Below are 110,543 nucleotides of genomic sequence, written 5' to 3'. Positions count from 1 at the left end.
AAAATTTTATAACCTGAGAACTGATGCTGTTAATCCATCACTCAAAATATTGGTATTTAATTTACGTTGCCTGAATAAACTGAAGAAACTAGTTATTTATAATTTGTGGGATATATTAACTGTTATCAAATAGTTTTCGGCTTCGATGCAAGTAAGGGTACATGTATTGATAGACTAACAAATGTAATATGGAAGTCTGCATCATAATATGTTAAAAAAAACTTTTAACTTTTTTTTTCTCACAATACACATATATCCATGACTGAAGATATGATATATATATAAAAAAATATATGATTAATAAATGTCACGCAATTGTATTTATGGTGTGAAAATCTCGAAGAAATAGTATTATAACATAAATAAAAAAATAAAACCTAAAATAAACGATCTAAATTGAAATTTCTAAAATAACCGGATTAAGTGATATCATTACTTTCTCGCAACGCCAATGTAAACCAAAGTACGCGATCATACGATAAGTAGTTACATTGTATGTTTCTGCTATTATGACAAACTTGGGGCGATCTAGCTTTGGGGCGTGATGATAACTTTGGGGCGTAATGATAGTTTTGAGGCGTTATGGTTTCAAATTTGGGGCGTAAAAGTATATAGATTTGGGCGAAACGAATGAATTTTGGGGCGAAACGGTTTTGGGGTGGAACGTCTGTAATTCAGCGTATGGAATCCATATCGGACAACAGATATCAATCTAATTGAAAAAGTACAAAGAAGGGCGACTTAACTTAAAAAGGAGATTTCAGAAAAGATGGCGATGACGTCACACAAAGGTACATCCGGGCGCTCAAAGGTACAACTCTTATATCTGTACACATAAACATTGTGGGAACACAGCCGCTTGCGATGTTTGTTTACATTTTATTGTAATAAATAGTACGACAATCCGAGAACTCTTGCGTTATTTTAAGTTCAAAAGATGTAAATAAAAATATTTTACAATAAAATACAAATTTAACCATATGGTATTCACATACTTTACTCTGTTTATGCTCCATTTTCGACCGCCACGAGAAAACACGGTCGCCATTACGTATAAACATTGACAGATATATTGCAAATATCATCTTGAAATTACCAATTAAATTCAAATACCCCCAGTAATATAAGCAATTACTGTTTTCGAAGTGTTATTTGATAAAACACCTTACGATGTGTAATTAGTGCAAAATTAAACATTTGCTTTCGTTGATTACCCCAGCCCACGGCAGCCATTACAGTACAGTAGAGAACCCGAATTTCGTCCATTTTCAGTGTCCTAAAATTACGTATTCTGGTTATTTTTTTTGTCATCAATATTGGGATTTAGTTTATAACGTACAAATGAGTCAGTTTTTACGTTCTTTTTATCATATTTTTAAACAAAACTTTGAGTATTTAAGATTCTCGAAGCCGTGCGCAATGTATCCTGGTCGGCATTTACATGTACAGTACTACGATCTGTAATTTATATCAATTTAAATGAAGTCTACCTAATATGTATTCAAATTATCTAAAAGTAATATCACTTCAATTTGAGACTCAACACAGCAGTCTATGGCATAAAAGCGGCTGAAAATGAAATAATAAAAGTGAAATCTGCACCATGAAAACTGAACGATTTCACCATTTTATCTTTCGAGATCGGCAGCCATACATGTACGTGTAACACAGTAGTTTATTAATTACTATTCATAATTTTGTAACGATACAAGAGCATTCCATTAAAACAACGTGTACATATTAAATAACGAAATATATATCTTAACCAAGTACTTTTTGAGATAAAAGTGTTGGTAATTATTAATAAGATTTATTTGCCCAACAATGTTGTGGCCTGCTGTGATCTACCAGCGACGAAGCCATACACGAGCGGCCGTGGCGAGTGGTCAGGTGGTTCACGTTTTGTTTATTTCATGTATAACAGAAACACGATGCATTGAAATAAATCATCCATTCATAACAACTTTTTTCACAACCTGAATGTCTACGTAGCGACAAAATCGGGTACGTGTGCAGGTGATGGCCCGGCAGCGCTTCGATAGGTGGCTTCGACACTAAATCTACACAATTATATTTAGCAATAAACAAATGAAAATATAAAAATGTAAACATCCGTAACCTACGAAACAATAAGAAACCATTTCAAAATCAGAATTTGCAAGTATGAAAGTGTAAACTTTTGTCAAAGTATCGATTATGAAGCAGGAATGTACGTATCTGTTATTGTTTTTATCAGTCGCCATACTGTGTTTGTACCTTTGAGGACCCGGATGTAAACTTTCTGTGACCTCACGCCATCTTTTCTGAAATCTCCTATAGAGAGGCTGAACCTTCCAACACTGCAGCACCGGAGAACAAGAGGGGACATCATTAATGTGTTCAAAATTGTTAAACATATTTATGATGCTCGAGTCACCAAGGACTTCTTCCTGATGGTCAATGATAGCAGAACCAGAGGCCACTCTGAGAAAAGTTATAAAACACGTTGCAAGTTGGAATTAAGAAGAAACTTTTTAGCAAGAGAATAATCTATTTATGGAATAATCTGCCACATGATATTGTTAATGTGGACACTGTGTATAACTTTGAAATATTGCTTGACAATTACTCGAAAAGTGTTGGTTTAAAAATCTAACCAAAATGTATGTAAAATGCAAATGTATGAATAATATTCTACTGTAGCCATTGTTGTATACAGGAATTGAAATAACTAATTATGTATGTACATACAATGTATTAATTGATGTGGATATATAGAGACTTACACCCAGCTTCAATAACATATCGTAATAAATCGTAATAAATAGTTTTAATAAAAATATGTCTAAAAATAGTAAATCAACAAAAAGGAGGGAACATGAAATTCAATAACAGTCTGTTGAGCGATCCTGAATATAGTAATATTGTTAAAAATTGTATAAAAGACCATAAATTTGTATGCTACTAATCCAGATGAGGAAGATGAGAATTTGATAAAATACACTATAAATAATCAATTGTTATGGGAAACTATTAAACTTATGATAAGAGGAAAAACAATTGCCTACTCGTCATTTTTATTTAAACAAGAGGAGAGAGAAAAAATGGGGAAAAAAAACTAGAGGAAAAACTGGAAAATTTAAACCAGGAATCAGAAAGAAATACAATGGTTATTGAGGAAGTTGTAAATTAATTTACACTAATTAGAGAGAGCAAAATAAAAGGAATGATCATGAGAGAAATATCACAATGGAAGGGTTAAGGTGACCGAAGCTCAATTTTTTCTGTAATTAAGAAAAAAGACATTATCAGGAGAAACTAATCCAAAACTTGTGAGAGATTCTGGTGAAGAAATTACAGATCTAAAAAATATTTTAAATGAACAAAAACTGTATTATGAAAATCTTTATTCTAGTAGCCTTTATAATGTAGAAATACCAAATACATATACCTTATTTTTTGACAATGACAGTCCATTCATTACCAAACTATCTTTTGAGCAGAGAAATTTACTTGAAGGTGAAATAAATTATCAGGAATGTCTCAAATCGTTAAAATTAATGAAGGATAAAATGTCTCCTGGACTTAATGGTACTTAACAGTAGAGTTTTATAAAAAAAAAATTGGTCTGATGTAAATAGGTTTTCAATTTATTCGTTTAATCAATCATGTGAATATGGAAAGTTGTCAATTTCTCAACGCCAAGGTATGATAACCTGTATACCAAAGGAAGGTAAGTCTAAATTATATGTAAAAAATTGGAGGCCTATTACTCTTCTTAATGTTGATTATAAGAATCTATCCACAGTTATTGCAAATAAATTTAAATTGGTTTTAAACACTATAATTAGTGAAACCCTAAAGGGTTTCTTAAAAGGTAGGTTTATTGTTGAATGCAGTAGGATTATAAATGATTTAATTTGTAAATCAGAAAAAGAGAATATCCCTGACTTACTCCTACTCATTGATTTTGGAAAAGCCTTTGATTCTCTGGAATTTAATTTTATCTTCAAAACTTTATCTTTTTATGGTTTTGATCCTTCCTTTATAAATTGGATTAAAAGTTTTTTATAACGAGAATTCATGTTGTGTGGCAAATAATGGACATTTTTCCGAATTTTTCAAAATATCGCATGGAGTTAGGCAGGGCGATCCTATCAGTCCATACATTTTCATTATATGTGTAGAAATTTTAAGTGCTACAATAAAGTTCCATCATGATATTAAGGGTATCAAAATAAATGATTCTGAATATTTGCAGATGACACTTCCTTTACATTATCAGAAGATCCAAACTCATTGAATGTTGTATTTGATATTTTACAAGATTTTGGTTATGTGTCAGGTCTTAAGATATATAAATGATAAATGTTTGCCTTGTTGACAATATTGTGCAGGTGGAATTTGAAATTAAGGTCTCCGTCTATAGTTACTCCTATATCTATTTCTTGTGTGATATTTTCAAGCTGAATTCTCTCTCCGTTTTGTTCTTCCATAAAATAATACTTTTCCTTGGAAGCTTTAATTGACAGGACTTTACATTTGTATGGATGGAATTTTAGTAACCATGTATATGACCATCGTTAAGTTTATCTAAGTCCTCCTGGAGGATTCTTTCATCTTCATTTGTTTTAATTTGCCTGTATAGCTTCGTGTCGTCTGCAAATAGTGGCGATGGTGATGTTGGAATGTCTGGGAGGTCATTTATATATATTACGAAACAAATCGGACCCAACACACTTCCCTGTGGGATGCCGCTAATCACAGGATAGGTTTTTGACGTCTCGCCATTAACAATTACACGTTGGCATCTGTTACTTAAAAATCTCCTATCCAGTTGACAACAGTTTTGCTCGCACCGTACCCCAAAAGCTGTTTTAAAAGGCGTTTATGTGGGATTTTATCAAAAGCCTTCATGGAATCCATGTATATAACGTCTAATTCCCCACCTTTATCTACAATTTCTGTCCAATCCCCCTGAACGGTTAATAGTTGCAGTTGCGTGGATCGTCCCGAGACGAATCCAAATTGTTTCGCACTTAAGATATTATTATTATCCATGTGCTTAACTATACTATTCCTAACTCATTTTTATAGAGTTTTTACAATAACACTTTGTCTGGTCCCTGTGATTTGTTTTCGTTCAAAGGAGGGGTATAACTTTGGGCCGTTTTACGGCCACTCAGTGATAAGCAAAATATTTTGCATGAAGATACATTAGGGCACTGGTTTGTTTCTGAAATATGTGCAAATCTTAATGTACTCTTAGATTGAATTGTCCTTCTAAAATATATATGTGATTCAAATAGAGATGTCTGAATTTGAAATAGAGATATCTGTAATTTAAAAGAAGATATCTATTTTCAGTAGATATAGATATATCTGTATTTAAATAAGACATATCTTTATTTAAATACAAATAAGTCAAAATAAAGTGCAGGCTTTAATTATGTACACACAGCTTTTTAACTTTAAATAACATCTATATAAAAGTATATATATTTTTAATCTACCCAACATTTGCAATTGTTATGCAGAGTTCATTTTTGGACAGGTATGCTTTTTGTGGTTTTGTGAGCCTGTAAAAACCATGGTAACCAAATTTGCTTTTTTGAAATAACTGACATTATCAGCCACGCTGATCGAGCCATAATGAGTGTGAATGTGTAAACACGTGTCGTGACGTGTCGTGTCTATGTACATGTAAGTCAAAATTGTAAAGTAACAAAATGGAAAAGTTAAAAAAAATAAATTCATATTACACTAGACATGAAAATAATAAATAAACATCCTTCAATGGCTTCAATTATTTGCTGGAAAATGTGCTCAGAATGCAAAATCATCAGTAACAGCATTTTGCACCATTTATTCGAGAGCTTCTGGGTGCCGCCTCCCTCGCCTGATTTGCTTGGCCTCACGCCCCCTCAAACTTCAAATCCCGAATCCGTTCCTGTATAGGCCGTTACATATTATGTTTGTGTCATGGCGATGTTGTGTTATACGTCACACGTCAATAAATGCCATGAGCTCGCGGCTTGGGACATTTGGGAGTATTGCAGGCGCGACAGTAGACTTTGACTATGGTTCTCAAAGTCAAATCACCAAAATGACAACCACATTAAGATTTTATGGTACTTTGAGAAATTCTGGAATCCTTGTACTTTCTTTATTGTGTAGTATATGCGGTAAGTTTTGTTTTATCTGTTTTAATTTGTGTTTCGAGATTTTTGATCATGTTACAGTATTAAAATTCATAATTCTAGATCACACTGCATCATCATCATTCTTTAGTTCTCAAAAACATATAAGTATATATAATGAAATAAATTTTAAATAGTCCAGTCAATTTAGCGAATATGTAAGCTTTTTTTTCGCCCATCCTAAGATCATGAAATTAAGGAAATTCACACAAATGACAACTTTTATAGAGTGATGTCTGCCTCATTTGTAATACTGGGGGTACAAAATTAATTGTATGTGGAGTCTATCTTTAGTATAACACATATAACCTGAAACAGAAAAAAAAAAATAATGAATTGAACGACAAATCACTGAGTAATCAAAATGGCGAAATATGTTTCGGAATATTGCAATTTTAACATTTAAGCCCTCTTCAGATAAATAAAAATACAGATTTACTTAAAATAGCCTGCAATTGCATTTCATCCATTGAAAATGTAAATTTTTCTATTGTGCTTAAATTGTAAAAATTTAGTTGAATATCACATGCCTTTTCAAAAAGAACATTAAGAATGTCTATATAAATTCACATTCACATAAAAAATTTATTTCAGATTCTAAACAGTTTGAGCTACAATATTTACAAGTTCTATTTTCTGATAGAGTAACTGGACGATTTATTCACATGATACAAATAAACAGGAACCTTAACCATTGGCCAATTATTTCAATTTTATGTTATATCATATCCATATTAACAATTTACATAATTCTAGAGCAAGTATTTTAAGAACTTGAAAAGCAAATAACTCCAAATAGCAGATATCATTTTGTATACATTGAGTACGTATTGAAAATATCTATTTTCAGTTTATCAAATTTTAAAGTAAGTAATCAAGTATTGAAAAATATTGTATTTCATGTGATTTAGTTAGTGATATGTTGTAAACTTAAGCCAAAAGGAAACGAAAGCTGAATGTATTACTTTGGATTTTAATCATTACAAGCTGATTCTAGAATTCTAGAACTCCCGGTCACTCGTAGCCCGTCTATTTACCGTCATTTCGTTTATAATGCACCGTGTGTGTTGTAAAAGCTTACGCACGAGAAGACTTGTTATGTCGAGATTATCTTCCCGTCCTAGAAGATCCTTTGTCGAAGCACTACTGATCACGCGATTACATATAAAATTACGTGCCGAATGAATAGTATAGGATTTAAGATAACAATACGGTTCTTTCATACAAACTATTCCTTTTACAAAATATCAAATGGACCATGTCTTTAAAGAATTCGTTAAATAGTCAAACTGGTAGTTTTTCTTCGAACAACGATAATGATACAACACAGGGATATGAGGATCAGGTACAGTTTATATACACGTGTATTTTATATTTTATTTGGTACTACTTTAGAGGCATTATGTAGGTCTTATTATGAAGTCTTAGTGACCTAGATACTTTTTTTTTAATAAAAATCTATAGTTCAGTGTTACTGAACGGAACGATAAACATTGGTAATTGATAAAAGCCGTCGGGGGCATTTTGTTATTCAAAATGGCTGACATAGAAATGTTTATATTCTAATATCTTAAAAACTTATCGATATAGAATTATAATTATACCAATTACTAATGATTCTATTTGCATTAAGTAACCCTGAAATATAGGTATAGAACAAAAAACAGATTTCTACATCATTTAGTTTTCAAGATATTTTGCCTTTTGATATTTGTATGGCTGTCATTTTCAAAAAGTAACGAGTTGTTTAATTTTTTCTGCTTTTCCCAGATACATATTTCTTTGTCAGAAACATGTCTTCATACTATTTCAAAACATTAATTCTATATCTATTCATTTCATATATAATGTACAAAATCTCAAAAAAATGATCAAATAAAAGTGAGTTAAATCAATTAGTTAACACAGACCTTTTGGCATTGATATATAGTATTTTGTGTAAATCTCATGGAGTGGTCGGCTACAAATCACTTTCAATTTAATTTTGTAACTTGCCAAGACCATTAAGGGAGAATTCTCGGGTGTAGTTGTTGACAGTTGCTCCTGTGATTTGCAGCCGAGCGTCTATTTTTTCCCGATAAGATTAGCTTTTGTAAATATTTGCACATACATCCATGAAAAGCATCCTTCAAATGAAAATATAAAATTGAAGACCCTCTCCCCCCTTTTTTTCACTCCCATTTAATCTGCCAATGTAAAGACCCTGCCCACCCCTAACAATCCATTGGTATATACCTAATCAATGAATAGCAGTATCCACTCTTGCTGTTGCTGGGTTAGTAGTACATTAACTACAATGGTTGACAAGTGGATTGCATTTCCTGTGTGATAAAATGCCAAGAGATAAAATGACAGTATCAATATGAAAGACGGAGTTGGCAGTCGAAACTCGTTATCTCGAAATTCAACGGACCAAAGAAAATAATTCGACTCATCCGGAATTCGACTAAAACGTAATGTCATTAGGTTTGATCAGAACGTGGTTTTCAATGGTCATTATCTTATGACTATTACACCCGGGTACATGCCTATTACCGTGATCAGCATATTATCGTAATTTTCCAACAACATTGTAATAGGGTTTCTATTAAATCATTTTAGTTATATGTTTTCAAATGTTTTTGGATTTTTTAAAATAGATAGAAGCTTGAATTACGATAATATGATCGTCACGATAATAGGCATGCATCCTGATATACTCACTTCAATGGTTCATGCATCAAACTTATACGGAATATAGTAGCTGAGCAAATAAAAACAAGTATCTTTCTTATTTCAGAATTTAATGGTATTTCAAATTAATAACATAGCAAAATAAACAATAGTTTTCACCTACCGTATGCAGACTACACTCTCCGTTTCCGGCTCTCGCACTTATTGGTTAATATAATTTACGGTAAATGAAACGAAAGTAGATTTCTACACCAACGAAGAAATACATTGTATGACTAAGATACTAGTACGTATGCAACGACTAGTTAAACATTTAACATTGTGGGTTTTGAAATTATTTCGTACTATCAACATTCCATACAAGCCTTAGAAAACTCTTTCGTTTCTAATGATTCGTAAACAAACACGCTTCCGGTCATATCAGCCATGCTGATCGAGCCATGCTGAGTGTGATTGTGTAAACACGTGTCGTGTCTATGTACAGCCCAGGCTGTATCTCCATTTGCCCACTTTTTATAATCTGATAATTAGCAGAATGTTGTGACAAGGATTACAGTCTATTTCAGAGAGGTTATCCCTGATTTACCTGTGTTTACCTGTGAATTTCACCTGTGATACCTACTGTACTCGGCTACCCTGTACTAATCCCATAAGGGTATCATTTATGTATAACATGTAATGTTTAATACATTGATATTTACTCATACTTATATGTATACCTTTATAAATGTATGGTATGTAAAGGTTATTGCATGACTTTCGAGTAATAAGGGATTTATTACACCCGAGCGAAGCGAGGGGGTAATAACTCCCGAGTGATGAGAAATCATGCAATAACTGACTTACTGCATGCTTCCTAAACTCGAACAAAAAGGCAGGTTGATTGAAAAATTCTCACCTTTCCATCCCTATACCCCACTCTCCCATTGTTCTCTGTTTTGATTTACCTGTACCTTTTATGTTTGTGAGTACTTTTCAGTATTAGAGGTTCTTTGCTCATTGTTAATATACATATATATATGTATCAGTTTGTCATTGTCTATCGTAAGGAGCACAAGGAGTTTTTCCCATGTGTAGAGATAAAAACTTTGGTTTGGCAAAATGCTACATCAAAATGTTTTAAGAAGATATGTACAGTATGAAACAATTGGATTATTATCAACCTCTGTTCAGCGATTGCAAGAAAAATCAGTAAATGAAAAAAGAAATTGTCGGAAACTTTAAATGTAAGTAAATTTTATTTGAAATTAATTCCATCTGTGCTTTCAATTGATAAAATGCATTACTAAGGCATCATTTAATGAAACTTTTTGATGTACATTTAAATAAATGTGATTTTCTTATTGCATTGTATTTTTAAAAAAAAAATTGTCAGTATTTGTTAGTTGGTATTTTGATTAATCTAATCATTAGAACAAGGTGAGAAATGATTATCTCCCCTCTCTTACAGCATTTGTTACCATGGTTGACTGCACACATGTCCAGCCCCTTCCATGGTCATGTACTAATCCTGATTGGCCATGAATGGGGGATTTAGCCCCTTTCATGGTCAAGTAATCCTGATTGGCCATGAAAGGGGGTTATTGTGGAGTCGACTGTGGTAACAAGACATTTATTGGCCACACTTTTCCTTTGTGAGAGGTTGGAGGTATGCAGTAAACAATGTATTTTAAAGAGAAAAGTACAATATATTTTATGTAAACAAGTTTGAATTTGACTTTTTTTTAGGATAAGTCTCTCATCTCATAACTCTTTTTAGAGTGGCTTTTTTAAAGATTTGTACCTTTCAATGTTTTAATATGATTGTAAATCTTTTAAGATGAGACGTTAATAAATTATCTTATCTTATCTGACGGAAATAATATTACATGTAATAATCTTTTAATTTGTTACTCTTTTTGTGATGTCAGTTATGTTCTTGATTTTTTTATATTAATAAAATATAATTAACACATCAAACGTAAAATTAATATTTGGTCCTAACTTCAAAAACTTCAAAATTCATTTCTCTCTTTTTGCAAACATATACGTCGTGTAGATATGTTCATAAAACTACATTGAAATACATGTACATATACATATAAACACATAAATGATAACTATAGTTGCTAGTTGTGCATGAAGTTCAATCAAAACAGACCTTATTGGATATAGAGCTACATGTATTGAGGTATACATACATGTATAAACTTTAGTGGCATTTATAAGACAATTCACATTCAACAAATTTATGAAAAATAGTTTATGGTAATAATTATGTAATCATACAGTTTATGTTTACGCCTCTTTTCATTAGAAATCACCTTTGTGACAATTCTACTGAAATATTTATACTGCAATATATCGTCATTTTTAGGAATGCCGTTGAGCCATTTTGTCGACAAAAATCTTACTTTTACGTTCATAATTTGACCTGTTCGAACTATCTGAAATATAGTTTATTATCAAAAAACAGTGTTCGAACTATCACTAGCTAAACAATCATCTCAATAACATTCACATTCTCTCAAACAACTTGCAATCTGCAGAAACTTGTAGAAATGCTTATAGTGTGATAAGAAGGATGTGCATTATACATGTATATACATGACAAAATTACTTTTCAAATCATACAAAGTCAAATGCAAATGTAAGTTTTACGGGTTACACTTTCGCTATTACAGTGCTCAATGAATCCAAATATTGCATATTGAATAAAACGTATACGGTATTTAATTTATTATATTCAATTATATCAGGTGTGATATATTAGGGAGCATCTGGATTTTTCCCAAAAAATATCACCCTTGATGAAAAATATCTTTATTTTCTCGATGGCTAACATACAAATATATATACAGTATGTTTGACTTTTTTGTCGCTGAAGAATTGGAATTTCGGTACATCAGTACAGTTTGATATATATGGTATACAACTGAATATGGTATAATTAATTAGATACAAGTTCAATATACATTTGTATCTACATGTATATTGTTACATGTATCATCCTATAGAGTTAAACAGTATCTTGTGATATATTCTCTATATCGATCTGTAGCTACATAATTTAAGTGCACATGCCAACATGTATATATATTACAAGCATTATTGTCTTGACAAAGTCTTTATAATAATGATAGTGGAATATGTGTATTACTAATAATGATAAAAATAAACATCACATATCTGTTTTTAACTAATTCTTGAAATTGCAACAGTTTGTAAAAAACCCACTTTTTTCTGACACTTAATTCTCCTAAAACTTGGATGCAATTTTGTTCTTTAATTCACCATCCTAATGGTGAAATTTAGAAAGATTTGTCTGTCAAAATGCACATAATTTTATATAATACTGTTACTGTACTGTATACATGCCTATTGGTATCTCTCTATTTCTCCACTTTTGACAAACTATAGGCAGCTCAGGTAAACGAACACAGGTAAGCACAGGTAAAAATTAATATGGAACTGACTATAATTGGTTTTCCATTGTTCTCTTATACCAACACTTTTCTTTGTTCTCTAAAAGGTGGGCAAATGGAGAACACACCGTACAGGCTGGTTACAATTGTAAAGTGACACTAATTAGGAAACCAGACTTTAGAGGATTATTAAACAACTCACAATTAGAAGTCATTGTTGTAGTATGTTCCCATAGGCATGCATATACCGATCGTGATATGTGCAGGTAAACCAATCGTGTTACGACAAACCACAGGTGAATTTCAATTGCTTGTGTCTATGTTTCATTTACGTAATTATTTTTTTTAAATTTAAAATATTGACTGAAATTGATTTCGAGATAGCGACTATTTTTTTCGCCGAATATCCGTTCTAGGGACCAGGAATTGACTTTGACTCAACCGGACTTTCGAGTCGAGTCATGAAGTTTTTAGAGTTTGTGATTGTTTTAATATCTCTTTAAGTTTCAAAGTTTTAGATTGTTTCAATGCATTAATAACAGGTTTAGATTTCAGTTAAGAATTCTCATTAAACAGAACCATGAGATTGTTACCAATAGATATAGGAAATTTACAGTAGATGTGTTGGATATTATGTTCATTATTTCATATTTGTAAGTTATTGTCAGTAAAGAAAACACTTGACTACATTATTTTATACCATGTTTATTCTAATAACTGCCTTATCTCTAGTAGGTCCTCGCGTGTTGTCGCAGTAATGTTTCCCATTTTCATGTCTTGGACATGTCATTGGAAATGTCAATTATCCATATTACAAAGTAATCCAAGTTCTAATCAAAAGAGAATCGGTTCTGAACTCATTTGTTGTTTCAAAAAATGAACCAACAACACATATGACTGTTTATATCCAATCTTGTATGTTAATTTACCTAGCAAACTTCTGAATCTGAAATTTTGTGTTCTCTCCGAAACAAGTTTCACATCCTGGGGGCATTTATTGGAATAAATACGAGTATTTCATTTTCATATTCCATTTTTTGAACATTTGTTATTGTTAATGTAAAGTAATGGATTTATGTTTTTAGCCCACCATCATCATATGATGGGCTATTCGAATCGCCTTTCGTCCGTGGTCCATGGTCCGTGTTCCGTCCTTCCGTCCGTCTGTTAACAATTCTTGTTATCGCTATTTCTCAAAAAGTACAGAAGGGATCTTTCTCAAATTTCATATGTAGGTTCCCCTAGGGCCCTTATTGTATATATTGCATTTTGGGACCAAGCGGTCAACAAAATGACCGTCAGGCAGCCATCTTGGATTTTGATATTCAAAGTTTGTTATCATTATTTCTCTGAAAGTACTGAAGTGATCATTCTCAAATTTAGGCATATTGCATCGATCGGTCGGTCGGTCGGTCGGGTCGGTCGGTCGGTCGGTCGGTCGGTCGGTCGGTCGGTCGGTCGGTCGGTCTATCTGTCTATCTAACGATCGGTCGGTCGGTCGGTCGGGTCGGTCGGTCGGTCGGTCGGTCGGTCGGTCGGTCGGTCGGTCGGTCGGTCTATCTGTCTATCTAATTATTTATTTGTTTATTTAAATATTTATTTATATAAATATTTATTTATTTAAATATTTATTTATTTAAATATTTATTTATTTATCTATTTACTTATTTTTTTATTTATTTAAATTTAAATATTTATTCATCTATTTATTTATTTATCTATTTGTCCATCTATCTATTTATATGGAGACAAATTCGGTAAAGATTCATCGTTCCTACTTCATGTCATTCCATTTGTGACATCCTTTAGGCGTCACCCTACTAGTATTAAGACTTTTGGTATTTCTGTAAGTAACAAAATGGAAAAGTTAAAAAAAATAAATTCATAATGTTACACTAGACATGAAAATAATAAATAAACATCCTTCAATGGCTTCAATTGTTTGCTGGAAAATGTGTTCAGAATGCAAAATCATCAGTAACAGCATTTTGCACCATTTATTCGAGAGCTTCTGGGTGCCGCCTCCCTCGCCTGATTTGCTTGGTCTCACGCCCCCTCAAACTTCAAATCCCGAATCCGTTCCTGTATAGGCCGTTACATATTATGTTTGTGTCATGGCGATGTTGTGTTATACGTCACACGTCAATAAATGCCATGAGCTCGCGGCTTGGGACATTTGGGAGTATTGCAGGCGCGACAGTAGACTCTGACTATGGTTCTCAAAGTCAAATCACCAAAATGACAACCACATTAAGATTTTATGGTACATTGAGAAATTCTGGAATCCTTGTACTTTCTTTATTGTGTAGTATATGCGGTAAGTTTTGTTTTATCTGTTTTAATTTGTGTTTCGAGATTTTTGATCATGTTACAGTATTCAAATTCATAATTCTAGATCACACTGCATCATCATCATTCTTTAGTTCTCAAAAACATATAAGTATATATAATGAAATAAATCTTAAATAGTCAAGTCAATTTAGCGAATATGTAAGTTTTTTTTTCGCTCATCCTAAGATCATGAAATTAAGGAAATTCACACAAATGACAACTTTTATAGAGTGATGTCTACCTCATTTGTAATACTGGGGGTACAAAATTAATTGTATGTGGAGTCTATCTTTAGTATAACACATATAACCTGAAACAGAAAAAAATAATGAATTGAACGACAAATCACTGAGTAATCAAAATGGCGAAATATGTTTCGGAATATGGCAATTTTAACATTTAAGCCCTCTTCAGATACAGAAAACACTAAAATTTTACCCTTAACAAAATTAGTTTTTGATTAGATTTTTCAAACATGACCTTATGTATAGTATCATTGCATTTAAGTAATAATAATGATAAATAATAATACATATTTTATTTTCGTGTCACATATTTTAAATACATATAGAATAAACATAAAAAAAATGTCCGGCCTAAATTGACCTATGAGACACGCATACTTTCAAAATATTCATATTTTATGCAGTAAATAAATAGGTTGTATCAAACGTCTCACATGAACGTCTCACATGTGATATAACCTGATACATTCAAATATTGTTTCACATTATTAACCATTATAAAATGATAGAGCGTCTCTTTTTTTATAAATAAAAATACAGATTAATTTAAAATAGCCTGCAATTGCATTTCATCCATTGAAAATGTAAATTTTTCTATTGTGCTTAAATTGTAAAAATTTAGTTGAATATCACATGCCTTTTCAAAAAGAACATTAAGAATGTCTATATAAATTCACATTCACATAAAAAATGTATTTCAGATTCTAAACAGTTTGAGCTACAATATTTACAAGTTCTATTTTCTGAAAGAGTAACTGGACGATTTCTTCGCATGATAACATGATACAAATAAACAGGAACCTTCAACATTGGCCAATTATTTCAATTTTATGTTATATCATATCCATATTAACAATTTACATAATTCTAGAGCAAGTATTTTAAAAACTTGAAAAGCAGATAACTCCACATAGCAGATATCATTTTGTATACATTGAGCACGTATTGAAAGTATCTATTTTCAGTTTATCAAATTTTAAAGTAAGTAATCAAGTATTGAAAAATATTGTATTTCATGCGTTTTGGCATAAACGCTGAAAAATGGCTTAGTCCATCAATCTGAAAAACAAAACACGAATTTTCTGAATATACACCATGACAAATGTACCACCAAATGACATTGACAACTATTTTTACTTGACCTTGACAAATGTACCACCAAATGACATTGGCAACTATCTCTACTTGACCTTGACAAATGTACAACCAAATGACATTGACAACTATCTCTACTTGACCTTGACAAATGTACAACCAAATGACATTGACAACTATCTTTACTTGACCTTGACAAATGTACAACCAAATGACAATGACAACTATCTCTACTTGACCTTGACAAATGTACCACCAAATGACATTGACAACTATCTCTACTTGACCTTGACAAATGTACCACCAAATGACATTGACAACTATCTCTACTTGACCTTGACAAATGTACCACCAAATGACATTGACAACTATCTCTACTTGACCATGACAAATATACTTTGTCCAATTGAAATGAAATTTTCCATATTTAACCTTATTACCTTAAATGATTTAAAGAAATAAATTTGAACTTTAACACACAGATAACTTGATAAATTTCTTGAAAATTATGCATCGCCCATTACTTTCTATTGAGGGAAATGAAAAAAAAATCCCCAATTTTAATACAAGACCACAATGGAACTGTAAAACCCATTCATTAAAAGCTCCTCACTATGCTGGTAATTTTTGCCAAAATATATAAAAATCCAATGTAGTACAAAAAAGATATCCCATTTTTTGTGGTTCAAAATTATGGATTCAGTAAATTTTTGAAGTTGATAAAACTATCACCAAATGAGCTTTTCATAGACCTTAATTAAACCATTACTAGTAGATATCTGTCATTTCAACAATAACCTACACAGAAAAAAATATCAATGCATACGTTAGCAATATTTAGATATCACAAGTCTAAATTCATAGGTCATGCAATTTCGACTTTATAACAGTAGAAATGAGATCAGCAAGCCAACTTTGACTGACCATATACTCTAAAGGATGAAAATAAATTTATTTTTGTTGTAAAGAAATTAGTTAACAAAATCATATTTAACAGATCTTTATACAATTAGTATTAATAGCTATGCTGATTATCTCGATATTCTGCCTGAAAGAGCCAACAAAGGCTAATATGGTTGGTAAATTAGCAGCATTTATAGCAATTTAAAGCTTTCATATTTTTCTACAGAATAGTTCCAACTAAAACTTGGTCCATTAAGCAATTTTTTCCTGATATTTTCCGGGCTGAAATAACCACTTTCCCCAACTTTGATTCCTTAATATTTTTCCTCTTTCAATACCTACTTTTATCTTCATAAAAAACCAAAGACGAAGTAAAATCCTTGATTGACTGGACTAAAAGTAAATTTAAAGAAATGTTATTATTAGATTGTTGACATCTTAGTTAGTGATATGTTGTAAACTTAAGCCAAAAAGAAACGAAAGCTGAATGTATTACTTTGGATTTTAATCATTACAAGCTGATTCTAGAATTCTAGAACTCTTGGTCACTCGTAGCCCGTCTATTTACCGTCATTTCGTTTATAATACACCGTGCGTGTTGTACGAGAAGATTTGTTATGTCGAGAATATCTTCCCGTCATAGAAGATCCTTTGTCGAAGCACTACTGATCACGCGATTACATATAAAATTACGTGCCGAATGAATAGTATAGGATTTAAGATAACAATACGGTTCTTTCATACAATCTATTCCTCTTACAAAATATCAAATGGACCATGTCTTTAAAGAATTCGTTAAATAGTCAAACTGGTAGTTTTTCTTCGAACAACGATAATGATACAACACAGGGATATGAGGATCAGGTACAGTTTATATACACGTGTATTTTATATTTTATTTGGTACTACTTTAGAGGCATTATGTAGGTCCTATTAAGAAGTCTTACTGAATGGAACGATAAACATTAGTAATTATGTCCCCCAAACGAAGTGGGGGGCATATTGTTTTTGCTCCGTTTCTTATAATTATTATTATTTTTATAATTACAAGCTAACCGATATTTACATAATATATAATTAATTTTTCGCAATTTTCAGTCATGTGGACATGACGTACACAGCAATTATTTTACATGATAAATAATTTGCGTGCCCCTGTGCTTGGGCTGAGGTGACCAATATTACATTTCACGGTCCCGGAATAGCAGTTGAGATGGGTTGTTTTTATCTTTACATACGTTCCTTCCACATATTCATAATTCTAAATACAACTGTCGAAGACAGATATATCTGGATCAAATTATCGATGAAAAGTTACATAAAACATATGTATAAGACCACGATCGAGTGTATTGTGGGTAGCGATAGGCCTAGGACGTCTCCTTGCAGGCGGTATTTCAAATTATTATTTGCCTAGATGAAATAAATGATTTGTTTTAATTTCCAAGAGACAGGAGTCATCTCGTCTTTCCGTGTCAACACCAAAATAAAACTAACAGGCCTATTCAAGGACACGTCCTTGGCCTAGCTACTGTAAGATACTGACAGCTAGTGTATATATCCGATGTAAATCCTCAGATATATAATTATTTATTCTGTAGTAATAGAGCTACATGTACATGTAGCCCTCGCCAGATATTGTGAATAGTTTGAATAGGCATGTTTGCATGATATATTAAAAAAAAAAAAAAAACGAAAAAAAATTGCCGCCGGTTGTGAGAATCGAAAGTGATTTTTTTTAAAAGAAGCAGATAACATTGTTATTTTTAAGATGATGTATGATTGAGTATTTCCTAATAGGAAAAATAAAAATTTGTAAATGTAATGTGCATGTAGCTGTTTTTTCAGCATGAAGAAAAGTGAAAAAAATGATAATAACACATTGATCACAAATCACAAAGTTTTCTCTGATATGCTCGAACGTCGGTGAAGACACGCCCTGAGAGGAATGAGTTAGATTTCGCCGAGACGAAGCACAGGCTCGTGTTACGGTGATACGGAGAAAACGACAGTTTTTATTTTATACCATGGAATATCAAAGTCATATGCAATGAGAAATTGTACAATAAATTTTAGATTATATCTTTCTTCTGCGTATGCATCGTAAAATTCTACTAAATTGCATAGAAAATCACGATAACTGCAGGTACAGGTAGGCCTAATGGGAACAGATCCGATTTGATGCATTCATCTCAAATATAAAAAAAATGAATGCTATTGCCGAAACCTTTTTGACTAGAGATAGTCTTAAGTCTTCAAAGATAGCTTTTTTAATGAATAAGAAAAAAAACCACGAAAAAATAACGATAGATGCTCGCAACCTGGCCAGTGGTACCGCGGTTTCATCGGTTTTCGACGGCAAAAGACCAAAATAGATTTTTTACACACAATGTCAAACATATTCAATTCAAATCATTAATTATATGTTTCAGAAGCATGTTAATGATGTTTTTGTGCAATATTTCATGAATTTCATCTACTAAACGAAGCATTGTATCCACAAACGCTGTAAGATTTACATTGTAGCCTACGTAGGCCTACTAAAGTGACGTTTAAATAATGGAATGTTTCAAGATAAAGTAACACTATTATTTTAAACTATGTTAAGCTGTATATGAGTGCAAATTGCCACCACAATACCACAAATGAATGCTTATTCAATTCTTCAAAACGTCAGCTTGCAAGGTCGAATCACCCGGTCTCATAGAGGATTAAAAAGTGACGTCATTGGAATGTTCGGGATCAAATCGTCAAATTTAGAAATGGTAATCAGAATAAAGAAATTAATCATTTATTTACTCACATCGCAATATTTTCATATCGCAACTGTTACAGGAAATTCTTATTACCTGGTATCGAGTTCTATGCCTGATTAATCTCGATATTAGTGCTGAAAATATCTGGTTTATTGATATTGTTCCGCTACTTTTGTTGAGTTTGAATTCGCAAATTCGAAGGGCGTCAGAACGCTTGTTTTCAACCGGAATCAACACCGTAGTGATAAAGACCTTCCAAGTGAATTTTTGCATCGGGGGAACAGGGACATAAAAAGTTGATTTTCTCAAAAAGTAAGAAAAATAAAATACATTAATTTTGCTGGAACACTAAAAAAATCATTCTGATTTCGGAACAGTTGGAATCATGAAGATACCTCTAACAGTATTTTTATTATTATTAGTATATATTATGTAAGTAATTATTATTACAAGCTAACCGATACTTACATTATATATATCATTGGCTTCTTAGGTAAAATATGTGTTTTCGTTTAAATATCACATACAGTGTATATAACAATAATGACAATAAAACAGCTAACCGAATTTTATATAATATATGTATAATTCATTTTTCACAAAAAAAGATACTGGCAGCCTCTTGAAACGTCATGATATACGCGTGCATAGCAAAAGGTCTCCAATACTTTTAAATGACATACGTATCAAATTACTAGTAAACTTTTCTGTCATAATTTGCGTGCCCTTGTGTTTTGGCTGAGGAGACAAAGATTGCATTTTACGGTCTCGGAATAGCAGTTGAGACTGCTTGTTTTACACATGTTAATATAAATTTAACTGTCGAAAACAGATATATCTAGTATATAAGACCACGACCGAGAGCATCGTTGGTAGCGATAGGCAAAGGACGACTCCTTGCAGGCGGTGTATGGGATTTGCAAATTATTTCGTCTAGATGAAATAAATGATTATTCTAATTATTGGTTTATGTAAATTATTAATGTACTTGCAATATTTCCGACGTTGGACATTTTTATTTTTCTATAATTAATATCGATGCTGCTTTCGATTGTGCGATGAGATGAGATGAGGAGGTTTTCCCCTGTCGACACCAAAATAAAACTTGTATTGTAAGATATTGACCGTGTATTCTACATACAGAAGATGGTATTCAAAACGAAAGCAAATTGTCTGTTATTTACACGATTTTGCGCAAGGCGAAACGCTTCTTTGATGATCAAGAAAAGATGCATTCACTAAACCGAATGTGAGTGTGTACTCCTTTTTACTACCTTGGGAAATATGTAAGCGATGTCATTCCGATGATTGTGACGTCACTGTTTGGCGGGACTGACTGCCGTTTCATTCACTCCTACTAAAAGTGACGTCACTGGAATGTTCGGGATCAAGTCATCAAATTTAGAAATTGAATCAAACGAAAGAAATTAAACATGTATTTACTGACATCGTAATATTTTCCTATTGCAACTATTACAGGAAATTCTTATTGGCCGGTATCGAGTTCTGTGCCCGACTAATGTCGATATTAGTGTTGAAAATGCATTATTTCTTGATATTGTTCCGCTTCCTTTGTTGATTTTAAATTCGTAAAATGAACTTAACCCGAGAAGGGCGTCAGAGCGCTTGTTTTCAATCGGAATAAACACCGTAGTGATAAAGACTTCCAAGTATGGCAACAGTAAATATTTGCATCAGGGAAATAGGGACACAAAAAGTCGATTTTCTCCAAAAGTAAGTAAGTTACACTACATTAATTTTGCTGGAACACTTGAAAAATCGTTCTGATTTCAGAACAATTGGAATTATGAAGAAACCTCTTATAGTATTTTTTATTATCATCATTATATATAATGTAAGTTAATTAATATTATTATTTTTATTCTTATTTCTTCCACTTTCTTCCGCCGCGCGGGTTTCCGCAGCTTTTCTCAGAAACTACTGGGCCGATTATCAAGAAAATTCACATACATACTCATTAGGGTGTGGGATTGTGCATAAAGGTTTTTTTCCGGTTTCGGTCTCCGATCTCAAATAGGGATTGGATTTCGTTTTTATGTTAACCATGCTTGTATGGAGCAATTCCTCTAAGAATATATTCTATGGTTAGCGCCCCATATTGAATATATGCTTAGAGGAATTGCTCCATACAAGCATGGTTAACATAAAAACGAAATCATATCCCTATATTTACACTCACACGACTTTTTATTTATATTTGATGCAATAAAATCGTCATTTGAAAGTGACGTAATTATTCAATAAAAGTCGGTCAAAAGTGGGAGGAGCTTACTCAATTGAACAGCGAATGAGGACGCTTCACGTAAGGTAGAATTATTCATCCGCGACGACAAAAAAGTTCAATATTTAATTAAATATATATTCAATTTTGCTAAAAGTTAATATATAGCGTAATAACATAAAGAATTTGTACACGGCCACATGTGTGAACTCGGTGATCGTTATTGTGCAGCGAGGCGACTCGGCTGACGCACGCTTACACACTTGAGTTTGCCGAAGTTGTCAAAACACCGATTTTCAAGTAGCTCAATGTGTTTGAGATGTCGTCTGACTTGACGATATTACATCCTTGAGAGCCATGTGATTATATAAGCTACGCTTAGATCCATATCGCCATCGATAGATGAAACAAATTCACTTGTGAATTCACTTGTGTTCGATGGATACAATGTATTTGTGGTGACGCGTAACTGTCAACACGTGGATTATTAGCGGTGCATGTTTTATAATACACATGATTAAATTCTCAAAGAACAAAGACAAGAGGATATGTTTATAACTGACCTCTATCAGAGGGTCTCACGCCCGTCCTGGGAAATGTGTACACGTGCACTTAGGAAGGACAAGTGTTAACGATTGCACGTACTACCTTGCTGATACAACCCTAAAAAATCACAACTGGAAAAAGACTTAGGAGTAATGATCGATAGCAGTCTCGAATTCGAAAACCATATATTTGAAAAAATCAAAAGAGCAAATATGATGATGGCAATAATAAGAAGAGCATTTATAAATTTGGACAAAGAAACCTTTCTATTATTATATAAATCATTAGTGAGAACTCATCTTGATTTCGCATGTGCTATCTGGTTTCCGTACAAAGCGAAATACATCGAAAAAATCGAAGGAGTACAAAGAAGGGCAACAAAGCTGGTCGCTGAAATTAAAAACCTTTCATACATAGACAGACTAAAATATCTACAGTTACCAACATTAGCGTTCAGGAGACAGCGAGGAGATATGATAGAAATTTACAAAATAACCAACGGAATATACGATCGTGAAGCTACGGGATTTTTGAAGATGTGGAAAGATGTTTCGTCGCGGTCTGGAAATAGAGGAAATTCTTTAAAAGTATACCCTCAACAATGTAACACTGTAAAGAGAAAAAACAGTTTTTCACTACGTACTGCAGCGGTGTGGAACAACTTACCAGAGAGTATTGTTTGTGCTAAGAACTTAAATTGTTTTAAAAATGAACTGGATAGACATTGGAAAAATATCGATCTATTTTATGATTTCAAGGCTAATTGACAACCTGAGGTGATATTACAATCAATAACTGTATTCATATAGTATGTACTGAATTTGAGTCTGGTGTAGAGGATATATTATCCTGTACCAGAAATCTGTCATTAAATGTCATTAAATGTCCACCCCAAAGGCTCGATCGTAGGACGAACTTAGACACAGAGGTTATGTTTACATTTGACACCCATCAACAAAAATGAAAGCACGTCGCCTCGGTCGGGATATTTTTCCGTTTCTTTATACAATTGTTAATTTAAAAATTGTTTGAATCATATATTAATATAAAACATGTATATATCATTTACATTTTTCCAAAATTCCATGAAAAACAACAATATACACGTAATGTTGCGTCAAAATGTAAACAAAGCCATGTGTTTCTTTTAAAAAAAAGTAGTCCTTTTACGTTGCACAGAACATTTTCATACGCAAGTTCAAAGTTCAATGTTACCATGCAGTTATGGTAAACAAAATCGGCTAGTATTAGCGTATAGTGACCAAGCCTAGCAAGTGTAAATATAGAAAATTGGTATGTAGGGGTTTTAAGGGATGGCGAACAACATGCAATGGTTTTCGTAAAGATTTTAGTATTCCAAGATGGCCGCTGGCCCACTTCCTGTTTTCAGGTTTCGGACTTCTATCTCAATGAAAATTGGTATATAGGGGTTTTAAGGGATGGCGAACAACATGCAAACTTTTTTGTAAAGATTTTGGTATTCCAAGATGGCCGCTGGCCCACTTCCTGTTTTCAGGTTTCGGTCCTCGATCTCAATGAAAATTGGTTTATAGGATTATTAAGGGATGGCGAGCAACATGCAAACGTTTTGATAAAGATTTTGCTATTCCAAGATGGCCGCTGGCTCACTTCCTGTTCATCAGGTTTCGATCTTCGATCTCATGAAAATTGGTCTACAGGGGTTTTAAGGGATGGCGATCAACATAAAAACATTTTCGTAAATATTTTTGATATTCCAAGATGGCCGCTGGGCTAACATCCTGTTTTTATATTTTGGTCTGATTTCAATAAAAATTAGAATATAGGGGTATTAAGGGATACTGATCAATATGATAAAAAATTTAAAAGATTGTCGCTGGGCCAACTTCCTGTTTTCAATTTTTCGTCAGCAATTCATTGAAAATTGGTAAATGGGGGTTTTAACTTAAAATTTTAAGGGATGCCATACAGTCATGATAACTGCCAAATTAATTCCTCGGAAAATAGCATTGTATTACCGTATTTTTGCGCGAATAGTGCGCACTTTTTTTTTCATAAATTCTCAAGTGAAAAGTTGGGGTGCGCACTATACTCAGGTACAAGGCATGGCCAGGTCCTGGGTCATGATCACCGAGTTATGTAGTTATGTACATTTTAGGAGAACCTGAATTCCTATATAAAAGTACATCAAAATTCTCCCAAGATATTCATATACACTGTGCAACTGCATTCTTGATTTGTTGCAATTGGGGGTGCGTTTTGGGGACTATGTAATGGTGTCCATTACAATGAGTACTTGTTGATAAAAGCCGTCGGGGGCATTTTGTTATTCAAAATGGCTGACATAGAAATGTTTATATTCTAATGACTTAAAAACTTATCGATATAGAATTATAATTATACCAATTACTAATGATTATATTTGCATTCAGTAACCCTGAAATATAGGTATAGAACAAAAATCAGGATTCTACATCATTTAGTTTTCAAGATATTTTGCCTTTTGATATTTGTATGGCTGTCATTTTCAAAAATTACGAGTTGTTAAATTTCGAAAGTCCTTTTCCACGTTTAAAATCAGAACAAGTTGGTTTTATTACTGGGTGTGAGTGGTCTGATCTATAACCTGGTTCTATTACTGAGTGTGAGTGGTCTGATCTATAACCTGGTTTTATTACTGAGTATGAGTGGTCTGATCTATAACCTGGTTTTATTACTGAGTGTGAGTGGTCTGATCTATAACCTGGTTTTATTACTGAGTGTGAGTGGTCTGATCTATAACCTGGTTTTATTACTGAGTGTGAGTGGTCTGATCTATAACCTGGTTTTATTACTGAGTGTGAGTGGTCTGATCTATAACCTGGTTCTATTACTGAGTATGAGTGGTCTGATCTATAACCTGGTTTTATTACTGAGTGTGAGTGGTTTGATCTATAACCTGGTTTTATTACTGAGTGTGAGTGGTCTGATCTATAACCTGGTTTTATTACTGAGTGTGAGTGGTCTGATCTATAACCTGGTTTTATTACTGAGTGTGAGTGGTCTGATCTATAACCTGGTTTTATTACTGAGTGTGAGTGGTGTGATCTATAACCTGGTTTTATTACTGAGTGTGAGTGGTCTGATCTATAACCTGGTTTTATTACTGGGTGTGAGTGGTCTGATCTATAACCTGGTTTTATTACTGAGTGTGAGTGGTGTGATCTATAACCTGGTTCTATTACTGAGTGTGAGTGGTCTGATCTATAACCTGGTTTTATTACTGAGTGTGAGTGGTCTGATCTATAACCTGGTTCTATTACTGAGTGTGAGTGGTCTGATCTATAACCTGGTTTTATTACTGAGTGTGAGTGGTGTGATCTATAACCTGGTTTTATTACTGAGTGTGAGTGGTCTGATCTATAACCTGGTTTTATTACTGAGTGTGAGTGGACTGATCTATCACCTGGTTTTATTACTGAGTGTGAGTGGTCTGATCTATAACCTGGTTTTATTACTGAATGTGAGTGATCTGATCTGTAACCTGGTTTTATTACTGAGTGTGAGTGGACTGATCTATAACCTGGTTTTATTACTGAGTGTGAGTGGTCTGATCTATAACCTGGTTCTATTACTGAGTGTGAGTGGTCTGATCTATAACCTGGTTTTATTACTGAGTGTGAGTGGTCTGATCTATAACCTGGTTCTATTACTGAGTGTGAGTGGTTTGATCTATAACCTGGTTTTATTACTGAGTGTGAGTGGTTTGATCTATAACCTGGTTTTATTACTGAGTGTGAGTGGTCTGATCTATAACCTGGTTCTATTACTGAGTGTGAGTGGTTTGATCTATAACCTGGTTTTATTACTGAGTGTGAGTGGTCTGATCTATAACCTGGTTTTATTACTGAGTGTGAGTGGTCTGATCTATAACCTGGTTCTATTACTGAGTGTGAGTGGTCTGATCTATAACCCGGTTCTATTACTGAGTGTGAGTGGTCTGATCTATGACCTGGTTTTATTACTGAATGTGAGTGGTCTGATCTATGACCTGGTTTTATTACCGAGTGTGAGTGGTCTGATCTATAACCTGGTTTTATTACTGAGTGTGAGTGGTCTGATCTATAACCTGGTTCTATTACTGAGTATGAGTGGTCTGATCTATAACCTGGTTTTATTACTGAGTGTGAGTGGTCTGATCTATAACCTGGTTTTATTACTGAGTGTGAGTGGTCTGATCTATAACCTGGTTCTATTACTGAGTATGAGTGGTCTGATCTATAACCTGGTTTTATTACTGAGTGTGAGTGGTCTGATCTATAACCTGGTTTTATTACTGGGTGTGAGTGGTCTGATCTATAACCTGGTTCTATTACTGAGTATGAGTGGTCTGATCTATAACCTGGTTTTATTACTGAGTGTGAGTGGTCTGATCTATAACCTGGTTCTATTACTGAGTATGAGTGGTCTGATCTATAACCTGGTTTTATTACTGAGTGTGAGTGGTCTGATCTATAACCTGGTTCTATTACTGAGTATGAGTGGTCTGATCTATAACCTGGTTTTATTACTGAGTGTGAGTGGTCTGATCTATAACCTGGTTTTATTACTGGGTGTGAGTGGTCTGATCTATAACCTGGTTTTATTACTGAGTGTGAGTGGTCTGATCTATAACCTGGTTTTATTACTGAGTGTGAGTGGTCTGATCTATAACCTGGTTTTATTACCGAGTGTGAGTGGTCTGATCTATAACCTGGTTTTATTACTGAGTGTGAGTGGTCTGATATATAACCTGGTTCTATTTTTGATGAAGTGAGGCTTGTTAATAAACTGTCTGAAGTTAGTATATAATCTAATCTCGCTTGTCTGATTGGTGTTCTTCTGTGCCAAGTGTATCGTTTAGTGCCAGGGTTAAGTTCTCTAAATGTGTCAAAAAGCCCGTACTTTTTGTTCAATTCTAATACTTTTTCCCTGGTTTTGGGATTATTTATTTTTGGAATTGCAGCAATCTAGAGTAAAATCAAAATTCATATTCAGGTACCCACAAATTATGTAGTTATTATTACCAATATCAGTATTGGGTCCATATACAGTAATCAAAGTTAGTTTCTGTCCTTCAATTTCAATATTTAATGCCAAATAGTTAATGTGATCATCTCTTTTAGCCTGAAATATTTTATTTTTATTTAGTTGTTATTAAAAAGAATAGCTATTCCTCTGGAATTAGAATTATAAGAGTTAAAAACGAAGTCAAAGTCCTATATGGAGTTAAGTACCGATTGCGCATGCACCAAAAGCAAATGAATTATTTTATATTATTTTTGTTAAATAGACATATATACCCGATGAAACACCAATTAGTGTTAAACTAATTATGATCGTTAACTCTATCGGCGGTGCAGCATCATGATTATTGTGTGTCTCATACGTTTTATATAGACTGGATCACAGGGACCTGGCACGAAAGTGTTGATTTTGTGATTTTGGCTTGGTTTTTGAGGTAAACATTAGAGGCGAGACGACATTTCGACAGGACAGGGATATGTCTACCTAGCAAATTTTTCGTAAATTTTCCGATTCATCAAGCCATAACTTTGTCAATACATTGCCAATTTTGTTCATCAAGCACTTAATGGAAAGATAAATGATTTTCCTTTAAGGTAAGATATACGTCAATGGTATAAAGAGCCCATTTATTAAAATAATCAGTTTTAAAAAAATATGTCCGTTTTTCTCGACCGCCGAGTTCATATCTTTGACACTATAATATATATGTATACTGTTGGTTAAAAAAATCGTGCCAGGTCCCTGTGGACTGCATGCAAGGATGAAAGATTTTTTTAATATTTTTTATCTTTATAATATTCTGTGCCTTTGCATGTGACACTTTAATAAAATACCGATGTGCAGCTGGAATTCATTCCTCCTTTTGTTCGTTTGTTGTTCTTTCTTGTGTTTGCTAGTTCTTTCGTTCGCTCTTTATTTCGTTCGTTCGTTCGATCGTTCGTTCGTACATCTGTTAGATTTGAAGAGGGGAAGCTTATTTAAAGTTGTATTTCTTGTATTTTCACCATCACAGACTGTCATACATTGTGTGAATTTAAGAACTTTGCCAATACAAACTTTACAAAACTCGGTAAATATGGGAAGTTTAAAGCAAACAAAAATATACAGAACGCTTTAAATGCTTTTTCTATGACAAAATGAGAAAAAGTTTTAGACTATGCAACTTTAAGCGATCGATTACCTGGATGAATATCCCGTGTTTTGATCGCGATCAAATCTAGTTTTTATTTGTTTTCATACTAATTCCGACTTTCTGATTTGCAGATTCTTTTTTTCATACTACTATGATCGATTTTTTTCATGCTAAATCTGGTATTCTGATTGGTGATTTTTGTTTTCATGCTAAATCTGGTATTCTGATTGGTGATTTTTGTTTTCATGCTAAATCTGGTATTCTGATTGGTGATTTTTTTTTTCATGCTAAATCTGGTATTCTGATTGGTGATTTTTTTTTCATGCTAAATCTGGTATTCTGATTGGTGATTTTTTTCATGCTAAATCTGGTATTCTGATTGGTGATTTTTTTCATGCTAAATCTGGTATTCTGATTGGTGATTTTTGTTTTCATGCTAAATCTGGTATTCTGATTGGTGATTTTTTTTTCATGCTAAATCTGGTATTCTGATTGGTGATTTTTTTTTTCATGCTAAATCTGGTATTCTGATTGGTGATTTTTTTTTCATGCTAAATCTGGTATTCTGATTGGTGATTTTTTTTCATGCTAAATCTGGTATTCTGATTGGTGATTTTTTTCATGCTAAATCTGGTATTCTGATTGGTGATTTTTTTATACCACGAAATGAAAAAAAAATCCGAGAGTGGCGCGAAATCCAGACGTTATCATAACGTCATAATAGAAACATTAACGTTGCGTAATGATTTGGAAAAATAATCCCTTGGAAAACCAATGGAATTGAACGTTTAAATGTGTTTTTTGATCAAATAGGCTGGAAAATTAATTCTAAGCATTGATGTCACTATTTTACTATTTTTTATATTCATCGAGTTATGAAATATCTTCTTTTTTTTGCAAACTTTTGTGAGGATCCGCTACGCGGAGATCGACGTTGCTTATTGATTTGGAAAATTATCCCTTGGAAAATCAATAGAATCGCATGTTTAAACGTATTTTATTTTATCAAGTACAAGTAGTCTAAAAATTAATTATAAGCATTGATGTGACTTTGTTTTAATTTCATCGTATTACGCGGATTCACAAAGTTTGCGAACAAAATTTCTTTCATACCACGATGAAAATAAAAATAGTGACACCAATACTTAATAAAACAAAATTTAAGTGCACTCTTAAACCTCGAAGCGGTTTATAATGAGATAAAACTAAGATATTGTGTTATATCTCCATATCATAAAAAATCACTCAAATTGATCCTTATAATTCAATTTTCTCTTCAACATTCCGATTTCATTTTGGGAATCTTTTCTATGAAATCATTACGTAGTCACCTTAGCCAATCAGAAACGGCATTAAAAACGGTGACGCGATTTTTTCCTGTAATGGCTGATAAAGTGATTTTAAGCATATTACGATGCTTGGTACAAGCAAGCGAATCAAAATATGTTTAAAACAAACTATTTGCTTGCTAAAAAGAACCGCAAAGTATAATGATATTGTTCACTTTTTGTCTTTGCAGCAGTGTTTTGCACTCGACGGAAGACCGTTGGATTTGCAGCAGTGTTTTGCACTCGACGGAAGACCGTTGGATTTGCAGCAGTGTTTTGCACTCGACGGAAGACCGTTCGAGTAGCCGTTGTAGTGTGCTTGTCTTTGATCGCTCTGTTTTATTCCAAATGGAATACCCCTACTACGAATGACCCTCCCGGTAGGGATAAGGACCGTGAAACAGGTCCACAATGCAACTTCATTAAACCAATCATGGAAATCAAGGAAAACCCCATCATTATCTATGTGAACAATCCCGCACATTGGCTTAACGACTGGATCGGGTCAGGTTGGGAAAGTTCGACCATCTTCAAACCATGTCCTGTTTCCAATTGTGTCTTGTCGAAAGACAAAGAAAATATTTGTAACAGTCACGCAGTATTGATAAGGCCTTTCGATTTTCGATCTTCGTGGAAAAAGAAGCTTGGCCAGGTGTGGATTCTCATGGAGCATGAGGCCCCGACCAGTTTTGACTACCCGCCAGGTAGGAACATAAAGCCTCACCACAACAACCTGTTTAATTGGACGTTTACCTACAGACGTGACTCTGATTTTACACTGGAACATGGCTACTTCAAGAAACGGTCGCAAGAGTTTGACAGTAGGTCTCTAGAACGTTCGATAAAATCCAAAACTAAAAGTGCTGTTGGCTTTATAAGTAATTGTGGTGTTAGCTCGAAACGAGACTTCTATGTGAAAAAACTTCGACAAAGTGGTCTGGATCTCGACATTTTTGGGACATGTGGAAACTTAAAATGTCGAGGTGACAATAGACACAAAACATCCTGGAATACTTCAGGTGCTATTAATACATGTTTTGATGTGATGAATACCAAGTACAAATTTTATCTTTCTTTCGAAAACTCGATTTGTGTTGATTACGTCACAGAAAAATCACTCAACCTAATCATGAGTCGTGACATCGTTCCAGTGATCCGTGACGGTGTAAATCATTCTTTGTTTCATCCACCTGGATCGTACATCCACACACGTGATTATTCCAGCCCTCAACAGCTTACAGAATTCTTGTTGGGTATTGCAAAAAATGAAACTAAGTACCGTGAGTATTTCAAATGGAGAAAGTACTACACGATTCAAGGAATCATTGATGTATTGCAGAGAAATTTCTGCGAGATATGTAAGCGTCTTCACAATCCTGAAAAATACCATCGTATTTATAATGACATAGGGAAATTCATGTGGTATGGAGAAAAGCAGGCTTGTTTTGATGCGAACGACTTGTGATGAATGTTGATGTACATAATCTATATAATAGCACTTATGACAATAAACCATATAGTGCGGTTATCGGAGGGCACCTGCTGATTTGGTAGCGTGTTACCTAAAACAAATTATGTCAGAATTGCTGAAGAGTTATTCCCCCTTTTTAATTGAAGACATTTTGGTACAAGGACAGCTTTGAAAGAGGCTAAATTTATGTGAAAAAATAATTGGGTTTGAACACTCAATTTCTTCACCCTCCCTGAAATCCCTCCCATTGTTTGTTTTCTGCTGTTGTTTTTTTTCTTTGTATTTCAGCCAGGATCGTCACAGCTCCTGGACCTTGCCAATGGTACAAGTCAAGTTTTAACGAAAGACTATTCCACAACTCATTGGACTTTGTATGAGTGGCAGAATGTTTCTGCATTTTCTGACGTTGCAGATTTCACGGTACAAACTATTGATTTATATTGACTGATTGATATCATATTGATTATATATGCTGTTTATATTGACGACTGACGTGAATCAGTTGATATCTGTTTCCCAGTATCACTGATCATTATTGTCATCTGATTGATTGATTGATTGATTGAGAAGGGTTTCCCAGAATCAATCAATTTATTTGATTGATGGCTTGCCATTATGGTCTATTGATGGACCGGCGGCCATGTTAATTGGTGGATTACTGTTTCCCAGAATCTATCAATTAATTTGTGTTGAAATTTTGATTGAATTTGTTTGATGGCGTGCCATTATGGTCTATTGACAGACCGTGCCGCCAAATGTAGATATTAATTAAAGCTTTGACCAGAAATCCAAAATTTGAATTCTTTGTTTTCTGTGCATCTACTGATAAACATCAAAGAGACAAAAAGAACATGTGTAGACGGATTTGTATTTTTCATATCTGACAAAAATCACAAAATTACAATATTGAATCCTGTATTGCAAGTTGTTAAAAAAGCAGAATTGCAGAAGTAAGACATTATGGGAACCACACGATACCACCATTTGTTGGAATACATATAGGATCTTACATGAGTGTTCATTTCATATGAGATTTTATGAAACGAGTCTAAGAAGTTGTTTTTTTCATTTTTGCGAGCCTTGGTGAGCAAAAATTAAAACTTCGAGACGAGTTTCATAAAATCTCATATGAAATGAACAGAAATTTAAGATACTTTTTATCACATAACTACAAATACCACATGATAAAGAATTTCATGTCAAAATGTATTCCGAAATTCCAGCAGAGACCGCCATTTTGTCTCACCTTCCTCGTTGTCCTGACGTCACGTCATTTTACCTGTCATTTTATTGTTTCTGTCTGACGTCACAATGAATGTCCAGCCAATGACAATAGCTCCAGGTCATATTACACTAGTGACATACGCAAAACTATTACACGAGCGAAATTACTGGATATCACGCGGATTATGTGTTAAATATTTTAAAGCTAGGATTTCATAATAAAACATCATGACGCCATTAATGACTTTACTAAAACAATGATATACTAATTTTTTTTACCAAGGTACATTTGATCACAAAGATTTACATTATTGTGGTAAAATTATTATTTCAACGATGACAACTGCATCAGTGGTGACTTTTGAACAGGTAAACGTTACCTACATATATATAAATATATATAATAAATATTTGCAGAATAAAGGAAACATTCCTGCAAATGATTGACTTATGTCCAGATGACGTTACTCATAAAACTGACGTCATTTCTCAAAAAGCTTTTGAAATTTCAGAAGTTTGTTATATGTAGCATATAAACTATGTGTTAAACTGCATCTAAAGACAAAGACAATTGAAAAGAAGCATTTTTTCTTGTTTCCAAAGTCTGAACTTTAACATGCATCGTATCTGGTGTCATGTCCAATTAGCAGCCTAGGTAACGATATAAAAAAACATGCATCGTATCTGGTGTCATGTCCAATTAGCAGCCTAGGTAACGATATAAAAAACATGCATCGTATCTGGTGTCATGTCCAATTAGCAGCCTAAGTAACGATATAAAAAACATGCATCGTATCTGGTGTCATGTCCAATTAGCAGTCTAGGTAACGATATAAAAAACATGCATCGTATCTGGTGTCATGTCCAATTAGCAGCCTAGATAACGATATAAAAAACATGCATCGTATCTGGTGCCATGTCCAATTAGCAGCCTAGATAACGATATAAAAAACATGCATCGTATCTGGTGCCATGTCCAATTAGCAGCCTAGGTAACGATATAAAAAAACATGCATCGTATCTGTGTCATGTCCAATTAGCAGCCTAGGTAACGATATAAAAAAACATGCATCGTATCTGTGTCATGTCCAATTAGCAGCCTAGGTAACGATATAAAAACATGCATCGTATCTGTGTCATGTCCAATTAGCAGCCTAGGTAACGATATAAAAACATGCAGTTCTTAACTCGCAATATCTTTCGATGATCATTGATGTATGATATTATTGTAGTCCAACGTATTTAACAACATAATTATGCATTGTCAATTCAAAAATAAAAGGTCCCAACTAATCAAGTAAACTATCTAGCAGATATTATCACAAGAAATCAATACAATAGTTCGCATGTTAACAAACATCACTCAAATTATCATATGAATGATCTGGCATCCTTTACCAATTCAATCAAATCCGCTTCTTTTTACCATAGCTCAAAAAATACATGTAATGACAATTCTGATGTTGCCTTCAATAATAAAATGGGTTTGAGCTGACATTCATTTCTCTTTACACATCAGTCATACATATTAAGCACTTTTCCAATCCTAAATTAAAAAGATACACTTCCACCATTATTTTCATTCACTCAAATGCATAATCATTACAATAATTTCATTTAAATCTCATCATGGGTCAACCATAATTGCACTCTTGCCATATAATCAATATATATAAATAAGAAGATATATAGAACTTTTACTAAATATACAACGTACAATTACAAGTTACAAGTTCTTACCAATGATATACATGTAGTATCTAATGATTGAAATACAAAAAATTCCAAATGAATAAAAAAATTTTCAACATAAAATTAAAAGTTATTGAAGTATCAAATACACAAAAAATAAAATACAAAATTAACAAAAAAACATAAATAAGAAAATAAAAGAAAAAGGAAAGAAGAAAAAAATACAAAGAGTTTTTCTGAAATATACAAAACATGATTTGTAAAAAATGAATTCTACAAAATTACAATTACTGAATGATACAAAAAGTTGGTTTATACACCTATATAAAGAATAATATTTTATAAAAATATTTAAAACTTACAAAGATGAAATTGAAATGTTTATAAAGTTTACAAAATGAATAAAAAATTATAATAACAAAAATTAAATTGAAAGTTTATGAAATACACAAAATATGAATAAAAAAATATAATTATACAGATGAGCGTTTATGAAATATACAAAATATGCATTCTACAAAATTACAAAAAATGAAAAATGTTTATTGAAAATATTTAAAGGTTACAAAGATGAAAATGTATACAGTTGTACAAAATGAATTACAAAAAATTATTATTTAAGTTGCAAAGATAAAATGTTTGTAAAATTACAACTACTGAATGATACAAAATTAAATAATATGTTTAAATACTTTCATTAGCAGTTCTCATGAATTATTAAAAAAAAATAAACATACAATCTAATTCTAAATTTTAATTCGAACTGCAAAGAGTACTTTGGTATATTTTCATTCTGTAGTTTTAAGCTTTCAATAAATAGTTGAAGTTTTAAAAATGTGTTGTTGTTTGTTTAAGTCACTGTAGATTTATATTTCTGTTCCATGATGTATAACATAATGGTGCTTCATTAAATCAAGGATTTATAAGTGAGAAGGATTCGTGACTGTCTCTTTACACTACTAAACACCACGCGAGACGCTTATGAACCGGGAATAAAAACCGTTTTTCTCAACAAATACTTGTCTTATCGAGTCAAACGAAACACCAATGTGAAGTAAATTAAATTTCACAACGTTTATAACTTGCTTTAGACAGAAACATATATACATAGAGATTGGAAACTCCTTCTTTGTCTTTGTTGACAGGCAGAGGGACCTCCGGTTTACAGGCATTTTCCCTTGGCTAACTTCTTTTAAGTGTAATCTTTTAAACATGATATTTTTGCATCAACACAAAGTTTAAACATTATATCATGGTTTGATGTGACTGGTTTTCCCGATTGATGTTATTTAATATAATTTCTGAATGCATGAAAATAGGCAATTTTACCTGGTTTTTCGAAAACCACACATTTAAAACCGGAAGTGCATTTTGTTTTATTAATACATAAGTTAAAATATTATTTTTTTTTCTATCCAAAATCGTACTCAAACCATCTGAAAATTACTGAACTTTCATAACATATCAAAGTTATTCTGCTGTATTTAACTATTTAAAAATTTACCTAAAAAAACCCTAAGCACATACAGAGATACATCTGCCGCTCGTGAAAATGGCGGAGTTGCCAATCTCTATGTATATATGTTTCTGCTTTAAAGACGGAAGATTTAGAAGAAATGTCTTAAACTATCGTTAAAAAAATACGACCGCTCATGAAATGGCAGCATGCTTCAGAAAGTAAGACGGTAACCCTCGCACCCCCATGCTACATCAAAGGCTGCGGCGGCGGATATCAAAGGAAATCAGTCGTCGCCCAATGTCACGGTCAGTGCACAAACACAAAGGCGCCTGCGCTGTCTTTGCCTAAAACTCAGTGTGACTTATCCTTCTCATTTACGTCCTTGATTAAATATATATAAGGATTTAAATAGGAAAAGATTACAAGCTAATTAAAACATTTATTTTGGAATCTCGAAATAATATTATATTATCCAGAGTGTGTCGGTGAAGTTATCTGAATGCATTATCTACACTCGATCTAAAACACACATTGACCAATGTACCGCGTTCAGTTCACTGTTATCTAGACCTCGAAGGGGTCACGTGGGAGATAGACCTACATGGTAGTACCACAATGGTGGTATGGGTGGGGAGGGGGTGTCCAACAGCAGTAGAGTCACATTTATACACTATTTTATATAAATTAAAAATGACACTATCAAATATACTTAAAATACTAAATTGATTTTTTTTCTGCTCATAAGCATGTTTATTTTCGATTATAAACAGAAATGGTGTCGATATATTTACATAAACAAATGTACATCAATATGGATTTTATCATAGTATTTTGAAATCATTAAAATAATCATTTGAGACTATTTTCTGCATTGAATTAAGCTATGTACTGTATTTTTAATTAAAATGATGGCATAGATCGGATCGAACTGCTAATGAAGTCAAATAGCATATATACGAACACTGCATTTGTATTAAGACTACTTGCTGAACATGTAGCTACATGTATACCATAAACACCGATCATCGATATTCCAGAAATATACCCCCACTATGGTGATGTCATCGGGTTTTGTCGTTCTGTAAATATGATCAGAATGTGACTAGACCAGTTGTTAACAGGTGCACATGCGCAGTGATTGTTAGATTATACCACGCGCTTACGACAAAAGCAATTAATGACCTTGACGTAAACATCGACAAAGACCTAATAGCAGTGTCAGATTTACCGACAAAACAGCTCTGAAACTTTGTTCTTATTTTCCCGACACATTAATCCGGAAGTTTCTATCTATGTTTCTACCTAAAGCAATCTATAGGTAATGAATTTTTACTAGTAAATACATATATACGTTTTTATAACAATTATTGAAACTTCCAAAATTGAAATAAAACAAGTTTGAATTTAAAACTATTTTAACAAATGAACTAGATCATAGTTGAAAAAATAAAAGAAAACAAAACACTATTTTTCACTATGAAAGTGAACCAAAACAAAACGAGTCAATACTATAGCTATAACCTTCTCTGTTTCCACCGTGGTGCAATTCATTGTAAGGGAAGCCAGGAATGCATGTAATTTGAGAGAGGCCTGAGTCCTTACTTGCATTGTATATACGATGGCCTGTTGATTGAAGTAGTTGTGCATTTTACATTTATAACTTGTTAAAACATGGCTGTGATGTCATCTATTGTTAATGCTTGAGGTATAGTTGAGACAAAATCGACTATTATCTCCTACTACTGTGGAATAGTTACCTTTTCCTGTGGAACTATTCCACGTTTAAAGGTAACTATTCCACAGTTAAAGGTGAATTTAATGACTGGTACCTGTGAACATTACAAAGCACATGGTCAACATTACATCCATATTCCTTTAGGGATATCACATTTATTAAATCCAGTAAGAGATGGAACAATAGTTATAATAAGTAATATAATATATATTAATATATTAAGTAATATCATAATAGTAATATGAAAGCGACAAGCGAATCCAGAATTCCAAGCTACAACAACCATTTTTTTCATTAAAGATAAATCCTAGGTACAGTTGGGAGCAAACTATTGCACTTTGTAGTGCACACGTAGTGAACAACGTAGTGGACTAGACTAAACATTGTAGTGCACTAGATGTTCCAGTATAACCTTACGAATACAAGTATATTTATATTTGTGGTATAACTTGTATTCGTTTTGAAATAAATAAATGAATTAATTTTCCGGATACCATATGGATCGATCCTTACAATTACTAACACTTGTAATATTAGGGGTGAAAGTAATCCCTACAGTATGCATGGACAATTAAACTTGTCAATCAAATAACGTTAACATTTTTTAGATACAGTGTTCATGAAGCTACATTTATTCTAGCTAGATTATAGGTTTTAACAAAAATTTCTAAAGTATATTACCAAATATCTGATTTTATATACGTTCATTCACGTAATCACATCCTTTTCTATACTAGATCTCTTGGACAGGTATGTATGATGGCCGTATATCTGAGCCAGCATGTTACGGGTAGTTAAATTTCAGGTAAAACAATTGATAGCCAGAGGGCAGAATTAGTGTCAGAGTGGCGAAATACACATACAATAGAGCTAGGTAGGTTTGGGGTGGGGCTGGGGTATAAGGGAGCGGTGTGTTCTTGTTTCTCCCACTTTTTTATAATAACATAGGGGCAGTTATGTTGTGACAGCAGTTATAGTCTGCTTCACATATCCCTTACCTGGATTTTACCTGTGTTCTCCCACATTACCTGGATTTTACACAATGTTTAAAGTTGATTACTGATTCTTCACTCACCAAGTAGTCAGTCGTGTTTCTCCCACTTTTTTATAATAACATAGGGGCAGTTATGTTGTGACAGCAGTTATAGTCTGCTTCACATATCCCTTACCTGGATTTTACCTGTGTTCTCCCACATTACCTGGATTTTACACAATGTTTAAAGTTGATTACTGATTCTTCACTCACCAAGTAGTCAGTCGATGGACCCAAGCCAAATAATGTCCTATAATTTAATTCTCTGATATGTATTAATTCAAAACTATATAAAGAGATGCTTTATATAGTTTTGAATTAATACATATCAGAGAATTAAATTATAGGACATTATTTGCATTATGCTGGCAGTATATTTTATTTATCTATTTAATTATTTGCATTATACAATAATGTGCGATTGATTAAATCATTTGATTACTCTGACTTAATTTGGCTTGTTCTCACTACTACTTCTGTTAATTATCACCTGATGGCTTGGGTCCATCGACTGACTACTTGGTGAGTGAAGAATCAGTAATCAAATAATTAGCATACATGTAGGTCTTTGTAATTGGCCACATAAGCTGTTTTGTTTTTAATTATCAGGGCATATAATGGATTTTTTTTGAAAAGTGAATACATCTAAGATTTTGATAATAAGATTAAAAGTCTTCAGATCAGCATCCAAGCTATATGATTTAAGTATATATATAAGAACATCAGAGAGGTTTGACTATCACAGTTCCCCATCAACCACCAACATGGCAAACGCACAGATTCAGGTGAAATTTCTTAGAAATAAATTTGGAAGACAGAACATTGCTTATAATGGTTACATCTAATGTGTGAAGAACAACAGAGGAGAACGCACCTACTGGAGATGCACAATACCCGACTGCCCCGCCTCACTGAGTACCCGCAACAACATCCCTACAGGAAATGGTCGCCACCTCCACAACCATCCTCAGGACCACGCTAAGATCACCGCCCTGGAGATTATGGAGAACATCCGTACCCGCTGCGTGGAGGAGGTGAAACCCATACCCAGGATCTACGAAGAAGAGGTTACCAAACTGCGAACTCACGACTGGAATAACGACACACTCTCCACTGTCCAACACCTACCAACATTTCAATCTACCAAGACATTACTCTACAACGCCAGACGCACCCAGACTCCTCAACTACCAAAGACCATCCAGGACATCAATCTCGAGGGAAAGTGGACACAGACGACTGCTGGAGAGGAATTCCTTCTACTTGACGATGGTGACCAATCCCGCATCATAGCCTTTGCGACATCCAGCAACCTCATCGACCTATGTAACGCTGATACTCTCTTCTGTGATGGAACTTTCTACACCTGTCCGACCCAGTTTCACCAGATCTACACCATTCATGCCCAGATAGGAAATCAGATGTACCCGCTAGTCTACAGTTTATTACCCAGCAAGACCCAGACAACTTACCAACGCTTTTTCACACTACTCAAGACGAAGATGACGGAACTGAACCTCCAACTCAACCCAACTACTGTTTTCCTGGACTTCGAGACCGCTGCCCAGAATGCCATTCGCTCCGTATTCCCAGCTGCTACACTGAAGGGATGTTTTTTTCATTTCACGCAGTGTATTTGGAGGAAAGCCCAGCAAACCGGACTTCAACAACTCTACGCCGACAACGACGACATCAGACGACTGGTACGACGAGCCGCAGCCCTACCCCTAGTCCCTTTAAACCGTATTGAAGATGTCTGGTTCCACGCACTCAACGACCTTGAAGATGCTGATGTACCACAGTACACCACCGCATTCACCGACTACGTCATTACACAGTGGATAGAGCGCGACCAACCACTCTGGAACCACTTTGAGACCGAGGGCCCCCGAACAACGAACCACGTAGAAGGATGGCACAACAAACTCAAGAAGAAGGTTGAACACTCCCACCCAAACATCTACAGCATCATCCGTGTGTTCCAGGAAATCCAGGCCAACAACGAGATTACGCGCATCCAACACGCAGCCGGAGGACAAACCAGACCCAGAGCCAAACGGTACCGAAACATCGACAGCCGCCTTACCCAACTGAAGGAACGTTTGGAGACTGGCGCAATGGATGTGATACAGTACATCGACGCAGCATCCCATCTTCTGCATTTAGAGTGATGATAACAAACTTTCATAAGATGTGCATCTCATTAATGTCCAGTACGTGCTTTAGGTTTCATATGTTGTACATGTGTATATATATGTGTGTGTGTTTTAATTTTAATTAATTATCCCTCATTAATGTTAAGTGTAGTGCTTTAAGTTTCATATGTTGTATATATATATGTTTTGATTTTAATTAATTATCTCTCATCAATGTTTAAGTGTAGTGCTTTAAGTTTCATATGTTGTATATATATATGTTTTGATTTTAATTAGTTATCTCTCATCAATGTTTAAGTGCAGTGCTTTAAGTTTCATATGTTGTATATATATGTTTTAATTTTAATTGATAATCTCCAATTAATGTTTAAGTGCAGTGCTTTAAGTTTCATATGTTGTATATATTTAAATGTTTTAAGTTTAATTAATTATCTCTTAACAATTAATGTTTTATTACATTTAAAATTTTAAGATATTGTGATAAAATATGAAAACATTTGAAGTGGGAATAAAATGCAGAATAGGTATATTAACAGTTAAATTGAATTGTGACTTTTTGTAAAATTACAGGTAAAAAATCTACCTGTAAGTCAGTACTTTATCAGAACAGACTATAATTGGTGTGCCATTGTTCTCCAGTGTTTGTATAATTCCTTTCATCTCGAAAAAGTGGGAGAAAGAGGAACAAACCAAGGGAGCCCAAGGGATATTTCCTGAGGCAATTTACACATGTAGTATAAATTTAACTATATAGTACATAATTAATAAACCCCTCTCCATCTTCTCAAAAAATATAAATAAAATAAAAACAAGATACAAAACAACGTGTATAAATTATCTTCATTTTGAGAAGAAAAAAACCCAATCTTTTAACAATTATTCTCAATTGAAAGAATAAGCGTATTTTGATAAAAGAAGCTATATAAGTTTATCATTATTAATAGTATATGAAACAAAACCACATGGGGTCAAGTAGACAGACTTTACTAAACTAATCAGGTACAAAGGCTGTCACAGCATGCTATCAATTGCATTGAATGCTATAATGGACCCCCTGGGGTTAAAGAAAATAGGCATACCTGTGACGCCTGACTGATCATCTCAGGTAAGGTGTCACCTCAGGTGGTGGGATGGGGAAATAGGGAGAAAAGGGCCCTAGGCCCAGTGACCATAACGACAGACCCGTGTGCCTAGAGTTTACAGTAAACAAGTCATGTATACGGGTGCAGTGTATACCTGTTACATCTACATGGGACAAGGAAGTAATTCCAACCGTGTGGACAAAACAAAATTGTCAAATTTTCGAGGCGATCTGCCCCTTTATCAAGACATACAAAACGAACACGATTACATAATAGGATACGAACAGTAATGCGGGAGAAAGCAGACAGATATTACAATTAAAATAAATTAATATGTACACATATGTAGTTAGAAATCCTTGATATGAATATGATAAAAATACTGTATTTTATGTGTATGTGTAAACGCTAAAACCTATTTATGATTAAAATGTCTCTTGACAACATGAATTATATATGACACTCCACATTATTTTAATGTACAGGTCATCACTTTTAGTTTATAACTTTTTTAAAAATGTACACAACTTTTGCTTAATTTCAATATAGATTTCATATGTTTATCATAGATATATATAGAGATAAATCAAATTTTAAAGATGCTCCACCACTGACAAATTGTAGTTTTTCACTATCAAAGACAGGATCAGACGATTTAGTATTTTCCTTCAGTTACAAAAGTTACTTAGTTTACACCAATTATCACCATTGAAAAGTTTGAGCTTCTAAATTATTTTGTATTAATTGTTATGTTAATTAGACATATATATATATACCTGGTACACAATTAAACACAATTATTGTCCAAATGATTAACATCACTTATGCTCTGCCGGCGGTGGAGCATCTTTAATATATCAATCAAAATATATTTCAAATATTATGAGGTAAAATTCCATGTGTAGAAACATATGTTTAAACAGATATAAGGATTTGATTTAAATATCACTAAAATGACAGTATTTTTGTGTTAATTGAACTGGCTTCATATATAGGTAATTACATGTACAGGATTAGGAGAGGGGCAGTCATCTAGTCAATCTATAGTCAACCCCTAGATTGGTTTCTTGCCCTGGAGCCTGGACGGTACAGATAAAATTCACTGTGCCAGGCGACTTATGAGGATATAATAAAAGTGTAATAGCCAAAACTGCTAAATGTACAAAATCTGACATTCTAAATGTGAAATACAATTATATATAGCTATTATGTATAGAATGGCAACAATAAAGATATATGATTCAAATAAATAAATAACAAAATCAAATAAAAAAATAAATTAAATACATGAAATAGATTAAAATAAATATAGCTATTTATATCTAGAATACCTAATATTTGATCTAAGTAATACATATTGCTATTTTATTAGTAAATGTATAATAACAAGTATAAAATATTTGATCCTAATTTATTTTAAGTAAATAAATAAATAATTTCATTTAAATTCTGAAAACAAAATATCTAAAGAAAAGTTGCATGTGGTCAAGCCATATTGCAGCTTACGGTATATTCTTGACTTTAATATCAAAACTCATATAAGGCTAAATAACACATATGGAACCCATATATTTACACCCTTAAAAAGTAACCATTCTATTTAATAAATTAATTATTTATACATACTAACTTAGTCATGTTAACTTTAAATACAGAGTACATTTGGTAATCCATCTGAAACAATTGAAAGATATTCAAAAATATTCAATGAAATATATACATGAACAGATTGTACATGTACAATGTATGCAATAAGTAGAAGTATCAGATTCATTTATCTTGTGCACTACGATGTGAACTCTAATGCACTACAGTGTTAACCCTAGTGCACTACAGTGTTAACTCTAGTGCACTCCAGTGTTAACTCTAGTGCACTCCAATGTGAACTCTAGTGCACTACGATGTTAACTCTAGTGCACTAGCTAGTGAACCGGAGTTAACTTTACTTGTGCACTCCAGTGCACTTCACTACCAAGTTTAGTTTGATCCCAACTGTACTTGTCATGATGTATTTGTACACTTTCTTTCACAGCCACTAAGTCCAAAACCAATAAAAGAATTCACTTTAATAAATCCAGAAAAGGGAGAAGGTTTAGATGGAATTCCAGAAAACCACAGCTTAATTTTCTGTCGAAAAAAAATTACTATGATGATTGACGTTTTTCTTTTTTTTTATCCAAAACACTTCAAATTAAATAGAAACGGCATCTAGTTAACAAATTTACATCCTAACACTTTTCATGAAGATAACAATTTCCAAGGAATGCTTTCATAACACAAATATTCTTCTGTCATAAGATTTCACTTTTCTGTGTTCATGTATTTTTATTATCAAAACTCTTGGTGAATATTTTGTTTTTCCAAATCTTTTTTTTTCAAATGTTTTAGTCCAAATCACTTAAACTTTATATTTAACAAGAGGCCCATGGGCCTTAACGTGCAGCTGAGTTCGAATATAAATGTAGAATGAAACAAAGACATATAAACACTACATACTGGTCCTTGAAGTCAGTCAGTGATTTTTTAGATTTTGCTTCCATGAAACATTAACTCAGAAGAAGATTTTTTGAAATTTTAGTCATTTTGACACTATTTGGCCCTGCCCCTCTGGTCCCCAAGGGGTCAGCTAGGACTGTTGTTAAAATGCTATATCTCAGGCTAATAATTATCATTAAGTTGACCTAGCCTGATACCAAACGGTCGGCTTATTTCACGTTTTGATATATCAGTGCGCTCTGGCCCTAAACCAGACATTTATCAGTCATAATATCTAAGTCTGGTGTCAGGGCCAGTGTATCTCGGGCTATCAGCTGGTATGCCATTACAATAGGCCCATGGGCACACCAAAATGTGTGCGAGGGTGTGTGTGTGGAGGGTGTGTGTGGTGTGTGTGTGGAGGGTGTGTGTGTGGAGGGTGTGTGTGTGGAGGGGGGTTTACAAGTAATAATCAAAGCATAATATAAATGCAAGGATATATCTCAGTGCGTTTCATTTTTTTTTATCATTTTTGCGCTGAAATTACAACCTGATAATATATTCTGTACATTAATGTTCACAGAAATTCAAATATATACTTAAAAGAAATTCAAATATTCTTATAAATATATAAGTTCGTGCTGTTTTGTTACTTCCACACCCTTATTGGAAGTATAAAATAATAAAACACACATGTACAATAATTATTACAACGATAATCGATGTTTACAATTACGCAATCAGTGATGTTTACCGATGTTTACTTAACTATAAAGGATTATTACTTATATTTCTTTTAATGATTTATACAAAAAATAAGATTTAAATGTGTTTACAAAAGTCTTTTATTTGGTTGACGTTGCGAACTACTATATATCTCATGAAATTACTACGCTCTCTTCCATCTACAGATGTGAAAGCTCAAGTTGCCTCCCTTTAAACGTCATTGCTATTAGGCCTAACAGTCATTGCAGGATTTTTTTTATTTACAGCTACCTATTAATTATTTAACTAAGATCAAATCAAAAAAATACATTTAGAAATTATACATGAGGTGTCATCTAGAGATGTGACAGCTCGGGTTGCCTCCCTTTAACGTCTTTGCTATTAGGCCTAACATTCATGCTGTTAAATCAAAGGATTGTTGTAAAAGGTAACCAAATTATGACTTTTTATTTGACAAAAGTATCTGGCCATTATTTATAAGTCAAAAGTCCAAAGCAGCCATGTTAGTCTTTATATCAAGGAAATCAATACATAAATGGAAATCGCAATGTGTTTCTGTTGTTATAAAATGGATATTAATTAACTTGTTTTAGGCCGGGATCACGTGCACTCCCCCCGCCCCACAACTTAATTAACCAATGTTTTTTCTGAAGTCTTATGACCCACTGATAACGAAATCGAGAGCAAACTGGGATGAACTTCCGGTTATGACGTCATCAAGATGGCCGCCATCTCGAATTTCACTAAAAATTGAAAAATAGTCATAACATTGACATTTTTCAACCGAAGAAGACAAACGAGGCATCAAAATGACCACAATAGAACAAAAAATCCATATCAGGACCACATAATCCAATAAATGTAGTTATTTCTACGCAGGAAATGAAAAAATCGGATTTTGAGCTCAAAAATGATAATTTTTTAGCAAATTTTTCATATTTGGCTTGACGCAGCAAAAATGTTTACCAACAGCAAACTATTATTCGTAAACAGTTATTTGACTTCTAATCACTCAGTAAAACAATAAAATATATAGAGATACAAAAAAGAATTATTGTTATACCATCATTAAGTTTACAAAACATCACCGGGTGCGTATACTGGGTATATGCTATTTTCCTAACTCCAAACCGCTGACACTAAAGTTTCCTGGTGTATTATCAGTTCCTTAAATAAGTTTGACTATTGGCGATTTATAAGTAGGAAACATGAATGTAAAGTTGACAGAATATCTAGGTAGGACAAGTCACAGTTTCGTTTTTTCCCTATGCATAGTATAAGCAAAATGTCAGATGGTTACCACAATGTCACATATTTCTTTCACTGGTTCTCAATTATAACCATTATCATTGTGCGTGCTTTCCCGCCTCACTGCACTATCCTCTGACGTGACTCGGCATGTCTGGTAGCTGGTACATACAGTCTGAATCAGAGTAATCGAGATATCAGTATCCAATTCGTCGAAAGCCAGAGCGTCGTCTTCGATGTCGATGAGCTGATGTGACACTACATTACCAGTGGTGTTCTAGCCTGTCATCTTTCATGACCCATCCATGGCCAGAGTTTATATCAGGAACAACAGGTTCAGGGATGTGGGATCTCCTTCAGATTCTAACATATCGTATATGCTGTTTGCAGACTTCTCAGGAAATTACACCAGATCCAGATTCTTCGAATGGTGGAATGATTCAAGCACCATTCATCAACCTTGTGGACACTCGTGCGACTATAGATGGCACAGGTGATATCCTGGAGGTCTTTTATGAGGTCATAAATGTTAAATGTTTTTCATTGGTCAGACTTTCCCTAGTCCCTTGAAGGTACTGGTTGTGTCGCATCTGGTGTATGCGTGGATACACCATTGAAGACTCTCCAGAAAAAGTTTTCTGCAGTGCTCTCCAGACTTGGCAAAGAGAGGAACTTCACTGTAGACCTCATTTATGACCTCAAAGAATTCACCTGTGCCATCTATGGTCACTGAGGGTTCACAAGAATGAGGAATTGTGCTTCATACGAATTAAGGAGAAGCAACTCAACCCTTCGCAGGATGTGGCTCTGGTGTCTTTTCCATCCTACCGGAGAAGTCTGGAACATCATATACGATATGTGAATCACTAGGTTGAAAACAGGATGAGCTCCCACATCCGCGAACCCGATGTTCTTGATGTTACCTCTGGCCATGGACGGTTGACAAGTTAGAACCACGATGGTAAACCGGTAATGTAATGTCACATCAGCTCATCAGCTCATCGACACTCTGGCGAGAAAGCACGCACAACGATAATGCTTATCATTAAGAACTATTGAAAGAAATATGTGATACTGCAGTAACCATCTGACATTTCCTTACGTTATACACAGAAAAATAAAGTTAACAGTGGATGCGCTATTTCTAAAAGAAACAAATTTCGGAAAGTGTCGTGGTATTAACGGAAACAAATGCTTTCTTCAGTTTTAATTTGTTTTTAATTTAAACCTATTAGTTGGCGTTGTGCTGTAAAAATTCATTTTGAGACGCTACTAGTCTACAAACTTTCGAACATGAAAATGAATTATGTTAGGAAATTGTCAAGTCCCACTTAGATATTAAGCCAACTTAAAATTCAAATGTGTTAAGATATGAATCGTCAATTGCCAATGTTATCTTCAGGAAATTCTAAGACATCCGGAAACTGTAGTGTCAGCGGTTTGGAAAAAACAGTAATCATATACACTGTATACGCACCCGGTGATGTTTTGTAAACCAAATGATGGTGTAACAATAATTCTCTTTTGTATTTCTATACATTTTTGTTGTTGTTGTTTTTACTAATTGATAAGAGGTCAAATAACTGATTACGAATAATAGTTTCTTGTTGGGAAACAATTATAGCTGCGTCAAGCCAAATATGAAAAATTTGCTAAAATATTACCATTTTTAGCTTAAAATCTTATTTTTTCATTTCCTATCACTATCACTATTTATATAGGATTATTTGGTCCTTGTATGTATTTGTTGTTCGATTGTGATAATTTTGATACCTCATTTGTCTACTTCGGTTGAAAAATGTCTATGACTATTTTTAACTTTCCGTGAAATTCGAGATAGCGGCCATCTTGATGACGTCATAACTGGAGCTTATACAATGTTAACATTGTTTTTTTTTGTTGGTGCTGTTTTTTCTGATTGATAAGTGGTCAAATAACTTATTAGAAATCATAGTTTGCTGTTGGCAAACATTTTTGCTGCGTCAAGCCAAAGATGAAAAATTTGCTTAAAAATTACCATTTTTGAGCTCAAAATCCGATTTTTTCATTTCCTGCGTAGACATAACTACATATATTGGATTATATGTTCCTGATATGTATATTTCTGTTCTATTGTGGTCATTTTGATGCCTCATTTGTCTTCTTCGGTTGAAAAATGTCAATGTTATGACTATTTTTCAATCTTTAGTAAAATTCGAGATGGCGGCCATCTTGATGACGTCATAACCGGAAGTTCATCCCGGTTTATACGATGTTACCTCTCGATTTCGTTATCAGTACCCCTGCTCGATTCGTCAAGAGCGGGCGCCCGCCGTCGACCCGGCGAGGCGGCTAAGTCACTCGATACAAAGAAAAAGTGCGCCGGTTGCGCGACCGGCGTACGCCGGATCAGCCGGTTTTGATTCACCGGCTAACACCGGCGCAAGATGGCGGAATAAAGGTTGTTGACGAAACTCTGTTTAAGCAAAACTCATTCCGTTCAGACATAAATTCTCCAAATATCATGATTTTCTTGTTGTATTCATTAACGGACATGAATTGAAACCTCTTTTGATACACACAGGTATGTGGATTTTAATTTATGAAGCGAATAAATCGAAAAGAGAGGTGAAGTATAGACTAAGATATATGTACCCCAGGCATTTGGCTTTATAGATATTTTTTCTCTTTATAATGTGATATGTATGGTGTCACAGCATTTTAAAGAACCAAATGCCTGCGCATGTACATTCTGTTAGTCTAATTAAAATAAAATTTGTTAAAGTCATATATATAAAAATTGAAGGTTTTATTCCAAGTATATGAAATTTCAATGACTTCTCTTTGACAGTTTATCAATAACAATAAAAATATATTTTAAGGTTTATTCTGAGGTTTTACACTTTCGAAAGCAACACATTTAAAGTTTTAATGAATCGTTTTCGTCAAACAATTAAAAATGACATGTAATTCAGCGTAACATAAGGAAATAGTAATTTGTACATTGTAAATACATAATTCAGAAGAAATAATGCTCAAAAGTGAATATGATTGTACGGGCATTCTGTTAATTACTACAATTATATGTCAAGCCATACCAGGGTATCAATTTAAACCCATTTTATTAAGATAACTCATGCTTTACTAATCAGTGCTTCAGCGATCTCTGTAATTTAAGTTAGGAAAAAATAATGATTGGCGTGTGGCCAATTGCAACAATGCATGGAGCGACAAAAATACCCTGCCGAACTCACGTGACTGTGGGATTAAACGAGAAAATAAAATTTGTCGCACCGACAGTGTATTTTTGTTGCAGTGTCACTCCGCGCATTATTTCACTGTTGCTTCGAGTATTTTCTTGTGATGTGTAATTGAATTCCAAGCTATAATTCTAGAAAATCTCATATTATATGTATATAATCCTACAATACAAATTACAATGCACCATACATTACATCTGCAAATGTGAATTACAACAGGAACGCGCGGAGCGATTTTGTGAGGAGCGACAATGCGACATGGCCGAAATAGGCCACCATATATGTTTTCTATTTAATATGAAACTTCAACACAATAGATTAATGCAGTATGATGCAATTTCTTATATTTGTTCTTTTAGAATAAAACAGCATACACGTGTATTTCATACAGAGTAGCATACACGATGAAGACAAAATGATATTGGGGGGGGGGTGTTATTTTTTCAAAAAGACCTAAGTCAGTCACGGTATCATATTAATATTGAACTCTAATGATTTATGAATTTCTTAAAATTCTGGCCCAGTAATGAAAAAATAGGAATATTTGAAAGCTAAATTTCTTATTGGCAATATCACTTTTTCCCAAATACACATTATATTATTATAACTCTACCATTACTATCTGAATGAAAATCACTCATTCATTACCAAACAGAGACAATTTAATCGCTTTTAATTTGTCAAATATAAAAGTTGTAAACGTACACGTAGAAGTATTTTTCTTACTCGTGCGTGCTAACGATTAGTTTAGCGTAATTAATGTTTACCATAACTTTGATTGTGTTTGATGCAAAAATCAAAACGTTACTAAAGCTCTGAAGATTGATGGAATACGCCGGTTATGTGTTGCTGGGTTGGGTTAGGTCCCAGATGATACAGATGATATGTTGTTAGAAAATAATGATACAATCCATCTTCTACATCATGATGTTTTATTGTCTCTATACATGCGTAATCGAAGAAGCGTATAAACGTATAAACGAAGAAACGTATACGTAGAGTCTGTAATAAGATAAAACAAGACTCATTAAGTACAAGTTCACATTTCAATAGTACATAATAACATAACATTCATATTAATCATACATACATACAAGATCCCTGTGTAGCCTACAGCATATCAACATCAGATTCACAATATATATTTAAATATCAGAGTTAATCTATTTATAAACTCCAGAACAACTATTATAAACATGCTAGACTTTACACTAATAGATATAGCTTCTGCTATCTATAATAAATACAAGGGGAGACAATCTGTTCCCTCTATGATCTAAAATCAGGGGAGACAATTTGTCTCCTCTATACCATGATATCAGGGGGAGACAATTCGCCCCTTTACAACTATACAACAAATTACTCTTGTCTAAGGGGAGATAATCTACCCACTTAGACACTATAACATATAACACTATCAATGCATTACTTACATCATATTCTAATACCAATACAAAGATATACACATTATATAAATACACACCTGGCTATGGGCCGACTCAATTAGGCTTCGATATTTGTTACATTGTTAATATCTTTCGACCCAGGGTCCTATTCATGAATAAAATACACAATATCACAAAAAGGTCTAAACTAATAAAATATCTCCATATAAAACACTGATTTTCCATCTCTATGACGGTTATAATAGAGATCAATATTTACATATTACTTTATATCAAATTGTCTATATAAATAGACAATTACTCTTAAATTCAAATACATACTTATGTTTTTACACTTTCAAGTCAATTCAACTTATTCAAAAATAGTTTAACACATTCTGATAATTTTACCAAAATAAAGCAATTAGATATAAATAATTTACTTTATGAACATTGCACAGGATATACAATATTAGTAAGAAATAGAAAAAGAAGACTTACAGAAGTAGAAGAATTTCCTCATAGACAAATCCAGATTTCACAAAATGTCTGATCGACCAAAACACAACTGTTCTCATGAAACTCGCTCTGTGAACTGCCCACAGACAAAGGAAAGTTCTCCAAAGATAGAATTTTGGAGGGAAAGTTTGACCAATAAAAACATACATTATTATATCTATAAACCAATAAAATCAATAAAAACAATCAGCTGACCAGCCAGGTAAGTCACCTGACTGGTACCTACCCACACCTATAGACAAAGAATGTGCTCATCCATCCATGCACTCTCTCATTTCAGGTAATATACAGGTATACAGGTATACAGGTAAACAAGACAGTGACATATAGACAGTACTGGGACAACACATACATGTAGTGCAGGGGTGCAGCTTAACTTATTACTATACATCAATACACTAATACTAATTACATAAACTAATTAGTTACTTAATTAATTACATAATTAATTACCCTGCCACATTCTCCCCCTGCTTAAGGATGTCGTCCCCGGCATCTGCAACTTTTAAAACAAATAATAAAGAACGATTAATCTGAAATTAATAATACATCTTAATTCTTCTGCATACCTGAAGAGAAATAAATTTAGCTAATAGCAGAAATATAATAATATTATTTCTGGACTTCTGAAATAAAAGACATTTGAAACATTAGACAATATTTCTATATAATCATAATTAAAACAATGATAAAACAAATTTAATCTGCATCATTATCTGTGATAACCTTCAGAAGTGCTCGAGTGAGGTCACTCTGAGCATTCTGGAATTCTCCAGACCTGGCGAGGCTTCTGATGTAGTTAGCTCTACTGACCCAATCTGGCTGCTGACTTAGGACATACTGCCCACTCTGCATCCACTTTGGTTGCATCCGTGTCCGCCTGGGTCGAGAGGTCGCTTCATCAAGGTCGAGGTCACCTTCTGGTTCCTCCTCTGACGGAGGATGTTGGACTTCTGCGTCCTCATTAGTCTCCTCTTGAACATCACTCTCCTGATCTTGCTCCTCCTCTGATGGGGGATGCTGACTCTGTCCATCCTCCTCATCCTCAAATAACTGGTCGTCACCAGTACTCGTGGGAGCATCATCATCATCTTGGTGGTCCTCATACTCCTCCAAGGTCACTTGGGGGTCAACCACACTCTTAGGAGTTACTTCTAATGTGACCTCTTCATCACTGTCGTCCTGATAGGGGTCATTATTCTCCATCACAGTGATGTTAATGTGTTTTCGCCTCGGTGCAGGTTTCGGTCGTTTAACACTGGTGTCCGGTTCCAGAGTTGGTTGGTTCAATTCCAGTCCTACTGGCAGTAGGAGATTTCTGTGAAGTGTTCTCTTTCTCCCCGTCCCATCCTGTCTCTGTACTTCGTACACTGGTACTTCATCATTTGGTTGCCTCAGAACTGTATAGAGTTCTTCCTCCCATCTGTCTGCTATCTTATGCTTTCCATCGAAAGCAACCACCTTAACCAGTACACCGTCGCCTGGTTGTAGCACTGCACCTCTCGCTTTGAGGTCATAACCAGACTTCTGTTTCCTCTGTGCCTTGTTGACATGTTTCTTGGCAAGGTCATAAGCCTCTTTCAGGCGGTTCTTCATCTGTTTGATGTAGACTGATGTCGGCTCTGTCCTTCCTGAAGTTCTGGTAAGACCAAAAGCAAGGTCTACTGGCAAAAGTGGTTCTCTCCCAAACATGAGGAAGTAAGGTGAAAATCCAGTACTCTCCTGTTTTGTACAGTTATATGCGTGTACCAATGTCGGAACGTGAGACTTCCAGTCCTGTTTTAATGGGTTTTCCAGAGTTCTTAGCATTCCAAGGAGTGTCCTATTGAATCTTTCGCAGATTCCATTTCCCATGGGGTGATATGGAGTCGTGCGTGACTTGTTCATCCCTGTTAGTTGACATAGCTCCTTGATAAGCTTCCCTTCAAAATTAGGACCTTGGTCACTGTGTATCCGCTGTGGGAGGCCGTAGTGAGTCACGAAGTGATTAAAGAAGACTTCGGCCGTGGTTTTGGCGGTGGTGTTCCTTGTTGGTATGGCAACCGCATATCTGGTAAAATGATCCACGATGACCAAGATGTTCTGAAATCCTCCTTTAGAAGTTTCCAAGGAGAGAAAGTCCATCGTGACCAGCTCCAGAGGCTGTGAGGTGGTGATGTTGGTCAATGGTGCCCTATCCGTAGTCGTTCTCTTATGGCGACACCTACTACAGGAACTTATCCATGTTTCTGCGTCTTTCACCATCCCTGGCCAGAAGAATCTGTTCCTCAGAAGTGAAATGGTGCGTTCTCTCCCTTGGTGTCCCATATCATTGTGTAGATATTGCAGAACAGTTTTCTGATGGATTTGTGGCAGGACCAACTGTTTAACCTCCTCTGTCTCCATAAGTACTTTTCGGTACAGTAATCCGTCCTCTATGGTTAGCTTATCATAGCTGTCGAGGAGTTTCTGGTGAGTCCTTATGCAGTTTGGTGAAAGATCCTGTTTCCTTGATTTCCTGGAATCTCTAACCTTAGGTAGCCACCATCCTATTATTGGATCATTGGCTTGATCTTTACGGAGACTTCTTACAGGATAAGTCTTAGGCTCCGCTCCATTGGCATCTATAAGATTGCTGTCGGTTGTCAAGCATTCAGCGTATGGTGGTGTCGCCACGTTGCAGCACACCGCTTGTACAGATTCCATTTCGATGACTTTGTTGCCCTCATCTGTTGTAGTGGTAAGTCCTGGTAGTCTGGACATTCCATCAGCATCAGCATTGCTGGAACCTGGTCTATATGTGATGGAAAAGTCATATGCTGCTAATGCTGCAACCCAACGCTGAGATGTGGCATCTAGCTTGGCAGAGGTCAAGACGTATGTCAGTGGGTTGTTGTCTGTAAAGACGGAAAACTTGGAAGCAACCAGGTAGTCATGGAACTTCTCACAGACAGACCACTTAAGGGCAAGGAATTCCTGCTTGTGAGCGGGGTATCGCTTCTCCGTCTTACTAAGTCCGCGACTGGCATAGGCTATAACCCTCTTCTGATTGTCCTGTTGTTGGTAGAGGACTGCTCCTAACCCTAGGATACAGGCATCAGTGTGGAGTATGAAGGGCTTGCTAAAGTCTGGATAGCCGAGGATGGGTGGCGACTGTAGTTGCTCCTTCAGGCTTTTATAAGCTTCCTCCTGGGCTCCTTCCCATATCCATCTAGGCTTGTCTTTATTAGCTTTGTTGCCCTTCCCTTTCCTAGGTGCTGGTATAAGATCTGTTAAAGGTCTAGCAATCTTGGCGAAGTCCTTTATAAATCGGCGGTAGTATCCGACAAAGCCCAAGAATTGGCGCACCTGTTCTGGTGTTGTAGGGGTTGGCCATGTCCTCACCTTCTCCAGCTTTTCTGGGTCGGGTTCCACACCGTCCTCTGATACAATGTGTCCTACGAACTTGACCTTCTTCATGAACAGGGAGCACTTATCCGGGGAAAGTTTAAGACCCTCCTCCTCAAATCTTTTAAAGATGGCATTGAGTCTCTCCATATGTTCCTCGTACGACTTGGCGAAGATAATGACGTCGTCCATGTATACGTAGCATATTTTCAGGTTCATATCCCAGAGTATATACTCCATAAGGCGTTGGTAAGTCGCAGGGGAGTTAGCGAGTCCAAAAGGCATCCTAACATACTCGTAGAATCCTAGTGGTCCTACCGTGAATGCTGTCCTTTCCTTATGACTCTACTCTACTCCACCTGGTGGTACCCTGCTTTCATGTCGACGGTGCTGTAGTAGCGGTTTCCTCCTAAGGCATCTAGTATCTCCTCTATACGTGGGAGGGCATGGGCATCCTTAATGGTCCGCTGATTCAGTTGCCGGTAATCCACGCACATACGGAGCTTGCCATTCTTCTTTCTGCAGAGCACGACATTCGATGCCCAAGGTGAGTGCGACCTTCGTATTACTCCGCTCGCTAATAGTTGCTGGAGGTGATTCCTAACTTCTTCAAACATGGCTGGAGGTATCCGGCGATGTCTCTGTTTGAAGGGCACCTCATCTGTCAGTTCGATCCTGTGTTTTATGGTACTTGACAGGCCAAGGTCCGTATCTGAAGTGGAGAATATGTTGCGGTATCGACTCAGCATCTCCTTAATTTCTGCTACCTTAGTCTGATCAAGGTCTTCTTTACATATGGTCACTTGGTCCAATATGTCGGTTGGTGTTTCATCTTCACCTGTGTCATCCATTCTCCCCTCAACTGACACTGGCTGGATCTCGCAGAGTATGGCTCTCGGTGATATGGTGACCGTCCTAGTGCTGACATTAGCTATATGTATGTCCAGTGATCTCCTCTCCTGTGGTCCATATGAAACCAGTGTGGGTGTGATATCTAAATCATCAGGTATAGCCGATTCCTTGGTAGGGTGGACCATTGCACAAACCTGCTGATATCCAAGGCATTTGTCGAGGTATCCACTTAAAGTGATGTCGGTATTCGGCGAAATGGTAATTCTTTTATTGCCAGCTAGTTTCACAAGGGCGAGTCTATGGTGGTTCCTCTCTAGCTCCTTGTCTCTAAGATGCATACATCTGAAGGCGAGGTAATAAGGTGTTATAATATCCGTGTCTTGGAGGAATCTCGCTCCATGAATTTCTCTCATGCGAGTCATCAAAATATTTAGGATGTTGGTTCCAATCAACAAGGGGACATTGCTGTTGTAGTTACTGTCCGGAACAACGAGCAGGACACAGGACTCCACATGCTGGGTTCCATTAATCCCATTTACCTCAAGATCAACTTCTATGATGCCGTCGTATGGAAGTTGCTGTCCATCAGCACACTTAATGTTGAGGACGGTCGAGAGTGGCTATATATGAATGTCGCTCAAATAAGTCTTATGAAAGTGCCGGCTGATGGTGGAGACTGTTGATCCAGTGTCAAGTAATGCCTTGGTAACCTGTCCTCTCACCTTCATGCTTACTTCATTTGCCGTTCCAAGTAAATCTGGTGTCTTGGGGCGAGTCATCTCACTGCCGTTCATCTGCCCCCCGATGAAGGCTTCTTGGCGTTTAAATAATGTTTAGAGTGATCCATCCTCACCTTACAACCAATGCGTAGGTGTCCCGGCTGGGTACACCTCCAGCATATTGGCTCATCCTTTTGATCGACATCTTTCCTTACTGTCTTCTCTGTACACCTGTTGGTTCTGTCGTGACCTTGGGCAGGGGCTTGTACCTTGGTGTCTCTAAGTCTCTCGACCTCTCCTGCCAGCTGATTGATCATTCCTTTCAGTGCTTGTTTTGCCAGATCGCCCGGTCGTCGCCCGGTCACGTGACTGGCGTACGCCGGTAGCCGCTTTTCAGAACGAATCGAGCAGGGGTAGTGGGCCATAAGGCTTCAGAAAAAACATTGGTTCGTTAAGTTGGGGGGGGGATGCACGTGGACCCCTCCCCCCTAGATCCCGGCCTATTTTCTTTTCTTTTAAAGTTATTATTACGTGTATATAGAATTGATTAATTACTTACAAATGTACATGTTTATAACGAAAATGGTAATAAGATTTTTACCAGATTTTTTCGGGAAAAAAACCTATTTAACTTATAGTGGTTGAATCAATTTTAACTATAATGAAATAATAAATATCTTTTGTTTGATTCCAAAATTCAACATTGTACATTATAATAATAAATATGTATACAAGGTACTACAACATGTTAACTAAATTTAATATAAATGATAAACCGATTCCTTTATTCCTTTGTCTGAGTCCTTCATTCACAGCATCTATGAGTGGCTTTGGCACTTTTGGTATGTTTTCAACGTACATCATGTAGTAATGTTTAAGTTCAACTTCTTTCTTGACATCAAAAATATGTAGTATTTTGAGCAGAGTATAGTAAATTTGATTGGAATAAAGTTTTCTTTTATTGCTACATCTGCAAAATCAAATATTACGTTCTTTATGTCTAAATTCTAAGTTGTAAGTGATGTAACAAAATCCCACTGCGTAATGTTATCCCATATTAGTTTAACTTTTAGGCAATTCCAAAACATATGTTCAATTGTCTCTATCTCTTCAATGCAAAGATTACATGTGTCATTTGGTAGTTTGTTTATCATTTTTAAGTATGAATTTGTTGGAAGTATTCTATTTTGTAATCTGTATTGGAAAGGGTGGAAAGCTCCTCGAGACAACATCTACCCTACCTAGATTTAGCGGCTAAAAATCACATTTTTAGAAAGTCTTCACAAAAATGGTTACTACCGTTGAAAGAGTTATAATTTCTTTTCAACATCATCCTACATAACTATACAAAGTGCCGTCACCGAAAATGACACTAAAATCTCCCTAATTGGGCCGTGGAAATCTGACAACTGAACGAAATGGCAGAACATACAAGTTTTACCAAGGTGATTTTACTGATAATGTGAAATTTGTAAAACCAACTAATCTGATATCTATTAGAACTGGTTTGTTTTTGAAATATGTGCAAATCTTAATGTACTGAATTGTCCTTCTAAAAATATATGTGATTCAAATAGAGATGTCTGAATTTGAAATAGAGATATCTGTAATTTAAAAGAAGATATCTATTTTCAGTAGATATAGAGATATCTGTATTTAAATAAGACATGTCTTTATTCAAATACAGATATCTTTATTTAAATACAAATATCTTTAATCAAATAGAGATATCTTTAATTAAATAGAAATATCTTTAATTAAATACAGATATCTTTAATTAAATTTTATTTAATTTTATGTAGGATTTTTATGGCGACTCCAGAACACTAATTTTCAAATTTTGATGAGTCCCATAGGAGAAACATGAGTCCAGGACTTGTCTAGGCGAGTCCCGTAAATCATTGACAGATATCTTTAACTAAATAGAGATATCTTTAATTAAATTGAAATAATTTTTAATTAAATACAGAAAGTAAATACAGATATCTTCATTTCAATAGATAAAAACCTAAACGGCATGCCATATACTTGTATATTTACTCATCTGAAAGTTTTCTACTAAAATATATTTCTGTAAGACTTGGAAATTTGATGTAAATACAATTACCTTGATGAGTACAATCAAAATGCAAGTTACATACAATTTGATAGACAATTTAATAACAAAATCTTATGTGAAACTCTTCATTTCTGAGTCCTTTTCATAGTATCAAATTCTATATGGTAAATGTAGTTTTACATAAAAACGAACACTGATTATATTGAAATTTAATTTAAAACTTGTCATATTGTGTCATCCATTTCTTTCATGTTCCAAGTGTGTAGTTTAATTCAGTAGTCACAGTGTATTTTTACTCAAAAGAAACATTTTTGTTCAGATATTCAATTCCTGTAAAACATTTTGATTCTGGTCATTTTGTAAATTTGATAAAAGTTTTTGTGCCACAAATTCCTGGTCTGTATTACGAAGCGCATCGATGAAAACATTAAATGCTGAAGGTCCTCTCCTGATAAGAATGTCAATCATCTTCACAATTTTGTCCCTTCGCGTTCTACACACTTCTATATCCTCCTTCATGTAAGGAGTGATAACATTTTCTTGGAGAAGGAAATCCATCACTGATTCTGGCATCATATTACCTATCAGGAAGGTATAGTTCCTCCTGATAGTCTCCTTGTGGTTCTCCTCCATCATTCAAAGACTTTCCACTTTGGTTCACCTTTCAACTAGCTGTCTCAGTATACTTCACCGTCCAGCAACTGTTGTGTACATGTTAATCCACAGTGATGTGTTCACACAATGTGTTGTTCTTGAATCATAATCTGAAATCAATGTACAACATGTTGGGATTAACTCTTTTTTTTTTTAATAAACAAGCACAGGGATCTGAGAATTAGTTACAGCTTATATAAATATGGACCACCAGAGTGCATATGGGCAAAGAGCATTTTTAATACAACGTGACTAGCGTTTGTATAATTGCTATCTGTATACTATATGTGTAGGACTGTGTAGGACTTGTCCTACAATGACATTTAGTGGTGACCTTTTGAACAACGATCAAGCCTATTCCGAATTTGCATATTACAGAGTTATCTGCACTTGTGGGTAGGTATTGATTGTGACGTCATGTTTTTGCGAGCATAACGTCATACGTTTAGGAGAAAATGACGTGAATTGCACTCACAAAATAATGACGTTACAATCGATACCTACTCGTAAGGGAGCTAACTCTGTAATATGCAAAGACGGAATAGCCTGTCCTCTGATTGGTGGAATTCACAGCCTGTGTGTACACACACCTACTCTCTGACTGTCTGTACATGTGCACTGGTGGTGACTCCTTTGTCTAACTTACCAGAAACATATGTATATATGTTTCTGAACTTACATAATCTCCGTTAATGATAATACAAATTAGACTTACTATCTAAGTCTTATTGACCTGAGAGTTATAAAGTAAACTAATCAGAGTTTCTTTCTGTGTACATTAAAATATTTTTTTAAATGATTATTGATAAGGCTGCCCTCATGTGTGCATGTATATGTACGTTTTACCTACATACAATAATGTAAGTGTGCATTACAAGAGTCATGCAAGATTGTAGGACAAAAACTCATTTCAATGATTATAAAACTTAAATACTTTCTCTATTTTTAAATTGTTTGTTTTATGTAGAAATTTTGATTAAAGATGCTCCACCGCCGACAGAGCATAAATGTTATTAATTATTTAAACACTAATTGGTGTTCAATCGTGTATATGTATGTCTAATTAACACAGAAAATAATATATTTTTGTTATTTTGCCTTTGGTGCATGGGATATAGTGCCACAGAATTTTTTCGGGATGCAATTAATTATTTTTCACATTTTTAATTTGAAATAAAATTAGAAGCTCAAGCTTTTCAATGGTGGTAATGGTGTAAAATAAGTAATTTTTGTAACTGAAGAAAAATACTGACTCGTCTGCTCCTGCTTTTGATAGTGAAAAAATACCATTTATCGGCGGTGGAGCATCTTTAAGAAGAATGTCAAACTAAACAGATATATCCACTTTCTATATGTATTTTCTGTGATCAGTTGAATGTTCTTGATATAAATGATATCAAAGTTGGTCACCTGGCATTGGCCACCAGACATTAGACTGATGATAGATATACAAAACCTTCAATTAGCTTAATTTTCCAGGACATATGTTATCTGTTTTCTAGGGAATGGGAAATCTGTCCAACAGGTTGATGTGTTTATAATGGATTAGTCAGATATTCATCATTAGGTAATAATGATTTTTTTTCACAAAACCAGAATGGTGTACCAAATGTCATATAATCAACAGAACTTAAAACTAAAAATGATTTTGAATTATATTATTATTTGTGGTAGTACTGAATTCATCAAATTCATTTGATTTCATTCTAATTTTCTGTTTCTACTGTGTTGTATTTGCAGTACTTTGAGTACTTTGATAAGTATTCATTAATATATACTGGGTAGGAACGTGAGGATGTGAGTGAGAGAGTGTAAGGATGTGTATATTACTTAATTTAATGTTTAATTTGTATAAAATGCTGTACATTACTGGAAGAGGGAAAGGATTGATATAGGCACTGCCTGTTACACAATCCAATTGTGTATAATTTATATACAATAAAATATTTTAAATTGAAAACAACAAGGATTGATTTATATATGGATATTTTTACCCTGTACTTAGACTCTGCTGATGGTTAGTACGCAGCAGTTTGACGTTCTGTCAATAACACACATACACAATTTACACAAACATAACATATGCAAAAATGCTCCCTGTAGATGCGATAAAAACCATAAAAATAGTACTAAAACATCGGATTCAAAAAACGAGGCATGCAAGCACCTTTCAGCCTCGAACTATCTACTGTGATTTATATAATGTAGGTTGACCTCAGAGCTTAACTCAGTCGTAACTTCAATCATCAGGTTTATGGGAGATGTTGTGTTGGTACCATAATGATAATGAATAATTAGAAACAATGGCAATATTACCTGAAGACAAATCTAACCTGTCACGTCTTCGGAAAATCTTAATATAGTTTTGGGAAATTCCCATATAAACCGGAAGTATTCAATATCGAAAGTAGGCCTATAATATTTGTCATTTGTTATGACCTATTTTTACCACCATGGAGTCATGGCGGCTTGTTGGTCTAGGGGTATGATTCTCGCTTTGGGTGCGAGAGGTCCCGGGTTCGAATCCCGGACAAGCCCAGTACATTTTTTCTTTTTTTTTTCTTTCCAAATTTGAAATGATTTTACTTAAAAATATTACCATATAAATACAGGTCAACAGCAAACCAAAGAAACTAAAGGATTTTGTTAGAAGTAAATAATAACAAATCCTCTTGACTTTCAAACAGTAGCTACAGCTGGGATCAACAAGAGAACATTGAATTTAAGAAAGCTCTCAATTCTAAATAAAAGATCTAATTGAGTGTTCATTTCATACGAAATTAGCACAAATTTAAGTTTTATCACATAGCTGCAACAGCCTACGTTTCACAGAATTTCAACGCCAAACAAGAGGCCCATGGGTCTTAGCGGTCACCTGAGTTCGGATACAGAATGAAACAAAGACACAAAAACACTATATGTTGGCCAATCAGGCCCTTGAAACCAGTCAGTGATTTTATAACTGACTTTTCAATCTATGAAGAGTATCTGGTTCCATCAAATCTGTGAATTCAGAAGATTTTTTTTTCTTATTTTAGTCATTTTGACCCCTTTTGGCCCCGCCCATCTACCCCTGGAGGTTGGCCAGGACCAATATGGATATGATGCTTAAATGCTATTACAGGGTAATAATTCTAACCAAGTTTGACCTATTGAAAATTAAGCAAATAATGCTCATAAATGTTTTTTTCCAATATCAATTAAAATAGATTTGACCCCTAATCAGGGGAAAGTCTGAGATGCCAGGGCCATGAAATTCACAATTTTTGTAAAGGGCCTTAAAAAGACCTTCCAATCTATGACGAGTATTTGGTTCCATCAAATTTGTAAATTCAGAAGGAGACTTTTGAAATTTTAGCCATTTTGACCAATTTTGGCCCCACCCTCTGGCCCCTGGGGGTCGGCCAGGACCAATATGGATATGATGTTAAAATACTATCTCAGGCTAATAATTCTAACAAAGTTTGACTCATTTAATTCCTATTACACATGACAAAATAATGCTCAAAAATGTGTTTTCCCTATATAAACTACAGTAAACTTGACCCTCCTCCGCAGGGGGGAACATGAGACCCCAGGGTCATATAATTCACAATTTTTGTAAAGGACCTCAAGACCTTTCAATCTATGAAGAGTATTTGATTCTGCCATTTCTGGAATTTCAGAAGAAGATTTTTGAAGTTTTAGCCTATTTGACCCCTTTCGGCCCCACCTCTCAGGCTCCTTGGGGTCAGTCGTGGAAAAATTGTTAATAGGATTCAATGGCCTTCTCATACTGATAATTCTGACAACATTTGACTTATTTCCTATTACAAATGACCAAATAATGCTCAAAAATGTCTTTTCCCTATATAAACTATAGTAAACTTGACCCCCTCCCCAGGGGGGAACGTAAGACCCCAGGGTCATATAATTCACAATTTTTGTAAAGGACCTCAAGACCTTTTAATCTATGAAGAGTATTTGATTCTACCATTTCTGGAATTTCAGAAGAAGATTTTTGAAGTTTTAGCCTATTTGACCCCTTTTGGCCCCACCCCTCAGGCTCCTTGGGGTCATTCGTGGAATAATTGTTAATAGGATTCAATTGCCATCTAATACTGATAATTCTGACAACATTTGACTTATTTCCTATTACAAATGACCAAATAATGCTCAAAAATGTCTTTTCCCTATATAAACTATAGCAAACTTGACCCCCTCCCTAGGGGGGAACGTGAGATCACAGGGTCATAAAATTCACATTTTTTGTAAAGGACCTCAAGACCTTTCAATCTATGAAGAGTATTTGATTCTACCATTTCTGCAATTTCAGAAGAAGATTTTTGAAGTTTTAGCCTATTTGACCCCTTTTGGCCCCACCCCTCAGGCCCCTGGGGGCTGGGACCATATAATTCACAATTTTGGTTGACCTTTGGCTATGGAAGGTTTCTGCAAAATTTCAACAAATTTGGTTCAGTAGTTTTGGAGAAGAAGTCGAAAAAGTAAATTGTTTATCGCCATATGACGCACGACGACGGACAAAAGGCGATTAGAATAGGTCACTTGAGACTTCGTCTCAGGTGACCTAAAAATGCTGCTAAAATTCAGTGCGTCAATAGCCATTTTGTCCTGTATTCCTCATTATCCTGACGTTATGTAATTTAAGTTAATTGTTCACATTTTCATAATAAAATTAAACAAGAGGCCCATGGGCCTTAACGGTCACCTGAGTTAGAATATATAATGAAACAAATAATGAAACAAATTAAAGACATACAAACACTATATGCCGGGCCTTGAAGTTAGTCAGTGATTTATAAATTTGACTTTTTAGACTATGAAGAGTATTTGCTTCCATCTGTGAACTTAGAAGTATTTTTTGAAATCTTAGTCATTTTGACCCTGTTTGGTCCTGCCCCTCTGGTCCCCCAGGGGGTCATCGAGGACTGATATGGATGTTAAAATGCTATATCTTAGGCTAATAATTCTAATCAAGTTTGACTACTTTCCTATGAAAATTGGGCAAATAATGTTCACAAATATGTTTTTCCTATATAAACTAAAGTAAACTTGACCCCTCCCCAGGGGATAACGTGAGACCCCAAGGTCATATAATTCACAATTTTTATAAAACACCTTAAGACCTTTCCATCTATAATAATTTGATTCTACTATTTCCAGAATTTTAGAAGATTTTTTAAGTTTTAGCCTATTTGACCCTTTTTTAGCCCTGCCCCTCTGCCCCCAGGGGGTCGGCAAGGACCAATATGGATATGATATTAAAATGCTATCTCAGGCTAATAATTCTTACCAAGTTGGACTCATTTCCAATGAAAATTGAGCAAAAAATGCTCATTAATGTGTTTTTCCTATATAAACTATAGTAAACTTGACCCCCTCCCCAAGGGGAAACGTGAGACCCCAGGGTCATATAATTTACAAATTTTATAAAACACACTTTAAGACCTTTTCATCTATAAAGTGTATTTGATTCTACCATTTCCAGAATTTTAGAAGAATATTTTTGAAGTTTTAGCCTATTTGACCTTTTTTGGCCCCGCCCCTCTGCCCCCAGGGGGTCGGCCTGGACCAATATGGATTTGATGTAAAAATGCTATCTCAGGCTAATAATTCTAACCGAGTTTGACTCGTTTCCAATGAAAATTTAGCAAAAAATGCTCATAAATGTGTTTTCCCTATATAAACTATAGTAAATTTGACCCCCTCCCCAGGGGGAAAACGTGAGACACCAGGGTCATATAATTCACAATTTTTGTAAAGGATCTTAAGAACTTTCTATTTATGAAAAGTATTTGATTCTACCATTTCCAGAATTTCAGAAGATTTTTGAAGTTTTAGCCTATTTGACCCCTTTTGACCCCGCCCCTATGGCCCCTGGGATTAAATGGCCATCTCAAACTGATAATTCTGACAACATTTGACTCATTTCCTATTACAAATGACCAAATAATGCTCAAAAATGTGTTTTCCCAATATAAACTATAGTAAACTTAACCTCCTCCCCAGGGGGAAACTAGAGACCCCAGGGTCATATAATTCACAATTTTTGTAAAGGACCTTAAGAACTTTCTATCTATGAAGAGTATTTGATTCTACCACATCTGTGAGTAGAGAAGAAGATTTTTGAAATTTTACTCAATTTTACCCCTTTTGGCCCCTCCCACAGCCCCCTGGGGGGTGGGGACCATATAATTCACAATTTTGATTGGCCTTCTGCCTTAGAAGGTTTGTGCAAAATTTCATTGAAATTGCTTCAGTAGTTTTGGATAAGAAGTCGAAAATGTAAATTGTTTACATACGACAGACGACGCACGACGACGGACAAAAGGCGATTAGAATAGGTCACTTGAGACTTCGTCTCAGGTGACCTAATAAGGTTTGCAACAGACACTTTTTCTTCTTTCTTTTTTAATCTACGCTAATGCACATAAATACACTTTATAATAAAACATTTTAAAATTGTTACATAGACACAGAGACATTGAAGTATAAAATGGCAAGTTTTTATTCAATATTTCAACTCAAATAATTTTACATTGTAAACAATTCGCTAAAAATAACAAAAATTAAACAGTGTCATATTAAAGAAATTTAGAATATAATGATAATACTGTAATTATAACAATGATTTAATTAGTACCATGATCTTCTCATCAGCTTTATATATATACATGTAGATATATCACGGGTATACACACATCAGCTTTATATATATACATGTAGATATATCACGGGTATACACTCATCAGCTTTATATATATACATGTAGATATATCACGGGTATACACTCATCAGCTTTATATATATACATGTAGATATATCACGGGTATACACTCATCAGCTTTATATATATACATGTAGATATATCACGGGTATACACTCAGCGGCATATAATTAATTAACATTAATACATTGTACAGTAAAACACAGTTAACCTCTGGGGACCAACAAAATCACTTTGTTATAAGCATAGTTTGTTATACAAATATCACGAACATCTTCTAAAACTAAAATTCAATCATAAATTTGCTGAAAGTATGTTTGTTATAAAAGTGTTTCACTGTAGTGAAAATTTTAAAATGTTTCAAAAATAAAACTCTGTTTTTTTACAATTGAGAAAAACACATACATACACACTAATGACTACCGCCGGTAGTTTGACATTGGATGAAAGCAACAGAATGCCTTATCAACTGTAGAAAACTATTTATCCCCCTGTATAGGAAGCAGTTGACCTCACTTTTGATGTCACTGAACCATACTTCAGTTGGCTAGGTGAACATCAGGTGTTACCACTTAGTCAGCCAACCAGAAGGTCAATTTGTAATTCAGAGTTTAAATAAGTTAATACTTGTAACAGTATGTTATCTTTCTGATGGGCCATGGTAATACTATATTATGCTCAAAACTTATAAATCACATTCAATTGCCTGAATGTCAGAGTGTGAGTACATGTAGTCTTTAAAAGGTGCTCGAAGAAAACTTGAGGATCAAGCAGGTGACCCTTGACCTTTTCACATCTGTGCCCTGGACACAACCTCAAACAGCTTCATCAGTCTGAATCCCCGCTGAATTATATTATTATGCTATGTATAGGTACCAAAGGTAGTATGGAATCTCCAAGTAACCAAGTAACCAGTTAATAGCTTCTCGTTAACGTTAGAAGTTATCTGTACCTTTTTGCTGAATTTTTACCTTTGGATAATGGCTGAGTGTATATCTGTTTCAACTGACCATGAAATTAAGAAACAATTTCTAACAGGCACCACTTCTCATCTGGACACAAACAATAATAAAATAAGAAACAATTTTTAACAGCCACAAAAAAGTGCTGCCTTAATTTGTAAGCATCCACGTTCAGTTATTGCTAGGAATGATTAGTATTAATGGTAATTAGAATCTAATGGTCAATATATTATGCACTAGATAACAGTCAGGATTATCTCCCTTCAGTAAGAGACACGATAGTGACCCTAGCCTTGTCGTAAACACCAAGGAACACGGCTCCACCAATAGAAATCCATGTCACCCTCGGGACTACTCCGGCGAACAGACTGTAACAAAAGCATTCTTATATTAAATTCTATCACTCAGGTACACAAGGTTAAACAAAAATTGGGCCGTATCTGAAAATACTTTTACAAGTTCATGTAGTTAAGATGTACATAAATTATAAGTTAATGTTTTGTTTTCAGGAAATTTGAATATAGTGGATAAAAGGAAAATATATGTAAACATTTTTCAAAAACCCAAATATCTAAATTCATCAAGTCAGTAAATCAACAAAAGGCCCAGAGGGCCTGTATCGCTCACCTGGTTAGTATAATGCCAAGTAATGTTCTGAATACAGGTTCATTGTTTCTTTTCTGCAGGGGTCCAAGCCAAAATTTATACAAGTTCTGTTCCCCTTCCCCAAAGGATTTTTGTGGCCAAATTTGGTTAGAATCCATGCAGAACTCTATGTCTAGTAGTGATTTTAAGGAAATGTTGACGGACGGACGCCGTGTCATGACATAAGCTCACTGGTCATTTGAGCTAACAATTACATGTAAATGATTCATGTCAATTTTGGTAGTAAAAGTTGATTATGGTACAAGCTTGGAGAACCTACTAAAACCCGGTTACAGAAGCGTTTTACAACATGAGATTAATAAATAGTATTTTACTGACCCTCTGGCACCCTTTTCAGAGTAAACGGTCCTCAGGGCGAAACCTATATTGCCTGTAGCCAGTGGAGTCCCAGCCTGTAATAGAAGGATTTATTATAGAATTTTAGTCACTGTTGTTATACAGTTTTACAAATACACAATTGTCAGTTGTTTCCTATAATGTATTACTGTGAAATCATTTATTTTCGTTGGGCTCAATTTTCATGCAAAGTTTTACAATTTCGTTGGCACATTAATTCGTGGATAAAACCTTACACATTACTAGTACTGTTAAAATACACAGTCGACACTGCCACCTGTACTGTGTGATCGCTGGAGCCGAGGAACCAAGCTCTGAAACACAACACAGTTACAACCACAAGCTAGAGTCGATACTCAATCTGTGTTTTTAAAGATGTGTCCATGAAGCAATTATCGTGTCACATTGACAATTTCTAGATTGACTCAATCAATTATTCGTTGGTATATGTAGACATAGTCTACCAAATTTTGAAAAAAACTATCTTTGTTTGAACAATAACAATACTTTCTGGCTTTGAACTTGTTATGCTACATTGTACTCCCTAAAATAGACTAGATGCAGTGAGACACTAATTATCCTATAAATGCATAAACTTACCAAATATTTGTACATTACAGGTGTATATTCATTAAAAAGATCAATTTTCGACAGAAAAAACAAAATCCCTAAAAAATTAAACCCCCACGAAAATTAATGATTTCACAGTATATAACTGTTTATCTGATGAACATTTTATGCAGAACCATTCTTATTTTAGTCTAAAATCTACTTACAATACAAGAGGCCCAGAGGCCTCTGAAGGACTTTGAATATTTATCTCTAATTCCCCTATTGAGCCCCACTCTTTCTGCTCCAGAGGGTCAGTGCCAAAATTTATACAAACTCTGTTCCCCTTCCCCCAAGGATGTTTCTTGCCAAATTTGGTTACAATCCATGCAGAACTCTATGACAAGTAGCGATTTAAAGGAAATGTTGACGGACAGACGGCGGACAGACGAACGATGGACGCTGCGCCATGACATAAACCCACATGCCTTTGGCCTGGTTAGCTAATAACTGGTCATATAACCATGTCACATGTGTAATAGCACTATTGTGGTTTCACAGATAATAATAACGTTATAATCAAAACATGACATTGTATGACTTTCTCGGTTGACAAAAACATCAAATACAAGCCTGATTTTGCCACTTTTATATAGCTATGAAAATGAAAATTTTGTTTATATTTCCATAAATTTAAGTTATATTTCAAATAGAATCTTACACTCTTGGCAACACAACATGAAATTCATGAAACTTGTGACATATCAAATTATTAAACTTTCATATTATGTAGCGACAAGTACATGTATAAGTATCCTCTATATAATTCACAGAAAAGGAAATTGAAAAATAAAACAAGGACATAGTCATTCAGATCCCCCGCCAATGGAGATATCAAAGCTGAAGTAAGTTTGATTGTGGAGACTTATGTGTATGAAAAAAACAGGAAAAAGTGCAAAAAATGAAAACCTAAAAATAGCAAAAGGTACTACTAGACCATAAAATGAATGTGTCTATGAAGTGGAAATATCTCTGCTGGTTTTAGAGTTATGCTCCGAAAATGAACCTGCTACAAAAATATGATATTTTCAGCAATGTTTCTATGGTTACAGAAAAAAGCACAAATAGTGAAAACCTAAAAATAGCAAAAGGCACTACTAGACCATAAGAACAATGTGTCTATGAAGTTTCATGGAAATATCTCTGCTGGTTTTAGAGTTGTGCTCCGGAAACGATTCTTACACAAAAATCTGCTATTTTCAGCAATGTTTCCATGGTTAAAGAAAAAAGTACAAAAAGTGAAAACCTTAAAATAGCAAAAGGCACTACTAGACCATAAGACTAATGTGCCTATGGAGTTCCGTATATATATCTCAACCGGTTTTCCAGTTATGCTGCGAAAACGAACATGGTACAAAAATATGATATTTTCAGCAATGTTTCCATGGTTACGGAAAAAGTGCAAAACATGAAAACCTAAAAATAGCAAAAGGCACTACTAGACCATAAGAACAATGTGTCTATGAAGTTTCATGGAAATATCTCTGCTGGTTTTAGAGTTGTGCTCCGGAAACAATTCTTACACAAAAATCTGCCATTTTCAGCAATGTTTCCATGGTTACAGAAAAAAGTACAAAAAGTGAAAACCTAAAAATAGCAAAAGGCACTACTAGACCATAAGACCAATGTGTCTATGAAATTTCGTGGAAATATCTCTTCTGGTTTTAGAGTTATGCTCCGGAAACGAACCTGGTACAAAAATATGATATTTTCAGCAATGTTTCCATGGTTACGGAAAAAGTGCAAAAAATGAAAACCTAAAAATAGCAAAAGGCACTACTAGACCATAAGACCAATGTGTGTATGACGTTTCGTGGAAATATTTCAACTGGTTTTAGAGTTATGCTCCGGAAACCATTCGTACGGACGGACGGACAGACGGACGGACGGACGGACGGAACCCATTTGTATATCCCCCGCCAACTTCGTTGGGCGGGGGATAATTACAAAACCAGGGCTCCAACAACATACAGTATAAATATTTGGGCATATATATGTTCCAGCCAATTGACCAATCGTGCATATTTGTCTTTGTAGACAAGTAGTCCATTTTAGCTACATAATTATAAAATATGGAAGACTACCTTTGCTAACATGATCCTTGTCTTGGCTACATCCAGAGGTGTTGTCACTCCCGCACCGATACAACCTACAAGTAGAAAAACATCCATACGTATATGCTTGTTTTATTGAAAGTGAATCTGGTCTGAATCCATACCACCTCAAAGCACTTTATACTTAAAACAATTTTTATATCTCAGCAGGTTTGTAACTCAGTATGTTTGTGACAGCTCTGGATCAGTCTACTTTATTGGTAAGCAAATATTTAAAGAGGAAATGGCTGACTTTTGTATGATATCATCTAGTATGATACTGTTATACATCTTGTACAGCTAGTAATGATTAAGTCATTCAAGGATTTACCTGGTACAGGTTTTAATGGGGAAGGAAATCCAAAGACCCCCGAGAAAAAACAGTTGATATTTGGAAACTATAGGCCTCTAATTCACAGCCCAGAGGAGGAGGAGGACTGGTAATAAATATGTCGGACATCTTAGCAACATGACTACATGACATGTATACTGTACTGTAAAGTAGATCTGCTCATACTTGTCTATGATTATCAGATATTACCTGCCATTGCTCCACATAATGCAGACTGCCAAGGGTCAACCGCTTTACCTTGGTACGATGACCATCGCATCTACAGCAAAACAAGGAAATGTGTGAATGTTTGACCAGTACAGGTATGGCTATTTATTAAATGATAACATTATATTTTGCGTTAGAAAGGAAGGTTCCTTTATTAAGATATTTTTACCTAGTTTGTGTAATGCTTTCCTATGGAGTGTTCTAATTTCAGAAATCCACCTTAGTACTAGGGAGACGATAATGGGGTAACATTTCCTAGACCAAATATCTAAACAGACTGAAGTAAATAGCTTTGATCATTATCTGAATATTTACTAGAAAGTGTTACCTTTAGGTACTCCCATATAGGGAACTGGATAAAAGAGAATGGCATCTCTCTGATCACAGTGCTGATATAGCCACGGAACAGCCCTGGGAACCCCTGTAACAATAGACATGAAACAATAGACATGTAACAACAATAGAAATGTAACAATAGACAACAATAGACATGTAACAATAGACGATAGACATGTAACAATAGACAACAAAAGACTTGTAACAATAGACAACAATAGACATGAAACAATCGACATGTAACAATAATAGAAATGTAACAATAGACAACAATAGACATGTAACAATAGACAACAATAGAAATGTAACAATAGACAACAATAGACATGTAACAATAGACAACAATAGAAATGTAACAATAGACAACAATAGACATGTAACAATAGACAACAATGGACATGTAACAATAGACGATAGACATGTAACAATAGAAATGTAACAATAGACAACAACAGACGTGTAACAATAGACATGTAACAATAGACATGTAACAATAGACAATAGACATGTAACAATAGACAACAAAAGACTTGTAACAATAGACATGAAACAATCGACATGTAACAATAATAGAAATGTAACAATAGACATGTAACAATAGACATGTAACAATAGACATGTAACAATAGACAATAGACATGTAACAATAGACAATAGACATTTAACAATAGAAATGTAACAATAGACAATAGACATGTAACAACAATAGACATGTAACAATAGACAATAGACATGTAACAATAGACAATAGACATGTAACAATAGACGATAGACATGTAACAATAGACAACAATAGACTTGTAACAATAGACAAAATAGACATGTAACAATAGACAACAATAGACATGTAACAATAAAGAGACATGTAACAATAGACAAAATAGACAATGCATGTAACAATAATATAGACATGTAACAATAGACAACAAAGACATGTAACAATAGACAACAATAGACATGTAACAATAGACAACAATAGACATGTAACAATAGAATAACAATAGACGATAGACATGTAACAATAGACAACAATAGACTTGTAACAATAGACAACAATAGACATGTAACAATAGACAACAATAGACATGTAACAATAGACAACAAAAGACTTGTAACAATAAACAATAGACATGTAACAATAGACAACAATAGACATGTAACAATAGACAATAGACATGTAACAATAGACATAGACAACTAGACATGTAACAATACATGTACAATAATAGACATGTAACAATAGACAATAAGACATGTAACAATAGACATAACAATAGACATGTAACAATAGAATGTAACAATAGACAATAGACATGTAACATAGACAATAGACATGTAAAAACATAGAAATGTAACAATAGACAACAACAGACATGTAACAATAGACAACAATAGACATGTAACAATAAACAATAGACATGTAACAATAGACACAAAATAGACATGTAACAATAGACAAATAGACATGTAACAATAGACATGTAACAATAGACAATAGACATGTAACAATAGAATAGACATGTAACAATAGACAATAAAGACATGTAACAATAGACAACAATAGACATGTAACAATAATAGACATGTAACAATAGACAATAGACATGTAACAATAGACATGTAACAATAGACAAAATAGACATGTAACAATAGACAACATAGACATGTAACAATAGACATGTAACAATAGACAATAAGACATGTAACAATAGACAATAGACATGTAACAATAGACATGTAACAATAACAAACAAGACAATAGACATGTAACAATAGACATGTAACAATAGACAACAATAGACATGTAACAATAGACAATAGACATGTAACAATAGACAAAACATTAGACAATGTAACAATAGACATGTAACAATAGACAATAGACATGTAACAATAGACAATAGACATGTAACAATAGACATGTAACAATAGACAACAATAGACATGTAACAATAGACAATAGACATGTAACAATAGACAATAGACATGTAACAATAGACATGTAACAATAGACAATAGACATGTAACAATAGACAATGTAACAATAGACATGTAACAATAGACACAATAACATGTAACAATAGACAAACAATAGACATGTAACAATAGACAATGACATGTAACAATAGACATGTAACAATAGACATGTAACAATAGACAATAGACATGTAACATTAGACAATAGACATGTAACAATAGACATGTAACAATAGACATGTAACAATAGACAACAATAGACATGTAACAATAGACAATAGACATGTAACAATAGACATGTAACAATAGACATGTAACAATAGACAACAATAGACATGTAACAATAGACATGTAGACATGTAACAATAGACATGTAACAATAGACATGTAGACATGTAACAATAGACATGTAACAATAGACATGTAACAATAGACATGTAACAATAGACAATAGACATGTAACAATAGACAATGACATGTAACAATAGACATGTAACAATAGACATGTAACAATAGACATGTAACAATAGACAATAGAAACATAGACAATAGACATTAACAATAGACATGTAACAATAGACATGTAACAAACAATAGACATGTAACAATAGACATAAATAACAATAGACATGTAACATAAAAACAACAATAGACATGTAACAATAGACAACAACAGACATGTAACAATAGACAACAATAGACATGTAACAATAGACAATAGACATGTAACAATAGACAATAGACATGTAACAATAGACAATAGACATGTAACAATAGACAATAGACATGTAACAATAGACAATAGACATGTAACAATAGACATGTAACAATAGACAATAGACATGTAACAATAGACATGTAACAATAGACAATAGACATGTAACAATAGACAATAGACATGTAACAATAGACATGAACATAGACAATAGAATGTAACAATAGACATGTAACAATAGACAATAGACATGTAACAATAGACATGTAACAATAGACAACAATAGACATGTAACAATAGACAATAGACATGTAACAATAGACAATAGACATGTAACAATAGACAATAGACATGTAACAATAGACATGTAACAATAGACATGTAACAATAGACAATAGACATGTAACAATAGACATGTAACAATAGACAGACAACAATAGACAATAGACATGTAACAATAGACATGTAACAATAGACAATAGACATGTAACAATAGACATGTAACAATAGACAAACAATAGACATGTAACAATAGACAATAGACATGTAACAATAGACAATAGACATGTAACAATAGACAATAGACATGTAACAATAGACATGTAACAATAGACAATAGACATGTAACAATAGACATGTAACAATAGACATGTAACAATAACAATAGACAATAGACATGTAACAATAGACAATAGACATGTAACAACAATAGACATGTAACAATAGACATGTAACAATAGACAATAGACATGTAACAATAGACAATTGACATGTAACAACAATAGACATGAAACAATCGACAGGTTTGGGTTGGTTTCTCCACTTGAGGGCCCAGAGCCCGATACTCACCTCCTGTTTTAGAGTAGAGATAAGTATTGACGTCAGGTTTGGGTTGGTTTCTCCACTGGAGGCCCAGAGCCTGATACTCACCTCCTGTTTTAGAGTAGAGATAAGTATTGACGTCAGGTTTGGGTTGGTTTCTCCACTGGAGGCCCAGAGCCTGATACTCACCTCCTGTTTTAGAGTAGAGATAAGTATTGACGTCAGGTTTGGGTTGGTTTCTCCACTTGAGGGCCCAGAGCCCGGTAGTCACCTCCTGTTTTATAGTAGAGATAAGTATTGACATCAGGTTTGTTTCTCAAATCGAGGGCCTAGAGCCCAGTACTCACCTCCTGTTTTAGAGTAGAGATAGGTATTGACATCAGGTTTGGGTTTGTTTCTCTACTGGAGGCCTAGAGCCTGATACTCACCTCCTGTTTTAGAGTAGAGATAGGTATTGACGTCAGGTTTGGGTTGGTTTCTCAACTCGAGGGCTCAGAGCCTGGTACTCACCTCCTGTTTTATAGTAGAGATAAATATTGATTTGGACCTCAGGTTTGGGTTGGTTTCTCCACTTGAGGACCCAAAGCCCAGTACTCACCTCCTGTTTTAGAGTAGAGATAAATATTGACTTGGACGTCAGGTTTGGGTTGGCTTGTGCTCTTTGCTTTATAACCTCCACCGGTACTCGGATAAGACAGGCTGACTGTTAAAAACAGAATTAATCTTAATGTAACATAGAAGGTTGATTAGATTAACGTCCCATTAAAAGGTCATTGATGGACAACCCTCCAATGTATGCTGTGTGTTGATTGTGTGCATGTTTTTGGAGGCTGCAGTATGTTTGTGTTGTGTGTGAAAAGGCCCCATTCATGTGTACATACTTACAACTTCCCCAAATGAGGCCCCCATCATGTGTGACAATTAATGTCTCTACATACTTACAACTTCCCCAAATGAGGCCCCCATCATGTGTACATACTTACAACTTCCCCAAATGAGGCCCCCATCATGTGTGATAATGTCTCTACATACTTACAACTTCCCCAAATGAGGCCCCCATCATGTGTGAGGCTGTTGCCCAGTTTTCGCCCATTGTTCTCCTGATCATTGTCTTTGTCACCTCATATGTACAGAAAAACAAAGCAGCTGCAAACAAATTCAGAAACTTGTCAGACGAATTCAATAACTTGTCAGACGAATTCAGGAACAAGTCAGACAAAATGCTATAAATAGTTGGTTCTACTTCACTTTTCTGTCATTTACAAACACATCATTAAACAATTAATTGACCCATCGCCAGGCACTATATGTAGCCATGCCTCATGCTTGCATACACATATGTTTCCATTCAATGTTAGAGCAAACATCGTAGCATACACAATACAACAAGAGATCCCAGAGGGATCTTGGCGCCCACCAAAGAATGATCTATGTCTGACAATGGAAAGAGGGATCTTTTCCCTGCTTTTCAAACTTTTTCAAACACACTATATATAAAATTTGAGACAGATCGCTATAGTACTTTCTAAGAAATAGCGATAACAAACTTCAAGTATCAAAATCCAAGATGGCCGCCTGTCGGCCATCTTGTTGACCGATCAGTCCCAAAATGCAATATACACAACAAGAGTCATAGGGGAACCTGTATATGAAATTTGAGAAAGATCCCTTCTGCACTTTTTGAAAAATAGCGGTAACAAACTTCAACTATCAAAATCCAAGATGGCCACCTGTCGGCCATCTTGTAGACCGATCAGTCCCAAAATGCAATATGCACAACTAGGGTCCTAGGGGAACCTATATATGAAATTTGAGAAAGATCCCTTCAGCACTTTTTGAGAAATAGCGGTAACAAACTTCAACTATCAAAATCCAAGATGGCCGCCTGTCGGCCATCTTGTAGACCGATCAGTCCCAAAATGCAATATGCACAACAAGAGTCATAGGGGAACCTGTATATGAAATTTGAGAAAGATCCCTTCAGCACTTTTTGAGAAATAGCGGTAACAAACTTCAACTATCAAAATCCAAGATGGCCGCCTGTCGGCCATCTTGTTGACCGATCGGTCCCAAAATGCAATATGCACAACTAGGGCCCTAGGGGAACCTATATATGAAATTTGAGAAAGATCCCTTCAGCACTTTTTGAGAAATAGCGGTAACAAACTTTAACTATCAAAATCCAAGATGGCCGCCTGTCGGCCATCTTGTTGACCGATCCGTCCCAAAATGCAATATGCACAACTAGGGTACTAGGGGAACCTGTATATGAAATTTGAGAAAGATTCCTTCTGCACTTTTTGAGAAATAGTGGTAACAAACTTCAACTATCAAAATCCAAGATGGCCGACTGTCGGCCATCTTGTTGACCGATCGGTCCCAAAATGCAATATGCACAACTAGGGTCCTAGGGGAACCTACATATGAAATGTGAGAAAGATCCCTTCAGTACTTTCTGAGAAATAGCGGTAACAAGAATTGTTAACGGACGGACGGACGGAAGGACGCGGCGACGAACGGACGACGGACCAAGGACGAAAGGCGATTTGAATAGCCCACCATCTGATGATGGTGGGCTAAAAAGCAAATCCACGTGTGGTTTGATTGACAGCTGGCGATCTGTCCATTGTATGATTCAGAACTGATGGACACTACATTGCAACAAACATTTGGATAATGAGGTGTGATTTATATCGCATCTTAGAACTATTGTAATTTCCATGAAAGATATTTCAAATGTTATCTGATGAAGATTCTTATCTTTAACACACCATCTTACCATTCTTATCTTTGAACAAAATGAAGCACAATCCTTCATCTTGCCCTCATACTAATAATTTCATAATGAGGTTTTTAAACATACCAGTGGGGGCTGATCCAATCACGACCGGAAGTAGGCCTGAATATATTCCTCTGAAACCTCCAGAATTCAGAAAACCTTGTTGACTTTGTAGGCGTGTCTTGATGGTATCCAATGGAAACAGTGACAGGTCGACGGAAATGCCAGCTGCTGCCCCAGACTGGTATATATTAAAAAGTTCGAATCAATATCCATTAGAACTACTTCACCTTTAAAGGGACATGAACCTTAAATAAATTGTTCTGTATGCTTAGATATGGTTTTCAGATGTTTATTGGATATTTTATTACAATGATTGGTTATCTAAAACGACAGGAAAACATGGGGAATACCTACCACAAAAATGATAAAATTTATATAGACCGTCATATTCTATTTTTGGAACACAAAACAAAAGCTGGCCAAAAGCGAGGTTATAATGAACATCAAACTTGGTAACATGACAAGGAATATTAGTTTTCCACATTTTAAGATTATTTTGTAATTTACGATGGTTGACAAAAAAAGTTTAAGCCATATTTCTTAATATTTGTTATAAAACAATTTGCATTTAGCGTAAGAGCGATAAGTCCAAAGTCAAACAAGACTTTTCATTCGACTGGGCACCGCTAAGGGAGGTTCTTGACTTATTACACATATATACATCACGCAAGTATAAAGTGGGAAGTTGCTTCCGTCTCTTGCATTTCAGCGATCCATTCATATTTACCTACTTCCCCAATCGCACACATTACTGACTCTTTATGTACTGTTTTCTATCGGAATTCGTTTGTGTTCGCTTCACTCACGTTTTTGACCCACCATTTTGTTTACGTTAATTTAATTTGTGCAGTGCATTGTGGGTGGTCACTAAAGTTAAACACTACTTTTTTTATCACACTCAGCTACAAAATTTGACCGGGCCGGTTCAAAATACAGAAAGATGAATTTCCATTATAATTGTTTAATTTGACACATTTGCACAATAACTGATATATATTACTTAGTAAGGTATCTGACACGTCTTAAATATCAAGGATTTATAAGTGAGAAGGATTCGTGACTATCTCTTTACATTACTAAACACCACGCGAGACGCCTATGAACCGGGAATAAAAACCGTTTTTCTCAACAAATACTTGTCTTATCGAGTCAAACGAAACACCAATGTAAAGTTTATTAAATTTCACAACGTATATAACTTGCTTTAAAGACGGAATATTTAGAGGATATGTCTTAAATTTTCGTTAAAAAAGATCGACAGCTCATGAAATGACGGCCCCGCTTCAGAAAGTAAGACGGTAACCCTCCACCTACAAGCTACATCAAAGGCTGCGCCGGCGGATATCAAAGGAAAATCAGTCGTCGCCAAACGTCAAGGTCAGTGCACAAACACAAAAGCGCCTGCCTTGGACTTCCCCAAAACCCAGTGCGACTTATTTAGGTTCATGTCCCTTTAAATTAATGAATGGAGGTATACTATGGGAGATATATGGAAAATGAGAAAAGGAGAAGATGTCAGGACCAGTCTGTGTTTCTTTTGGAGATTTTTATGCTCCCTGATTTGTCACAGAAACATAAAGCTTCATTAAAATAGAAGAATAAATCATAACATCATTTCTCTCAGAGTTCTTCATAATAAGACAGATAAAATTATTAGATTATTATACTGTCAACAAGATACACAACAGTAAAACAGTCAGTGTTACTGTGTCATAGCTATAAACTAAACTTTATCCGTAACAAAGTACATAATTATGTACATGTATATTGTTTATACTTGTGAGGCATAATAAAAGTAATACAAGAGGCCCAAGAGGCCTTGACGGTCACCTGAGAGCTGATACAGAAAGAGCATTGCAAAGTTGGTTCAAATCTGTAAAAAGTATGTACGTATTAGAATAAACATTAAAGTTTGAACCTTCGTATTAGAATTTTTATTTTTTGTTTTTTTCATTTTGATAGTTAGTTTATTATGTTACCAAACGTTATGCTTAAAATTCCAATTTGCTTTGCCAACGTTAAACAACAAAACCAAACTAGAAGTCAGTCAGTGTCAGTGATTTTATAAATTTCACTTTTTAATCTATGAAGATTATTTGATTCCATCATACCTGTGAATTCAGAGGAAGATTTTTGAAATTTTAGCCATTTTGACCCATTTTGGCCACGCCCCTCTGGTCCCTGGGGGTCAGCCAGGACCAATATGAATATGGTGTTAAATGCTATTTCGATCAGGCTAATAATTCTAACCCAGTTTGACTCATTTCCTGTTAAAACTAAGCAAATAATATTCATAACTGTGTTTTTCCTATATAAACTATAGTAAATTTTACTCCCTCCCCAGGGGAAAATCTGAGATCCCAGAGCCATGAAATTCAAACATTTTGTAAAGGGCCTTAATCAAAACTATCTTCAATCCATGAAGAGTATTTGGTTCCATCGATCTGTGAATTCAGAAGATTTTTGAAAAGTTTGCCAATTTGACCCCTTTTGGCTCCGCCCCTCTGGCCCTTGGTGGTCGGCCAGGACCAATATGGATATGATGTTAAAATGCTTTCTCAGGCTAATAATTCTAACCCAGATTGACTAATTTCCTATGAAAACAAAGCAAATAATGTTCATAAATTTGTTTTTCCCATATAAACTAAAGTAAATTTGACCTCCTCCCCAGGGAAAAATATGAGATCCCATGGCCATGAAATTCACTATTTTTTGTAAAGGGCCTTAAGACCTTCCAATCTATGAAGAGTATCTGGTTCCATCAAATCTGTGAATTCAGAAGAAGATTTTTGAAGTTTTAGCCTATTTGACCCCTTTTGGCCCTGCCCCTAAGGCCCCTGGGGGTCGGCCAGGACAAATATGGATATGAAGATAAAATGCTATCTCAGGCTAAAAATTCTAAATCAGTTTGACTAATTTCCTATGAAAAGTAAGAAAATAACGTTCATAAATGTGCTTTTCCTATATAAACTATAGTAAACTTGACCCCCTCCCCAGGGGGAAACACGAGACCCCAGGGTCATATAATTCACAATTTTTGTAAAGGACCTCAAGACCTTTCAATCTATGAAGAGTATTTGATTCTGCCATTTCTGGAATTTCAGAAGAAGATTTTTAAAGTTTCAGCCTATTTGACCCCTTTTGGCCCCACCTCTCAGGCTCCTGGGGGTCAGTCGTGGAACAATTGTTAATAGGATTCAATGGCCATCTCATACTGATAATTTTGACAACATTTGACTTATTTCCTATTTCAAATGACCAGATAATGCTCAAAAATGTGTTTTCCCTATACATATAAACTATAGTAAACTTGACCCCCTCCCCAGGGGGGAACGCGAGACCCCAGGGTCATATAATTCACAATATTTGTAATGGACCTTAAGACCTTTCAATCTATGAAGAGTATTTGATTCTGCCATTTCTGGAATTTCAGAAGAAGATTTATGAAGTTTTAGCCTATTTGACCCCTTTTGGCCCCACCCCTCAGGCCCCTGGGGGGCTGGGACCATATAATTCAAAATTTTGGTTGACCTTTGGCTATGAAAGGTTTTTGCAAAATTTCAACAAATTTGGTTCAGTAGTTTTGGAGAAGAAGTCGAAAAAGTAAATTGTTTATCACCATATGACGGACGACGGACGACAGACGACGACGGACAGACAACGACAGACAAAAGGCGATTAGAATAGGTCACTTGAGACATCGTCTCAGGCGACCTAAAAATAAAGAATCATACGTACACTTTTTAAAGAATATGATATAATAACATTGTTTTGTTTACAAACGTCTCTAACTGCCAAAACATCTTACAAAAATTCTTAAATGTATTTTCCCCATACCTACACGTAAAATACTAGGGTAATACACTCATGCCGCCTGAGGCTGTATTGCATGGCTACCCATGCAACAAAGCCTTGTGACATCATAGCGTTAATAAAATAACTATGTTCTGGGTATAATTCTTTTCAGAAGCTAGGCTGGATTTGCTCTAGAAGTTAAAACCAACAGAATTTGCGTTGAAAATTTCACACAATTTTCATGTATGGAAAATAGACTTGCAGTCGTGTTTTTTTTTAAATTTAATTCAAAATGGCAGAAAAAAATAGAAGTAAAATTGCAATAAAACATTGAGGTATGAGAGACAAATACTCTTTCTTATGTGATTATGAAGGATAGGGATATTTTACCCTCAGGGTCACAAAATGTAGTAGAACCTTTGGCAAGCTTCAGGTTTTATAACATTTTGTGACCCTCGGGTAGAATATCCCTATCCTTGATACTGACCAGCAGGGCAACTTTGAAGTTGGTGTCCGTCATGATGTGGCGTAGGTCAACCCACCACTTACATCTCTAGATCTCTGAAAAACAATATATGTACATAATTATTTATTGTCAGGATGTTCTGAATACAACTACAGTACACAGACAGAAACATAGCAAATGTGCTGGAAAAAGTACGTAATATATTAATATTTAGTCCAACAGATGACTTGGCCATTCTGGCTTAATTTTAGAATAAATGTCAAATTGATCTGTATATCTGTATATATAAACATCTAACAGGTCTGTACCAGTATATACATTTTGTTCCAGGCTGTACCGGTACATAATGTTTACTCCAGGCTGTACCGGTACAAACATTTTGTTCCGGGCTGTACCGGTACATACTCTTTATTCCGGGCTGTACCAGTACATACTTTTTATTCCGGGCTGTACCGGTACATACTTTTTGTTCCAGGCTGTACCAGTACATACTTTCTGTTCCAGGCTGTACCGGTACATACTTTTTATTCCAGGCTGTACCAGTACATACTTTTTATTCCGGGTTGTACCAGTACATACATTTTGTTCTGGGCTGTACCAGTACATACTTTTTGTTCCAGGCTGTACCAGTACATACATTTTGTGCCTGGCTGTACCGGTACAAACATTTTGTTCCGGGCTGTACTGGTACATACTTTTTGTTCCGGGCTGTACCAGTACATACTTTTTGTTCCAGGCTGTACCGGTACATACTTTTTATTCCGGGCTGTACCAGTACATACATTTTGTGTCATGCTGTACCAGTACATACTTTTAGTTCCGGGCTGTACCAGTACATACTTTTTGTTCCAGGCTGTACCACCCCGGGCTGTACCGGTACATACTTTTTGTTCCGGGCTGTACTGGTACTTTATACTTTAAGTTCCGGGCTGTACCGGTACATACTTTCTGTTCCGGGCTGTACCATTACATACTTTCTGTTCTGGGCTGTACCGGTACATACTTTTTGTTTCAGGCTGTACTGGTACATACTTTCTGTTCCCGGCTGTACCGGTACATACATTTTGTGCATGGCTGTACCGGTACAAACATTTTGTCCCGGGCTGTACTGGTACATACTTTCTGTTCTGGGCTGTACCGGTACATACATTTTGTGCCTGGCTGTACCGGTACAAACATTTTGTTCCGGGCTGTACAAGTACATACTTTTTGTTCCGGGCTGTACCGGTACATACTTTTTGTTCCAGGCTGTACCGGTACATACTTTCTGTTCCAGGCTGTACCGGTACATACTTTTTATTCCAGGCTGTACCAGTACATACTTTTTATTCCGGGTTGTACCAGTACATACATTTTGTTCTGGGCTGTACCAGTACATACTTTTTGTTCCAGGCTGTACCAGTACATACATTTTGTGCCTGGCTGTACCGGTACAAACATTTTGTTCCGGGCTGTACTGGTACATACTTTTTGTTCCGGGCTGTACCAGTACATACTTTTTGTTCCAGGCTGTACCGGTACATACTTTTTATTCCGGGCTGTACCAGTACATACATTTTGTGTCATGCTGTACCAGTACATACTTTTAGTTCCGGGCTGTACCGGTACATACATTTTGTGCCTGGCTGTACCGGTACAAACATTTTGTTCCGGGCTGTACAAGTACATACTTTTTGTTCCGGGCTGTACCGGTACATACTTTTTGTTCCAGGCTGTACCGGTACATACTTTCTGTTCCAGGCTGTACCGGTACATACTTTTTATTCCAGGCTGTACCAGTACATACTTTTTATTCCGGGTTGTACCAGTACATACATTTTGTTCTGGGCTGTACCAGTACATACTTTTTGTTCCAGGCTGTACCAGTACATACATTTTGTGCCTGGCTGTACCGGTACAAACATTTTGTTCCGGGCTGTACTGGTACATACTTTTTGTTCCGGGCTGTACCAGTACATACTTTTTGTTCCAGGCTGTACCGGTACATACTTTTTATTCCGGGCTGTACCAGTACATACATTTTGTGTCATGCTGTACCAGTACATACTTTTAGTTCCGGGCTGTACCAGTACATACTTTTTGTTCCAGGCTGTACCACCCCGGGCTGTACCGGTACATACTTTTTGTTCCGGGCTGTACCGGTACTTTATACTTTAAGTTCCGGGCTGTACCGGTACATACTTTCTGTTCCGGGCTGTACCATTACATACTTTCTGTTCTGGGCTGTACCGGTACATACTTTTTGTTTCAGGCTGTACTGGTACATACTTTCTGTTCCCGGCTGTACCGGTACATACATTTTGTGCATGGCTGTACCGGTACAAACATTTTGTCCCGGGCTGTACTGGTACATACTTTCTGTTCTGGGCTGTACCGGTACATACATTTTGTGCCTGGCTGTACCGGTACAAACATTTTGTTCCGGGCTGTACAAGTACATACTTTTTGTTCCGGGCTGTACCGGTACATACTTTTTGTTCCGGGCTGTACCGTTACATACTTTCTGTTCCGGGCTGTACTGTTACATACTTTCTGTTCCGGGCTGTACCGGTACATACATTTTGTTCCCGGTTGTACTGGTACATACTTTTTGTTCTGGGCTGTATCGGTACATACTTTTTGTTCTGGGCTGTCCTGGTACATACTTTTTGTTCCAGGTTGTACCGGTACATACTTTTTGTTCTGGGCTGTATCGGTACATACTTTTTGTTCTGGGCTGTCCTGGTACATACTTTTTGTTCCAGGTTGTACCAGTACTGTATACTCTATGTTCCAGCTAGGCTGTGTCAGCTACTGCACATGCCTTTGAATTTTGTATTGTGTATGCTGCAACATTTGCAATGACTTTGAATATGTACATGTGCGTTTGTGAGCATGAGGTGTGGCTACATTCTGCATGGCCACCTGTCAATTATGGTCACTGTCATGACCTTACAGTCTTACTTCCTTGTCTAAAGTACCCACTAAAGTATATGTACTTCCTGTGAGGTATCCTGTTGATGATGGCATATCAATGGTTTTATCTGTGATTTCACACATGAGGAAGTAGATGACGAGACTTAACTATATGTACCGGTATTATATACAATCTATATTATTTTGACTTCATGGGGCAAGGAAGTAATTCCAACCGTGTAGATAAAAATGATTGTCAAATTTTCAATGCAGTCTGCCCCTTTATCAAGATACACATTAAACAAACATATGATCAGATGATATAGAATTAACAATGAAAACAAGAGATCCCAGAGGGATCTTGGCGCCCACCAAAGAATGATCTATGTCTGACAATGGAAAGAGGGATCTTTTCTCTGCTTTTCAAACTTTTGCAAACATACTACATATAAAATTTGAGACAGATCGCTTCAGTACTTTCTGAGAAATAGCAGTAACAAACTTCAACTATCGAAATCCAAGATGGCTCCTTGGCGGCCATCTTGTTGATCGATTGGTCCCAAATCGAAATATGCACAACTAGGGCCCTAGGGGAACCTACATATGAAATATGAGAAAGCTCCCTTCAGTACTTTGTGAGAAATAGCGATAACAATCTTTAACTATCAAAATCCAAGATGGCTGCCTGGCGGCCATTTTTTGACCGATCAATCCAAAATGCAATATGCGCAACAAGACCCCTAGGGGAATCTACATATGAAATATGAGAAAGATTCCTTCAGTACTTTGTGAGAAATAGCAATAACAATCTTTAACTATCAAAATCCAAGATGGCTGCCTGGCGGCCATTTTGTTGACCGATCGATCCAAAAACGCATTATGCACAACTAAGGCCCTAGGGAAACCTACATATGAAATTTGAGAAAGATCACTTCATCTGACTTTCTGAGAAATAGCGATAACAAACTTTAAGAATCAAAATCCAATATGGCTGCCAGGCGGCCATCTTGTTAACCGATTGGTCCCAAAATGCAATATGCACAACTAGGGCCCTAGGGGAACCTACATATGAAATTGGAGAAAGATTCCTTCAGTAATTTGTGAGAAATAGCGATAACAATCTTTAACTATCACAAGAGATCCCAGAGGGATCTTGGCGCCCACCAAAGAATGATCTATATCTGACAAAGGAAAGATGGATCTTTTCTCTACTTTTTAAACTTTTTCAAACATACTACATATAAAATTTGAGACAGATCGCTTCAGTACCTTTTGAGAAATAGCAGTAACAAACTTCAACTATCAAAATCCAAGATGACTCCTTGGCGGCCATCTTGTTGATCAATCGGTCCCAAATCACAATATGCACAACTAGGGCCCTAGGGGAACCTACATGTGAAATTTGAGAAAGGTCCATTCAATACTTTCTGAGAAATAGCGATAACAAACTTTGAATATAAAAATCCAAGATGGCTGCCTAGAAGCAATTTTGTTGACCGATCGGTCCCAAATCACAATATGCACAACTAGGGCCCTAGGGGAACCTACATATGAATTTTGAGACAGATCCCTTCAGTACTTTCTGAGAAATAGCCATAACAAACTTTGAATAACAAAATCCAAGATGGCTGCCTGGCGGCCATCTAGTTAACCAATCGGTCCCAAAATGCAATATGCACAACAAGGGCCCTAGGGGAACCTACATATTAAATTTGAGAAAGATCCCTTCAGCACTTTTTGAGAAATGGGGATATCAAACCTTAACTATCAAAATCCAAGATGGCCGCCTGGCGGCCATCTTGTTTTTCCTATCAGACTCAAAATCTGTATGGCACAAATAGGGACCAAGGGTAACCTCCATGTGAAGTTTGAACAAAATCCCTGCAGCAGTTTTTAAGAAATAGTGATAACAAGCATTGTATACGGACGGACGACGGACGCCGGACGGCGAACGATGGACGACGGACCATGGACGCAGGGCGATTTGAATAGCCCACCATCTAATGATGGTGGGCTTAAAATCCAAGATGGCTGCCTGGCAGCAATCTTGTTGAACGATCGGTCCCAAATCACAATATGCACAACTAGGGCCCTAGGGGAACCTACATATGAATTTTGAGACAGATCCCTTCAGTACTTTCTGAGAAATAGCGATAACAAACTTTGAATAACAAAATCCAAGATGGCTGCCTGGCGGCCATCTTGTTGACCGATCGGTCCCAAAATGCAATATGCACAACAAGGTCCCTAGGGGAACCTACATATGAAATTTGAGACAGATCCCTTCAGCACTTTTTGAGAAATAGGGATATCAAACCTTAACTATCAAAATCCAAGATGGCCGCCTGGCGGCCATCTTGTTTTTCCGATCAGCCTCAAAATCTGAATGGCACAAAAAGGGACCAAGGGTAACCTCCATGTGAAGTTTGAACAAAATTCCTTCAGTAGTTCTCAAGAAATATCGATAACAAACTTCAACTGCCAAAATCAAAGATGGCTGCCTGGCGGCCATCTTGTTTTTCCGATCAGCCTCAAAATCTGTATGGCACAACTAGGGACCAAGGGTACCCTCCATGTGAAGTTTTAACAAAATCCCTTCAATAGTTCTCAAGAAATATCGATAACAAACTTCAACTGCCAAAATCAAAGATGGCTGCCTGGTGGCCATCTTGTTTTTCCGATCAGCCTCAAAATCTGTATGGCACAACTAGGGACCAAGGGGACCCTCCATGTGAAGTTTGAACAAAATCCCTTCAGTGGTTCTCAAGAAATATCGATAACAAACTTCAACTGCCAAAATCAATGATGGCTGCCTGGCGGCCATCTTATTTTTCCGATCAGCCTCAAAATCTGTATGGCACAAATATGGACCAAGGGGACCCTCCATGTGAAGTTTGAACAAAATCCCTGCAGCAGTTTTTAAGAAATAGTGATAACAAGCATTGTTTACGGACGGACGACGGACCACGGACGCAGGGCGATTTGAATAGCCCACCATCTGATGACGGTGGGCTAAAAACAAGAAGACAAGGAAACAAATGGCAGTACTAATATGCTGGCAAGAAATCTAACTTTATAGTTTATATATAGTTTATACTTATAAAGCGGGTTGCTGGATATGTAGGCACCTTTTTGAGGCAAGCGCCGTAGGTACAAGAAAAATGTTTTGAAGGGAGTCCGGGAGTCTCCCCTGGGAAAAATTGAAAATCTAGATTTCAAATGGTGCCATTTGGTCGCTTTTGGCAGTTTGTCCATGATCTTCCATTTTTGAAAATAGTTCAAACCAAATGGGTCATGCTGATCATGATACAACTGTATATTAATGAGCAATTAGATCAAGTCTAAAATCAGAGGAGATTGAGAGGTAAATAAAGCGTAACCTGTCTAAACCAGCCCTTGTCCACTAGGGATCCCTATCTATTCCTACTTCATTGTATGTCATTTTCCTTTGTAATAATCCAGAAACCTGTTTATAAATATGTCAAATATACTAGTCCTGATGGCATCTGGTTTAGACAAATTATACTGTAGAATCTTACTAGCACTTTAGAGAAGGGAGCATAATAATTAGTCAAAGACGCTTTTCTTAATCTTGTAATTAACATGAAGGTAAATATGGCATTTGTAAACATATAGATAAGGTCACATATAACATCTATATCAGTGTCATCAAAGTTATTTCTTATACCTAGATACATTTATGATATTTTCTGCACATATTTCTTTGCTGTATTCAGCACTTATGGAAAACAGCTGCATTTTTTTTAAATCTCAGTACATGTGTCTATTCAACTGTCCTTCTTCCAAGGGGAAAAGTTATTTGAAAAACATTGTTAAATTGGCATCTGTTACATTATATCGGCAATCATGCAGCTCCATTAATTTTGTAAGTTTATTCAAATCAAAGGAAATAATGACTGATGTATACTAAAAACCCTTTTTTTTTTGAAAAAATTTACACCAAAGGATAAGTTGATGGACTTATTTGTAATCATAATAGTAGTATAAATGGGCTTTGCTGATCCAAATTAAACGTTTCTGATATTAAATAAGGATTAAAAAAAACCAATTATATTGGGCAATTTTTTTAACATCAGAAATCTTTTGAGTATTATACATCTGAATGTTGCTCAAACCATATCATATTTGTTGAATAGAAAGATACTATTGCGGATATACAAAGTATTTGTGTTGCCAGTATTAGAATGTGCATGTGAATTATGGGATGGTTGTTCTCTGACAGATGTAAATAAGCTCGAGCAAGTCCAACTTGAAGCAGCAAGAGTTATCACAGGAAACAAACAAAACTTTCACTTATGTATAAACTTCATAATAATCTAACTCCTTCTTACTTAAGTAATCTGCTTCCTCCAAGAGTAGGGGAGCGTAATGCGTACAATGTCAGAAATAATCAAGATTACACCTTACAAAATTATAGATTATCTATTTCTTATGAATCTTTTTTTCAGTCTACTGATAGGTTATGGAATAATTTACCAAGTCAATGTCAGAGAGCAACCATCTATCAATTGTTTTAAATCTAAAATTCAACACAGCCTTGATGCATTACCTTTATTTTCTATTATAGGAAACAGAAAGTTTACATACAAGGTTGCGACATGCTTGTAGCGGTTTAAAATATGTTTTAATTGTTTCAAGTTAATGTAATCAATGACCCATCATGTGAATGCGAAAATTTTTAGAATGTATATTATATTGAAGACAATGTGAAACTTTATTTAACAACATTTCTCAATATTGTAATGTTTGTTATTCTGTTTTTCTTCCAGGCTTTTCAGGACTCTCCTCTTCTAAACAAATATCTATCTCTTGAAAATCTAGTTGGTTATAGCTAGTGTATATTATTGTAGATCTGTATATATGTAATTCTGGGAGAAGGCGTTTCTAAGTTGAGACAACTTGTGCCTTATCCCTATTGTTATGTTGAACAATAAAAATATGTTTAAATAAAAAAAATCAAATCAAACCATATCAGACCATGAGTGTCATAATTACCAGGTACAATGTATTCCTTAGGGTCGCTGGTTACCACAAGTCAGCTGGCAGCAGACTACTCATTCACCGATATTACAGTGTAACTTTTATATTCGCACCCCAATAGGGTCAAGGTAAATAACAGTGACAGGTCAAGGTCAAATGATGACATTTTTCCTGCATTATACCTACACGCCTTGAAACATGCAACTCTGATGCAATAACTATTATACTTGGCATAATATATACACCATGTATAGAGATCTATTTATCAGATTGAACAATTTATACTTGTTACATAAAACATTGAACATATTTCATGACCATTTATTCAATTAACCTTTGACCTAATTAATGAATGATGTAGTATTTAAATATAAATAGACCAATGAGTTTTGCTTTCATTCCATCCTGCCATGTCGCCATATTCATGTTTCGCGATTTTATGTGTAATGCATGCACCAAAAAAAGACAAGAATAAGGCCTACCTATAAAACGACTTCAATAAGCCTGTATGTGGGAATGGAGACAACTCTGGATCTTGTACCCACGTGTGTCAGCTTTGTTGACTTTTGAATTGCTTCTCTTTCTGCGGTATTGTCAATGTTTCAAAAATGGAATTAAATATGTTGTCATTATATTATCAAACATAATTATCCTACAGTAGACTATTTTTTGTGTAATTCATGAAAAAATTATTAGATTGAAACAAACATAATAGTCTTTAGAAGTTATAATATGCTCAATCGGCATAACCCCAGAAAAGAACATGTGCACATTATACGGAAGTGAAAAGGATTTGACTGCGCATGTATACACGGGACCGGAAGTCACAGCAACGTGCTCACTGCAAATGTCAACATGGAACTCGAAGTAGATGATGCATCAAAATCATTGGTAGCGTCGTGGTTCTCCGACGAAAGCTTTGAAGCAGAGCCCGAAGACGTTCAATTAATAGCGTATGTAAAACGCAACTTAACTATTCTTAGTAAAATTATTTGTTTATCGCGCATGCAACAGCGATACACCATGCAAGATGCTAACAGGGAACTAATCCCTATTGAGATTCCTCCTCTAGACTCTTTTATATTCGGACGTCTGATAGATGTCTCTCGTCGGAATCCCTACTCGGGCCTTCTAAACTTTATTCTGGAAAATCAAGTCAGGTTGACCTACCTCTTGTAAGGGTCTATTACAGAAATAATCCAACTGCAGTGGTTCCCACACTGGCACACATCGATAGTGGAGATATTTTTCTCTCAAAACGCACATATATTATGAAGTGACATGTATTGAAAACAAAGAACCATCTCATTTTGCAAATGATGTCTTGTTCTATCGCTACTTTGAGCAGCCATTTTGAAAGTCCCTCGCTGTCACATGACCACTATAGTGCGTTCCAGATAATGCCTATTACACTGAATGGAATAAGGTTATACAGGTAATGAATTTTATTGAAACAGACTATAGTGGTCACATGACAGAGAGGGACTTTCAAAATGGCTGCTCAAAGTAGCAATGGAACATAACATTGTTTACAATATGGGATGGTTCTTTGTTTTTAATATGTGTCACTAAATAATATATGTGCGTATGGAGAGAAAAATATCTCCACTAGCGATGTGTGCTAGTATGGGAACCACTGCAGTTGGATTATTTCTGTAATAGACCCTTACAAGAGGTAGGTCAACCTGACTTGATTTTCCAGAATAAAGTTTAGAAGGCCCGAGTAGGGATTCCGACGAGAGACATCTATCAGACGTCCGAATATAAAAGAGTCTAGAGGAGGAATCTCAATAGGGATTAACAGGGAACCAGCAGCTAGCGTTTCTTGTATACAAGTTTGCTGTGCATTGCAATTGACAAGTCCTAGACGTGGCATTTACGCTATTGTATATATCAGTGTAGGTTGTTTACTCAACGATTATGAATTTAGATATTTTAAACATCGTGAGAGTTATCTCCCCTGTTGTGTAAAGGATAACATATAGCGGCCAGACTGTGATTCGAACACGGGACCCTCCGAACACTAGCCAAATGCTCTACCGCTGAGCTACCTGGTCACCGCTACAGTTGTAATAGGCTAGCACGTCCCCACTCCCATGACCAGCGTCAAGGAAATGTCAATTTGGGATTCGAACACGGGACCCTACGAACACTAGCCGAATGCTCTACCGCTGAGCTACCTGGTCACCGCTACAGTTGTAATAGCACGTCCCCACTCCCATGACCAGCGTCAAGGAAATGTCAATTTTTAAAGTTGTGATCATATAGTTTTGATACAATACCCCGGCACCAATCAGCAGACGAATCCTTTCTTCTTCTTGCATGACTCTGTCAAAAATGACGATTTCGTCATGTGATCTGTAGGGGTGCAAGGATGTGAAGGGATTAAATTTGTGATTTTTAAAAAAAATTTTAAGTATATAAGATAAAAGGTGTTTGCAGAACTAGTGCATGGGGACTTCAAGGGCTACGTTGGAAATATGTGCCTTGAAGTCCTCAAGTGCAGTGCATTGTACTGCTGCTACAGGGAGGAAATTCCATTGTCTTATAATAGTAAAAGTAAAGAAAGTAGAGACATGCACACACGCTGAGCTGATTACAGACAGCTCAATCACAAGTTCATAAGGATGTGGCGGAGCAATTACTACATGTCAACGAACACATTGTATTAAGTTAAGCGGAGATTTACTCTACTATGTAACAGATAATATACAGGTAAACAAAAATGAAGTAAGTATAGAGCATAGAAGTTTACAGAGAGTACCTAATGATAATATTACCCCCCACTTGTTCCTGCTGAGAGCTAGCCTATAGCTATTGACCAATACCCCCTTCCTTTTCCCGCCAGCTAACGTCACAACAGCTCCACTCCCTTAATTACGTCCAACACCTTAAGTGTCCTAATTCAAATACATACATAGGTACTTGTGCTGTTATCAGCAATCTGTGGCAACTGTTGTGAGTGCCTGGTAGGAGAGGTATCTCCCCCTGGGTGCCCAAGGATACAAACGATAGCCGCTATAACAATTACACAACCGGAAACACACGCGGAATGCATGTTTGTACCGGTATAATGCCCAACCTGACGGTGTCAAACAGATTGAAACAATGAAAGAGACCACAGCAACTATGGTATATACACTAAAACAATTAACATCATAAATCATATGAGATGAGTGACCTTTGTTCCCACATTGTCAAAACCTTGCACAGTTTTGTCATTTGAGTTATCTCCCCTTATAGTCAAAAACTTGCACAGCATTGTCATGTGAATGATCTCCCCTTATAGTAGCTGCGATGATGTAGCTCTGAACAACGGACAGATGATTTCAGACAAATGGTCGTCGTCAGAGCTACGATTCTGTTCTGTTGACTGCAGTGTTTCAAAACATCCAGTTGTGAAAATGATATATTTCATATATGTCAAGTGAAGTTGTAATTAAATTCAACAATATCAAACAGTTCTAACCTAAACTTATTATTTATTTATCAACCTCCATGTCTAAATTATGTTTCACAATTCAATGGCTCACCTCTCTGACACGGCTCACTTGACCGCCATGATACTTCTTGTTAGAAAGTGCTCACTCGAAATATTTTATAATGGATTCATGGGTATTGGCCATTAGCAGGTGAATAGATTCCACAACACATTACAAAATAAATTAACAATTATTCAAATATACAATATGTATACAAAAATACATGTTTGTAAATACACACACTGCCCTGTCAACCTATACGCACAAACAATCTCACTCATATTTAATCCTAAATATATAACCCAATACAAAATACAACCTGTAAATACCCTAAATATACTATATACACATGTAGCCATAAACTTCATAGGAAGGTTTCAATTCCCACGTAAGCACTATCAGTCTCCTAGCACATTTCCTTGTTGATATTACACAATGTCACTATGCCTTGGATCGACTGTTCCACAGGTAACAATAGACAATAGTCACAAGCTATCCTGAACTTCAGTCGAAATAACGTAAAGGATTTAAGGTCTATTTATAGTCTTCTTGAGCACACAGCTCTCCTCTTTAGCACACAGCTTCATGAGCACACAGCCCTCTTCATAGCACACAGTTTTCTGAGCACACAGCTTCTAAATACAGTTTATGAGCACACAGCTTCTAAATACAGTTTATGAGCACACAGCTCTCCCCTTTAGCACACAGCTTCATGAGCACACAGCCCTCTTCATAGCACACAGCGTTCTGAGCACACCGCTTCTAAATACAGTTTATGAGCACACAGCTCTCCCCTTTAGCACACAGCTTCATGAGCACACAGCCCTCTTCATAGCACACAGCTTTCTAAGCATACAGCTTCTAAATACAGTTTATGAGCACACAGCTTCTAAATACAATTTATGAGCACAAAGCTCTCCCCTTTAGCACACAGCTTCATGAGCACACAGCCCTCTTCATAGCACACAGCGTTCTGAGCACACAGCTTCTAAATACAGTTTATGAGCACACAGCTCTCCCCTTTAGCACACAGCTTCATGAGCACGTAGCCCTCTTCATAGCACACAGCTTTCTGAGCACACCGCTTCTAAATACAGTTTATGAGCACACCGCTTCTAAATACAGTTTATGAGCACACAGCTTCTAAATACAGTTTATGAGCACATAGCTCTCCCCTTTTACACACAGTTTCGTGAGCATGCAGCCCTCTTCATAGCACACAGCTTTCTGAGCATACAGCTTCTAAATACAGTTTATGAGCACACAGCTTCTAAATACAGTTTATGAGCACACAGCTCTCCCCTTTTGCACACAGCTTTATGAGCACGCATCCCTCTTCATAGCACACAGCTTTCTGAGCAAACAGCTTCAAAATACAGTTTATGAGCAAACAGCTCTCCCCTTTAGCACATAGCTTCATGAGCACTCAGCCCTCTTCATAGCACATAGCTTTCTAGCACACAGCTTCTAAATACTTGTTTTTGAGCATGCACACAGCTTCTAAATACTTGTTTTTGAGCATGCACAGCTCTCTTCTAACTTCACAATACTGTTGCTAAGCATACAGCTCCTTTGTAAGCACACAGCTCGAGTATAGTACCACCAAAACTATAGCACACAGCTAAAACAGTCTAATAATAATTACTGAAATGTTTGAGACATTCCTGCAAACTTAGGTGGCTACATGAGGACACACATTCTTACTATTCTAAATGGTACACATAAACAGTATTTCATTCCATATAGGGCATAGTGCCATAAAGTTTTTCTGGACGTATTTGATTATTTTTAATATTTCTATCTAAAATAAGAAGCTCAAGTTCAGTGATGGTAATGGTGTAAAGTATATATCTATACATGTATATATATATATATGGGTTCACCTGAGCCTAACTTTATTTCCAATTACTGCATGGAATCAATTTGTAGCTCTTCTGCTTCTAGAAGCTCTTGACTTTCATCTAAGAGGTGGAAGATATTCTGAATAGACTTCTCTTCAAAGAAGAGCGCATATCGAGATGACCTCTGGACTCTGTATTGTGTTGTGTACATGTATATAATTGTATTGTGTTGTGTACATGTATATAATTGTATTGTGTTGTGTACATGTATATAATTGATGGGTAAGAAGGTCACTATAATCTACATTTAGACCTTTAAAATACAAAATTTATCTGGTACTAAAATATAAAAAGGTAATGTATATGGGGACTGTGATTTATGAAATAAATATAAAAGTTTTAATGTCTTTTGTCATGTTGAGAATCAACGTGTAGTTCAGTATAAGCATTTTATCATGCAGGAAGAAGAAAAAGAAAAAGGAAAAAAGTGATAAAACAGCATCATCAGCTGCAAAAGAGAAAAAGGACAATGTGGTTAAACAATCCATATCAGGATTAGAGTCTGCAAAGAACCTCAGTAGTGTGTCATCATTCATGGAGGAAAAGTTGAAGAAAAAACTCAAAAAGTCTAAACACATTAAAGATACTGAAAATAAAGGTATGTTTACAGACTATTCAAGGACTGAAATATACTTGTATAAACTTATGATGGGAATCCATATTTAGAGATGAAAGTTAATGGTTATACAGTAAAACCTACCATAGCTGTATAAAGACCATCTGCTTAAATGCACACTACTCTCTGAAACAGCTTTTAATTTTCAAATGGGAATGTAAAACAAAATTGATGATTTTGTAGTATTGCCAAAGTGATTAGCTTAATGTTTCAATTCTACACTTATCATTACTGTCTGAATAATTTCATTAAAATAGATTAAATGTTATTTTCATAATGTGGGTCATATTATTTTTACTGCTAACTACACATATACTATGTGTAAGTTGATTATTTCTGCGCTGATGGCAAATTAATGAATTGAATCTTCATTGCTAAAATATATTATGTTGGTAAAATGGCAGTTATAACTTCATCTTAAGCCATCAATGTGAAATATCTTATGTTATTATTGTTTGTAAGAAACATCTCGTAGTGGGCCTTTGAAATGGACAATTTTGTTAGGTGCAAAATGAGAGTTTAAACACAATTTGACCTGTGTATAAAGAGGCTAGAAAGACCATTTTCTCTTTGTGTTGTCTTTATCAACCGTCGTAACTGTATAACAAACAACATATTACCCTGTATATTTAAGTTTGATGCATAAAGAAAATTTATGTAATGATATTGGTACACAACCAATGAAAATTTATTTGTGAAGTTTGATGACAAGCACAAATGTGTAACACTAAACGTCACCTTCTTCAGACAAAATCATATACAGAACATTTTTTTTTCAGAAACCGAGGGAAAGTTTACAGGTATGAAGAAGAAATCTTTGTCTACAGGTGATAGTAGTGAGAAAGAGGAGAGTAAAGCAACACTTGTTGGTAAGAAGTCCCAGCCACCCATACAAAGGAATACAGTGGAGAGTCTACAACAAAAACTGCAAGATAATACCCTGTCCAATACTGCCAGAAAGAAATTAAAGAAAAAACTCAACATCCTATTGAGCATTGAGTAAGTCTACTTCCTTTGGTCATATCTTAATTTGTCTCAGCTTGAGAATTGCTGAGAATGACATTCGCCGAAAGAATATTTGGATCCGTCACTCCGTTCAAACTATTGACCGGTCATTTGTTTCTGAAGATATGTATGTTTGTAACGATTTTCAAGCAGTATTTTGTGATCATAATAAAAACAATTGCATTAATATAGAGAGTTGGATAACAAAAACAATGAGCAATCTCTCATAATGCGATACCTGCTGTGTGTTTAGCTGATAACACATTTACTATTAAATAACCTGATGGCTCTTTGTTACAAAACGTATGTAAAGGGTGTGATTTGTTTCTGAAGATGAAGAATTAACAAATGTATAATAGGACCTTAGAGGAATGTAGGTCACATTGTAAATACATGGTATACAGTACCAAAAGATTCAAGCAAGGGGAGATTACTCTGATAGATTGTAAACAAACATGTAGACGAACACATTGTGTTAGTGTTATTTTGGACTGAAGAAGGCCTGATAGTGGCTGAATATATATTCCATATATATAAAAGGATTTTTGATTTTACTTTGAATTTATTTGGGGGCCTTTTGTTTCAGATTATTAATATACTAGCTTTATACCTCATTATTCGAATTTTACATACATATACCATGATACATGTACTTAAAAATGAACTATATTTACTATTTATTTTATTGCTGGATATGAATTTCTTTTGATTTTAAGTCAACCATTCTTTGAAACATTAATTAAACAGATTTTATTTTGTTCTATATCTTTAATATCTGAGGTCAACTATTTTCAACCAGCTTTGATCTCTTCATGTTTCCCTAGAAAAGAAGATAGTTCAAATACTGTAAAGAAGGCTGAAAAAGACAACAGTGAAACTAAAGAAAAGAAGAAAAATGAAGGAAAAACAGACAATGAGGAAAAAAAGGAAGCCAAGAAAAAGAAAGTGGAGAAGAATAAATCTGAATCCAAACTTATGAATGGCGTTAACACCAAAGAAGACGTCAATGGTGATGCTAAAGGACACTCAGAGAAAAAGAAAGACAAAAAAGGTAAAAACATGTACACAATGTTGGTTCCTTCTCTAGGGTCACAGTTAAACTGAAAGTTAACGGGTTCATATTGATATGGTATATAAAATTATACATGTAAAATAGCACTGTAAAATTATGTAGTTTGTTTGTCTGCTACATTAACATTAGTACCTTGCCCCGATTTCGTGAAACAAAAAACTTTGCCTTACACATTTAAGTTTGATTCATTATGTAACATTAGTAAAAGTAATTAACTTAAATCCATATTTGACTTTTACCTTTTTTTTGAGAAATCGAGGCCTGGTTATATGAATTATGGTTACAAATTCCACAGGGTTGTGGTGGCCGAGTCATTAAGATGTCTCAACATATTACCACAAGCCCTCTGGGTTGGGAGTTCAAATCCCAAGTGGGGCAGTTGCCTGGTATTCTGACAACTGGTTGATGGTTTTTCTCTGGGTACTCTGGCTTTCCCAACTTGTTAACCTGGCATTCCTAAAATGACACTGACTATTAAACAAACAATCCAACATTTAAACTCCGAAGTCAACAGAACCATGTATCATTAGTTATCTTGGTATTCTAGTTAGGTTTACTTGTCGAATTAATATAATTAAAAAAATGTATAGGGAAAAGTCAGGATCAACAAAAATACTTCATATTAAATATGGTATTCATGATACGGGTTCAAGTTAATATTTCAACTACACTGTATGTTAAAAATTGTTGAGAATATCAATACAAATGCTTGTGTATCGTTACATAGACAAGAAATTGAAGGAAAAACAGAAGAAACAACTGAAAACAGATCAATCAATGGAATTAGGAAAAACAGAAAAGAAAAAAACCAAGAAAAGGCAGAAAGAGGAAAATTCCTCTGACGAGTCTGATGAGGATGATCCTAAAGTGGTTGCTAAGAAACCAAAGGTCAACATGTCAGAGGGAACTCCAGACAGGTCAAGGCACAGCATAGCAACCTTAGAACAGAAACTCAAGGTCACCACTTCAAGGTCAACACGCAAGAACATCAGAAAAAAGATCATTGCATTGAAAGCAGGACTGTAAGTATGTCTATGATTAATATGATTAGACTCTTTCATATGTGGATACCCTGTGTTAAGGATACGAATATGCTGTAATGTTGTAAAACCCGAGGCAAATCTCCTAACTTGATGGGTTTTGTTTTGTTTTTTTGTTTTTTTCGTTTTTTTTTCCAATTTTAAAAATATGATATCACATGAAAATTGCATAATATTTCGTGGTGTTGTTATTTTGTTGATAAATGCACCTGTTAACATTTTGCAACATACATATATACACTGTTTGTAGTCTAATAATATATACCAAACATTACAGTGGAACTCAGTTAACACGAACTTGAAGGGACTGAGATAAAACTTTGAGTTATCCAAGTGTTCAAATTACTTGGTATATATAGACTAGTTCAATGTTGTAAAACGATGTGAACAAGAGAGATGAATTTATCACTGGTTGTTGCAAAATTATAACAATAAAACCGATAAATATATTTTGTGACCCTGTTTTATGAAAAAGAAATGGGCATTTTTGGCGATCTCGTTGTCCAAAAAATCTCATTTTGAGTTTTATTTGTATTATCCGAGTTCTTTGAGTTTTCCAAATTCGAATTATCCGAGTTCTTTAAACAAAGATAAGAGGGAATTTGGCCAGGACCAGCGAAGTACTTTGTATTAAGCGGGGTTGTCGAATTATTGGAGTTTGTATCAACTAAGTTCCACTGTATGTGTGAGAAAAATATTCGCCTTCAAGTAATTACCGTATTTCACCATGCATGAATTTCCTCATTACAGTAGATGTTAACAATATTTTTCTATTTATTCCAAGGGAAGGCAAACCTAGTCCAAAAGTTGTCAGTAACCAAAATGTGGATACATCTTCCTCAGATGATAGCAGTGATTCGGACGTTGCCACAAATACACACAAATCATCTCGAGCCAAGGAATCTCTACTGGATAAGCTAAAGATGATAAACAGTCCACTGTTAGTGAAGTCTGCCAACAGTGCACCCACTACAGGTAACATAGTGGTGGTGCTAGGCAATTAGTCAGTCCTAAAGTGGTGGTGCTAGGCAATTAGTCAGTCCTAAAATGGTGGTGCTCAGCTACGTAGAGGTCCGCATTAACTTTAGCTCTGGTAACAACTATCCACAGTGTATCTCTACAAATTAAAGAGAACTGAACGTGTACATATATACAATGTATCTCAGTGTTACAGAACGTTTTGTTTGATTCAGTTGATACAGATTTTGGACGTAAAAATGAATTTTTTATAGAAGATATATTGGAGATACAGTAAAGCCGGTAATTTTTGGTGTAATTGATATTTTGGCGATTTTGTGGGACATTGGTTTGATTGCAGAAATTTGCTGCGAGAAATATTCAGAAACTATTGAGTCATGTATACCAAAAACACAATATCGCAGAAATTTAAACCACTAATATTTGTCGGTTTTAGTTAAATTGCAAAACAATTTGACCTGCATTAATAACTGACTATAAGATAATAATAAGAAAATAACAAATAAGGTTATGGAGTTTTATTTGTGTTATCCATCATTGAGAAGTAGGACGCAGATAAAGCTTTAACAAACTAAGCTGTTTTCACAGGTACTACTAAGGCTAAGAAAAGATCTGCTGTAGAAGCCAATATGGAAAAGGACTCTCCTTCAAAATCGAAGAAAAAGTCTAAAGTTCAGAAAGGAGATACTTCACAAAGTATAGAAAAAAGTGTTGAAGAAAGGCTAAATCATTTTCAACAGAGACTTGAAGAAGGAGGTCTTTCTGCAGCGTCAAAGAAGAGAATAAGGCGGGCAATCTCGAAACTTAAGGCTGATAGGTAAAGTCTTTTGGTATTGATTCTATGTAGAGTATACCAAATAAAGTTTTACTTTTGTTGATGTAATCAGAAACATATACTGTACTCGCTGTACTTAGTGCCCAGGGTGCTTACAAATTTATATTTTTAAGGTTAATTTATATATAAAGAATACTTTTATTCTTTTTGTACTCATGGTACATTAATCTGTCGCATTAAAAATGCATATGCCTTCTTACCTTTGACCTGAATTATGACGTTATGATTCACTATGACAGTAGATATTATAAATATCAAGCCATTGTAAAACATTGATATTTGGCAGTAGATATTATAAGTATCACATTATTGTAAAACATTGATAATTGGCAGTAGATATTATAAGTATCACATTATTGTAAAACATTGATAATTGACAGTAGATATTATAAGTATCACATTATTGTAAAACATTGATAATTGGCAGTAGATATTATAAGTATCACATTATTGTAAAACATTGATAATTGGCAGTAGATATTATAAGTATCACATTATTGTAAAACATTGATAATTGACAGTAGATATTATAAGTATCACATTATTGTAAAACATTGATAATTGGCAGTAGATATTATAAGTATCACATTATTGTAAAACATTGATAATTGGCAGTAGATATTATAAGTATCACATTATTGTAAAACATTGATAATTGGCAGCAGATATTATAAGTATCACATTATTGTAAAACATTGATAATTGGCAGTAGATATTATAAGTATCACATTATTGTAAAACATTGATAATTGGCAGCAGATATTATAAGTATCACATTATTGTAAAACATTGATAATTGGCAGTAGATATTATAAATATCACATTATTGTAAAACATTGATATTTGGCAGTAGATATTATAAGTATCACATTATTGTAAAACATTGATATTTGGCAGTAGATATTATAAGTATCACATTATTGTAAAACATTGATAATTGGCAGTAGATATTATAAGTATCACAATATTGTAAAACATTGATAATTGGCAGTAGATATTATAAATATCACATTATTGTAAAACATTGATATTTGGCAGTAGATATTATAAGTATCACATTATTGTAAAACATTGATAATTGGCAGTAGATATTATAAGTATCACAATATTGTAAAACATTGATAATTGACAGTCGATATTATAAGTATCACATTATTGTAAAACATTGATAATTGGCAGTAGATATTATAAGTATCACATTATTGTAAAACATTGATAATTGGCAGCAGATATTATAAGTATCACATTATTGTAAAACATTGATAATTGGCAGCAGATATTATAAGTATCACATTATTGTAAAACATTGATAATTGGCAGTAGATATTATAAGTATCACATTATTGTAAAACATTGATAATTGGCAGCAGATATTATAAGTATCACATTATTGTAAAACATTGATAATTGGCAGCAGATATTATAAGTATCACATTATTGTAAAACATTGATAATTGGCAGTAGATATTATAAGTATCACATTATTGTAAAACATTGATAATTGGCAGTAGATATTATAAATATCACATTATTGTAAAACATTGATAATTGGCAGTAGATATTATAAGTATCACATTATTGTAAAACATTGATAATTGGCAGTAGATATTATAAGTATCACATTATTGTAAAACATTGATAATTGGCAGTAGATATTATAAGTATCACATTATTTGTAAAACATTGATAATTGGCAGTAGATATTATAAGTATCACATTATTGTAAAACATTGATAATTGGCAGTAGATATTATAAATATCACATTATTGTAAAACATTGATAATTGACAGTCGATATTATAAGTATCACATTATTGTAAAACATTGATAATTGGCAGTAGATATTATAAGTATCACATTATTGTAAAACATTGATAATTGGCAGTAGATATTATAAGTATCACATTATTGTAAAACATTGATAATTGGCAGTAGGTATTATAAGTATCACATTATTGTAAAAACATTGATAATTGGCAGTAGATATTATAAGTATCACATTATTGTAAAACATTGATAATTGGCAGTAGATATTATAAGTATCACATTATTGTAAAACATTGATAATTGGCAGTAGGTATTATAAGTATCACATTATTGTAAAACATTGATAATTGACAGTAGATATTATAAGTATCACATTATTGTAAAACATTGATAATTGGCAGTAGATATTATAAGTATCACATTATTGTAAAACATTGATAATTGACAGTCGATATTATAAGTATCACATTATTGTAAAACATTGATAATTGGCAGTAGATATTATAAGTATCACATTATTGTAAAACATTGATAATTGGCAGTAGATATTATAAGTATCACATTGTTGTAAAACATTGATAATTGGCAGGAGATATTATAAGTATCACATTATTGTAAAACATTGATAATTGGCAGTAGATATTATAAGTATCACATTATTGTAAAACATTGATAATTGACAGTCGATATTATAAGTATCACATTATTGTAAAACATTGATAATTGGCAGTAGATATTATAAGTATCACATTATTGTAAAACATTGATAATTGGCAGTAGATATTATAAGTATCACATTATTGTAAAACATTGATAATTGACAGTCGATATTATAAGTATCACATTATTGTAAAACATTGATAATTGGCAGTAGATATTATAAGTATCACATTATTGTAAAACATTGATAATTGGCAGTAGATATTATAAGTATTACATTATTGTAAAACATTGATAATTGACAGTAGATATTATAAATATCACATTATTGTAAAACATTGATAATTGGCAGCAGATATTATAAGTATCACATTATTGTAAAACATTGATAATTGGCAGTAGATATTATAAGTATCACATTATTGTAAAACATTGATAATTGGCAGTAGATATTATAAATATCACAATATTGTAAAACATTGATAATTGGCAGTAGATATTATAAATATCACATTATTGTAAAACATTGATAATTGGCAGTCGATATTATAAGTATCACATTATTGTAAAACATTGATAATTGGCAGTAGATATTATAAATATCACATTATTGTAAAACATTGATATTGGCAGTAGATATTATAAGTATCACATTATTGTAAAACATTGATAATTGGCAGTAGATATTATAAGTATCACATTATTGTAAAACATTGATAATTGGCAGCAGATATTATAAGTATCACATTATTGTAAAACATTGATAATTGGCAGTAGATATTATAAGTATCACATTATTGTAAAACATTGATAATTGGCAGTAGATATTATAAGTATCACAATATTGTAAAACATTGATAATTGGCAGCAGATATTATAAGTATCACATTATTGTAAAACATTGATAATTCCATTGGAAAGGAGGCGTTAATTTTACTCCAACGCGTTTATGTTACTTCAACACTGCCAGATGAGGGAAGGGACATTAAAAGTGGGAGGGGCACTAATTAAGGCAATACAGTATAAGAGAGACTGGGAGCTCGGCAATTTTCACAATCGGCAGAGGGACCCCTGTTTTTGACTAGGGTTTTCTCTAAACACTCCAGAAACAGTTCACTATAGAATATCTTTGTTGGTATTTAAAAAAAAAGGTTTTCATTGTGCTCTTTTTTTTCTCATAAGCTACAATCTGCCATTGTATGTGTGCATTTAATTATTTTACAGTTCAGAAACAGATGTGAATGAATTGTCCAAGAAAGCGAAAACTAAAAAGGCAGAAAAGGCAGAGTCAAAGACAAAAAAGGGTAAAACAAAAAAAACAGAAAAAGCAGAATCAAAGACAAAAAAAATTAAAACAAAAAAAACAGATTCTGTGGCTGTGGAAACCAAAAAGAAGGAAGAAACAAAACCAGAACTAGACAAATCTGGGAAAAGAAAAGATAAGAAAAAGACAAAGAAAGTACCAAAGGAGGAAGGATCTGAGGACGATGAGGATGTGATGAAATCAGAAGGATGGGAGAGCGATGAGAGTGAAGAGGACTCAAAGGCATCTCCGACAAAGAAAAAGGTAGTGTGTTGATTTATGTTGGCGATTTCTTATCGCCGTGCAAAATACACAAACTCTAAAGGTAGGTTTCGCCCAATGAAATATAAAGACTACGAAATTGAAATTTATCCTGTACATAGATATAATCTTCAGATCATTTTCAATGCATACAGCGAACAATATGGGTGGTCAGTTGCCTAGCTTGACCAGGAAAATACTCCTCTAAAAATAGAGCAAAGTCAAGCTTTACATAGAACATGACTTATTGTTTTCCAAAACGAGGCCACCGCAACAAACAAAAGTGTGCAACAAAAAGTCCGATGGCAGGACAGTTTGCCACGGCATGTTTAGTTAAAAAACAACAACATCAAATCGAAGTGCGATGGACTTTTATGCATATCATATAAGCTAAAACACTTCATGTTACTTAGATACACTTGCTAGCTTAGTACACCAAACATACATGTAGTTAGTCTGCGGCTGTATGTGTGCTGGCATATGTGTTGAAATTTAACTCACAACATGCAACCCCTTTACACAAGTCCCAACAGATCCGGGCAAGTTCCGCTTGAGATATGGCTTCTGTTTCTTCTATTGCTACATGCCATCTCTGAATTTAATTCCCTATAGATATCCTAGGGTCCTACCAATTCCATTATAATTTCCTCCACTTTGTTGCCGATTCAGATTTTTTTTTAACACAATTCATTGCAGCTTCATTTGCATACTTTCTTGTCTGACGGACACCGTAATAAATCAAGGATTTCCTTCAATTTTGTATTCAAGACACATTTGTTCAATCTCATATGCATAAAGAAATTCAATTTTTAATATGTTTTTTTCATCATTTCTTCCATTTATCAGATTTTACAAAAAAATATTTATTTGGTTGGGCGAAACCTACCTTTAATGGCACACCAAAAATATGATGGTTTACAGTATGTAATTTTCTTCAGATTCCAAAAAAAATTGTTGTCTTTTATTAAATAATGAATAAAATAATAATGCAAAAAAACTATGTTATTCATTTCTTTAATTGTAGGAGTTAATTTGACTGGTATATACCGAACAATGCCATTTATTGTCCAAATAAGTACTATTGAAAAGAGTATGCAAGGCAAAAACTAGAAAGACAGAGGTCATGTTTGTATTTTAAACAGAAATTAAAAGATGGCCATATCAGGAAAAGGGTTAAGAAAAGGAGTAAACAGAAAAACATCAAGAAGGACAACAGACCTGATCATATGGTAAGGGGATGAGAGAAGGGGTGTACAAATGTTGGTGTCATAGACAAGGCCTGATCATATGGTAAGGGGATGAGAGAAGGGGTGTACAAATGTTGGTGTCATAGACAAGGCCTGATCATATGGTAAGGGGATGAGAGAAGGGGTGTACAAATGTTGGTGTCATAGACAAGGCCTGATCATATGGTAAGGGGATGAGAGAAGGGGTGTACAAATGTTGGTGTCATAGACAAGGCCTGATCATATGGTAAGGGGATGAGAGAAGGGGTGTACAAATGTTGGTGTCATAGACAAGGCCTGATCATATGGTAAGGGGATGAGAGAAGGGGTGTACAAATGTTGATCTTATAGACAAGACCTGATCATATGGTAAGGGGATGAGAGAAGGGATGTACAAATGTTGGTGTCATAGACCAGGCCTGATCATATGGTAAGGGGATGAGAGAAGGGGTGTACAAATGTTGGTGTCATAGACAAGGCCTGATCATATGGTAAGGGGATGTGAGAAGGGGTGTACAAATGTTGGTGTCATAGACAAGACCTGATCATATGGTAAGGGGATGAGAGAAGGGGTGTACAAATGTTGGTGTCATAGACAAGGCCTGATCATATGGTAAGGGGATGAGAGAAGGGGTGTACAAATGTTGGTGTCATAGACAAGGCCTGATCATATGGTAAGGGGATGAGAGAAGGGGTGTACAAATGTTGGTGTCATAGACAAGGCCTGATCTTATGGTAAGGGGATGAGAGAAGGGATGTACAAATGTTGGATCATTCTTTGGTTGGCGCCAAAATCTCTCTGGGATCTCTTGTTCCTTTGACTTACTGTAAGCTAATGTCTTTGTCAATGCCAGTGTGTGGTAGAGCAAATCAATTCTATGTAATTTTCTGTGTTATTGTTGAAACATTATGATTTCCTCTCCAGAAACCACCACACTTAAGAATGGCAGCGAAAGGGGGATCAGATGACTCGTCCTGATTATCTGGATCAGATGGCTCATCCTGATTATCTAGATCAGATGACTCGTCCTGATTATCTGGATCAGATGACTCGTCCTGATTATCTGGATCAGATGACTTGTCCTGATTACAGTTGACAAGAAAATGTGCTTTTTATGACAGTTGTGTCACAGTATGTTATTGAAGAAGTATTTGTATTGACTGCCTTGTGGCTGTATATTGTTGGTGGTACATTATGTTTCTTTGTTATACTTGTTGTCATTGAAAATAACATTGATAATTCTCTGCAACATACGTTGATATGAGCTGACAGGATAAAAAACATTATGATGATTACTCTTGAAAAGGTATGGGCCGCGGTGTCAGAGTTGTAAAGGTGTTCCTACACATTACTACAAGCCACCTCTGGGGTATAATTCAAAACTCATGTGGGTAGTTACCAGACACATCATATAGGTTTTTCTCTAGTAACAACTGCTTTTACCTCCCTCCCAAACTTTCCATGTCCTTTAATGACTGGTAAGAGGACTTAAGAGAAAGTATTCTGTATCCCTTGGTGTAGGTTTTACTGGTGGACTCTGTACAAAAAATTACATTACCAATTGTTTATCGCTGGTTACTGTATTTAAGTAGTAGATACAGATAATTTCCAACGTTCCTAGTATTGCAAATTATTTTTGAAAGAATTTTTGCATTATAAATGTTTTATGAAATGATTTTTCCCACCCTTTTATTAAGTTACCCCAATGGAGTGGGAAATTTATTGTGTTTGCTCCGTTTCTTATTATTATTCTTCTTCTTCTGGTTCTTCTTTGTCTGCCGCGACTTTGTCCCACCATGTTCTTGAAAACTGTAAGTCGGATTGCCATAAAATTTTGCGAGGTCATTTCAAGTGACCTGCAGATGTGTTGACTGGTTTAATTTTTTCCAACCTCCGTCCAAGACAGCCGCAACAGCCTTTCATTGTTCAAAATTGAACTGCTTATGGATATTTAACTACTGGTCCGATTTGCCTGGAATCCGTTTCAATATGTAGTTTAAAACAGATTCTAAATTTTTAAAGTGAAAAATACCATAATTATGAGTGAATTTTTTTTTTACCGTTTAAAATTTTCTAAAAACCAATAAAGAGTTATCTCCCTTTATTCACTGGTCAGCAGGGATCCGTTTTAGGTCCAAGTTCATATTTGTTGTATTTTGAAGTTCTAGATCATATTGTTACTATGTCATAAAACTATTTTAAGTCATTTTTGTTGACCTGTAGATGTGCAACTTTTGCAGACCAGGAACCAAGATTGCCACCATGGCATGCATTGGTCAAAATTTAACAAAAAGGAACATGGTTGAGAACACAAATCTAATACAATTATAGACATTGCTGTGCCTAAGATTTTAACTTTAAATGATGCGACTTTTCGAAAAGCATTTTTCTCCTGCGAAATTTGTTTTATTTACCGGTGAAACAATGTCACGTCGTTATTCAGAACGTCATACAGAAATGTAGATTTTATTGGTTTATTTGATTTCTTGTATGTGCTATATTTACTCTACAAGTTTTATGGTGATGGTTTAATATTCAATGAAATTATGTTCACTTTTCATTCCTCTGTAAATTTATATTGAATAGTTTCAAACTGTCAATAAGAAGTGTACAAAATTCTGTATAAACAGGAAATGATATCATTCTCAGATGGTTCTATGAAATCAAGTATATAAAAGTTTTATACATCATTATACAGAAACTGTACTTATAGGCTAATAAATATGTACTCCATACATACTCCACACAGCAGAGGAAAGATCCCTAAAACATTCCACATCAAAACTAACTTATATAATTATATTCATATTCTGTAGTGTCATATTACAAAGTTACTACCCTTGTAACAACTGTCTTGTAATTTCAGGGATGGAAGTGTTCAGCCAATTGGCTGATTTCAGCCTTTTTGACTTTCAGAAAATAGGTTCCTGGTACCTGTAATTCTATATAATTTTCCCCCAAAAATAAATTTCAACATTTTTCATAATTTTTCATTTTCATCTCTGACTAATGTGAAGTAATGATGTCACAATTAATGTACAAGGGAGGTAACTCTGTCATATGTAAAGATGGAATCATCACTATTTGTTTATTTTTTCGGGGCAAAAGAGAATTAGATTATCATTATGTCACTATTCACAGTTGTACTGATGCTATGATATTTCCTCAAAGATATTATTTATAATTTTTGGCAAATACATGTACAGACACAGATTTATAGAAATTTCATGTGCTATATGTCCAACCAACTACGTCATGTGTGAGATTAGCAGTATAAGTTGATTCTATCTGTAACCATGATGCCAGTGATTACATGACGTTGATATATTGTGTATAGTTGTAATACATTGTAAGGAGAAGATAAGTATTGTTGGATGATTATTAGTTGTATTTCATCTGTTACCATGTCTGTAGGATCATGCTCCATTTTATGAATATTCCTTAACCTAAAATTCTCCTTCTAGAAGTAAGTAAAAGTTGAGGACTGTTCGTGAAACTGATACCCAGCGGTATCTTTGTTAAAATGTTAAGGTTTTAATACTGCTGTTTGAAACTGCTCATTATTGAAATTATTTTGGACCTGGTGCGTGTGTGTCTGTATATATTGTGCCCCTGGTGTGTGTGTGTCTGTTTATGTGCCCCTGGCGCTGTGTGTCTGTATATGTGCTAGTTTCCATTCAGCCCTTTACTCTCTTGAACCAGAGCACCAGCCCAGTAGTCCCGAGATGTGTTCCTCATTTACTCATAGTCCAAATCATTGTTATGAATCATAAGGTTATTTTACTTACATAGTACATGTGTATTATGAAATATTAAGATGCAAGACTTGTTTCATTTGAAGAATACTTGGTAAGTAAATGTGTATATGCTAAAATGCATATAGGAATAAATGTGTACCTAAATGTGTATGTGAAGAATAAATATGTATGCATTTGACAACACAGATTGTGACATTTTGTTTCTGTAAAAGAATTCCATAAATTGGGATAATTTGGCATGCGGAAATTTGGCGTTTTGTATCAAGATAAGGTGATTAAATATTTAACGTTTAGCTGTGTCCTGTAAATGTTTGGGGCATAACTTTTATCAGAAAGGAAGATCAGAATTCTAAAGATGTTCTTGTATTGCATAATGCAGCAACATTTTCGTTTATATTCATAGAAGCTTATCAATTAAAATCCGATGTGATTGAATTTGAAGCCATATTGGAACTAAGACAAACCTTAGAAATATCGGCCTTCAATAGAAGTGATTAATCATCACATGTACAGGTTTATCATAAAAAAAATAAAGAAAATCATGTAACAGCTTTTTTTCCTGTTGACAGAATATACCTATATGTATGTTTATTTAACGTAATTGAGTAACTTACCAAAGAGTATGTGTTTATATAAATAAATAAATATGTTTTCAAATTTTGGTGTGTTAAAGTGTCATACAAGCCAAAATATGATCCAAAATATCCCAATTTACCGTAGTATATTGAGCTAAAAGAGATACTTTTGCTATGACTCTTAAAAAAGAGATATCTTTTGAGCTCAAAGATAGATTGTCTCTTTGGCTCTTAGAAAAGAGGATTTCTTGAGCTCAAAGAGAAATCATCACTGTGGCTCTTAGAAAAGAGTATCTCTTAAGCTCAAAA

At 34.9% G+C, this 110,543-nt stretch overlaps 4 protein-coding genes, 1 long non-coding RNA gene and 1 other non-coding gene across 14 annotated transcripts; 4 read left to right on the top strand and 2 right to left on the bottom strand.

Moving 5' to 3' along the window:
* The first annotated feature begins 5,930 nt into the window (after positions 1–5,930).
* LOC138304935 (4-galactosyl-N-acetylglucosaminide 3-alpha-L-fucosyltransferase 9-like) lies at positions 5,931–32,124 on the top strand. 6 transcript variants are annotated; one of them, XM_069245346.1, is made up of 2 exons: positions 5,931–6,164; positions 30,090–32,124. In XM_069245346.1, exons 1-2 carry the CDS (start codon positions 5,951–5,953, stop codon positions 31,322–31,324), a joined length of 1,449 nt encoding a protein of 482 aa, XP_069101447.1. In that variant the 5' UTR covers positions 5,931–5,950; the 3' UTR covers positions 31,325–32,124. The 6 variants fall into 6 exon arrangements, with proteins under 6 accessions (XP_069101447.1, XP_069101444.1, XP_069101448.1 ...); XM_069245343.1 differs by having other exon boundaries at positions 30,051–32,124; XM_069245347.1 differs by lacking the exon at positions 5,931–6,164 and adding an exon at positions 9,931–10,078 and having other exon boundaries at positions 30,051–32,124.
* A 7,627-nt stretch (positions 32,125–39,751) lies between these two features.
* Positions 39,752–40,757, top strand: LOC138336431 (uncharacterized). Its single transcript, XM_069285932.1, has one exon. The coding sequence runs from the start codon at positions 39,895–39,897 to the stop codon at positions 40,642–40,644; it is 750 nt and encodes a 249-aa protein (XP_069142033.1). The 5' UTR covers positions 39,752–39,894; the 3' UTR covers positions 40,645–40,757.
* Positions 40,758–58,260: 17,503 nt separating this feature from the next.
* Positions 58,261–61,508, bottom strand: LOC138304934 (uncharacterized). Its single transcript, XR_011205651.1, has 2 exons — positions 61,270–61,508; positions 58,261–59,063 (listed from the first exon to the last, which is right to left on the bottom strand). It is a non-coding gene; the product is annotated as an uncharacterized lncRNA (long non-coding RNA).
* On the top strand, positions 61,420–61,491 carry Trnap-ugg (transfer RNA proline (anticodon UGG)). Its single transcript has one exon. It is a non-coding gene; the product is annotated as a tRNA-Pro (tRNA).
* A 3,937-nt stretch (positions 61,509–65,445) lies between the features above and the next one.
* Positions 65,446–90,361, bottom strand: LOC138304930 (mitochondrial S-adenosylmethionine carrier protein-like). Of its 3 annotated transcripts, none has more exons than XM_069245336.1 (10): positions 90,237–90,361; positions 81,880–81,953; positions 77,619–77,775; positions 75,792–75,901; positions 75,354–75,458; positions 71,234–71,326; positions 70,888–70,957; positions 70,338–70,402; positions 67,627–67,700; positions 65,446–67,010 (listed from the first exon to the last, which is right to left on the bottom strand). In XM_069245336.1, exons 2-10 carry the CDS (start codon positions 81,910–81,912, stop codon positions 66,896–66,898), a joined length of 822 nt encoding a protein of 273 aa, XP_069101437.1. In that variant the 5' UTR covers positions 81,913–81,953; positions 90,237–90,361; the 3' UTR covers positions 65,446–66,895. The 3 variants fall into 3 exon arrangements, with proteins under 3 accessions (XP_069101437.1, XP_069101438.1, XP_069101439.1); XM_069245337.1 differs by lacking the exon at positions 90,237–90,361 and adding an exon at positions 89,770–89,906; XM_069245338.1 differs by lacking the exon at positions 67,627–67,700.
* Positions 90,362–90,567: 206 nt separating this feature from the next.
* LOC138304929 (uncharacterized protein DDB_G0286299-like) lies at positions 90,568–109,846 on the top strand. Of its 2 annotated transcripts, none has more exons than XM_069245334.1 (10): positions 90,568–90,707; positions 95,539–95,735; positions 96,533–96,752; positions 97,583–97,809; positions 98,558–98,852; positions 99,655–99,845; positions 100,437–100,665; positions 104,335–104,677; positions 105,817–105,903; positions 106,826–109,846. In XM_069245334.1, exons 1-10 carry the CDS (start codon positions 90,610–90,612, stop codon positions 106,877–106,879), a joined length of 1,941 nt encoding a protein of 646 aa, XP_069101435.1. In that variant the 5' UTR covers positions 90,568–90,609; the 3' UTR covers positions 106,880–109,846. The 2 variants fall into 2 exon arrangements, with proteins under 2 accessions (XP_069101435.1, XP_069101436.1); XM_069245335.1 differs by lacking the exon at positions 90,568–90,707 and adding an exon at positions 90,821–91,429.
* Positions 109,847–110,543: the final 697 nt, after the last annotated feature.

This window comes from Argopecten irradians, chromosome 12, assembly GCF_041381155.1.
Source record: "Argopecten irradians isolate NY chromosome 12, Ai_NY, whole genome shotgun sequence".
Lineage (NCBI taxonomy): Eukaryota > Metazoa > Mollusca > Bivalvia > Pectinida > Pectinidae > Argopecten > Argopecten irradians.
The sequence above is the reverse complement of the archived record's forward strand: the minus strand, read 5'-3'. Positions and strand labels throughout refer to the sequence as shown.

What these genes read in the sequence shown, in the direction of transcription:
- LOC138336431 (XM_069285932.1), top strand. Translation starts at nt 39,895, where the DNA reads ATGTACCCGCTAGTCTACAGTTTATTACCCAGCAAGACCCAGACAACT.
- LOC138304929 (XM_069245334.1), top strand. Translation starts at nt 90,610, where the DNA reads ATGGAACTCGAAGTAGATGATGCATCAAAATCATTGGTAGCGTCGTGG. An exon ending in CATCTCCGACAAAGAAAAAG is followed by an intron (nt 104,678 to 105,816) that starts GTAGTGTGTTGA and finishes TATTTTAAACAG; the next exon opens with AAATTAAAAGATGGCCATAT. An exon ending in ACAACAGACCTGATCATATG is followed by an intron (nt 105,904 to 106,825) that starts GTAAGGGGATGA and finishes TTTCCTCTCCAG; the next exon opens with AAACCACCACACTTAAGAAT.
- LOC138304935 (XM_069245343.1), top strand. Translation starts at nt 5,951, where the DNA reads ATGTTTGTGTCATGGCGATGTTGTGTTATACGTCACACGTCAATAAAT. An exon ending in TTTATTGTGTAGTATATGCG is followed by an intron (nt 6,165 to 30,050) that starts GTAAGTTTTGTT and finishes TTGTCTTTGCAG; the next exon opens with CAGTGTTTTGCACTCGACGG.
- LOC138304930 (XM_069245336.1), bottom strand. Translation starts at nt 81,912, where the DNA reads ATGACGGACACCAACTTCAAAGTTGCCCTGCTG. An exon ending in GATTGGATCAGCCCCCACTG is followed by an intron (nt 75,902 to 77,618) that starts GTATGTTTAAAA and finishes ATTTGTTTGCAG; the next exon opens with CTGCTTTGTTTTTCTGTACA. An exon ending in CAAGGATCATGTTAGCAAAG is followed by an intron (nt 67,701 to 70,337) that starts GTAGTCTTCCAT and finishes CTTCTATTACAG; the next exon opens with GCTGGGACTCCACTGGCTAC.